Here is a 144,179-nt window from a genome sequence, read left to right as displayed (position 1 = left end):
TTGCTATCTGGTGTCGACCAGAGGAGGATGGGTTCCCCTTCTGAGTCTTGGTTCCTCTCAAGGTTTCTTCCTCTTTTAGGGAGTTTTTCCTTGCCACCGTCGCCGCTGGCTTGCTCATGGGGGCTCAGACCCGGATATTCTTTCTTCTTTTCTCTTCTCTCTGTAATACTGATTGTTCTGTAAAGCTGCTTTGTGACAACACCTGTTGTAAAAAGCGCTATATAAATAAATTTTGCTTGCTTGCTTGCTTGCTATTTTCTACTTCTTATTATCCAAATAAACCCAAACACATTCAGCTTCTTTGTTTGATGTGTCTGTCTCCTTTTCTAAGTGAGGCTTCTTTACAGCTACACGTCCTTTCACACCCGTAGCACTGAGTGGAAGGATGGACAGAAACACCTGTGGATGTTTTCAGATCTGAAGCAGTTTGATTTTTTCCTCTCTCTCAAAGATGAAAGCTTTAAGTGCTGTTTGTCTGATTGGACTGTTTTGACATCTACCAGGTCTTCCAGGTGGGTGTTAGGGGTGCCATTGTCTCTGTAGCTTTTGATTATTATTTTAGTTTTGGAAACTCCTTTTGTCTCATTTTTGTTTGACGCCCCCTTCACTAAGCAAGTGGATTATCTTACAGTATCTCACAAAAGTGAGTACACCCTTCACAGTCATGGGCTGGAGGTTAGGGAACCAGCCTCACGACCGGAACTGCTCCCCGGGCACTGTGGATTGGGTTGCCCACCGCTCCGGCCAAGTGTGCTCACTGCCCCCTAGTGTGTGTGTGCTCACTAGAGTGTATGTGGTGTTTCACTTCATGGGTTAAATGCGGAGGTGAAATTTCCCCATTGTGGGACTAATAAGGGTCAATTAATCTAATTAATCTAACATTTCTGCAAATATTTTATTATATGTTTTCATGGGACAACGCTATAGAAATGAAACTTGGATATAACTTAAAGTAGTCAGTGTACAGTGTAACTCAACATACAGCCACTAATGTCTAAATAGCTGGCAACACGAGTCCAACTCACAGTGAAATGTGAGGGGTGTACTTACTTTTGTGAGATACTGTATATCTAATCTTCTCAGAAATTTCTCATGAAAAATGAAAATCGTGCGCTTTGATTGGAAATTAAATAAGTAAATACTAGTCTCTGATGTTTGCACAGTGCTGTGAAACTAACAAAATGTTCCCAACATAACATTCAAACCTATATACACCTTCACACACCTGCATTTGCATATGCTAGCACGTCCTCTCTCTCATCCTGCACCTGCTTTAAAGTGTATTGCCGTGGAGTAGGAGAAATATCTTGCTTTTCCACTTTTGTCTCATTTTACATTCCCCTCCATTCTCTCCCATTCATCTTGCAGTCAAGTCACTGGTACATAAAGCTAATGTATTCAATTAATCACATAACTGCATCAAGGCGGCACACATTGCTTTCCCAAACATTCTGTGTGTGTGTGTGTGTGTGTGTGTGTGTGTGTGTGTGTGTGTGTGTGTGTGTGTGTGTGTGTTTGTTTGTTTAATGGTTCAGGCTCTTGACCTCCTTTGGCTGCTTCTGCTGTAACTTTGGGCTGAAGTGGTTCGCCTCAGTGGCTCTCACACCTTCGTCCTGCATGTCATCCACGTTCCATTTGAGTGTGCACTGTACGTGTGTGTGTGTGTGTGTGTGTGTGTGTGTGTGTGTGTGTGTGTGTGTGTGTGTGTGTGTGTGTGAGAGAGAGAGAGAGAGAGAGAGAGAGAGAGATAGAGAGAGAGAGAGAGAGCGCGAGAAAGCTAGAAAATGTGAGACTGGGTGTGTCTTTGTAAATGTTCAGGACAAAAAGTCCCGACTGTAGAAAAACCAGAGAAAAAACAAACCTTACCTACATTGTCTGGACAAGCAAAAAGATCTCGATTTTGTGCTTTTTTCAGTTTCATTATTTAAATTAGTTAGTCTCCCCCCAACTAACTCAGAAGGACACTAACTAATTTAAATAATTGTAACTGCTTCATACCTGATGTTTCGTATTACTATCACAATCACCGCCACCTTACTATATTCATAAGTACTTAAATCTTGTATACATACTGTAAATTTCTCTATATTGTCTTAAATTATTAGTAAAGTGTTTATTTTTACATAAATGGCTGCAACTGTAACAACTGCAATTTCCCCCTGGGATCAATAAAGGAATCTGAATCTGAAGTTTTAAAAACTAAAACATTAAAACCGTTTTTTGTGGTGTTGTTTTAATGAGGTTCATGAAAGGGTTCAGTATAGAGAAAGAATAATGACCTTAAAGTAGACGTGAAACTGAAATCTTAACGTGGTTTCTTTCATCACTGTGACATATTTCTAAATGAAACAGCATTATGGATTAATGATGTGCTGTATTATGCAAAAGACCACCTTTCATTTATGTCATTTCTTGTCCAAATAGCCACTAACTCTCAAGGGTCTAAGGTCATATTCTCCATTGTTGCATATGTTCTTAAAATTGCCATAAAGGCACTTGCATATAAATGATATTAATATGCATCATATCGAAATGCCTTGTTATCTTCGCTGCTGCTTTCCAAAAACACTGCAGTAACTTAAGCAGCTGTAAACATTTTGCACATCACTTCACATGTGTCTCTGGACTGAATGAAGAACGAAAAGGTTTCCAGTGTAACAGGTCAGTCCTTAACGATTTCCTGAATGTCCATTGGTCAGTTTTACAAAACATGTAGATGGACACACAAATCCACCAATTACACATGGCGAGAGGCATATGGCATGTATGTCAACCCCTCTCCACAGCCTCATAACTCTGGATGTGAGTCACGTATTATCTTGTGATAAGATGGAACCAAAAGGGCAACTCTACAGATTAAAGAAATGTTTGACCCATATTTCTGTGCTGTATTATCATAAAGATAGAAAATATATAGAAGCATTGAATTTGATGAGTGGGCGAGCTGGACCCAAGCAAGAAGGAAGTTAAAGGAAAAATAGTGATTAAACAGTTTTTCCAAAATGAAAAAAAAGACTCCTAATAGATCTGATAAGACACCAAAACTATCACCATTTGAAAAACATTACATAAAGCTTTCATCATTAAGAGACAGGTCTAAGATCTGAAAAATTTACAGGTGTTTCTGTCCATCTTTCCACTGTGAGAAGACAACTCAGCACCGTGGGTCTGAAAGGATGTGTAGCTGTCAAGAAGCTCTTGCCGAATAGAAAACAAGAGGATCATTTGCAAAACAAACAAAGAAGCTGCTGGTGTTCTCAGAACAATAGACTGACCACCCCAGAGTCCTCAACATCGCTGAATGTTGATTGATCACTTGGATCATGAGAAGCCAACTTCTGAGACTGAACTTTGGAGGTGTGGAAAAATATCCCTGCAGATTTCTTTGAAAAGCAGAGTCCCCTGAAAAGAACAGAAGCTGTAATAAAGGTAAAGAATGGAGATACTAAACACTTAAAGTGATATATTTGTTTTAATCTGTACTCTTTAAAATAAATCCAGTAGTGTATGAAACATGCATGACTCTGCTTCCTGACACTGTGTAAATACAAACCTTTCACAACTAACTTAACACCCTACAACATAACATTCACATAACTATACCATAAACAGGTAATGGCAGATGTCATGTGCTGTCATGAGTCGTTATGATAGATCATGTCCAATAATATTACTGTTTCATGTTACAATTACCAGGAGTAGTCTCATGACAGACGCCATCTGGACCAGATTGGCACTTGTTTACAGACCAGGAGTTACATTTTGCAGACCAGACCACCCCAAACTCAAACAGTGTTCATAATACCATGCACACACACACACACACACACACACACACACACACACCTGCCTTCATCCAGAATAATGTTTTCTAAAATATAAGCATTTTCATCTTCTTAATTTCTTGCGATTATTGTTTCTTCTTTATTACTAATATGCCACATTGAGATAACCACGGTGGCTAAAATAAAAAACTTGCACATGCTTTCATCTTAAATGTGACAATCATAACCATAAATAGGCTACAAACAAATGTGTGCTAAGTATTAACTTGTAATTAAGGCCCTGACAACATTTCTCAATGCCCACCTGCTCGGATATGTCCTCATCCTCCTTAAGCCAGGGTTTCACTACACAACTTTTACCCCAGTTTTAGCCCTGATTCTCAGTCTGATCAAGCTTTGAGGTTGTGCTCTAGTCAGCAGATGTTTGAGTCTAGTTGGAGTTGAGAGTCGGAGAGAGACACGCGATGGCGGTTCAGACCAGTCAGAGTATATCAAACGTTTGATTTTTCCGATCCGACTCTGAGCATGATCTCGTAGCGCATGCTGGTCAACAATACAAACTGATTGGGCTCTTCCAACAGTCAATGAAAACACGGAGCATAAAAGAAAAAAATGCAGCAAGTAAATAAAGAAAAATGGTGAAAAGTCACTTACCTGTGGAGTGAACCTTTTAATGAGCTTAGGGTGAGTTTAAGGCATGAGCACAATCGAGTTTAATTACATTTAAAACTTACAAATATCACAGTGATCACATTTTTAAATCCATGAGCCTGACATAAATAATAAATAAATCTCCTAGTAATGGGAGAACGCGCAAGTTTACGTGAGTTCGGTTTAGCAACAACAAAGCTGAGTATTGCTAAAACTGGGGTAAAAGTTGTGTAGTGAAACCCTGGCTTAAGGAGGATGAGGACATATCCGAGCAGGTGGGCAGTGAGAAATGTTGTCAGGGCCTTAATTACTAATGAATACTTAGCTCACATTTGTTTGTAGCCTATTTATGGTTATGATTATGTCACATTTAAGATGAAAGCATGTGCCAGTTTTCATTTTAGCCACCGTGGTTATCTCAATGTGGATATTAGTAATAAAGAAGAAAAAATAAGAGCAAGAAATTAAGAAGAAATTAAGAAAAAAGTTATTCTGGACGAATGTAGTTGTGTGTGTGTGTGTGTGTGTGTGTGTGTAACCATATACAACACACTTTCCATCCATCTGAAGAACAATTCGCCATGCCAAGAACAATTTAAGCATGCGATCAATTCTAAATAGGAACATTGCTTTTACTAAAGAGCCCTTAATAAACCATCTTTTTTCAAATCTAGCATGTCCTCCACTATGAAAAGTGCTAAAAAAGCTAAAATCCTATCCAAAACATGCCCAAAAACAATGTCCCAGGCCTCAAGAGGTATTTGTATCCATTTCCTGTAAGAACTTACTGGTTCCTATTACCACCACTGTGAATAATTCTGGTTTGGTTTCTGTAGAACAAAGCATTTCACATCAAACCACTCTGAATGATTTTATAGCGCAAAGATTTTTATACAGAAATTTGGAGAAATTGGTGGAGTTCTTCTTTAAGACTCTAAAAGTCATGTAGTGCACCAGGGCTTCAAGCAGCTTTTTCATTCTTGTCTACTCTGTGCCACTTTGATGTTTTCGAGCTCTTGCCGCTGTTGTCCACTTTCACAATTTAAGTACGAAAATGATGAAAAATGTGAAGAGCACTGCTTCAAATTCACACCAATGCACTGAATCGTCTTATTCAAATTTCTGTTTTACCTTAAATAGTGAGACAGTTAGACACTAATGCCCAGGACCAGGGCTGTACAGCTTAAAGGGGGCAGGACACTTATATAATGAGTGTTCTTTTGCTTATGTGCATGAGTTCTTGCGTAAGCTCAACTAACCAGCCTGAAACACAGCCTGGCCCACCAGGAATTCTCCAGAATCTCTTCATTACCCACTTTGGCAATGGATACCACAGTGTTTAAGGTCATGAGAGCTTATGTCACAGGCTAATTTTCATGAAGCAAACTGTACACTCTCAGAAAAAAGGTACAAAACAGTCACTAGGGCAGCACCTCTCTTGACACTGGAGTGGTACCCTCAAGGGTACATCTCGGTGCCTTCAGTCAGGGAACAGAACTGAACCATAAAGCATTGAAAGCATGTTTTCTAAGTCGTACTGACTCCACACCCCCCGTCTCGTCTCCAGGCTTTTTATTTTATTGCTCTGTTTTAAATCATTAGGTTATGAAAAGGTACAAATACATACTTTTCCACCAGGAATAACTTATTTAAGTTATGCAAAATTGGAACTTAGAACCACTGTTGTAGCTTTTAGGGCATGTTGACATTGTTTGTACCTTGATGAACGTTAAAGGGACCCACACGGCACCTTTATTTGTAACAGTGTAATTAGCCGTCAATACATGAAACATTATAACTTCTTTCATAACAATGATAGGAAATGGTAACATGATGCATTACTGACCAAAATCTGTCATATGACATCTTCTATGACAAGTTTATGTCAATGTCAGGAAGCAGGTTCAAGTAAAATGTGTGTGAGAGCGAAAGTGAGAGGGCACTAGAAGTTTTAGAGAGAGTGTGTATATGAATGCGAGTGTGTGTGTGTGTGTGTGTGTGTGTGTGTGTGTGTGTGTGTGTGTGTGTGTGTGTGTGTGCATGTGAGGTTAACACAGAGGGGTGCCGTTCTCTCAGATCTCCTTAAATCCAGCCCAGGTCTTCCCTCCTTTCAAGCCTGATCTCCCTGTCCTCCTCTCGCTTCCTCTCCTCCTCTCCCTCCCTCCTGGCCTGAGAGAGGGATAAGCAGAGAAGAGGCTCACTTTGATCTGGCTCCACCCCCTCCTGCTTTGGCCACGCAGAAAGAAACTGCCATGAGATCATCTGCTCTCTGAAGTTTGGCAGGTCGATGGGGACGCTGGGGCCGTCAGTTCTTCATTCCGTCTTTCCTCTCCCCTACACTCTTCCACCTTTCCCTTCATCGACTTCTGAAGGCAGCAGTTAAGCGTTACGCAGGGTCTTATCAGCAGAAGAATGGTAAACTGTCAGCCATAAAGATAACAATTATCTTATGGTGCTGCACCTGCTATTACGTTACTGCTTATGGCCATAATGCCTGGGCCCACCCCAGCATTCATTCAGGCGTCCTTAAAAGAGATACACAATAGCTGCAATAAAGTCTTGGGCACTCCTGGGTGTGATGTCATACAGTGTGAATACAGCAGCAACCCGATGGAGGTGGTTAATGATCTTGTTTTTAAGGGGCCTCATGCAGTACAGTGAGTAAGAACCTGTAAAACAGTGAGATAAGGGGCCCTCTGCTGGACAAAACTGGAATGACATTCAAATCTGCTTACTGTAACTTTATACACTGTTAAAAGTGAAAGGAGTGAATGTGCCTCATACAAATAGCAGCTCAAAAAATTACGTTGATTGATCATTATTTTCGTGCGTTCCTGTAAATCAGAGTTTAATAAAATGAATGCATTACTAAACACAGGAAGAGAGGGCGAGATAGAAGCTGAAGGAGACTGACAGAGCTGCAGGAGCAGATTTGAAGGTGGTTAGTGATGAAAAAGAAAGCGAGGGAGAGGTGTTTAATACTGAATTTATTTTGACCTAGATGAAGAAATACATTATTTGTCACCACGACCATGAAATTCTGTCAACTAGCTTTTTAAACAGGCCTACAGAGCAAACTCACACTCTTTCCGATTGTACCAGCTGAGGCCGAACTGATCTGTAATCTGTGTTTGAATAACAGAATTAAACAGAAAACTTGACATTTTCTTGCCAGAGATACTCTAAAAGTGCATTAGAAACATTTTGGGGACATACAAAAAAAAAAAAATTCTCTTTGGGGACCATGACATCGGAACCCCCCCCCACCACCCATTCAGGCTTAGCCCACTTATCCATGAACGTCTGACATGGCCCTGCCAAGAAGGTGCGATTCATTCCTTTTCCCTCTGTTTACTACACATAAACAAACCTGTAGTAGATTCAGTCTCTTTGTGTGTCACTGTCACAATCCTTATATGCTCATAATACTTATGTAACACCCTTCTATTCAGGCATCTCTGAGGATTTATCAAGTCTTTTACCATAATTGGATAATTGGACAAAATTTAAACCTGAGCTTTAGTTTCCCCCAAGAGTGTGGACTGATGGATTTTTGCCAGAACTTCCCCCAAGTTATTTTTATTTTGTGCTTGAAATAGCCTTTCACGGCTGAACTTCAGGCTGAAACGTGCAAGTCATCATCATTCACTAATCTGGCTGGCCACATTTGCAATCAGTGTTCGAGGTTTAGCTGGCCAAGTAATCAAGTCTGCAAATTTCTCTGCATTCAACCCACAGAAAACCTTTTTTTCAGTCTAGAAAAATCACACATGGTGGTACCTTTTTCTTTCTTGGCCTAGTACAAAAGCAGACTAGCAAACTACAGTAAAATCACCCGTGCGACATGAATTTGATTATGATGGTTTATGTGTTAATGTAGTTATGCAACAGACCCTGATTCCATATATATATATATATACAGTTGTATGCAAAAAATTCAACACTCCCAGTCAAATGATGTCCTGTTGATTTTCTGATTGAAAATAACAGAGTACAAACTCAAATGTGGTATTATTCTGTAAATTATAGTGCACAGTTACTGTTTATATTCTGTATATGCCATATTTTCTGTTGTATATTTTATGTTTATGTTGCAATTGTTTGTTAAATTCAGCAAATAAGGAGTATTTGTGCATAAAAATGTGCAGAAGTGTGTTATGTGTAGAGGAGCTGTTCACTTAGGGCGTTTTCATACTCGGGCCGTTTCAGTATCTGAAGTGGACTCAGATCATGGTTTTCTGTGCATATGTGAACACACCAAATGAACGTAGACCCCTATAAAAAGCCGCCAGAAACAAATCAAACCAAAGTTCAGTCCATTTGTAGTTCGTTTTGTGGTTCAATTGATTTTTGCTTTGTAAAAACAAACAAATTTTTTTAGAGAACACTGCCCACATTGCGAGCACTGTGCACACCATGGGTGGCATAAAAGGGGTCTGAGCTCTAATGGAGTTGGACAAAAAGTGGTCTGACCAAACCTTTGCATAAGCCTATACAGTGTCATCAGCATTAAGATATGTAATGCTTCTTCAGTGCATCTCAGCAAGTGAGGACATTAATCACAGAAAAACACAATATTATGATAGATGAGTTCGTTGAAATAAATCTCTTTATTAACACTGCTTACAAAGCGGGAGTCTGAGAAAATTACCCAAAATGTGGGAGTGAGCGATGAGTTCTCTGCCATTACAAATGAAAAGATGAACCATGCTTAATGGAACCTGCTGAGACGTTATCCGTCATGGAGACTGCACTCACAAGCGGTGAAAATGACCAGCGTTAAAGGGACAGTTTTGCCAAAAAACACTCTAACTACTGTATATGTAACGGTTGGGAGCAAGGAGGCGGACGCATGGTCATGGTCAATACAGTCCAGGGTCAGATGGCCAATACGGAGAGCAGGAGGGACAGACATGGCAAAATGAACACAGAACTCCAAACAGGCCAGAAATAAACAAAACGCTTCAAACAATACATACACTTCGAACAGTACATACAACAAAGATCAAACAAAGACCAACAAGAAACTCAGGAAAACACAGAGCTTAAATACAAACAGGGATAACGAGGGATAACCGGACGCAGGCGGAAAACAGGTGGGAACAATCAGGGGCGGAGTCACAAAACAAGGGGCCAGACTGAAAACCAAAACAAAGAAGCACATGGACAGGACTGGGAAGTAAACACAACATGAGCACATGGACAGGACAGGGAGGGGCCAATCGTGACAATATAGCCCAACAGAAAAATCCTGAAACCAGCAGACATACCTAATGCCAGCTTTCAGGCCATGCAAGTGTCCATTCCATGTCATCCGTGCACTTTTGCCCCCTTATAGTACAAGTAATATGAATATTCTACATTTTTCTTTCATTTTATTCCTTAAGTCCCATGACATTAATATGATTTTATGCACCAAAACCTTAAGACATTTCTTCAAGGCCACTGAACAAGCGTTTGATGCTGTTTCTTTAAGATTGATATATGTAACAATAGAAGAACCCTTTTTAATGCTATGTTGAACCATTCTCAAAAAGGTGCTATATAGAACCCTATAGAAACACATTCTGAATTAATTTGAAGACCCATTTACCAGGCAAAGAACCATTAAGCATGAAATGGTTCTACATAGAACCACTGTCTTTACTAAAGAACTCTCAAAGAACCATCTTTTTTAGATGTGTAGGTCAGATTATAAAGTCATGAAATCCTCACAACGAGGATTTCAAACTGTTTTTGCAGAATAGCATCCAAATATGGACTGTATGGACTGGAAAGTGAACAACACTGTAATAGTGATTACACAGATTATCAAGTTCTTGTTTCAACAAAGCAGGGAAACTTCATTTTACCATGATATGAGTCTTTAAATTAAACTGTTTCATGGAACTTGAGAGCAGTTCAAATGAATGTTTTCATTCAGGTCCATCTCCATAAAAAATCACATTTGTTCTAGTTTACAATAAAACCACTTCCTTATTGATTATAATACATTGTAAACTCCCTCTCAGAAAGCCTAGCATAATTTACATTACCGCCTATGCTATCTTAATACTATGTCTTATCAAACTGGGTGATAAAAGCCCTTCAACTGAAGTCTACTCATAATCTCAGGGGGAAAGTGAACTTGGACATGTTGCACTTTACCAGCTCACATTTCCTCATTACAGTCATGTCTAAAATGATGATATTCACTCATTGGTTCGTCAATCTGTCCAACTCTTTAAACTACAGGCTTATTTTATCAGGTATTAAAAACAATGGAACATCTATTATTCAGTATTAATGTACATAGTTTAGTATCTACTAAGAAACTAAGTGAGAATTGAAGTGCTGGGCTAAACAAGGGCCCTTAAAGGTTTAACTCCCTATTATATACTCCTCTGGAAAACACACTTTGTGTCAGAATATAACACGAATGAAAAGATCACTGGAAAACAGACCGTATGAAATGCTATTCTAGAGAAACTTACTGAGTAACACCGGTGGTGGTAAGAACCTGGCGTCCACAGCGTTTAATATCTCTAATATAAAATTTAAAAATCACAGAAATATGAAATGGTTACAACCACACTGCCTGATGCCTGAGACACTCTTCTGTGATAGCTTTGAGGATTTGGGCTAGGGGCCGTAACTAGGATCAAAATTTTAGTTCAAAATTTCAGGTCCATTTTGTCCAAATGTTACTAAACCAGGAGGTAGTTTTACATTCTTTTTATTTTATTTACCTCCCTCTCTTTCTTTCGTTCTCTCTCTCTCTGCTTGTCTCTTTTTCCCTCTTGCTTCTCGGCCCTCACTGATTACTACAAGAACATACTTTAAATATATACTATCAAAGTCTGTCTCTACCAAATCCAGCTAATGGGAAGGCAGGCTACTCATACAGTTAATGAGATCAAATACAACAATATGTATGACTTCCTAATTATGTTACATGATGCCTTCCCACCAATATGCTAGTTTACAGTGAGCTTTATCATGTTATGAGTAGGACACAAAAACTTTAATATCTCATCTACTCACTAATATTTAATTAAAATTTTCGTCAAATCACTATTAGATAGCCAACTACAGAGTCTGAAGCCTTAACTGAGCATCTGCTGAAGCTAGGCTAAGTCATGCTTATTTACCTAGCACCTATACAAATGGCCGTAATATTCTGTGAAGCAAATCAAATTTCATTATCTTAAAAAAACGTGACTAAAGAAAATATTCTGCACAGATCATCAAACTCTTGTTTAAAAAAGCAAGAAAGCTTCACTTTTCCATGATATAAGTCTTCAAAGTGAACTTTACAATGGGAAATGGGGAGCAGTTCAGATGTATGTTTTCATTCAGGTTGTTTGCTGGACACTGTCCATCTCCTTTGTTCTAGATCACGCTGGAACGTCCTTATTATAATACATTCCAAACTCCCTCTTACATAATTCACGTTATTACTATGCCATATCAAACTGGGTGATAAAAGCCCTTCAACTGAAGTCTACTCATAATCTCAGGGGGAAAGTGAACTTGGACATGTTGCACTTTACCAGCTCACATTTCCTCATTACAGTCACGTCTAAAATGATGATATTCACTCACTGGTTCGTCAATCTGTCCAACTCTTTAAACTACAGGCTTATTTTATCAGGTATTAAAAACAATGGAACATCTATTATTCAGTATTATTGTACATAGTTTAGTATCTACTAAGAAACTAAGTGAGAATTTAAGTGCTGGGCTAAACAAGGGCCCTTAAAGGGGTCTATAAAGGGGTTTATAATTATGGAAAACACAGTTTTATAGTTATGGAAAACACACTTTGTGTCGTAATATAGCATGAATGAAAAGATCAGAGTAACACCAGGGGTGGTAAGAACCTGGCGTCCACAGCGTTTAATATCTCTAATATTTCTTCTTCTTTCGGCTGCTCCCTTCAGGGGTCGCCACAGCGGATCATCTGCCTCCATCTTGCCCTATCTACTGCCTCCTCTACTTTTACACCAGCCATCTCCATGTCCACCTTCACTACATCCATAAACCTTCTCTGAGGTCTACCTCTTCTCCTTCTACCCGGCAGCTCCATCTCCAACATTCTTTGCCCAATATATCCACTATTCCTCCTCAACACATGTCCAAACCATCTCAACCTGGCCTCTCTGGCTTTATCTCCAAACTGCTCCACCTTCACTGTCCCTCTGATCTGCTCATTTCTAATCTTGTCCATCCTTGTCACTCCCAACGAAAATCTCAGCATCTTCATCTCCGCCACCTCCAGCTCAGACTCCTGTCTTTTAGACAGAGCCACAGTCTCCAAACCATACATCATAGCAGGACGCACTACTGTCTTGTAAACCTTCCCTTTCACTCTTGCTGCTATCCTTCTGTAACACATCAGCCCTGACACCCGTCTCCACCCACTCCATCCTGCCTGCACCCTCTTCTTCACCTCTTTTCTACACTGTCCATTGCTCTGGATGGTTGACCCAAGATATTTGAAGTCATCCACCTTTACGACCTCTACTCCTTGCATCTTCACCTTTCCACCTGCCTCCCTCTCATTCACACACATGTATTCCGTCTTGTCTCTACTGACCTTCATTCCTCTCCTCTCCAGTGCAAACCTCCACCTCTCCAGATTCTCTTCCACCTGCTCTCTACTCTCACCACAGGTTACAATGTCATCTGCAAACATTATGGTCCATGGAGCCTCCTGCCTGACCTCATCTGTCAACCTTTCCATCACCATTGCAAACAAGAAGGGGCTCAAACCTGATCCCTGATGTAACCCCACCTTCACCTTGAAACCATTTGTCACTCCAACTGCACACCTCACCACTGTCTCACTATCCTCATACATGTCCTGCACCACCCTAACATACTTTTCAGCTACACCTGACTTCCTCATACAGTACCACAGTTCCTCTCTTGGCACCCTATCATATGCCTTTTCTAGATCCACAAAGACACAATGTAGCTCCTTCTGACCTTCTCTGTACTTCTCTACCAACACTCTCAATGCAAAAATTGCATCTGTGGTACTCTTTCTGGGCATGAAACCAAACTACTGCTCACTGATCTGAACCTCTCGCCTTAGCCTTGCTTCAACAACTCTTTCCCATACCTTCATGGTGTGGTTCATCAACTTTATACCTCTGTAGTTACTGCAGCTCTGCACATCACCCTTGTTCTTAAAAATGGGGACCAGTACGCTGCTTCTCCACTCATCAGGCATCCTCTCACTCTCCAGGATTTTGTTAAACAACCTGGTTAAAAAGTCCACTGCCTTCTCTCCTAAACATCTCCATACCTCCACAGGTATGTCATCTGAACCAACTGCCTTTCCATTCTTCATCCTTTTTAAAGCTGCCCTCACTTCCACCTTACTAATTCTCTGCACTTCCTGATCCACTATCTCTCCCCCGTTGTCCTCCTCTCTCTCTCGTTTTCCTCATTCATTAGTTCTTCAAAGTACTCCTTCCATCTACTCAACACTCTCTGTTCACTCACTAGTACATTTCCCTCTCTATCCTTTATCAGCCTAACCTGCTGTACATCCTTTCCAGCTCTATCTCTCTGTTTAGCCAAGTGATACAAGTCCTTTACTCCTTCTTTACTGTCCAGCCTCTCATACAGCTCATCATAGGCCTGAGCCTTTGCCTTTGCCACCATTCCACCTAATATAAAATAAAAAAATCACAGAAATATGAAATGGTTACAAACACACTGCCTGATGCCTGAGACACTCTTCTGTGATAGCTTTGAGGATTTGGGCTAGGGGCCGTAACTAGGATCAAAATTTTAGTCCAAGATTTCAGGTCCATTTTGTAAAACCTGTATGACCCATTTGACCTTCATTTCATAGAGAATAACCTAACTGCTCGATATTTGTAGTATGTTTTTTAATAAATCATGGGCTCCTTTTTACACATCTATAACACTGATGCCTCTTTTCCCTTCATTTGTTTCTTTCCCATCCCTCCATTCTTCCATGAACTGCTGTTACTGTTCCCTCAAATGATTCGACACCCGTTACCATGTTTAAGTGTGATTAATTAACCATTTAGCTTTTTATTTACAAGTTTATTTCCAACTGAAAATGTTACTAAACCAGGAGGTAGTTTTACATTCATTTTATTTTATTTACCTCCCTCTCTTTCTCTCGTTTTGAATGCTTGTAGTAGTCTTTGTCTTCATCCCAGTATAGGCTAACACACTATCTGAATGGCGCTGCTTTCACATTAAATCTCATGAATGGAGATACACAAAAAGACCTCTTTCTGAAACTACCGAGATCCAGACCTACAATGCACATACGTTTACCTCTATTTATGGTGGAGAGGGTTAAACAGGGCTAAAACAGTCCAGAAAAAAAACCTTCATTAGAGTTACTACCATCACGTGTATGATCTTTGGTGGTTTTAAATAGTAAGTAAAATGGCCATATTTGTGTTGTAGACATTGTGACCCCTGGTTCCTATCAGCACCACTGTAAAGAACTCGGAGACTTTCTCTAGAGCGGAGCATTTCACATTAAACTGCTATACAAGGCCACTGGGTGCTGTTCCTTTAAGACTGATATATGTTACAGCAAAATATACAACATAATTACCATCAACCTGAAGAATGATTTACCATGCAAAGCACCATTTAAGCATGAAATCGTTCTATATAGAACTAATAGTTCTAAGTAGAACCACTGCCTTTACTAAAGAACCCTTGAATAACCATCTTTTTTAAGTGTGTCGGCTGAATTATCAGTCCGATGTGATCATAGTAGTGACATCACAGCAAAGATTTAAAAATATAGCATCCATATATGGACTGTATGGACTGGACATTGTGACAATGTTTACACAAGATCATCAAACTCTTGTTTCAAGTAAGCAAGGAAACTTAAGTTTAAAATATATGATACATATTTAAATATTTTCTTTATTTTTATATATGTAAACATATTCCAGAAATATTTTCATAGCTGCCTTCCGGCCAATGGTGAATGGGATAGGTTCCAGCTCCTAGCGCAACCCAGAAGGATAAGTGGCTTAGGAAATGTGTGTGTGTGTGTATGTGTGTATTTCCATAGCTTCACTTTTCCATGATCTGCGTCTTTAAATTAAACTATATGATGGGAACCGGAGAGCAGTTCAAATGTATTCACTCAGGAATTTCATTCAGGCTTATTTGATCAGCTATTAATCTTGACATATTATCCAGTATTATTATACATGATTTGGTATTTACTAAGAAACTAATTGATGAATTGAAGTGCTGGCCTAAAACATGGGTGTCACGACTCTCTTCAGCTCTGAACTCTCTTTGGACTCAATCTCCCAGAATCCCCTGGGAGATCACATGACTCCAGCCTCACTTTCACACTCCAATCAGTGCTCCAGTTCTCCAAAGTACTGATCAGTTACACCTGTTCTTCTCTGATTAGTTTAGTTTAAAGCCCAGGCTTGTAGATAGTCTCATTGTGAGGTATTGCTCCTTTTCAGAGCTCCTGACTGTTCGTTCCTGACTGTTCGTTCCTGACTGTTCGTTCCTGACTGTTCATTCCTGGTCTACCTTGATTTTTTAACTCCCTTTTGCCTGATCGCTTTTGGATTTTTCACCTGGTTATGTTTGTGTTTTTGTATATATTGTCTTTTCTGGATTTGACCATTGCCTGTGACCTGACTATGATTGTGGATTCACCTTTTATCTGCGAGCGTCTGCATCATTCTGTCTCATTACATTGCCCTTAAAGGGTTAACTCCCTATTATATACTTCTCGGGACAACACATCTTGTGTGGGAATGTAACATCACTGAACAAATGACTGATAAAACAGAGCGTACTTAACATCTTTAAGGGGGATTCCACCAATTTCTTTATAAAAAACTTCATTACTGTTTAGATGCATCAAAGTCATTTAGGGTGGCATAATATGAAATAAATCATAAATATGAAAAAAATCACAAAAATATGAAATAGTTACAAACATGCTGCCTGATGCCTGAGATGCCTGGTTCTGTAATTGTGTAGAGAAGGTTTTGGCCTAAAGGCTGTAACTAGAATCAAGAAGTTTTGTCCATTTTAGTCTAAAACTGTAGATCCATTTTGACTATTTGTGTGTTTTTTTAAATCAAATCATTGCTCCTTTTTACACATCTGTACAACTGTGATTCGCCGTATGTATTCCTTTCCCATCCCTCCATTCTTCCATGAACTGCTATTAGTAAAATGTCATTTTTCGGGATTCACTACCATCATCAACATTCAATATAAAGCTCAGAGGACATAGGTGGGTTCTCTGGTTGTTCTAGATAAATAAAATGTATCAGATAAATAAAATGGCTATATTTGTGCTGTAGTCATTGTGGCCTCTGGTTCCTTTCACCGCCACTGTATGGAAATAGAAGTCTTTCTCTAGAATGAAGCATTTCACATTAAACTACTCACTACCAAACTGGAAGATATTTACAGTACATGGCCAAAATTTTCTGATGTTTCTTACAAAATCAAGGGTGTTAATAGGGAGTTTTTCTCTACGCTTCTGGGAAGGCTTTACACTAGACATTGGAACATTGCTGTGAGGATTTCATTGCATTCAGCCACAAGATCATTAATGAGGTGAGGTCAGGTACTGATGTTAGATGTTCAGTTCTGGATGACTCCAACTCAAAGGGATTGGATGGAGTGCCATCACTCCAAAGAACAGAGTTCCCCTGCTCCACAGCCCATGCTTTATACTCCCTGGCCCACACTTTGTACTGCACACAGGGACCTTAGGCTCATGTGTGGCTGCTCCAGAGTGTCCCAGTATATTATCAGTGCTTTACTATGGAGAATATAAGCTGGGCATGCATATGGACTCCAGCGTCAGCAGTGAGGTCACCTTAATGCTGCTGAATACACTAAGAAAGGGGTACCTGCAAACCTTTGGACATGTATGTTCCTGTCACTATTCCTGATATATAATCTGTCTCTGTTTCTCTTTCTCTGTATTTCCATTCACAGGACAAAGTGCATTCAATTTTGCTGCCCTCACATGACTTTAAGAAAACAACCCCCCAGCTGACAATGAACGTCATGACTCACATTCTAGAGTTCTTTTTTCCATCAGGTTCTGCTCTTTGCACCATGATGCTTTAAAAAGTGCTTACTTAGATAGAAATTTTCAAAATTCGTCCAAAAGTAAATGTCTTAAGTCCAATTTATATTGCAAACTGGCAATATTAGGTGGAAAACAGTACAAAGCAATAATTACAGTAATGTATTTACTTAATGAAGCAATGCAACACATTACAGTTTTAATTCTTCTAAAGTCATTACAGTTACTGACTTAGGTTCATTACTTGCATTGCTTATACACCAATCAGGCATAACATGATGACCACCTCCTTGTTTCTACGCTCACTGTCCACTTGATCAGCTCCACTTACTGTATAGCTGCACTTTGTAGTTCTACAGTTACAGACTGTAGTCCATCTGTTTCTCTGATACTTTGTCAGCCCCCTTTTACCCTGTTCTTCAGTGGTCAGGACCCCCATGCACCCTCACAGATACTGTGAGGTACTATTTGAGTGGTGGATCATTCTCAGCACTGCAGTAACACTGATGTGGTGGTGGTGTGCTAGAGTGTGTTGTGCTGGTATGAGTGGATCAGACACAGTAATGCTGCTGGAGTTGTTAAACACCTCAGTGTCGCTGCTGGACTGAGAACAGTCCACCAACCAAAAATATCCAGCCAACAGTGTCAGGTAGGCAGCGTCCTGTGACCACTGATGAAGGACTTGAGGATACCCAACACAAACTGTGCAGCAGCAGATGAGCTATCATCTCTGACTTTACATCTACAAGGTGGATGGACAAGGTAGGAGCGACTAATAGAGCGACCCATTCTTTCACTAATGTTTGTAGAAGCAGTCTGCAGGACTAGGTGCTTGGCTTTATACACCTGTGGCCATGGAAGTGATTAGAACACCTGAATTCAATGATTTGGATGGGTGACTGATTACTTTTGGCAATATAGTGTACATTTGAAAATGTATGAAAAAGTCTAATGTACTTTGCTGTTTGGAGACCTTTTAAAATGAAATTTTATTTTAGTATCTTAATTTTAAATATTGGCAAATAACCCCTTTAACATGGAAAAGGAAGTGTTGTAGGCACTGAAAATACAGTTATGACCTGAAATCTTGTTTATTTAAAATTTTACATAGATATACAATATATATAATTTTTTTCCATATAGGGGTGTGCAAAGTAATAATTCTAAAAATAACAATCAACATATTGTTTACATTCTGGTCCTCTTATTGGCCATGTAATAGTGTTTGACAACCTCTTCTTAATCTGGGTCCAAATACACAGGATCCCTCGGTGAGATTAATCTCTATCTGCTTCTTAAAGCTGGCAAATGAGAAAAATATGAGTAAAATCCATTGCAGGACATTGACATTACAGCCTCAAACACCAGATTTTACTATTATTGGCAATATTTTGTTCATTCTGTTTGTATTTACTATAAATTCTATCATAAATCAAGGTGCTAATACTCTGACTGGATATGAGCCATCCACCCTGAAGGAGACAACCTTTATGTTTACAACCATTCTGATTTGGTCTACATAGATGATCTGCGACTGTCCTTGCATATAATTTCCATATGTGAGAAGTGCTGTGAACTCGACAAGCAATCTGCTGAAAAATCTAATCCCCCTAATATGAAACTGATGCATAAAGACATCCACGCTGCAGGAAACAACCGCACCGAAACAGACCAGACTCTTTTTTTATAGTTCCCTTAAAAGCAGCTCTTAAAATCTTTTACTCAGAAAATACTACAAAACATTTCTAGTGGCCACTTTCTATGTTTAATATATGTAACCCCTTTAATGGTCAGCACCCACTGGCCGGTCCAAAGTTTTACCAGACACGTCTGCAACCTAATAACTTAGCCAGTTTGCACTGTTGCCCATGTAGTTACTCAATATTAAGCAATAGTATGTAATAACCCTGGTATTTTGAGGGGTTAGTCATAGCTGGCTTAAGGATAGTGACAGGCCTGTTATATTATATTTATTGTGATTGGCTATTTTAATCTAAATAAAGCACTAAAATGTTTATTGGTATTTCTCTTGTACAGTTGGTCAAGATTTGTTTGAATTTTTAGAGAGTAACAAAGTACGGAGTAGTGAGATTACATTTCCAGGAGGTAATGATTAACTTAAACCCCATTACAGTTTGAAAGAAGTTATTAGTAATTTGTAGTGGATTACTTTTGTTGAGTAATGACCCCAACAGTGGTACCTGCAAAGATATGACTGGCTTTTGGCTTTGGAGCCGATAAAGTTCTTATATGATCATCCTGCCAAGGTTGAAGTTAATCCCATGAACAGGTTTATATGTCACTATTATATATTTAAGCCAGTATTATAATGTTTTATTATCTATTATAACTATAGACATGTTTTTCTATATGTTCTATCTGTCCAGTTTGTGTCAAGGCTACAGCACACATTATAAAATCAAATTCAATGCTTTTTAACACCTTTTTAAGACACACCTTCACCACTACCTGTGATATACTACTGAGCCAGACGTGGGCTGGAGGCTAGGGAACCAGCCCTGTGACCAGAAGTTCGCCAGTTCGATCCCCTCGGCTGATCGTCCATGACTGAAGTGCCCACGGGCACTTGCCCACCGCTCCGGGCAAGTGTGCTCACTGCCCCCTAGTGTATGTGTTCACTATACTATGCATGTATGTGGGTGTTTCACTGCACAGATAGGTTAAATGTGGAGGTCTAGTTCCACAGTTGGCAAATGGTTCTAAATTAAAGTATAAGACACTGTATCTGCACTACTACAGTGCAGATGGCTTTGGGCATCCCTAGTCAAATTAAATGTATCTGCTCTCTACAGAGAACATTGAATGCATAATTACTGTTTATTTGCTGAATTGAACATATTGGGGAAAAAACCTCAAATAATACCACTGACAGTTAACTGTGGAATATTTAGTGGTGAGGAAATTTCATCTCTGGACTTGTTGCACACGTGGCATCTTATCACAGTACCACGCTGGAATTCACTGAGCTCCTCTTGTGATTTCTTTTATTCATTAAAAAAAGAATAAAGACTCTTCCGGCAGTAATTTAAAGGAATCTGAATTCTTGGTATAAGAAGAGTGGCCTAGCTGTTTGGAGATGCTGTAAATGAGAAGATCTGACTTTGTAACAAAGTCAAAATGACATGAAATGAGGTTCTTGCAGAGCAAGTCTTTCCTTTCTAATCAGTGTACAAAGGTTAGGGTCCAATAATCATTTCAGAGTTGCAGTGGAGCATGCGGAAGTGTTTGACATGTCATGAAAGTCTCCATATTTCTGGAAAAACACTGTGATCATCAGCATGTATGTCTGTCTCAACCGGCTTTAAACTGCAGTTTATCATTAACTAAATTAACTCAGTGTTCTAACTCAGTGTTCTAAAAACGATATACTTTTATGGGCTGATTTGTCTGCCTCTTCTGGTGCCTTAAATGTTACGAAACCACACTTAGTATCCTGCTAGACATGGACTGTATGGTCAAAAGTATGTGGACACCTGACTGTTACACCTATATGAGCTTGCTGGACATGTCAATCCCATGGGTGTTTATAAAAACAAAATATTTACGTCAAACCTAGCACGATGATGTACTGCCGCTGATGGTATCAAAATAATTGTCCAGCACACAAATATAATTACAGTGAAGGAAGGAGCATGTGTGTAAATCCCCATGCTAGTCATTTTGCATTCAGCCTCTGCTTCTGCTCAGACATAGTTTTCACATCACTTGCGGTCTTTATCCATGATGTTCTTACAACAGCACTCAAGTAATGTACGGTTGAGGAAGAGTGAACAAAGTGGTTGTAACTCCACTGACATACTGACATAGAGTACTGTAAGAAAAACTGCTCTTCTTTGGGTTCTGCAGCAAATAAATGCTGCTAAATTAAATATCGCATCCCAAAAACTTTACTGGAAACATGACATTTGCTTGTAGAGGCAAAATGTTAACAAACGACAAACTTAGCTAACAGCTTGATAAAGTTTGCTACAAATTTTTCAGTGACACAATTCTGAGTCATCCTTTTTCAATGAAACACACACTCAACAGACTCTCAGTAATATACATTATATTGCCAAAAGTATTCACTCAACCATCCAAATCATTGAATTCAGGTACACAGGTGTATAAAACCAAGCCCCTAGTCCTGCAGACTGCTTCTACAGACATTAGTGAAAGAATGGGTCGCTCTCAGGAGCTCAGTGAATTCCAGTGTGGTACTGTGATCGGACGCCACCTGTGGAACAAGTCCAGTCGTGAAATTTCCTCGCTACTAAATATTCCACAGTTAACTGTCAGTAGGATTATAACAAAGTGGAAGAGATTGGGAACGACAGCAACTCAGCCACGAAGTGGTCGGCCACATAAAATGACAGAGTGGGGTCAGCAGATGCTGAGGTGCGTAGTGCACAGAGGTCACCAACTTTCTGCAGAGTCAATCACTACAGAACTCCAAACTTCCCGTGACCTTCAGATCAGCTCAAGAACAGCGTAGAGAGCTTCATGGAATGGATTTCCATGGCCGAGCAGCTGCATCCAAGCCTTACATCACCAAGCGCAATGCTAAATGTCGAATGCACTCTAGAGCAGTGGAGACGTGTTGTCTGGAGTGATGAATCACGCTTCTCCATCTGGGAATCTGATAGATGAGTCTGAGTTTGGCGCTTGCCAGGAGACGGTACTTGTCTGACTGCATTGTTTTCAAGTGTAAAGTTTGGTGGAGGGGGGATTATGGTGTGGGGTTGTTTTTCAGGAGTTGGGCTTGGGCCCTTATTCCAGTGAAAGGAACTCTTAATGCTTCAGCTCCAAGAGATTTTGGACAATTTCATGCTTCCAACTTTGTGGGAACAGTTTGGGGACGGCCCCTTCCTGTTCCAACATGACTGCACACCAGTGCACAAAGCAAGGTCTTTAAAGACATGAATGAGCGAGGTTGGCGCTGAAGAACTAGACTGGGCTGCACAGAGTCCTGACCTCAACCCGACAGAACACCTTTGGGATGAATTGAGAGACTGCAAGCCAGGCCTTCTCGTCCAAAATCAGCGTCTGACCTCATGAATGCGCTTCTGGAAGAACAGTCAAAAATTTCCATAAACACTCCTAAACCTTGTGGAAAGCCTTCCCAGAAGAGTTGAAGCTGTTATAGCTGCAAAGGGCGGGCCCACATCATATTAAACCCTATGGATTAAGAATCGGATCTCACTCAAGTTCATATGCGTATGAAGACAGACGAGCAAACACTTTTGGCAACATACTGTATCTAACTGACACAAATATGGCTTACTGACTGGCATTTCATGGCCAAATGAAAACTGTGTCAACACAGTGACAACAGTGATTAATGTTTTGCAGAATGTGCAATGAAACACAGGAAGAAGCATAATTAAACCTGAACCCTGAACTTTACATGTAACAATTATGCCACAGACTACAATGAGTGCACCTTCCTATATTAGATCAATATCATACTCCAACTTTCACATTCTGATACCTGATCAAGCTAGGCGATCAGACATTGCAGCAATAACACACCTACAGGTGAATACTGTGAAACTGTTCTGTTTACTTGCTCTCAGACTCCCTCTACCTCAAGGAAAATTGAACAAACTAACCAAAGGTTGCGTTCACGTTGGAGATATTTTCAGACAAATATTAAGACTATTACGATGGACTTATCCAGGCTCTGTCCGCAAATACATTCTTTCGTAGCAACTGCTGTCAGTTTGCATAGGTTTTACAGAAAATTGTCAAAAATCCAATTCAACCTAATAAGAAACTGGACCACAGAACTGCCACAATGTGTAAAATATTCACTACAACTTTGTTTGGAGTCGCTATAAAACGTTGAGTATCATCATAATTTCATTTTGAGTTTTTGGAGTATTTGGAGAAAAGTTTTCAGGTGTTCCACCCCAAATCTGTTTACAGACTGCTTTATGGAATAATGTCAAGTTTTGGATAAGGCTGTGGGTTGAGGTTAATGTTAGTGTCAGGATTAGGGCCAGGGTGAGGGTTAGGAGTGGGTTTTGGGTTGAGGTTGTGGTTAGGGTTAGAATTAGGGCCAGGTTTAGGTTTATAATGTCTAATTATTTGGAGTACTTGGAGAAAAGCCAAGAAGTTTATGGGTGTTTCCCAAATCTGTTTACAGACTCCTGGAATGGTTTCAAGTTTTAATTGGAGGTAAACCACTCTCTAATGCTTTTTGGTCCTCTCAAGGTATAAATACAATAGAGGACATGTGTGGTAATAGAAGTTTTGTGTCATTTGAGGAACTTCAGATGCTTTTCAGTCTTCCGGCTTTGTTAATTTACAACTTTGTTCTGTACTTCGGGCCTATGGAGTTCCCTGGGGCAGAACTCTCAACTCTCACCCCTTGCTAGACTGGATAAGGCCTTTGGATAACCTACAGGACAGAGTATTGTTTATATATAATAGCTTGGTAGAGTATCATATAAAGCAGTTGGCAGTTGGACAACTGTGGGAACGAGAGCTTTCCTGTACTGGTCCTTCCTTGGTTTGGACACTATATAGGCTCATTTAAGCCACATCTCTATAAATGTGTCCCATCACTTAATCCATTAGAAAATAATTCACAGAGCATATACAACACTTTACAGGAGATATCAAATGGAACATATTTCTGATTTTACCTGTAATATTTGTAACTCTGCACCTGGTACATTTATGCATATTTTCTGTGAATGTTCTAAAGTAGCAGACATATGGACCTCTACAGTAGGTATGTGTTCTAAAGTATTTGATCTCAGTATTTTACTGTCGCCACATTTATGGCTTATAAATGACAACTCAGCTCTTCAGTTTTCTTCGATTCAGCAAAGGATGCTGGTGCCAGGTTTTAGAGCTACCAGGAAAACTGTCTTGCAACTTTGGATCATCCCAAAGCTTTCGGCTATGAGATTCTAGAGCTTGTATATCTTACAGCAAAGCTTAACAAGGCCAAACAGTCAACAACAAGAAACTGGGAGAATTTATATAAGTCTATTCAAGAACTTTAGTTTCCAATTAATTATGTAATGTTAAGTTGTGTAGCTGTTTTCCGTATTTTCCATCACTTCATCATGGCTGTTTGCCGTTAATCTCCTAACATGTAAACAAGCACGCTGCCAAAGATGCATTATTAAAGGTGTGACTGACAAGGCCAAAGTAACACAGCAGTGTTAGCTGTCGTTTTAGCTCATTAGCTCACGTGAGGCAGCCCCCCCGTTACTTATCTGACACATAAAGCCCTCCGATTTCCTTTGGTTATTTTCCAATAATCTTCTCCGAGAGATGGGACAGCGTGAGCATGTCCATGTAATAAAATAGATCATGTGAAACTGAGCTTCCTATGTGCTGCTGTGTTTCCTATTCCTGTATAAAAGATGCATGAGGCTGCCTTTGTTATTGCATGCATTGGGAGTATTGTTCAGAGAAACGTGTGACCTGTTCCTGTTCATGTGTTTTCTTGTTCGAAAAGGTAGTTCATGATAAACACAATAAAAATCTACAGTTTTTTACATATCACATAACTACAACAATGGCACGGGGACATTTTCAATGTAGAAGACAAGATTGAACAGCAGAAACACGTTTTTGTGGTGGCCTTAACCCTGTCGAACCACACATCTCACCGTTTCTATATTCGGAGGATTTGGCGACGGCCCTTAAACTTTAATCTGTTAGCAGAAGTGTTACAGTGTGTGTTTGTCCACAATAGAGATGTATATACCTTTACATTAGCCACCCAGCACAAAGTTTTATTACAGACTTCTATAATCTAAGAATAGCTCAACCTGTTGGCGTTGAAGTCCCTGTAGTTACTGAATAATAAGCCGTAGTATGTAATAACCCTGGGATTTTAAGGGGTTAAACAGTTCAGTGTGTGGAACTGAAGCTTTCTGTGTGCTGCCATTTTTTCTATCACTACGTAAAAGATGCGCAAGGCTTCGTATTTTGCTGGACACTGTGTATTTGATACAGAGTGACAGTAAAGTCTATTCATTTTGGGTTTTGTTCTTTGAAAATCAAATAATTGCAACAATAGCACTGGGAAAGTACATTATTAATGAAGCAGATTAAAAAGGCTTTTTTTGTGTTGGTCTTAAGCCAACTGAGCATCTCACTGGTGAGTGATTCTAAGAATCTGGCAGGATTAGTTTTACATGGGAAAGTGGGGTCCCAGGAGCTATCCCACCTTTTATCAAGGTTTCTGAGTGATTTTAGTCCCACCTGAATGTTTTGACCAGCTGTGACACCTTTTACTTTTTACATGAACCACAGAGATGACCTCACATTATGTCAATGCTGTGTGAACTACGTGTCGGTAAAAACATTATCAGTTCTGTTGGAACAGTTTCTCAAGTATTGAGGCAAGTATGTTCTCTGTGGCTAAAATCAAGCTGATATGTAATGTTACTGTCCTACCTCACATATACAACTCAGAATATGCAAAAAGGACAGAAAAATGTTTGATTTTATGTAGTGAAACTGACTGCTGGCTGTGAATTCCCAAACTAATGGTGATGAAATACACAATGCATTCACTTAAGACAGATGTACAGCAGGTTAGGCTGATAAAGGATAGAGAGGGAAATGTACTAGTGAGTGAACAGAGAGTGTTGAGTAGATGGAAGGAGTACTTTGAAGAACTAATGAATGAGGAAAACGAGAGAGAGAGAGGAGGACAACAGGGGGAGAGATAGTGGATCAGGAAGTGCAGAGAATTAGTAAGGTGGAAGTGAGGGCAGCTTTAAAAAGGATGAAGAATGGAAAGGCAGTTGGTTCAGATGACATACCTGTGGAGGTATGGAGATGTTTAGGAGAGAAGGCAGTGGACTTTTTAACCCGGTTGTTTAACAAAATCCTGGAGAGTGAGAGGATGCCTGATGAGTGGAGAAGCAGTGTACTGGTCCCCATTTTTAAGAACAAGGGTGATGTGCAGAGCTGCACTAACTACAGAGGTATAAAGTTGATGAGCCACACCATGAAGGTATGGGAAAGAGTTGTTGAAGCAAGGCTAAGGCGAGAGGTTCAGATCAGTGAGCAGCAGTTTGGTTTCATGCCCAGAAAGAGTACCAATTTTTGCATTGAGAGTGTTGGTAGAGAAGTACAGAGAAGGTCAGAAGGAGCTACATATTGTCTTTGTGGATCTAGAGAAGGCACATGATAGGGTGCCAAGAGAGGAACTGTGGTACTGTATGAGGAAGTCAGGTGTAGCTGAAAAGTATGTTAGGGTGGTGCAGGACATGTATGAGGATAGTGAAACAGTGGTGAGGTGTGCAGTTGGAGTGACAAATGGTTTCAAGGTGAAGGTGGGGTTACATCAGGGATCAGCTTTGAGCCCCTTCTTGTTTGCAATGGTGATGGAAAGGTTGACAGATGAGGTCAGGCAGGAGGCTCCATGGACCATGATGTTTGCAGATGACATTGTAATCTGTGGTGAGAGTAGAGAGCAGGTGGAAGAGAATCTGGAGAGGTGGAGGTTTGCACTGGAGAGGAGAGGAATGAAGGTCAGTAGAGACAAGACGGAATACATGTGTGTGAATGAGAGGGAGGCAGGTGGAAAGGTGAAGATGCAAGGAGTAGAGGTCGTAAAGGTGGATGACTTCAAATATCCTGGGTCAACCATTCAGAGCAATGGACAGTGTAGAAAAGAGGTGAAGAAGAGGGTGCAGGCAGGATGGAGTGGGTTGAGACGGATGCCAGGGCTGATGTGTGACAGAAGGATAGCAGCAAGAGTGAAAGGGAAGGTTTACATGACAGTAGTGCGTCCTGCTATGATGTATGTTTTGGAGACTGTGGCTCTGTCTAAAAGACATGTGGACTCACATGTCCATGAAGCCACAAGACAATCTAGAAATCTTTATGAGCAGCATAATTAAAGTGAAAGTGAATCACTGTAAATCTGTCTTAGTGCTGAAATATGGGCAATAGCCTGATAAGGACTTCACTGTAGCTATGTAGGACATACCCAACCCTCTCACAAAGGCAGACGTGACGTTACTTCCAACACATTTGCGAAACAAACAGATAAGGCTTCAGTGGACAATAATCAATCTTTTTTACCGTAAGTGTGACCCAATCAGTGTCATCAGGAGTCTCCTGATGCCACTTCTAAGATCCTCCCACAGCTGTCAGGATAACAGTGACCTGCACCAGGCTTCAAAACACCCCATCCAACACGCAACCTCACAGTTTACTCCAGGAGAGGAGGAGGAAACGTCCAGAGCTGAATCTGAAGGTAGAAGCAACATCTAAAAAGGGACCTCATCTGCAATGTCAGGACACACACAGCTGTGGCTGCTCATAGCAGTGGCTTGGCTATGTGTTCTCAACAAAGAAGCTTGTGCAAGGTACGTTAGTTTTGGATGTAGAATGTAGATATTCACAGTGGTGCTTGAAAGTTTGTGAACCCTTTAGAATTGTCAATATTTTTGCATTAATTCAGATTTTAAGTCCTAAAAGTAGATAACAAGAACCAAATTAAACAAATGACCAAAAAAAATATTATTTTTTTATTTTTTTTATTGGGAAAAATGATCCAATATTACATCTGTGAGTGGCAGTAGTATGTGAACCTTTCAGTTGTTGGTGGGTTTTCTCTCATGAACTGCTTGCTTTAGTTCCTTCCACAGCATTTCTATAGGATTAAGGTCAGGACTTTAACTTGACCATTCTAAAATATTAACTTTACTCATCTTGACCTATTTTTTGGTAGAACAGCTTGTGTGCTTAGGGTCATTGTCTTGCTGCATGACCCACGTTCTCATGAGTTTCAGCTCATGCACAGATGTCCGGACATTTTCCTTTAGAATTCTTTGATATAATTCAAAATTCATTGCTCTGTCAGTGATGGCGAGCCATCCTGGCCCAGATGCAGCAAAACTAGCCTAAACCATGATACTACCACCACCATGTTTCACAGATGGGATAAGGTTTTTATGCTGGGATGCAGTGTTTTCCTTTCTCCAAACATAACGCTTCTCATTGAAACCCAGAAGATCTATTTTGATCTCAGCCATCCACAAAACATTGATCCAATAGCCTTCTGGCTTGTCATGGACTGCAATGCAACTGTAGACGGGCAGCAATGTTCTTTTTGGAGAGTAGCAGCTCCTGATGGTGGACTCATGAACATTAACATTAGCCACTGTGAGACAGGCCTTTAGTTACGGAGAGGTTACCATGGGTTCCTTTGTGATCTTGCAGACTATTACACATCTTGCTCTTGGTGTGTTCTTTGTTAGTTGGCCACTCCTGGAGAGCATGACAATGTTCATGAATGTTCCTCCATTTGTACACAGTCTGTCTGACTGTGGATTGGTGGAGTCCAAGCTAAACTCTAAAGATGGTTTTGTAACTTTTTTCATCCTAATTAGCATCAACAACTCCTCTTCTGAGGTCCTCAGAAATCTCCTTTGTTCAGGCCATGATACACTTCCATAAACATGTGTTGTGAAGGTCAGACTGTAATAGATCCCTGTTCTTTAAATAAAACAGGGTGGTCACTCACACCTGAATACCGTCCCATTGATTGGAAACACCTGACTCTAATTTCACCTTCAGATTATCTGCTAATCCTAAAGGTTTACATACTTTTGCCCCTCAATAAACTCCAACTGCATATACTGTATTCAGTGGTTGTTGCAATGGTAAAACCTTTTCCTATATTTACACAGTATTTTTCTTTCTGTATCCACAGTTCAATCGCTCTGCATGACTTGAGGTCAAACACAGGTCAGAATTGATTCTACACACTTTGCTGTCTGAAATATTCCTCTGAAGATGCAAACAAATACCCACCACTGTAATACATTCTCACAGCAGAGAGGGAAATGAAAATATTTAAAGTTATTTTGTATTGTTACTTTTAGAAAATAGTGTTTATGAGAAACCAGAGAGTGTGACGCTCCCAGTACTTATTTAACACTGAATTTAAATAAAACGAGTGTCTTACATTAAATGAACCTTTTGAAATTTGGCTTTCAATCTTGTGACCTCTTCCTATTATGTTGTAATTAACCAATGCAACCCCACTGTAGCTCTAACTGGTAATGGAACAGCAGCTCCTCTCAGCATAGATTCCAGGGCCAACAACCACCATCCAGGTACAAAGCCTAACAGCTAACATATTAAACTTAACACAGTATAAATATGTAACTCTTATAATGGAATAGTTCAGTTTTCAGTAATAAATTCCTAACATTGTTGTTGTTTATAGTCACAAAACGAATGTATAACTGTATTAAAATATTTGACAGTGTGCAGAATCAACTGTGACTTTGAGAACAACTTCTGCACCTGGAATCAGTTACTGACCGACGTTTTTGATTGGACGAGACACAGTGGCTCCACCCCCACATCAATGACTGGACCTTCCTTTGACCACACAACTGGAAGTCAGTATCCCAATTTACAAGCTAATTATAACTGAATTGTATATTGTATTAAATAAAGAGAAACTGCTCTGTTTTTAGAGAGGATACAGGCCAGTTTCACCAAATCATTATACTGTAGATTTTGTCTGCTCGGTTCAAATCAAAGCAGTGCAATACTCACCATTTCCATTTCTGTCCATTCATCTCTCCTCATCCTCCTTTCTCCAGGCGGTCACTACATTTACATTGAGGGGGACAGCGCCACTCATGGCGATACAGCACGTCTCCTCAGTGAGGAATGCGCTGACCAGCAGCCGCAGTGCCTGCAGTTCTGGTACCACATGTACGGTTCCAGCTGGACCATGGGCCTGGCCCTCTACCTGCTGCATGGCAATGATGCCCGGGAGGTCTGGAGACTGAGAGAAAGCAAAGGGAACACCTGGCACCGTGCTCTAGTGCCCCTCATACCCCGGGGCAACTTTCAGGTTAGTTTTTTAACAAAATAATTAAACACTGTTTTTTTTTAAGTTGAGATGTTCCTTCACTCAATCGACAAACGTTCTTTCAGGTTATCTTTGAAGGACGCAGAGGTGCTGATGCTAGATCTGATGTGGCTGTAGATGACATCTCTCTACACAGAGGATCTTGTGAAGGTACTTTTCCACTAAACAGATCTATATCAGAATTTTAGGTTAAGAGAGCCAATTATGTATATATACATATATGTATATATGTGTGTGTGTGTGTGTGTGTGTGTGTGTGTGTGTGTGTGTGTGTGTGTGTGTGTGTATATATATATATATACCTTCACCAACCTGTGTAAATCTGGCCCTTATAAACTCATACACAACAAGGCAAAAACATAACCATACATCTCCTTATTTGTAATACTAAAATGTTTTGATTTTTTAACATTTTTTGGGAATGCAGGCTCCCTTTATAATTTAATAAAATTTCATGATGAATGGAACAACAAAAATGGACCTTAAATTGTTGGAATATTGTTGTTATTTCTTATTTACATTATTTTACATTATAATTCATTTCAAATAATGAAAATTGACAAAAATGGAGATATAAGGTTCCATTCCAACAGCAGCGATATGTTTTATTTACTTGCAAACTGTTAAATTATTAGTATTATTAATACAATTAAACAGTAATTGTTCATTAACATGCGCAGAAGTATGTTCTCTGTACGGGACGTATTCATTTACTTTCACCCAGAAAATCAACAAAACATCATTTGAATAACGGTGCACAAATTTCTGTATACAGCTGTATCTGGGAAACAAACAGCTCCTTTTTCATGTTCCTTTTATGAAATATTGTATATAACCATTCAATCCCTGTTACAGATCTGCTTCCCCCACCTCTGCCAGACAGCAGCCATCCAGGTATGAAGCATAGTTAACCGCAGTATTATAGTAGTAACCACACATTATTCTGATAACAGAATATTCCAGTATTTAGTAATAAATTCATATTATTGTTTGGTCTAAACACTTTGTTTTTCACTGTAAAGCCCCAAAAAGTTTGAATAATTGCTGTGTTGATTGTTTTTATAGTTTATTGTTGAAATATTTGACAGTGTGCAGAATCAACTGTGATTTTGAGAAGGATCTCTGCACCTGGAACCAATACCTGGCTGATGTTTTTGATTGGACGAGACACAGTGGCTCCACCCCCACGCTGTTGACTGGTCCTTCCTCTGACCACACAACTGGAAGTCAGTATCCTAATTTACGACCAAATTATGAATATATTATACACTGCACTTAATAAATAGGATTTGCACTGTTTTATAGAGGATATACAGTGGGGAAAAAAGTATTTAGTCAGTCACTGATTGTGCAAGTTCTCCCACTTGATGAGATGAGAGAGGCCTGTAATTGACATCATAGGTAGACCTCAACTATGAGAGACAAAATGAGGAAAAAAAATTAGAAAATCAATTGTCTGATTTTTAAAGAATTTATTTGCAAATAATGGTGGAAAATAAGTATTTGGTCAATAACAAAAGTTCATCTCAATACTTTGTTATATATTCTTTGTTGGCAATGACAGAGGTCAAACGTTTTCTGTAAGTCTTTATAAGGTTGGCACACACCGCTGCTGGTATGTTGGCCCATTCCTCCATGCAGAGCAGTGATGTTTTGGGGCTGTTGGCGGGCAACACGGACTTTCAACTGCCTCCTAAGGTTTTTCTATGGGGTTGAGATCTGGAGACTGGCTAGGCCACTCCAGGACCTTGAAATGCTTCTTACGAAGCCACTCCTTTGTTGCCCTGGCAGTGTGCTTAGGATCATTGTCATGCTGAAAGACCCAGCCACGTTTCATCTTCAATGCCCTTGCCGATGGAAGGAGGTTTGCACTCAAGATCTCACAATTCATGGCCCCATTCATTCTTTCATGTACACGGCCCAGTCGTCCTGGTCCCTTTGCAGAGAAACAGCCCCAAAGCATGATGTTGCCACCTCCATGCTTCACAGTTGGTATGGTGTTCTTTGGATGCAACTCAGCATTCACTCTCCTCCAAACAAGACGGGTTGTATTTGTACCAAACAGTTCTACTTTGGTTTCATCTGACCGTATGACATTCTCCCAATACTCTTCTGGAACATACAAATGCTCTCTTGCAAACTGCAGACGTGCTCGTCTGAAGTTTGAAGTGCTCATCTGGCACTGCAAGATCTGAGTCCCTGGCGGCGTAGCATGTTACTGACAGTAGCCTTTGTAACGTTGGTCCCAGCTTTCTGCAGGTCATTCACTAGGTCTCCCTGTGTGGTTCTGGGATTTCTGCTCACCGTTCTTGTGATCATTTTGACCCCACGGGCTGAGATCTTGCGTGGAGCCCCTGATTGAGGGAGATTAGCAGTGGTCTTGTAGGACTTCCATTGTCTGATTATTGCTCCCACAGTAGATTTCTTCACACCAAGCAACTTGCCTATTGCAGATTCAGTCTTCCCAGCCTGGTGCAGGTCTACAATCTTGTTTCTGGTGTCCTTCAACAGCTCTTTGGTCTTCACCATAGTGGAGTTTGGAGTGTGACTGCTTGAGGTTGTGGGCAGGTGTCTTTTATACAGATAACAAGGTCAAACAGGTGCCATTAATACAGGTAATGTGTGGAGAACAAAGAAGCCTCTTAAAGAAGAAGTTACAGGTCTGTGACAGCCAGAAATCGTGCTTGTTTGTAGGTGACCAAATTCTTATTTTCCACCATTATTTGCAAATAAATTCTTTAAAATCAGACAATGTGATTTTCTGAATTTTTTTTCCTCATTTTGTCTCTCATAGTTGAGGTCTACCTATGATGTCAATTACAGGCCTCTCTAATCTTTTTAAGTGGGAGAACTTGCACAATTGGTGACTGACTAAATACTTTTTTCCCCACTGTAGGCCAGTTTTACTAAATCATTATACAGTAGATTTTCATCTCTGCTCAGTTCACATCAAATCAGTACAATACTCACCATTTCCATCTCTCTCCATTCATCTCTCCTCATCCTCCTCTTCTTCTCCAGGTGGTCACTACATGTACATTGAGGGGGACAGCGCCACTCATGGCGATACAGCACGTCTCCTCAGTGAGGAATGCACTGATGTGCAGCCGCAGTGTCTGCAGTTCTGGTACCACATGTACGGTTCCAGCTGGACCATGGGCCTGACCGTCTACCTGATGTACGGCAACCACCCCCAGGAGGTCTGGAGACTCAGAGAAGACAAAGGGAACACCTGGCATCGCGCTCTGGTTAACCTCAAACCCCAAGGCCACTTCAAGGTCAGTTAAACAAGTTCATAAAGTTCAGGCTCTTCAATTCGTCTGCGTTACTGTTTTGTGTGTCTTTTTTCAAGGAACACTGAAATGTTGCTTTACTGAATCAACAACTTTTGTTGTGCTGTCAGATAATCTTTGAAGGACGCAGAGGTGCTGATGCTAGATCTGATATAGCTGTAGATGACATCTCTCTACACAGAGGAACTTGTGAAGGTATTGTTCCATTAATAAAAATGGTCAGAATTTGAGTTTAAAGAAATGGTTCATTTATGTATGTTATGTCATATATATCTATATAACTATATCTATATCTATCTATATCTATTTGTGTGTGTGTGTTTGCAATTATGAGGTAACAATAGTATCACTAAAACAATTTCAATAATTTATTATTATCATTATTATTAGTAGTAATAGTGGTATTACTCTGTATCTTTTTCTATATAGATTTAATGAACAGCATTCCTACTCCATCCAAACCTGAGCATCCAATAGTAAGCACCCCAGGTAGCATCAGAACAACAACTCCACAGCCATCTAGAGAGACCACAACGGTCAAATCTCAAAAGACAAGTGCAAGTATCCCAGCAAACCCCAACACTCCAGCTCCTTCTGCTGCAAGTAAGTCATGCATCCCCCTCAAAAGACTCCCATTATTTTCACTATGATATTATAACTAAATGGCCTTGAAGGTTTTCTTCCACCAGCGATGATATGTCCTCTATATGTTAACTTACTTTCACTCAGAAAATCACCAAAATGTGTCATTTTACTTTTACATTTTACAGCATAGGAAGAGTCTGCTGTCTATGTTAAGCTGCCAAAACCATCAGGATTTTGTCAGTTCTGTTTTAAGTGGCTACTCGCATGTTAATGTAAATACACTATGATGCAGCAGGTTCTATCAGTCCCATAGAAGAATGATCTTCTGCAAGCAGTTACCTGCTGAGTCTTTTGAAGCTATATACTGATGCTGAGTCTGAGTTGAAGCTATATACCGATGCTGAGTCTGAGTTGAAGCTATATACTGATGCTGAGTCTGAGTTGAAGCTATATACTGATACTGAGTCTGAGTTGAAGCTATATACTGATGCTGGATTGTAAAATGTTTGCTAAATTCACATAATTTTTAAGCATTAAGTACTTTTCATGGGAAATAACCTTGAAAGTTGCCTGCCTCACACATCAGGCAAAAACAATGTTCTGTGGTTGGTTATTTTACATGCCAGTCAAAAGACACATTTCTGTCAAAGTAGCTCTTCGCCACGTTAAGGGACAGAATGAACGAGACACTTTGACAAAAAGACTGGCTTGTGATGATGCAGCTCCTCATATTTTTACATTTCTTAAAAATGGGGAAAAAATAAGAATAGACAATAACATTTAACGCTTGTGTGGTGTTGGGGTCAGTGGGACATGTTTTCAATGTTTACCATAAGAAAAAAATCTACTATTTATCATTATTTCAACCCCAGATTCCTTGGTCTTTGCTCATTGTCTGTGTATTTGTGAGGGTGCACAACATGGAGAGGCTGCTGACTGGCTACAGCTGCTAAACGAGACCCCTACACTGGCCACTTGTGATATTTTAAACATCTGATATTTTTATACAAATTGTTGTGGCTGTATGGATTTAAAAACAATAATGTGGTGGGACCACCAGACCACATCAACAGACACATCAACACCACACAAGGGTTAAAGTTTTGTACTGCTACGCTTAGAAAACAGTGTTTCCAAGAAGCCAGAGTGTGACAATCTCAGCACATATTTAATATTTAATCTAAATAAAACCAATGTGTTATACTTTTTTTTAAGTCAAAAAGTAAAAAAATTAATAACTATATTGAAACATTTCACAGTGTGTAGAATCAACTGTGACTTTGAGAACAACTTCTGCACCTGGAATCAGTTACTGACCGACGTTTTTGATTGGACGAGACACAGTGGCTCCACCCCCACATCAATGACTGGACCTTCCTTTGACCACACAACCGGAAGTCAGTATCCCAATTTACAAGCTAATTATAACTGAATTGTATATTGTATTAAATAAAGAGAAACTGCTCTGTTTTTAGAGAGGATACAGGCCAGTTTCACCAAATCATTATACTGTAGATTTTGTCTGCTCGGTTCAAATCAAAGCAGTGCAATACTCACCATTTCCATTTCTGTCCATTCATCTCTCCTTATCCTCCTTTCTCCAGGCGGTCACTACATTTACATTGAGGGGGACAGCGCCACTCATGGCGATACAGCACGTCTCCTCAGTGAGGAATGCGCTGACCAGCAGCCGCAGTGCCTGCAGTTCTGGTACCACATGTATGGTTCCAGCTGGACCATGGGCCTGGCCCTCTACCTGCTGCATGGCAATGATGCCCGGGAGGTCTGGAGACTGAGAGAAAGCAAAGGGAACACCTGGCACCGTGCTCTAGTGCCCCTCATACCCCGGGGCAACTTTCAGGTTAGTTTTTTAACAAAATAATTAAACATGTTTTATGTTTTTTTAAGTTGAGATGTTCCTTCACTCAATCGACAAACGTGCTTTCAGGTTATCTTTGAAGGACGCAGAGGTGCTGATGCTAGATCTGATGTGGCTGTAGATGACATCTCTCTACACAGAGGAACTTGTGAAGGTACTTTTCCACTAAACAGATCTATATCAGAATTTTAGGTTAAGAGAGCCAATTATGTATATATACATATATAGATGTGTGTGTGTGTGTGTGTGAGTGTGAGTGTGTGTGTGTGTGTGTGTGTGTGTGTGTGTGTGTATGTATGTATATATATATATATATATATATATATATATATATATATATATATATATATATATATATACCTTCACCAAGCTGTGTAAATCTGGCCCTTATAAACTCATACACAACAAGGCAAAAACATAACCATACATCTCCTTATTTGTAATACTAAAATGTTTTGATTTTTTAACATTTTTTGGGAATGCAGGCTCCCTTTATAATTTAATAAAATTTCATGATGAATGGAACAACAAAAATGGACCTTAAACTGTTGGAATAAACCTTCTTATTTCTTATTTACATTATTTTACATTATAATTCATTTCAAATAATGAAAATTGACAAAAATGGAGATATAAGGTTTCATTCCAACAGCAGCGATATGTTTTACTTACTTGCAAACTGTTAAATTATTAGTATTATTAATACAATTAAACAGTAATTGTTCATTAACATGCGCAGAAGTATGTTCTCTGTACGGGACGTATTCATTTACTTTCACCCAGAAAATCAACAAAACATCATTTGAATAACGGTGCACAAATTTCTGTATACAGCTGTATCTGGGAAACAAACAGCTCCTTTTCTTGTTCCTTTTATGAAATATTGTATATAACCATTCAATCCCTGTTACAGATCTGCTTCCCCCACCTCTGCCAGACAGCAACCATCCAGGTACGAAGCATAGTTAACCGCAGTATTATAGTAGTAACCACACATTATTCTGATAACAGAATATTCCAGTATTTAGTAATAATTTCATATTATTGTTTGGTCTAAACACTTTGTTTTTCACTGTAAAGCCCCAAAAAGTTTGAATAATTGCTGTGTTGATTGTTTTTATAGTTTATTGTTGAAATATTTGACAGTGTGCAGAATCAACTGTGATTTTGAGAAGGATCTCTGCACCTGGAACCAATACCTGGCTGATGTTTTTGATTGGACGAGACACAGTGGCTCCACCCCCACGCTGTTGACTGGTCCTTCCTCTGACCACACAACTGGAAGTCAGTATCCTAATTTACGACCTAATTATGAATATATTATACACTGCACTTAATAAATAGGATTTGCACTGTTTTATAGAGGATATAAGCCAGTTTTACTAAATCATTATACAGTAGATTTTCATCTCTGCTCAGTTCACATCAAATCAGTACAATACTCACCATTTCCATCTCTCTCCATTCATCTCTCCTCATCCTCCTCTTCTTCTCCAGGTGGTCACTACATGTACATTGAGGGGGACAGCGCCACTCATGGCGATACAGCACGTCTCCTCAGTGAGGAATGCACTGATGTGCAGCCGCAGTGTCTGCAGTTCTGGTACCACATGTACGGTTCCAGCTGGACCATGGGCCTGACCGTCTACCTGATGTACGGCAACCACCCCCAGGAGGTCTGGAGACTCAGAGAAGACAAAGGGAACACCTGGCATCGCGCTCTGGTTAACCTCAAACCCCAAGGCCACTTCAAGGTCAGTTAAACAAGTTCATAAAGTTCAGGCTCTTCAATTCGTCTGCGTTACTGTTTTGTGTGTCTTTTTTCAAGGAACACTGAAATGTTGCTTTACTGAATCAACAACTTTTGTTGTGCTGTCAGATAATCTTTGAAGGACGCAGAGGTGCTGATGCTAGATCTGATATAGCTGTAGATGACATCTCTCTACACAGAGGAACTTGTGAAGGTATTGTTCCATTAATAAAAATGGTCAGAATTTGAGTTTAAAGAAATGGTTCATTTATGTATGTTATGTCATATATATCTATATAACTATATCTATATCTATCTATATCTATTTGTGTGTGTGTGTTTGCAATTATGAGGTAACAATAGTATCACTAAAACAATTTCAATAATTTATTATTATCATTATTATTAGTAGTAATAGTGGTATTACTCTGTATCTTTTTCTATATAGATTTAATGAACAGCATTCCTACTCCATCCAAACCTGAGCATCCAATAGTAAGCACCCCAGGTAGCATCAGAACAACAACTCCACAGCCATCTAGAGAGACCACAACGGTCAAATCTCAAAAGACAAGTGCAAGTATCCCAGCAAACCCCAACACTCCAGCTCCTTCTGCTGCAAGTAAGTCATGCATCCCCCTCAAAAGACTCCCATTATTTTCACTATGATATTATAACTAAATGGCCTTGAAGGTTTTCTTCCACCAGCGATGATATGTCCTCTATATGTTAACTTACTTTCACTCAGAAAATCACCAAAATGTGTCATTTTACTTTTACATTTTACAGCATAGGAAGAGTCTGCTGTCTATGTTAAGCTGCCAAAACCATCAGGATTTTGTCAGTTCTGTTTTAATTGGCTACTCGCATGTTAATGTAAATACACTATGATGCAGCAGGTTCTATCAGTCCCATAGAAGAATGATCTTCTGCAAGCAGTTACCTGCTGAGTCTTTTGAAGCTATATACCGATGCTGAGTCTGAGTTGAAGCTATATACCGATGCTGAGTCTGAGTTGAAGCTATATACCGATGCTGAGTCTGAGTTGAAGCTATATACTGATGCTGAGTCTGAGTTGAAGCTATATACTGATGCTGAGTCTGAGTTGAAGCTATATACTGATGCTGAGTCTGAGTTGAAGCTATATACCGATGCTGAGTCTGAGTTGAAGCTATATACTGATGCTGAGTCTGAGTTGAAGCTATATACTGATGCTGAGTCTGAGTTGAAGCTATATACTGATGCTGGATTGTAAAATGTTTGCTAAATTCACATCATTTTTAAGCATTAAGTACTTTTCATGGGAAATAACCTTGAAAGTTGCCTGCCTCACACATCAGGCAAAAACAGTGTTCTGTGGTTGGTTATTTTACATGCCAGTCAAAAGACACATTTCTGTAAAGTAGCTCTTTGCCACGTTAAGGGACAGAATGAACGAGACACTTTGACAAAAAGACTGGCTTGTGATGATGCAGCTCCTCATATTTTTACATTTCTTAAAAATGGGGAAAAAATAAGAATAGACAATAACATTTAACGCTTGTGTGGTGTTGGGGTCAGTGGGACATGTTTTCAATGTTTACCATAAGAAAAAAATCTACTATTTATCATTATTTCAACCCCAGATTCCTTGGTCTTTGCTCATTGTCTGTGTATTTGTGAGGGTGCACAACATGGACAGGCTGCTGACTGGCTACAGCTGCTAAACGAGAACCCTACACTGGCCACTTGTGATATTTTAAACATCTGATATTTTTATACAAATTGTTGTGGCTGTATGGATTTAAAAACAATAATGTGGTGGGACCACCAGACCACTGAGTAACAGACACATCAACACCACACAAGGGTTAAAGTTTTGTACTGCTACGCTTAGAAAACAGTGTTTCCAAGAAGCCAGAGTGTGACAATCTCAGCACATATTTAATATTTAATCTAAATAAAACCAATGTGTTATACTTTTTTTTAAAGTCAAAAAGTAAAAAAATTAATAACTATATTGAAACATTTCACAGTGTGTAGAATCAACTGTGACTTTGAGAACAACTTCTGCACCTGGAATCAGTTACTGACCGACGTTTTTGATTGGACGAGACACAGTGGCTCCACCCCCACATCAATGACTGGACCTTCCTTTGACCACACAACTGGAAGTCAGTATCCCAATTTACAAGCTAATTATAACTGAATTGTATATTGTATTAAATAAAGAGAAACTGCTCTGTTTTTAGAGAGGATACAGGCCAGTTTCACCAAATCATTATACTGTAGATTTTGTCTGCTCGGTTCAAATCAAAGCAGTGCAATACTCACCATTTCCATTTCTGTCCATTCATCTCTCCTCATCCTCCTTTCTCCAGGCGGTCACTACATTTACATTGAGGGGGACAGCGCCACTCATGGCGATACAGCACGTCTCCTCAGTGAGGAATGCGCTGACCAGCAGCCGCAGTGCCTGCAGTTCTGGTACCACATGTATGGTTCCAGCTGGACCATGGGCCTGGCCCTCTACCTGCTGCATGGCAATGATGCCCGGGAGGTCTGGAGACTGAGAGAAAGCAAAGGGAACACCTGGCACCGTGCTCTAGTGCCCCTCATACCCCGGGGCAACTTTCAGGTTAGTTTTTTAACAAAATAATTAAACATGTTTTAGGTTTTTTTAAGTTGAGATGTTCCTTCACTCAATCGACAAACGTGCTTTCAGGTTATCTTTGAAGGACGCAGAGGTGATAATGCTAGATCTGATGTGGCTGTAGATGACATCTCTCTACACAGAGGATCTTGTGAAGGTACTTTTCCACTAAACAGATCTATATGAGCATATTGTCGCTGTCAGAACCAAATCGTACATCTACTTATTTCCAATATTTAAATTTTTAAATATTTTTGGGGAATGCCGGCTCTCTATGTAATATAGCAAAATTTCATGACGAATGGACCCACAAAAATGGTCCTTAAACTGTTAGAATAAACCTTCTTACATTATTTTACATTATAATCCATGTTGTTTTTTTTTACTTCTCCTACAAAGTTACCAGTTTTGGAGATACAAAGTTTTGCTCTGACAACAATTGTATATTCACTGAAGTTGTGCTGACAGTGTGAAGTACGGTGAAATTAAAAATGCAAAAGTTTGACCACCCAGGTCAAATTATTATTTTTTCAGTAAAAATAAGTGAACACATTCTGTAATTAGAACTTAAATGTGGTGTATTTCCTCAAATTTGAGTGTTTCTTTCTTGAGTTCAACCTTTTGGAAAAAGAGAAACATGAAATATAAAATGTGTCATAACTTTGAACAGGCAACACATCACTGCTCTCGGAACAAAACCTTGTATCTCCAAAATGATAACTTCACAACAGAAGGGAAAAAAATACATTACTTTCAATGGAAGTCAATGGAAACAGAGTTTTTTCATTCAAGTCATTTTTGGCCATTTATGTTGGTCCATCCTTCATGAAATTTACACACAATATAAAGGCCAACATGCATTTTCAAATAATGGAAATTGACAAAAATGGAGATATAAGGTTTCATTCCAACAGCAGCGATATGTTTTATTTACTTGCAAACTGTTAAATTATTAGTATTATTAATACAATTAAACAGTAATTGTTCATTAACATGCGCAGAAGTATGTTCTCTGTACGGGACGTATTCATTTACTTTCACCCAGAAAATCAACAAAACATCATTTGAATAACGGTGCACAAATTTCTGTATACAGCTGTATCTGGGAAACAAACAGCTCCTTTTTCATGTTCCTTTTATGAAATATCGTATATAACCATTCAATCCCTGTTACAGATCTGCTTCCCCCACCTCTGCCAGACAGCAGCCATCCAGGTATGAAGCATAGTTAACCGCAGTATTATAGTAGTAACCACACATTATTCTGATAACAGAATATTCCAGTATTTAGTAATAAATTCATATTAGTGTTTGGTCTAAACACTTTGTTTTTCACTGTAAAGCCCCAAAATGTTTGAATAATTGCTGTGTTGATTGTTTTTATAGTTTATTGTTGAAATATTTGACAGTGTGCAGAATCAACTGTGATTTTGAGAAGGATCTCTGCACCTGGAACCAGTACCTGGCTGATGTTTTTGATTGGACGAGACACAGTGGCTCCACCCCCACGCCGTTGACTGGTCCTTCCTCTGACCACACAACTGGAGGTCAGTATCCTAATTTACGACCTAATTATGAATATATTATACACTGCACTTAATAAATAGGATTTGCACTGTTTTATAGAGGATATAAGCCAGTTTTACTACATCATTATACAGTAGATTTTCATCTCTGCTCAGTTCACATCAAATCAGTACAATACTCACCATTTCCATCTCTCTCCATTCATCTCTCCTCATCCTCCTCTTCTTCTCCAGGTGGTCACTACATGTACATTGAGGGGGACAGCGCCACTCATGGCGATACAGCACGTCTCCTCAGTGAGGAATGCGCTGATGTGCAGCCGCAGTGTCTGCAGTTCTGGTACCACATGTATGGTTCCAGCAGGACCATGGGCCTGACCGTCTACCTGATGTACGGCAACCACCCCCGGGAGGTCTGGAGACTCAGAGAAGACAAAGGGAACATCTGGCATCGCGCTCTGGTCAACCTCACACCCCAAGGCCACTTCAAGGTCAGTAAGATGGTTATAGCGGTAGCATTAATTACAACTCTTAGACTGGCTTCTATGACTGTTTTGTGTCCCTTTCAAACTGACCTGTAAAACCCCAAAAAACATATTAACATTGAAAATGTGTCAGACATCAGGTCATAAGAAAACACAGAACAGCCCTGCGTACTAGCTTCAGTAACCTTTGTCTGAGAGAGAAGAAGACTTTGTTTTTTATTTCATCTATTAAATCTGCAAATGTTGCTGTACTGTTAGATTATCTTTGAAGGACGCAGAGGTGATAATGTTTGGTCTGACGTGGCTGTGGACGACATCTCTCTACACAGAGGAACTTGTGAAGGTATTTTACGATAAAGAACTATACCCAAATTTACATTTAAGAAAATTAATTCAATTACACATTTTAGAACAGTTTATAGTTTAAATACTACATATTACTTTATTTGTGTGGACACACTTTGCAAAAATGGGAGCACACATTTTTGCTGCTGCTGTTTTATTACTTTATTTTTTGTTCATTTTAAAAAAGATCTTGTTGAGTCTATGAGTAATAATGCAATAATAGTAATAATATATTTAATGATAATTATTTATTTATTCATTTATTTTTCTTTTTAGATTTAATAAACAATGTGACTGTGTTGCCTACACCGGAGTGGGTGACAGTAGATATCCCAGACAGCACCACAACTACAACTACAGCTCCAGAAACCACCACTCCAGAGACCATTACAATGGTCACAATAGATGATTGTGTATCTAAATTGTGGCCTGAGCATAACCAAACCACAACTGAGCACGTCCATGTCCAAACCGCACCTGACCATGTCCATGACGAAACCACAACTGAGCACGTCCATGTCCAAACCACACCTGACCATGTCCATGACGAAACCACAACTGAGCAGGTCCATGTCCAAACCACACCTGACCATGTCCATGATGAAACCACAACTGAGCAGGTCCATATCCAAACCACACCTGACCATGTCCATGATGAAACCACAACTGAGCACGTCCATGTCCAAACCACACCTGACCATGTCCATGATGAAACCACAACTGAGCAGGTCCATATCCAAACCACACCTGACCATGTCCATGATGAAACCACAACTGAGCAGGTCCATATCCAAACCACACCTGACCATGTCCATGACGAAACCACAACTGAGCACGTCCATGTCCAAACCACACCTGACCATGTCCATGATGAAACCACAACTGAGCACGTCCATGTCCAAACCACACCTGACCATGTCCATGATGAAACCACAACTGAGCAGGTCCATATCCAAACCACACCTGACCATGTCCATGATGAAACCACACCTGAGCACGTCCATATCCAAACCACACCTGACCATGTCCATGATGAAACCACAACTGAGCCATCTACTTCAACAACAGCCGGTCCAGTTCAAACAACAACAGCACCAAAAACCACAAGTCCTGAACCAGAAAAACCAGCACCAACTACAACCACAACAACAACAACAACAACAACAACATCAGCAGCAACTCCTAAACCAAGTATGTTTCATGTAAAACCACACAGACTTCATAAATACATCATTTTAGTCCTTTAGGATATGTCCCTCAAAAAGGAATTTGGTCTCTGACAACTGCTATACTATCACAGGGAAACCACTGATTTAAAAGAGGACAATACATTGTACCACACTACATTGTGATGCAATACTCTGATAATCTGGTGGTGATCTCAGTTGTACTGTATTAATTACACCATCTAACACAGTTGCACTGTTTAATCACTGGTGCAGTTGAATTTAGCCCACATCAGTACATTCAGTGTCACATCATACTCCATGCACTAGTCTCATAAGCCTAGAATTAGGCCTGGGCCAGATGATGGTTATTCGTTTTATTGCACTAACAACCCCCAGTGGCAGTAAAAGCTAATTTGCTGTTCATCTATTTATCCACACATAACCCTAACTGACATTTGAAATGCTGGGTAATATCTTGCATTAATACTACATCAAACATGGATGCTGCAGTCTGATATCATGCCTGTACCAAAAAACTGATCCTATGGTACGATGTCCTCAGAATATCCATATCACAAGGTTTGTTACTGAAAAGCAACTTTGGTCTCAGGGAAAACTCCATGTCTCAGTTCTCGTTTATCAGGCCAAACGAGTTGTTTCGGACGTCCTCAGGCGAAATGGTTTCAGAGAAGAAGGCAAATGGTTAAGCTAATCTGCCACAAACTCTCATACAGAAAAGTCTGTGTGACATTCACAATTCCATTCTTTCTTACTAGATTAAATACAAATCCATCGCTAAATTAAAAAATAACAAAATACTAATCCTAACGCACTTTGTTATTTTTTATTTTTTGGACAAATACTGAGACTCAACTCACTTGGTATCACATGTCAGACAATTCAAAATATTTTTCAAAACCATTATTAAATCTTTATCATCAACTTCAGTTTACAGTAAGACACTTTTACCTTAAAAAGCATTTTGGTGCAGTTTTCAGCACAAAATATCTAAAAGCACAATGCAACTCTAGGCATATTTTAGGATGTTTTCCATCTACTAATGCAGTAAGAAATAAGGGTTAAGAGGATGGATGTGCATGAGTACCCAGTTAAGTTTAAGGTTTGGATACTGAAATCATTATTTGGGTGGGTATTATGTTTCATTACATAAAGACGTGAGAAAATATACAAGCCAACAATTCAACAGGTTTAACAGGGCTGAGCAATTTAACAGTTTTGTGAGGACATACACTCACTGGCCACTTTATTAGGTACACCTAATGCTAGTAAAAGTTTGGACCCCCTTTTGCCTTCAGAACTGCCTTAATTCTTCGTGGCAGACTTTCAACAAGGTGTTGGAAACGTTCCTCAGAGATTTTGGTTGGTTATTTGAGTTCCTGTTGCCTTTCTATCATCTGGAACCAGTCTGCCCATTCTCCTCTGACCTCTCACATCAACAAGGCATTGTCGTCCACACAACTGACCGCTCACTGGATATTTCCTCTTTTCCGGACCGTTCTCTGTAAACCCTAGAGATGGTTGTGCGTGAAAATCCCAGTAAATCAGCAGTTTCTGAAATACTCAGACCAGCCCGTCTGGCACCAACAACCACGCCACGTTCAAAGTCACTTAAATCCCCTTTCTTCCCCGTTCTGATGCTCGGTCTGCACTTCAGTAAGTTGTCTTGACCACCTCTACATGCCTAAATGCATTAGTTGTGGCCATGTGATTGGCTGATTAGCTATTTGTGTTAACAAGCAATTGAACAGGTGAGCATATATTACACTTCTTATGGTACACTTTACTACTACGCAACATGACTGCTTGAACATGAGAGTGATGCCAAGGGCACCTTGTAAACATGTGACTGACCGCTTTTTAGCCAACTAGGTTAACTACTCTAGCTGACGTTAGATCCAGAAACGACCATTGAAAATATTTATCTGATAAGCATAATCATTTTGGCACATCATGTACTGAGGATAAAACACCTGGAGTAGAAGACGACCGCAGCGAACTTTGTACTAATTAGTCCAGTTTATGTTAAAGCCCAGATTATGTTTATGAGCTCATCTGAAGAGCAGCTTTCGTTGTTCATCCAACAAAAAACGTATCGATTTCCCTCAGCTATTTCTGAATAATATAACATTATCAAAGTTTAACTTCTAGAGATATCATATGAAAAGTAAGCCTACAATCTCAGAAATAAAGGTCATAAACTGTCACTGGGGCAGTTCCCCTCTTGTCAAATAGGTTGGGGCCCTCAGGGGTACATCTCAGTACCTTTAGTCAGGGAACATGACTGTACATCAATCCATTGAAATTATATTTTCTAAGTTTCTAATATTTTCTGAATGCTCATCCCTGGTTGAAAGCACTGCAACTCCATGTTCTCTGTGTGTCTCAGGTTTCAGTAAGTGCTCCATTGATGATGATCCTGAGTACAGAACCTTTGACAACTTCAAGCACAAATTCAAAGGCAAGTACTCGTATGTGCTGGTCCAGACCTCCAACCTGCCAAACAACGTTCCAGAGGTCTACATAGAGGGCATTAACCAGAAAGGACATAACCATGATAGCAGCGAAGAGGATGATGACAGCAGTGAAGAGGATGATGGTGACGGTCGTCTTCGTGCTCTCAGGATCCGAGTATACAACTTTACGGTGGAGTTTAGAGAGGGCAGAAAAGTGATGGTGAGAACTTCAATACTAATACTTTAATACGTTTAATACTAAGCTAAAAGTCTAAATCTGAACTTTGACTTTTGGTCATAGAACCCTGTGATCATCGCCGTCATATTCAAACTTTCAAAATGAAATTTTTATTTACACCACTTGAAAAATGCCAGCTGCCATTTAGATTGCATGAACATCTCACAAGTAATGGTCTAATAAAATTGCCCTGAGTTTATGTTGCGTGGCTATGCCACTGTTTCTAAAACGTCCACACAGTCCTGCTGTGGAAAGCCTCGTCTAGCTTTCCACACCATTTGAATGATGAAAGTAGAAGTTACTTTAAAGCTGGCTTTCTTTAGAGCACAGTAGATCCAGGCACTTCTGCACTGTGCTTTTTTAAGTGAAGTTAATTAGAAGCATGTTGTCAACTCTCTAATAGCCCTCAGACTGCAGAGCACACAGAGACAACCCAGCTGTCAATCAGTTCTGCAAGATAAATGAAAGCAGCTTCAGGCATGTACACACACTGAAGACAGAAACACTGGAAATGTTTTCAGAAATCAGGGAACAAAAACACCTCTTGTGGACAGGATGCCAAACTGTAGAGAAAAAATGTTTGCAAAAATATCTGGATACAAGATACAAGACACATGGTGGGATTTCTTCAGGCTCAAGATGATCAATACATTTATTTATTCTTATTAAAGGTGAACAGGGTGCTGGCCAGAGCCCCTGTCTTCCCCACCCCAGGATTAAAGATTTTGGAGCGTTCTTCTCGTCTTTACCTCCAGACGGACTTCGGCCTCTCAGTAGAGTTCAAAGGCAAAGGCAAAGCAGGTAAATCAAAATATTCTTTATGATGATTGAATCCACACATTTTCTATATTATTGGATTTGTGTAAAGTCAAGCCTCTTCGTCCTTTAATTTATTTCTACAGAAATCTCGCTGCCTGACACGTATAAGACAAAGGTCGGCGGACTCTGTGGGAACTACGATGGCAGGAAAAACAATGACATGATGAAGCCGAATGGTCAGCAGGCGCATAACGTGAAAGAGTTTGGAGAAAGCTGGAGAGTCGTGGCGGAGAAAGCTGCAGTCAGACAGAGGTAGAGATCAACTACTAGACCTGAATGACTGTATTCATAAATGTATTAGGGCTGTCATGATTCCATGAATCAGCTTAGCGATTAGTTCGGAATCTGAGTGACAAACATGGATGAAAAACATTACGAAATCGTGCTCAGCAGTCTCAACACTCTCCACAAGGGGGAGCTATTAGCTCTCAAGTTGTTTTTGACAGATATGCGTTTCATCTTATAGGGAATAGGAGTTTTCCACACTTCTGTTGAAAACTGTAGAGCCTTTTTAATTGGATGGTCATCATCTAAAAGAGTTCCATGGCAAGATTTTTAGAAATTACTTAGATATTCATACAATCAAGCTGGGCAGGCAATAAACCTGAGATTGCTGAACAAGACAAAGTTCATAAGATACAAAATTCTTTTTGCAGTCAAATTTTACAGACCACAAGATGTGATACTGCATGATCTTCAAATACTGCAACTGAATCATATCGTTGTTCAAGCATCACATCATTCCGTGGGATGTGTCTGCAGCGATTCCCACCCTTGTTTCATGGTTCATGATGAGTCTTACACCTTGATGTTCAGCACGTGTCTCTAGAGGCTTAGAAGCTAAAAAAATATTTTGTACTTTATTGCTTATAGCGCTGTAACTTTTATTCTTCAGGGTTCGGATCGACAAATGACCTCACTCTATGCACACAGATACTATGTAAGACTCTCAGCCCCCTGAAGTCTGTTCTGTTCTTTTTTTCTTGCAGGCGGTCTTCACTGCTCTACGCTCTCTCAGGCCCACGCCAGTGAAAAGGAAATGAACAATTCCATTTTGTATTAAACACTTTTTTTAAATGTTCACTCCAGCTGAAATGGTCTTTTTTGTCTTGAGTCCTATAAACCTTGTCTCGTTCAAGCTGTACAACTGTTTAAGAGGGAAAAGTTTGTGACTGTTCTATTTATATGTGTATCGATTTCGTGTTTCAGGGTGGGGCACGTCTTTAAATTAGACAGGTTTCATTTTTACACAGTTTTAGTTCTGTGCGTTTAAATCTACACTCTTCAGATTGTATGTTTTCTTTTTCATTTCTTGCATAAAACCTTAGAAAAACATTATTATATACACATTCAACCCTCTTGATCTCTTGAATATGAGTGAGGGGGTCATATGTAAATGTAGTCATGGTTGTGACCTCATAGCACTGAAGAATTTACTATTACTTTAGGGGAATTTCCACATATCATTGCCATCCTCACTCACCACATATCATTGTCTCATGTGAGCTCAGCAGCTGCCCTTTGCATCATGTGAAAATTTCATGACGCCCCATTGGTGTTTCAGGGCAGTCGTGGGCTATAGGTTAGAAAACCTGTTAGAGAACCTGTTCGATCTCCAGAGCCAACAGTTTGTGACTGAGGTGCAACCACTCCGGGCAAGTGTGCTTACTGCCCCCTAGTGTGAGCCTTCACTAGTGTGTATGTGGTGTTTCTCTGGACCGATGGGTGAAAGTGTGGAGGTGAAATTTCCCTGTTGTGGGACTTAATCTAATCATGAATGGATCAGCAGAAATGCTCAAGAATTGTTTGGGGAAAAATCTCTTCACACAAGTTTACATTAAAGGTTCTCTCCTGTAAAGTTTCCACTCTGGAGATACCTGTTTTTCTCAGGACAGTGAAGTAATGGACTGAATGATACACTTGAATAGCACATCAGACTCTTAAAAAAAGGATCCATTAAAGAAGAAGTACCTTTTTCGTTGTTATGATAGGCCTCAGGTGGTTTAACACACTCTACAGCATCCACTAATGTGACATTCTCATTTTTACTCTAAACATAATGGTTTGACCCGCCACTGCCATTTGTTTAAGTAAGTTGTTAGATAACTTTGTCAAATTAGCATCTACATGTTTTATGAAGTTATTTCAGTGTAAAGTCTACTTCCAGTTTGGGCACCCCGCATCCAATTCCGTTTTATAGATTTAAAAATAAGTGATAAGTAGTAAAAATAAGTGAACATGTCTATAGACAACACACTTCTGCACTTTTTGATACACAGCTACTGTTTATTTGCTGAATTTAACATATTGGGGTACAATAAACATAAAACGTGGCCTGTGCAAATGTTATGTCACGTGATATTTTGTGTTTTGTTAATCTCTTCAAATTAAAAGAAATTGTGCACTAAAAGAATACAATGTCATATTTGTGTTATATGTGTGTCCTTTGTTGAGAATGTGTTTACTTTCACACAGAAAATCAGTTGGGGAGTGATCAAACTTTTGACTGTGCGTTCATACATATCGCTGCTGTCGGAAACAAAACCTTGTATCTCCATTTTTGTCTTTTTTCAGTTTTCATCAGAATTTTGCTCTTTATGTTATATGTAAATTTCATCATCCATCCATCCATTTTCTAAGCTGCTTCTCCGCCAGGGTCACAGGGAGTGTGCTGGAGCCTATTCCAGCAGCCTTCAGACGAAAGGCAGGATACACCCTGGACAGGTCGCCAGTCAATCACAGGGCAGACAGACAGACACAGACAGTCACTCACACCTAGGGGTAATTTAGCATGTCCAATTGGCCTGACTGCATGTCTTTAGACTGTAGGAGGAAACCAGAGAACCCGGAGGAAACCCACGCAGACACAGGGAGAACATGCAAACTCCACACAGAGAGGACCCTGGTTGCCCAGCCAGGGAATCAAACCCAGGCCCTCCTCGCTGTGAGGCGACAGCGCTACCCACCACGCCACCATGCCGACCTAAATTTCATGATGAACAGACCAAATAAAATGACCCAGAATTACTTGGTAAAACATCTGGCTCCATTAACTTACATTTAGAGTAGAGAACGTTTTTTCCTTCTCCTGTAAAGTTACTATTTTGGAGATAACAACAGCAATATACTGTATGAACATACATGTTTAAGGAGTTTATTACAGAATACTGTTAATCATAAAATGTTGGTTTGTTCATCACATAATTGTACCACCAATGTGATGACATTTGCAAAAGTTTCATTTTGTACTTTTCAAAACTAAAGACGACTGAAAACAACTTTTTTTTAATAAATTTAATTTTTAATTTTCATTTCATTTTAATGCACTCTGAGGCCATTTTTAGAGCTTCACACACTCAGCTCACATAACACCTCCCTGAGAATGAACCTCTGAACTTTTCTTCTTCCTCCAGAGACAAAATCAGAGTAACTGGCTCTCAAATACAAAGAGCTGTCAGAGTTAGTCGTGTAAAAGAGCTGGAATGATGTGGATTGTCCAATTCTGCAGAAACACCTACAAACACCTTCAAACATTAAACATGAATAAATATTAGTTCTCAGTAAAGGACTCAGACATTCAGACACTAACGTATCAACATTTAAGATTTAATCACTGATGTAATGGATAAGTTTAAGGAGGTAAAGCCGGAAGTGTTAACATGTTAAGCACATGAGCAACAATGTCAAGCAGCAACACCCGGACAATCAGATAGCCAACACTTGCTATCTAATGTAGAAGGAAGGCTCCAGTGTCAGATTCTTCTGATGATGCAGAAAGAAATCTGGGTAATCTGGGCTGTGGATCAGCTCCCATCTCCACAGCTTATGTACTGCGTTGTGATCTGAGCAGCAGATATCGACATATGCACAGCGATGTACGAAACCAAAAGGGTTCAGTAGGGGGGGGTGGGGGGTGGGGGGGTTCTATGAGTTTCTTTTTAATGGCCCCAAAATGTTAGCCATGCTCTTTTAGAACAGCAACAGCCAGAAAATATCAAGTACATATATATATATGAATGGATATTTGGTCAAACTGGCACACAGTAAATATGTCTCTTCGTAGTCTGTATTAAGCACAGAGCTAGTATAACAAACACTATATCCATCCACTTACACCAGGCACAGATGAAGCAAAGGCACTGAAATCCAGCTGCAGGGGTCTAAATATATTATTCAAACACAGATTATAGATCAGTCTCAACTGGCGCAGAAGAAAGATCAGAAAGAGTGTGATTTTGCTCTGTTAGCTAATAAGCTAGGTGACAGAATTTCATGGGCATGGAGACAAATGTTAGATTTTCTGAGCTAAGTTCAATTTAATTTATTATTTATTTTAACCAAAAGCTTATACGACTCTCCCTGACTTTCCCCTTGTTCACTAACCTCCTTCAGACCTGCTCCTTCAGCTCGGTCAGTCTTCTCCTGAATATCTGTTTAATCCTCAAATAGAAGCGAATTTGACTCATCATATTCATGTAACCCTGCGATGGACTGGCGACCCGTCCAGGGTGTATCCTGCCTTCCGCTTAAAGACTGCTGGGATAGGCTCCAGCTCCCCCCCGCACCCCTGACGGAGAGGCGGCTTGGAAAATGGATGGATGGATGGATATTCATGTAACTTCACACACACATTGGTTTTCTATATAAATACTGCAAATCGACGCCTTTATTGACCGCTAAGTACCAAAAGACACAGTTCTGTCCCTCTGTGTTCATGGGTTTAAATTTCCCGCAAAGAACTTCCCAGAGCTATCTGAAGTCTGTGAATCACGTGACCATCAAGCATTTTGGACTTCCGTTGCCGCGACTCACACTACATGGCTCTGTGCAGAGGCAGCGCTGCATTAGAGCAGCAGCGCCTCTGCCAGGCCGCACCTGGTCATTACAGTATATTGTGAGTGAGAATAAAACATAGATGACTTGGATCACCACTCAGACAGGGACGGACAAAGTCCATAAAGCATGTATTTGAGTTAAAGTAGAGACACCCAAGGTAAACGTTCCTCCCTTTTCCTCCACTTGAGTAAAAGTACAAAAGGATTTGCCTTCAAATGTACTTAATAGAGGTGGGTAATCCAGGTCCAACCAAAATAAAAACCCTCAGGATTTTCTTCCAAAGGATTTGTGTTTCTTTCATTTTGACCTGTTATGTTTTTATGCACACATAAGCCAAACAAGAGATTTCGCAGAATGTAGTGGAGTCAAAAGTAAGATATTTCACTTTGAAATGTAGTGGAGTGAAAGTATAAAGTCGCCCAAAATGGAAATATTTCAGTACAGATGCACAAAAAACTACTTAAGTATAGTAACGAATTACATTTATGTCATTACTGTCCACTACTGTACTCAGATGATTGGCTTTAGTCAAGGATTTAGTCAAATAACATTTATAGGGGCTCAAGCCCCCCCTAAAACTGGCCTAGCAATGCCCATGCCAATTGCTATAAAAGAGCTGCCTGAACAAACCTTATTATTGATTTTTCAAAAGCTTCATTAAAATGCCAATATCAGTACCCTGACTTGTAGACCACTGGCTACAAATTGCATAGGACATACATACCGTGGTGGATAAGGTTCTTATTCCGCTTGTTTTGTTTTCTGGCCCCAAAACAAAAGTTTTACTTTTTTTAGTCTCCTCTGTAGATTCACCTACAATAAGCACGCTGTAGGTTTCGAGTACTAAGACCAAAACTAAAGCATTAACCAAATGGTGTCTTTCTAGATCTGCTGATTTTATTTATTTTGATATGAGTGGAATATAGTTTTTATTTGTTTGTGAGATGGTATGAGGTGTGTGTGTGTGTGTGTGTGTGTGTGTGTGTGTGTGTGTGTGTGTGTGTGTGTGTGTGTGTTGGGGAGGTGGTTAACCTTAATGATTTTCTGACTACTCTCTTCACAGGGAGATGTTTAGTCACCTCCTGTTACTGTTTGGAGGCTGAATAAAGCAAACAAATAGATTATTTTAACCTAAAGACGTGTAATATAAGTGCACGCTGTTTACAGGTTATGCGACATACATTTTTATAAAAGAAAAAAGAAAGAGACATTTATAAGTAATTGAGATATTAGACCTTGTAAATTACTCAGCAGATCCTAAACTTGTATGTAAACCCTAACCTAACCAACAAGTGCGAGTTCGGAACACAACCACTGTATTTAGCCAAATATCCCACACTGTCTTTCTGAAGATCAACCTTTTCTTTCGAGTATCCGTTCCTGCTTTTTCGCAGCAACATGGTCACCGTTCTCAGCATCATCTGGGGGAGTTAATCATGCTGCTCTTATAATTAAAATGTACAAAGAATGTGACCAGCAAGGCAAACATAATCATTATGGAACATATTGTCAGTAAGTAACTATAGAGAAATATGTGGAACACAGCTTCCCCTCCAGGCCCTGTGATTAAAGCACACGCAGGGCTAAGAACGGAAAGACTGCAAACTTATAGAACATATAGGACATTCAGGATTTGGTAGAGCAAATCCTGAATGTTACTTATGTTAATCAGCTTTTGCTGCCAGTATAAGTTGCTAGGGTGCTTCCAGGAATTATTCGGACCCCTTTTTCTTCACTGCATGTTGCAGCCTTTAGCCTCTAAAATAGATTATGCTTTTTTTCCTCGTCTGCAAAAATGCAAAAAATAATAATAAAAAAAGCAGATTTAGGTTTTCAAAAATGTTTTCTAACTTTATACAAAACAATCAACTGAAATATCCCATTCAGTCAGATTCAAGTAGACCCTGTACTCAGTACTTTGCTGTGTCCTGACAATCCTGTCAACCATGTTTCCTCACACAGGCACTGTTAGATGTATGGTTTTATATAGGATGTGTATCTTTAAGCATCAGTTTTTGGCCAATAGATGAGAAAAAATGACATTTTAGTGTAAGACTAATGTAACAAAATGAGGAAAATGTGAAGGGGTCTGAATTAGAGGCTGGGCGATAAAACGATATTAACGATAATAATTTATAACGATATAAATTTCCCTTGATAGAGCGATAAGATGGGTTCGATGCATTTTTGATATAATGCACCTTTCTCATACATCTGCCGAAAGCAGAACTGAGTCGAACTTTAGTAACAGATGAAACGTGGAGTTATACAATCCCTGTTTGAGTGGAGCGACCGGCAGCCTGTTCTCCTGTGACCAAGTGACGAGATCAGAGGCGTAACTGTACTGTCCTGCAGTGAACTCACCTCTTTCCATACATCCTATCAAGCTTTAGCAGCATTAAATCAGGTCTGCTCATCAAAACTACGGCATGTTACAGCGCTCAAAAAGTCATATTTTAGTTTTAGTGCATTCCCAAGCAACGAAAGTGAAAGAAAGAAGTGGGTTCATGTGAGTTACAGCCCTGATTTAAATGAAAGGAAACTGAGGAAGCTGTGAAGCATTAGAAAGCGGGAGAGCACGGTCTTTCCAGGCTAGGTGTTTTTAGCAGCTGGCTAACTTGAAGCAGCACTCCGTCATTCGCACAGCACGGCGAATTGATGATACTGTAAATCGAACGACACAAAAGCACCGCTTTCAGTTTCAACATACCTAAATGGAGGACTCTGATGGTCTGGTGTTGATATATTACGTTTCACCCCTCAAACCACTACGAGAGAAATCCAGTCGTCTGCTAGCTGGTGTTTGAATTCTGTGATATGCTCTGACATGGCTGTGTTAAGACTGATCCATCACTAACGTACTAAGCCAGCTAATGTTTGCTGTTCATACTAAGTTGATGTTGTTGAGAAACTAAACAGTTTAGCACTGTTGTTGGCCAGTTGTTTAGCATGTGTAACTGGATAGCCGAGCACTACTATGAGCCACAAGAGCAACACTGATACTGTAGGTATTCCATTGCAATGAGAGTGAAATACTGTAATGCTGTAATACTGTAAAAAGCCCTGAAATACTGTAATGGCCCAAGTGTGAAAACTATGTGATTGTCAAATGAACTCACACTCCTCCAATGGGTCCCAAAAACCAACCCGAAATCTGGTGGTGCTTTTAGCGGTGTTTTATTGTCTGTTCCACCCGATCAAACCTCAGAAAAGCACTATGATATAACTTTTGCCATGTCACCCACCCCTGTTTTTACATGGAGTTCTTTTCAAACAAACTCAACTCTCCTATTAAGTAAACCTGAAAGGGAACAAGTCTACTCTAGCATTCAGTAGATCTGAGACTGCTTCTTGTTAACAAGACAACTCCCTTAGAACCCAGACCTCACCTGGGTAACAATAGGTTATGGTGGAGTGGTTTAGGCACCACATTCAAAACCATGGTAAATATTCCAACAGCCAAGTTATTAAAATTATTAAACAGTTAACATTGTTCATATAATCATTTTTGATCTTTTTTTAATCAGAAATTGTAGCAAAAAGCTATTGAAGTACACATTACAGTGATTCCAATACGAGTAGGGGGCTTAACACTGCTCTGCGCCTAACATTATCCTTTAACCGTAGTTCGATCCCCTGAACCGACAGTACATGACTGAAGTGCCCTTGAGCGAGGCACCTAACCCCCAACTGCTCCCCGGGCACTGCGGATAGGGCTGCCCACCGCGCTGGGCAAGTGTGCTCACTGCCCCCTAGTGTGTGTGTCTTCACTAGTGTGTATGTGGTGCTTCACTGCATGGATGGGTTAAATGCTGAGGTAGAATTACCCCATTGTGGGACTAATAAAGGTCACTTAATCCAATCTAATCTAAAAAAATGACAGGGCTTTCATGGGTTATTACTTTAATATGCCAATGATGCCATCTCTTGGCAAGATCATACAAAGCCACAGCATCTGTTGTCCTGAGAGTTTTTACCCACTACAGTGTTTTGTTTTTTTTAAATTGGCACTCAGGGCCCCCAGGCAGTCAAATTTGTGCTCCAGTCTTGTCTGTTGAATATTAGGCTGGAGTAAACATGTTGGGGGTGTCAAGGACAGGTTTAACAATCTCTGCACTAAAGCAGGAAAAGACTATGGCTGTGTATGTAAGCCTTGAGGTTCTTTAACTACAAATGGCCAAGTGGGCTTGTTTTGTTTTCACAATGTCCAAATCAATTGGCCTACAGAGAAAACCACAAATAATTCGTACAGGGAGCCCCTCAAGAGGTGGTCTGAGTTCGGTTGGTTTTTTGAGACCATTTATAGGGGTCTGAGTTTGTTTTGTGTGTGTACATAATTACAGAAAAACATTGCTCAGCAGTCTGAATCCTCTTGAAACACTGTAATGGTCCAAGTGTGAGAACTAAATGAGCTCACACCCCTCCAACGGGTCCCAAAAACCAGCCGAACTCTAGTTCTAGAGGTGCTCTCACATGCAGGTTGGTTTGTTGTACCTTTTGTGGTCTCATTAATTCTTGCATTGTGAAAAACAAACAACCCCAGATCACGTTGTGTTTTGCCTCATGATAAAGACCTCGAGGCTTGATGTACATGAAGAGCCACAGTTGCACAGCACTTTAGGGGTGAAAACAGACCAGCGAAGATCATATATAAGGTACTACTCAATAAAAAGCCTCCATGTGATCCTGTGACAAGACAGCAAAGCTGATGTATTATAGCAATAAGACGCGAGCATAATTTTATTGTGTTAAAGGCTGATCCTAGGCAATACAGTTAAACCCCCTGCCCAAACTGAAATCACTGTAACGCAGACTTGAGAGGCTTATTGCTATAATGAATCAGAATCACTTTATTTCATGGACTTTCTGGCACCCATGCGCCAGGCTTCCTACCAGGCCTTGACGTAAATATGACCACTCTTATTCCAAGGGCCTGCATTTTCTCAAGCTAAAAACATATATTAAACCATAATATATTATTTGTACAAGTACAAATGCAATGACAGTAACATAATAAGAGCAAAGCTTCATCGTTTATGTAAGTTGCTGTGTGTCTTTGTGTCTTATCCCATTCTTTGCATTTTAAATCCAAATTTTTTACCTTAGTTGATGTGGCTGTTTGGCTTTACGTGACCTGCACACTTTGCAGGCTATATTCATGAAAGTTCTTCCACGCACTTTTTAAAAGTAGTTCCTCGTCCTGCCATTTCTAAAGAAATCAGTGCAGCGTGACAGAGCAGGAGAGGGAAAATTAATATCTATTAAAAGGCATTTTTAAGAGTACCTAACATGGACTACAGAATGACACACCACTACAGTGGCCTATAACCTTTTAATTGACATGCTGCTATTACTGCCATTGGTATACTAACAAAATAAACAGACACTCCCTTTATATCACACAAAAAAGGCACAAAACATCTATATGTGGTCACTTTTACATACATGTTAAACTTTCTTTATGTGACATGCAATGCTGATAATTATAATGATTCAGGGAGCACAACAGACTCTGTCTAAAAACCTACTACCCAATAACAATAACACTAAATTGACTAAGGCTAAAGGTAGCATTTAGTGAATAAGCCAGCTAAACTACATTAGCTACATTACATTACTAGCAAGAAAGCATGAAGCAGCTGCCAGCAACAGCTACACCTTAACCTTGTGACTGGTGAAAGTAATTGATCTATTTATACATTATGTGCAGGAGCAGGAGGAAAAATAACATACAGTAATCTTTATTAGACAGAAAACTGTGCAAACGCTTTGGCTTTCAAAGCTGGCTAGCTAGGTTAACCAAGCTAACATCCGCTAACCATTATTCAAGCCCAGTCACAATAGTGCTTGTCAGTTTGTCAGATTTTGCGAAAGAAAGTGCACTAACATTAACAGATATCCTACGTGTTTCAAACAAACGTTGCTTATATGGTTTAATCTAGAAATGTATGAAATTCCGCTTCAGACCAGCTGCCCATGCCCCAGCTACTGCCACTTGCCTTGGACTAGCTGCCCACCCTACATTGAAACATACAAGTTTTCATAGACTCCTAACTATTACTACGACTAATACTACTAATACTACAGCTATTAATATTAGTAGTATAATCCCTTTATAGGTAGTTTGACCAGAAGACGATGGGTCCCCCATTGTGAGCCTTGGTTCCTCCCAAGGTTTCTTCCTCAGCTCTGAGGGAGGTTCTCCCGGCCACTGTCACCCCTGGCTTGCTCAGTTGGGACTTTTACATTTCATGTTAAAACTTTGTCTTTTCTGGAATTCTGTGAAGTTGCTTTGTGACAACATCAGTTGTAAAAAGTGCTATTCAAATCAATTTCATTTGATTTGATGAAATCAGTCAAAGATAGACACTTCTGACTTAAGCGAGAAGCATTATGAAAACAGCAGCATCACAACTGAGCATCTCATTGGCAGTTGATTCAGAGAGTCTGCTGGGATTAGTTTTACATGGGAAAGTGGGATCCCAGGAGTTACCCCAACTTTTATCAGGGTTTCTCAGTGATTTTAGGCCCGTCTCATTGTGCCATGTCTGTCATATTTACCAGCTGTGACATCTCGTATCAGTAGATTTTTTTTCTTAACACTTATTTGAACCGAACCACAGCGATAACCTCACATCACGTTAATACTGTGTGAACTGACATGTCTGTAAAAAGGTTATTGGTTCTGTGGGAACAGTGTGTCCTAAGTACTGAGGCACTTGAGGAAGAGCTTGCTTTTGCTCTCTGTGGCTAAAATCAAGCTGATATATAATGTTACTATCCTACCTCACATGTACAACTCAGAACATGTAAAAATTACAGAAAAAATGATTGATTTTATGTGGTGAAGCTGACTGCTGGCTGTGAATTCCCAAACTAATGGCGATGCTAATGAGTTCATTCATTTAAGACAGCAAGACAAATGATTAGTGTTAACAGATCTCTATCTCTGTCATTTACACCAAATTGGTCATAAATATTAAGATGTCCTGTGGCAAACTGGCATTGCCTGCCTCCCATGGAAAACTACTCCCCTCCAAAAGGGCTTTAGACACTGAATCGCTCCCTTTTTGGCACCCACACTGTAAAATCACTGCAGTGCATTTTAGATCAGGATTACACTCAACGGAAACCAAACAAGTTACACTTTAAACATAACTTCCTGCTGACTTGATTTAAATGTCTCAACAGCAAAAACAAAGTTTAGTAAATGAGGCATGAATATTAGGCATGACTCCAAGTGTGTTACGTATGTACCTTGCTTGGAAGTTTTGAGGACTTTGGAAAGGTATTTTTAGCAAGTGCTAGATTAAAATAAACTCTGCCCATGAGAACTCACACGTCCAAGACAATCTACAAAGCATAATTAAAGTGAATGTTAATCACTGTAAATCACTGTGCTTGAATATGGCCAATAGCCTGATAAGGACCTCACAACACCACTATAATTATGTAGGAAACACCCCACCCTCCGCAATGCAGACATGACAACACATATGCGAAACAAACAGATATGGCTTCAGCGGACACTAATCAATCTCTTTTACCGCAAGTGTGACCCAATCAGTGTCATCAGGACAGTCTCCTGACGTCACATCTAAGACCCTCCTGACTTCTCTCCCCTCCCACAGCTGTCAGGATAACAGTGACCTGCACCAGGCTTCAAAGCGCCCTACCCAACACGCAACCTCACAGTTTACTCCAGGAGAGGAGGAGGAAACGTCCAGAGCTGAATCTGAAGGTAGAAGCAACATCTAAAAAGGGACCTCATCTACAATGTCAGGACACACACAGCTGTGGCTGCTCGTAGTAGTGGCTTGGCTATGTGTTTTCAACACAGCGGCGTATGCAAGGTATGTTTTTTTATGTGGTAATATACAGTGTTTTTTATTTTTTGTCACATTACCAGCTGTCCTTCACACTCTGAACATTTCATGATGATTGCACCAACAGACACGGTGCAAAATTATTTACAATAAAATAACTTTACATTCACTAACTACATTATACGGAAATGCCGAACCTGTTCTAGATATCAACTGGGTAAGTATGTGTAGTACAAACGCTGTAGTACTGTGTAATTATTTGGTTTTAAAAGTTGAGTCGAGTAGTTAGACGATGTGAAAAGAGTGTGCATAAATAAAATACATACAGTATACTATATTTCTGTTTAATACCTATAAATACAACTGAATCTGAACTGGTACAGAAAGATTTTTACTGTGGTTTTACAGTTTTTTTTATATATATTTATATTTGTTTGCATTTTATGCTTTTTATTAAGTTTATATAACTTAACATGGTACTTGGAGGTTTCTGATTCAATTTTCTGCTTAAATGTTTTGATACTACAGTGATACTACAGTGTGAGTTTATACTTACTACCTGAAAATTCCACATATTTATAAGATATTTTACTGTCTCCTTTATCAGCTTAATGGCTAAAACCTGTTAACGAGTAACTATTAGCCATTGAGTGGAATCTTGTAAGACTGTCTTTGCACTTTTACACAAAATAATAACACACCTTGGAGAATGCACCTCATACTTACTAAGTTAAAATCTAGAACCTCTAATTTAGTGACACCACATTAGAATTTACCATCATATTACCCAAAATAAGTACGTAGTACTTTTAAAATTGTTTACTCAGATATTTTTCAGAACATATTTGGAAATTCTGTGTAATCTAATAATCTAATGTCTTAGTCTTTATCACCTTTTTATTCAAAATATTAAATGGCACATTGGAGATTGTACCCCCTGCTTACACAGTTAATACCTACAACCTGTTTGTAAATTCAGTGTCATTTAGTAAGACTGCTTTAGAATTTAAAATCATGTTACTCAACTATCTAATAACTCATCAAATCATGTTACTCAACTATCTAGTAACTATCTAATACTTTGAAACTTGTAACTTATACCTATTCACTTATTACCTAGAACCTGTTTGGAAATTTAGTGTAATTCAGTAAGACTGTAAAAATACTTAGCAATTTTATCCACATCAAATTACACAGAACTTTACAGGTTGCACCTCAAACTCAGTTTATATGTAGAACTTGTTTGGCAGTCCAGAGTAATGTAGCTTGACAGCGTTGGAACTTCCAATCATTTAAAATAATTATCTAGTACTTTGGAGTTTGTACCTCACACTTACCTGGCTAATATCAAGAGCTTAGATCACTCTAAATGAAAGCATTACTGAAATTTGGTTGTTTGCAAAAGTTTGGGCACCCCTGATCGACTGACATGTTTTGTTGGTTTTCAAAGTGAAAAAAGTTACACATCCTCTACATAGAATGTCTTATATAAGTGCGTTCCCTGCATAGAACGTGTTAACTTATTTTCACCTTAAAAAGTGGTATTCAAACTTTTGCACATGACTGTATTCACCAGGGGTCAGCAACATGTGACTCTTTTACTGCCCTTTTGCAGCTCCACAGCAGAATTAGATTTGTAGGTAAAAATAAAATAACAATCCTTTACAGTAAAATAAAGCTGTGCTGGTCGTTCAAACTCAGTTTTAACACTAAATGTTAAACAGGGTTAATGTATAATGTATGGTCACCATATCAGTAACCTTGCCTAGCTAGCAGCATAAGAACAGACAAAGAGGAGATTTAAGATGAACATTGATGATTTAGAGACAAATGGATTTGCATTTATAGTCACTCCAGCTGGTTTCCTGATATGTTTAATCTACAACGTGAAACTGCCAAACACTCAAAACTCGCGAGGCTGAAGTCAGATTCTCATTCTCCAGCTTCTTGTTTGAAATGTCCCATTCCACCTTAAATGGTGCAGCTGATACAGTCTGATACCTCACCATTTAAGGTGCAGTGTGATAATTCAAACAAGAAGCTGGCAAATGTGAAGCTGACTTCAGTCTTGGAAATAGTCGAATGTTGAGAGACATTTTACCAGACACCATTTCTATTTTGGAAAAGTTTCCTGCTGGAGATGTGAGAAAACCAGCTATAGCTGAGCTAAAGCTTGAAGCAGAGCAAAGTGAGTCTGCGTTCCCGTTTAAATTTTTAGCCTAGGACTTACTAGGACATTAGTACATACCGAGACCTATTTGCAGCCAAAATGGTAAAATGAGCATAAAATGTTGAGGTGGTTAAAATTTTAATTTTAATTTTTAGTTTAAATTTTTAGCCTAGGACTTACTAGGACATTAGCACATACCGAGACCTATTTGCAGCCAATATGGTAAAATGAGCATAAAATGTTGAGGTGGTTAAAATTGAAATTGAAATTTTTTGTTTAAATTTTTAGCCTAGGACTTACTAGGACATTAGTACATACCGAGACCTATTTGCAGCCAAAATGGTAAAATGAGCATAAAATGTTGAGGTGGTTAAAATTTTAATTTTAATTTTTAGTTTAAATTTTTAGCCTAGGACTTACTAGGACATTAGCACATACCGAGACCTATTTGCAGCCAATATGGTAAAATGAGCATAAAATGTTGAGGTGGTTTGATTTTTGTTAAAAGGACAAAATGGCTCTTCTTAACATTTAGGTTGCCGACCTCTGGTAAATACTGTTTTTAGTGGATATTGCAATGGTTGAACCTTTTCCTACATTCATATGTTATTATGCTTTCCGCATCCACAGCTACCCTTCAATCTCTCTTCCTGACTGGAGGTCAAATGCAGGTCAGAATTCATCCTACTTGCTTTGCTGTCTGAAATATTCCTCTGAAGATGCACACAAGTATCAGCCACTGTAATTCGTTCTGACAGCGGAGAGGGAAATAAGCAAATGTGCCAGAAGTGTGTAATCGGCATACATATTAAGTGTGTACATGAAGACATGTGGCCTAGTGAAGATAAGAGAGAAACTGACTGCAGGCCTGGTATCAGACTCTTGAGGCCACTCTATTTGAAGTGCCCAGAGTGAAGCTAACAGTTACTCGCAACATTGACCTGAGACAAAAAGAGGGTTCCACTACAGTCTTAACAGAATTGTGTTTTAGATCAACAGTACACTTTCAGTTGATGCAAGCCTGTTGTTTTCTTGCACTTCTTGCTCTCACCATCTCTTCCCTTGCTTTTATTTTTCCTTTTTCATTCCAGGTTATCTTACAAGGTGTGATTTTGATGATGATACCGCTCCCTTCTGTGACTGGACTGCAGAGGGTCTAACCAGAAGCCAAACAAGACCAGGTATAACCATCTTAGAAAATATTTTTTTACTCGCTGTACAGCAGGGACAGCTGTAAAAGTCGAGATGTATTGGCTTGATTTTGCTAAATTCTGTTATAATTACATAGTAATTATTTCATTAATACATCAATTCATTCATACAAAATGTAATACCTGCTTACACAGTCAATATCTAGAACCTCTTTCTAAATCTAGTGTAATTTACTAAGACTGCCTTAGAATTTTCCATCGTGTTACCAAAAATAATTATGTAGTACTTCTAAACAGCTTCATGTTTTACTTAGTCATTACCTAGAACCCATTTGGAAATTCAGTGTAATCCTGTAAAACTGTCTTAGTATTTATTTTACCAATCCTACCCAAAATAAATCACACAACTTTGGAGATTGCACCTCATACCTACTCAGTTAATATCTAGAACCTGTTTGGCAATTCTGTGTATGTTAATGAAACCACGTTAGAACTTAACATAGTAGTACTTTTAAAATTGTACCTCATATTTACTCCATTATTATCAAGAATCTATTTGTAAGTTCAAGATAATTTTAGTCCATTTTAGTCCAAATATTAAGTAGCACAGGAAATTGTACCCCATGCTTATACAGATAATATATAGAACATGATTAGTAAATTCAGTGTAATTTAGTGAGACTGCCTTAAAATTTACCCTCATGTTACTGGAGATTGCCTCTCATATTTACTCTGGTAATATCTAGAACCTGTTCGGCAAACATTGTAAAAATGCAATGTATATGAGAAGCAATGGCAAAACATGGCACAGATGTACACGATTTGTCCCCCCCCCCAAGACTATACACAATAGTGACTTAACAAAAACAATAATGTTAAATTCAAACTACATTCAAATATCTTCTCTTCCACATACAAACACAAGTGTGATATTAAAAAAAAGTTTGTCCAAAAATTCTCAAAAAAAGTAAATAGTAATTATATCATGACTTTGATATCACCAGAAATAGCCCACAACTTCTAAGGAGTATGGAGCTCATAAACTATGGTTTGAAATAGGTTATACATTTATGTAAAGAATAGGATGAGGGCAGGATCACCTACTGCTTTATGACCTTTCCCCATATTGCATTTTATTTGAAACGCCTATATTTCTCAGACATTAAGATTGTGACACTTATTAGTCCCACAACAGGGAAATTTCACCTCCACATTTGACCCATCCGTGTCTTGAAACATCAACATACACACTAGTGAAGACATACTAGGGGGCAGTGAGCACACTTGGCCAGAGCAGTCAGCCCTATCAGCAGCGCCCAGGGAACAGTTAGGGGTTAGGTGCCTTGCCCAAGGGCACCTCAGTCACATGCTGTCGGCTCAGGGGATCAATTCCCTAGGGAACTGATTCCCTAACCTCCAGCCCTCGACTGCCTCATGAAGTTGCATGCTGCCATGCTCAAGTTGATAAGTTGGTACTTTTACAAGGAGTAAGCATTTTTACAGTTTACAGCAGGGTGGACATACATCTCTGGCCTGAGATCTACTTTTTCAGTGGACAGGTCATACAGAAAATAATAAAATATGTAAAATAAAAAAGGCTGGCCATCATTTAAAAGCCTCGAAACTTTTTAATCCACTTCAGTGGCCTATGTTGATGTTCAGCATTACAGGGCAAGGGACTGAATAATGACACTTTTTTGTGTAGTCTGGAGTTCATTTAAGGTGGGAATTTGTCGTAGTTTCTTTGTGTATTGTTTGAAAATGCTTCCCAAGGTGCGATGGCTACTTGGCACATCAAGCAGATGCATTTGGAGTTTGACACTGCAAAAATATAGTCCTCTTCCCGCTCTGTATGTTTTTGGTTTCTTTATGCTCGGTCTCACACTCATCCTCAAAAAGAGTTAGTGTAGGTCACACAAGGAAAACTGGCAATAAAACACAAATTGGCCACAGATAACTTTCTACATCGCTAGAAAGGCAAACTCACAGCAGTGCTTTTAGGTTGGCTGTGGCTTAACTATGGTAACAAGCAGTAAATGAAAGAGACAGTGGCCACATTTCAAGTCAATCACATTGACTTGCTCCCCACCTGAAGCAGAAGAAAGTGTTGAAAGCCTGTTTGAAAGAGGCGTGATCTACCAGTGTGCGCTGTAAGAACGAGTGGACGATCCCAATCAACATATTGGGCACCCCTAGTATCCAAAGTGCATGACTGGGGCAGTTAGTAGGCAAACGTCTTTTATTGTTAGTTACCTCAGACCACAAATCTGATTATAGTCCACAATATCAAAGTGATTAACCATGTAAATCATTCCACCCAATGTAATAAAATGATCTTTTATTGTGCTATATTCTTCTGAAGGCCAACTCTTTAAACAAACAGCACTCCTAGGTTTGCAGCTTACAAGCACTTACCACTAATCCTGCAAATAATGTTACCTTGTGGTCAGCAGCAATAAAACATCAAAGCATTACAGACACCTTACTAGTCCAAAAACAATGTTCTGGTCAAAATTCCGAGTGGAAACATGAGAAAAATGAATTTAGCCCAACATCATATTGTCTACTGCCAGTTTCACTCCAGACAGGGGGCAGAATCCAAAGGAAACAGTTCAAATCATCTTCAGGACTGTTCACATAATAAGAAATCCTAATTGCATAACATGCAGAACACAAGTAATTCTCTACCATTTCTATTGGTCTATTCATCATGACATTTCCACACAATGGCAATGACGGCAACAAAATATTGTTAATGCTACCTTTTCTGTTTCTTCTGCTTTGTCCTACCCACTCTAGGGAAATTCTACCTCGCAAGGGATCCTGGGAGCCTGTCAGGCATGGCTCGACTACAGAGCAGGTTTCTGAACTCTTCTGAAGACTTGTGTCTGCAGTTCTGGTACTATAAACCTCACCAGGACAGTTCTGAACTGCGCGTCTCGCTCAGTGATGAGGTTCGGCAGACAGAAATCTGGAGCTCTCTGGCTTCTGAAAGCCATGCCTGGAGACAAGTGCTCATTCCATTGAGCTACTCACATCTGAATGGAGCGCAGGTGCAGCAACTGACATTTATCCCTTCGCTGATTAAATATTTGCCTACAAAAATGAGGAGTTATCAGGATGAACTTTATTGTTGTAACCTCTGTTCTTGCCAACAGATTGTTTTTAGGCTTATGCAGGGGCATGGAAATAAAGAAGAAATCATCTTTGATAAGATTGGCATATTGAGGGGACAGTGTGGTGAGTCTGGCCTACAAAGAATGAGTTTGTTGAGCCTCTATTCATGAAGTTTCTCAGAGCAAACGTGTTGATCTATGATCTGATTCTGTTCCTACTCTGAGAAGCTTCATGAATACAGGCCTTGGTCTGCATCTGATGAGTTCATGCTGGCTGAAACGTCATAGTTTATACTAAATAAAGTGCTTAATTTTGTTATGCGATAGAACAAAATGAACCTACCAGACTTATTTCAATTTTTAGTTTTACCTCACTGTCACAGTCTGATGAAGCACCTTAATCTTTTTGGCATTCAATGAGTTCTTAGAGCTGAATTTTAATTCATCGCAAGTAAAAACTTATAGAAAAAAATCCCAATATTTTCAGCAAAGTGTAGTGCAAGCTATTTAAATACCCTCGCACTGTCAGTAGTGATCATTTTTGCTGATTATTAGAAGATCGACTTCAGTAACTGTCAATATCCCTTCAAGAGAAGCTCAAAGCTGGTGCTGAGTTTACACTTATTGCAAGTAATTTCCTTAGAAATCGCATTGAATAGAGTTGCATTTACATTAGTACATACTGTGGTTGAGATGCCTTACAATATATTAAACCACTTTGGTGAACCCTTTATGTGGTTAATTGATGTGATGTACATTGATGTGCCTTGAAACCCACCTGGCTCATCTGCCATTGATCATAATGATTGGTCATCATGATTGATCATGATGCTCACAGACATACTGTGAAGTCTGTATCATTGAAATAATAATCTAATTTCTCTTTCTGCACAATGACAACAAAAACACTGATGTCACCACCTTATGCACAGGCATGCAATGCCAGTCCGGCACCCAGCTTTGGACAGATGAGTCCACTCAGTGTACCTGTACTGAAGGTCAACTCACCTGCACCCAAATCATCTGCGGGGATGGTCAAACCTGCAGACAGGCCGTTACGTCCACTGTCTCATCTGGCACCTGCAGAGTTGCCAGTGACCTCCGATACAGAACCTTTGATGGGGTCAACTTCCGTTTCATGGGTCCATGCGCTTACATCCTCACAAAAGTCTGTGATGGGGTCAGCGTGGTACCAGGCTTTGCAGTGGAGGTGCAGAAAGAGCAGAGAAGAAATTCATCTGTTTCCATGATCCAGCAGGTGAAGGTGAACCTGCAGGGTTTGAGAGTGACTCTGCTGAGGAGAGACAGAAGGAGGATCATGGTGAGTGAAATTATCACCTCAAAAGAGACTTTAATAGACTAATACTGCTTCAGTGGTCATGCAGTCATTTTCGAGTGCTGCAGTGATGGCTGTTTGCTCCAGCCCTGATTTAACTAATACAACCTGATTTTACTACTGAAGTCTCCAACTTTTGGCATGCGACATTTCAGCATATCCTGGAACAACTGTCTGTTGAGACTAGAGCCTTTCATAAAGCCTGAATACCAATGCTTTCTTGTCTTAAAGGAAAATTCCTCTGATTTTACAAATTTCAGCATAATTCATTGTCTGAGATACAAACGAAGTCAGACAGAGTGATTCCATGTGAAATGGTCATTGTGGAGAAACATACAGCCTCACATTTCTTTACAGTGGTGGTGATAGGAACCAGGGGTCAGGGCCAGATCATTCAGTGGGTTTTATGGGCATGTGACAAGGGGCCCAAGTGACTAGGCCCTCTAAACAGCTGGTTTGACTTTGAACTCTACTAGAAGCACAGCGGTGTAAATAAACTAAAACCATGTCCTAACAGCAGGCAACGTGAGTGACAACGACAAAACCATAACACCTCCTTTATAAACAATGAGGATGTCTACAGCAGCTGAGAACAGAGAGGATGCAATGTGACGCGCAGTTTTTGACAGGCGTTCAGTTTCTGTTTTTGACACATCTCCAGAGAACATGTAGAGAGGAGAATTACCACTCTGTCATGTCTTTCGGGTTTCTCAAACGCTAGAGGGCACTCCTGAGCGAGTCCAAAATTAATAAAGCAAAATCATGGTTTATAAATGCTTAAAGATCCTTAATTTAAAATAATACATTCTTTTTAAAACACAGAACAGGATAAAACATTTAAACTCTGTTGTTATATTTTCGAGCATTACAGGAGTTTAAAATAGCATCTCATGTACGTTTATAATGTCAGTGAGCACGAACAGCCAATGAGGTGCTCTACTTGCCAACCAACCAGCACTCAGGAGCAGTAATGTTGCCCAAAACCTGTTTGCTGTAGAAAAAAAAATCAATGGGTTGTTTTTTTTTTGCATTTTAGCAAATCACACCCTTCTACTTTCAAAAATTAAGGGAAAGTTCTGCGCAAGTGATTAGAAATTATTGAAACTTTTTGCTTTTCATTCAAATCAAAGTCAAGTTAAGAGGCTTTCGTTGTCATTCAATCTATGTACAAGTATTGAAATTACATAGTGCAACGTGGACCAAAATAAAGACAGTACAAAGCGCAAATGTGCAAACTAGGTGTTCAAAAAAATGTAACTAGAAACAGTACAATAAATGTGATAATTGAAACAGACATTAGATACAGTAAACAGTCAGGACAGAGCAGCACCAACACAACACTCATTCTAACCATGAAGTAGTAAGAATAAGGTGCAAAGACATTTAACCCACTGCGATTCCAGTTTTTGATATAATGGAGGAAGTAGGAAGTGGCCAGGCTCCTTATAAACCGGCTCTCACGTCTCTCTGCAATCTGAACTTAAAATGGATGATAAGAAAATCTCACATGAAGTGGAGAAGAGAAGGGATCTCTACAACCCTTCCAGTAACCAATTTGGAGAGAAACAGCCAGAGTGCTGGAAGTTAGAGGTGAAAACCATTTATTTTGTGTTAAATAATTAGCTACATTAGTCAAGTTAACTAGTAGCTAAGTAGATAATAATTAGCATAACTGAACTGCCCGTTTAATGTTATATAGGTGAATGATGTTAAATGTGGGGAAAAATCATCCCCCGTTGCAAACTCTATAACAGATATGCCCCAAACCACAGCAGTCTTTTGATAGGGCTGTGGTTTATTTAGGTTTGTCAAACATTTGGTGCATCCAATTCAGTTCCCCCTCAAATTCACGTTCCCCTTCACAAATCAAGTCCTCGTTCACACGCATTCACTGAACCCATCACCACCACTGTGAACAATTCTGACCCTGTGCGTTTCTCTAGACTGGAGCATTTCACACTAAAGCACTCCAAATGACTTTGTTTACATAGTAATCATAGTTATGCAAAAATTTTAAGAACTAGTGAAATTTTCCGTCAACTGAGAGCATGGAAGATCCAAAAGGGGACCAAAACGGCTTAGTAGAGCAGATGTGCTGAAACAAAAGTGCAAGTGGAGACCTAATCAGTCAGCATTAGAGTTTTAATTGTGTCTAAGCCAATGAAATGAAACTATTTCAGAATAATATCGTTTCTCTCCTCTTTCCAAAGTCTGGTGCCCTCGTTATTCATAACAATGCATAATGAACACTTTTTCAGGTTAATGGGATTTGGAAGAATCTCCCACTGAGTTTGTATGGAGACACAGTAAAGGTCAGCGCCCAGGGACCAGTTGTGGAACTTCAGACGCACTTCAACCTGTCTGTCTCCTACGCCAAATCCGGTGCCCTTCATGTAACCGTACCCAACCAGTTCAGTGACAAACTCTGCGGCATGTGTGGCAACTTCAACCACGTGATGGATGATGACCACAAGATGGTAAATGGGTCTCTGGCTGAGAATGGCCAGGTTTTGGGGCAAAGCTGGAAGAGTGCAGATCCCCCGTGTGAGGAGCCCACCACGCCTAGCATGTGTTCTGAGGCCGAGCAGCTGGAATATGCCAGCGAGGCTTACTGTGGCGTCCTGCTGTCACCCCATGGCCCCTTCTCTGAGTGCCCTTCTGCTCTTGGTGCAGTGAGCTTCTTCAGGAGCTGTGTGTTTGAGATGTGCTCCACACAAGGAGATCCTGAGACCTTCTGTGATGTCCTGCAGGCTTTTGCTAAGACCTGCAATGATGCTGGGATTCCTGTGACGGGCTGGAGGAATGCAACTTACTGTCGTACGTCTTTCAAAACTTTTTACACAATTATATTTCACAATCAGTTTCCCACAGGTGAGTGTAGCTGCCAAGAGGGGTTGTCGCAATGAAACTTGACATTGGAATATTCATTGAATTCCAAGACACTGTGCACATTCCAATATAATGTCCATTTGCATTTTTAAAGGCTCCTTTATGTTCCAGGCCAGTTAATTATTGACACTTTCACAAATAATGATTACCAAACACAGGAAAAGACTTTTAATTGCTAACCATAAACAAACATAAACAGCTATTTATTTTTGCTTTTGTTATAATTTTAAGGTGTTTTACATAAGAGTCATTCTCAGAACACCACCTCAAAGCATATATATATATATATATATATATATATATATATATATATATATATATATACATATATATATATATATATATATATATATATATATATATATATATATATATATCTGCTGTCAGGACAAAACCTTGTAACTCTACTTTGTCGTTTTTCAGTTTTTGACATAATTTGAAAATATCTGTTGGTCGTTACATTTTGTGTAAATTTCATGGTTAATGGACCAAAAGAAGTGGGCAAAAATGACTTGGAAAAAATTCTGGTTCCATTGACATACACTAAATGTAAAGTAGGTTTTTTCCTTCTCCTGTAAAGTTACACTTTTGGAGACACAAGGTTTTGTTCCGACAACAGAAAAAAAAAAAAATATATATATATATATATATATTTTTTTTTTTTTTTGCTGTTTTTTCTGTTGTCTTAAAATATATATATATATATATATATATATATATATATATGGGGAAACAATAACGGAACACAGTGAACTTATAATCACCTAATGTTTAGCTTAGGTTGTTTATCTGCTGTGTGGATAAGCTACTACATAGCTACTGCTAAACAAATGACTTTTACTTTTGCTACAGTTGCACTTTCTATACAGCCATTCTCTTTAGATTATAATCCATCCATCCATTTTCCATTTTCTAAGCCGCTTCTCCGTCAGGGTCGCGGGGGGTGCTGGAGCCCATCCCAGCAGTCCTCGGGCAGGACACACCCTGGACAGGTCGCCAGTCCATCGCAGGGCTCTTTAGCTTATAATGATAGCAAAATATTAATTTTACGTCCTCAAATATACATCAGAATAGATTTATATTCCTATCGACCGCCATCTGAGAATCCCTGGATTAAAAACTTTAGGCATTTGCAGTTGGTTGATTTATGCTGAGTGTCCCCTGCTGGATTTACTAGGCTTAATGCTTGACTTAGAAATATGCTGTTTGCTGCAACTAATTATCTTAGTTATTTTCTATGCAATAATGTATGTATATATATATATATATATATATATATATATATATATGCACATTCAGATATATTCAAATAAACATTTGAATTTGAGCAAAGTGAATGCCAAAATCATCACTTAACTCATATTGAGCGACTCAGTCATCTTAAGCAGCCTTGCTGATGTGGTTTCTGTCACTGCATGACATACTGCCACCCAGAAAAGAGCACAAAGGTATATCACATAGCTAAAAACAGTAACAGATCATCTTGAAACCTGAAGTTGGCAACAGTACATCTTACAGTGTCAGAATTCACATCAGCTAGGCTGTTTTAATATTACTGAACACACCGGCACTGTGATGATTCAGACACACAGTTTCCACAGTGTCAACTTGGCAGCTGTCAGCTACTTGTTAGCTACATTGGCCTCGTAGCTCCTGTGGAAAACTAAAGAAGCTAACTGTGGACAGCAAAAATGACTCAGCTGATGAGATTTAAGGTGAGGGGACGTGTGTACATTTGCTTTTTGGCCTAACAATAGCTTCAAAGCACAACCGTGGCCAGTACAGTTTCTAGAATGCTTACACATTTCCTTTGAAATGAAAAAGTTATGCTTTCAGGCAGATGTGTTCCTCTGTGTTCCTGGAGATCTACTGCCCTACAGAATTTTGTTCCCCCCATAATCAAACACACCTTATTCAAATAACCAGTGTCTTTAAGAGCACGAAACGTGGAGCAAGGTACACTGGATTGTTTGATTTCCAGGGTCATTCTTCTGCTTTCTTTTGTTATCTCAGCTTTTAACAGTTATCTTTATTACAGTCACACTATGTGACACGACCTGTAAATGAAACATGCCATATAGTAAGATAACAATTATTATTAATTGTATTATTGTTAGTAGCAGTAGTAATGGTATAAACTTATTGAATGTACTAAGATGTTACATTTTTATATTTTAATCTGGATGGACCATGGTCCTGAGGGCTGGCAGGAGTGTGTCACTTTGGATTACACCACACAGACGTCCCTAATTATCCCAGTGTACCAAATAATCTATCCTGAATTACATAACAGTCACTTATTAAACATATCAGATTGCCACAACAAACTGTAACTGACGAGGAACGCAGGTCCAATTATGAGCTGATGACTCAAATCATGCGTTCTAGACGTGCAGGGCAGTAGGTCTACAGGAAGTATGCTAGGAACTACTGATACACTGTATGGCCAAAAGTATGCGGACAATTCTAGTTATTAAGTTTGGGTGTTTCAGCCTCATCCACTGTTAACAGGTGTATAAATCAAGCACTATGAAACCCTGGCAGTAGAATGGGTCATTCTGATGAGCTCGATGACCTTAAACATGGTATTCTCATAGAATGCAAGTTTATTTGTGAAACTTTCACCCTGCTAGATCTGCCCTGGTCAACTGTAAATGCTATTATTGTAAATGGAAGCATCTAGGAGCAACAACAGCTCAGCCATGAGGTGATAGACTACACCAACTCACAGAGCAGAGTCAGCAAGTGCTGAAGCACATAGCACCTATTGCATCACTCACTATATAGATCCAGACTGCCTCTGCAACATCAGTGCAGGAACTGTGTGTCAAGACCTTTAAAAAATTAGTTTCCATGGTCAAGCTGCTGCACACAAGTTTAGGCACAATGCAGTTGGATGAAGTAATATAAAGCACACTGCCAGTGGACTGTCAGTGGAAATGTATTCTCTGGAGTGACTAATCACATGTTACTATCTGGCAGTCTGATAAAAGACCCTGGGTTTGGTGGATGCCAGGAGATTGTTGCAATGCCAACTGTTTGGTGGAGGAGGGATAATGGGCTGGGGCTGTTTCTCAGGGCTTAGGTCCCTTAATTCCAGTGAAAGTTAATGTTAATGCCACAGCACAGAAAGGCATTTTAGAAAATTATATGGTTCTAACTTTGTAAAAGAGTTTAGGGAAGGCCCTTTCCTGTTCCAGCATGACTGTACCCCTGTGCATAAGGTAAGCTTCATGTTTCATGTCGAGGGGCTCCAATGGACTACAGAGACTCTGGACCTAAACTCTACTGAACACCCTTGGGGTTAACTGGAACATCATTTGTGAACAAGGCATCCTCTTCCTCACAAAAGATCTTTTGACTGAATAAACAAAAATTTCCCCAAACACATCCTTCTCAGAAGAATGGAGTCTGTTATTGTCGCAGAGGGGGAGCAACTCCTTAATAATGCCTAGAACTTTGGAATGAGATGTCCAACAATCTCATACAGATCCATGTCTTGGCCATAGAGTGTATAAAAACATGCCCTCAACTCTGAAACTCACTTTTTCTTCAATTGTTCTTTTCTAGCTCTGGCTTGCGGGGCTCACAGTCACTTTAACGCCTGCTCCAGCGAGTGCGCTGGCACTTGCTCCATGCTGGATGCCCCAGAGAACTGTGGGACCTGCGAAGAGAGGTGTGAGTGTGATGATGGCTTCTTGCGGAGTGGAGAAAAGTGTGTACCTAGAGATGACTGTGGGTGCTGGGTGGATGGACAGCACTATGGGGTAAGTATGGAATGTAGGGAACAGATTAGCACACAAGGAAATAAAGAATGTGCACAATAACATAAAAGCCAATGCTAATGCATTTGTTTCTTTAGTTCTTGACTGGAGCTATGAAGCTAATGCATCTTACAAGTAATGGAAGATTACAGGCAAAACAACACTTGGGTTGTTAAGTAATCTCAAATAGACGTTTATAGTGGTTTCTGGTGCTGTATGACATACTGTCATCTATAGAAATGGACAAAAATACAGACACAGTGCAGGTTGGACTGATGCTACTGTTGACTGTTGAAGCTATACAACATACTTTTGTCCATTTGTGGAGATAACAGTCATACAGTGTCAACAACCAGGTCTAATTGAGATTACTTAACAACTGAACATGATTTGAGGCAAGTTGTATGATGATTTAGACTGGCAGTTTACATTAGCTCCAATCAAGCAATCAGCCAAGTTTTTATTTCATTTTGGATGATCTGTGTGGGCAGCATGCTGGCGCAGTGAATAGTGCTGTCACCTCACAGCAAGAAGGGCCTAAGTTTGAATCGACCAAGGTCCTTTCTGTGTGGAGTTTGCATGTTCTTCCCTTGTTTACGTTTCCTCTGGGTTCTCCGGTTTCCTCCCACAGTCTAAAGACATGCAGTCAGGCTAATTGGACAAGCTAAATTTCCCCTATATGTGAATATGGGTGTAAATGTATATGTCTGTCTGTCTGCCCTGTGATGGACTGGTGACCTGTCCAGGGTGTATCCTGCCTTCCATCCAATGACTACTGGGATAGGCTCCAGCTCCACCAATGACTCATCTGCAGTCATGGGCTGGAGGTTAGGGAACGAGCCTTGTTCGATCTGAGTCGACTGTCTGTGACTGAGGTGCCCTTGAGCAAGGCATCTAACCCCCAACTGCTCCCCGGGTGCCGCGGCTAGGGCTGCACACTGCTCTGGGCAAGTGTGCTTATTGCCCCCTAGTGTGTGTCTTCACTAGTGTGTATGTGACGTTTCACTGCACGGATGGGTTTGTTTTGCGGAGGTGAAATAATGGGGTCAGTTAATCTTAATTTGGCTGTAAGGAAATCAGAATCAGCCATAAAAATTCAAGATCCGTGCACCTCTAAATTACACAATGTTAAACTGATAGATATAGTTGATTACAACTTGATTTTATATGTAAACACTGTTCAAAATATAATATTCACTCCCCAACCCATACAGCCCATACATGGAAACTAATAGCCTGTTCTGAATACATTTTTGAGATGTTATTATAAACCAAATCATTTACACATATCCACGTGTTCAGGCTACACCAGCTTAGCTCCATCTATCATCCCTGAAGATCTAAGGAGCATATCAGGAGTGTTTCTCAATACAGCACAATACAAGGCAAACAGAAGGGAAGTTATTTACATAGATCAGTCTTAAAAGTGCAGTAACAAAACAGCCAATTAAATTCTTAGGGATGCAGAGAGGTTAGAAAATGTTAGTGGAAAAAAAGGATCAAGACTATTTTGTACCTAAAACCACATAAAAATCAGAAGTGGACCTCAAGAAAAAAATATAATGTAAGAAAGATGCAGGATATGGGTGCTTTTATATGGGTTAAAATACAATAACAACCTTTTTATCTGCTTTGCTTTCAGAAAGGAGAGACATTCATGCAGGGTGACTGCAAGAAGCAGTGCCTGTGTGCAGGCCAGGGCACTGTCCAGTGCTCGGATGCTTCCTGTGTGGCCCACGAAGTATGCAAAGTGAAGGATGAGGTCTTGGGTTGCTTCCCCTCCAGCCCGGTCACCTGCAGCATCTACGGTGACCCCCACTATATCACCTTTGATGGCAAGGCCTACTCGTTCCGGGGTACCTGCAATTACACCATCGCTAAAACCTGCACGGCCACTGCAGCCTCGTTCACCCTAACGGCTCGGAATGAAGGGCGGAGCAACTCTTCGTCCTTGAACTCAGTGGCTCTTGAAGTGGAGGAACTACACCTTGTCATCAGGAAGAACAGACTGGTTTATGTAAGTACTGCTGTTTTGCTTGTGCTGTCAGTGTCATGGTACAACCAGTCATGAGCAATGTGTATTGTCCAAGGGGAATTCCACCAATTTTCCTAAATATCTGCATATTTCTATCACTAACTTACTCTATGTAAGTCATTTAGAGTGGGTTGATGTGAAATGGTACCTTATAGAAAAAATCAACAATTGATTTATTTACATCGTGGTGATAAGAAACAGGGGTCATAATGTCTGCATCACCATAATGGGGCCAATTTATTTCCTATCCAAATTGCCCAGTAAACCTAATGAAATGTGTTTTTATATGTAATGCTGATAATACGACATAGTAGTGAATATGAAAAAATACATTTTTAAAAAGACATGTCAGGCCAAAAATTCCTAATAATTTCATGCATTAACTTTCTATGAAGCAGCATTTAAATACATTAAACTGTTCAGACGTCTATCACCGCCACTGTGAAAAATTCGGACTTGGCAAGTTTCTCTAGAACGGAGCATCTCACATCAAACCACTTTGAATGACTTTGTTTACATCTTAAAGATTGAAAGATGCAGGCATTTAAAAAAAAATCCCCTTTAACATTAAACATTAGCTATAGTATGTCTGGATAATCTAATACTGGCCTTTTAAAAAATACTGTTATCTCTTGGAAAACAAGAGTTATTACTTTTGCTTTGCTTTGCAATGCAAATGTGCATCAACTGGTCACTTCATCAAGTACACCTCCTTGTTTCTACGCTCATTGTCCATTTTATCAGCTCCACTTACTGTATAGCTGCACTTTGTAGTTCTACAGTTACAGACTGTAGTCCATCTGTTTCTCTGATACTTTGTTAGCCCCCTTTTGTCCAGACCACTGAAGAACAGGGTGAAATATGAGCTAACAATGTATGCATAGTCTGTAACTGTATAACTTCCGAGTGCTCCTATAGGGTAAGTGAAGCTGATGGATAAGAAGTGTAGACACAGGGAGGTGAACTTAAGGAAGTGACCAATTAGAGGAAATATACTTTCTCAATCACTTACATTGCACTCATATGCAAAAGATTGGGCACATCTGGTCAAATTCCGTGTTTTGTTGTTTTTCTAAGTGAAAATAAGTTACACAGTTCACTCTACAGTGAACACACTTCTGCACATTTAATACACAATTACTGTTCATTTACTGATAAAAAATAAAACATTAAAAGTTGCTTATGCAAAATTTATGGCACATTTTATGTTTTATATCGCTGCTGTCGGAACAAAACCTCATATTTCCAAAACGGTAACTTTACAGGAGAAGGAAAAAGCTCCTTTACTTTTAATGTAAGTCAATGGAATCAGACGTCTTTGCAAGTCATTCTGGGCCATTTCTTGTGGCCTGTTCTTCATGAGATTTGCATACAATGTATGTACAATGTAAAAGGCGACGTAACTTAAAAAGGACTGTATATATATATATATATAGTTATATATATATATATATATATGCGACCCTGACGGAGAAGCGGCTTAGAAAATGGATGGATGGATGGATGGATGGATGGATGGATATATATATATATATATATATATATATATATATATATATATATATATATATATATATTCCAGAAGTGCATTTGTGAGGTCAGACACTGACGTTGGATGAGAAGGCCTGGCTCACAGTCTCCGCTCTAATTCATCCCAAAGGTGTTCTGTCAGGTTGAGGTCAGGACTCTGTGATGGCTAGTCAAGTTCTTCCACACCAAACTCGCTCATGTCTTTATGGACCTTGCTTTGTTCACTTGTGTGCAGTCATGTTGGAACAGGAAGGGGCTGTTCCCAAACTGTTCCCACAAAGTTGGGAGCATGAAATTGTCCAAAATCTCTTGGTGCTGAAGCATTAAGAGTTCCTTTCACAGGAACTAAGGGGCCGAGCCCAATTCCTGAAAAACAAAATGTTTGTAGAAGCAGTCTGCAGGCCTGGGTGCTTGATTTTATACACCTGTAGCCATGTAAGTGATCGGAACACCTGAGTTCAATGATTTGGATGGGTGAGTGAATACCTTTAGAAATATAGTGTGTATATATATATATATAATTTGTATGTGTGTTAAACTCAGCAAATATGTAGAATTTGTAAACATGTAATTTAATAATTTAATGATAATAAGGCATCTCTGCTTCTACTCTATAAACACAAATGTGCTGTTGATTAAAAAGTCATACTACTGAATTTCTTTGCTTGGTTCAATGAACTATGAGTGAGAAACAGCTGATACTGAATTACAACATGCTACTGTTATCACCATTGAGAACTGTGACAGCTGAGGGTTAAATGATCAGGAATCTCTTGCGAATGTCAACAGAATCTAAGCAGCAAGCATTCCTGTGCCAGCTTTGTGTGCTTCTGCTGATAGCTGGAAGCAAACAGAAACTCAGAGAATGATGTACACCTGAGGGAGGGCCGTCTTGGTTCAAAGGTTCAGAGTGTCCATAATGGCGGTGTTTTCCAGATAAGATCTGCTAACATTGTTAATATATAAGATCTGAAACTTCTTAGGGTTTGTCTTTGTGTTGATAGGAGGTACATATCAGTGAGTGCTGTCAGCTGACTGATAAAATACAGCCCTGTATGTTTAAGAGAAATGTCATTGTATACTAGTGTTAAGGTCTTCCAGTATTCTGAACCACTGATTAACCTGCTTGGGTAAGGTACAATCTAAGCTATCTGTATTTGCAATAAACATCTATATTACTATATAGTGTCACAAACAACAGCTTCAGGATTATTAACCACAATGATGATTTAAAAGGATTGTTTATGTATAAATAGCAAATATTGAATAAGATACACAAATAGTAAAAAGTGCTTTCCTCTTTAAAAAGCTTTCACAAGACTGGAGCCGCACTGCATTTGTCACACAAGGGTCTATAAGACAGAATACAGTATAGGATATACACCGATCAGGCATAACATTATGACCACCTCCTTGTTTCTACACTCATTGTCCATTTGATCAGCTCCACTTACTGTATAGCTGCACTTTGTAGTTCTACAGTTACAGACTGTAGTCCATCTGTTTCTCTGATACTTTGGTAGCCCCGTTTTACCCTGTTCTTCAGTGGTCAGGACCCCCGTGGACCCTCACAGAACAGATGCTATTTGGGGTGGACCATTCTCCGCACTGCAGTAACACAGACATGGTGGTGGTGTGTTAGTGTGTGTTGCGCTGGTCTGAGTGGATCAGGCACAGCAGTGCTGCTGGAGTTTTTACACATCTCAGCGTCACTGCTGGACTGAGAATAGCCAACCAAAAAATTGTGGGCAGCGTCCTGTGACCGCTGATGAAGGACTAGAGGATGACCAGCACAAACTGTGCAGCAGTAGCTGAGCTGTCGTCTTTGACTTTACATCAACAAGGTGGACTGACAAAGTAGGTGTGTCTAATAGAGTGGACAGTGAGTGGACACAGTGTTTAAAAACTCCAGCAGCACTGCTGTGTCTGATCCACTCATACCAGCGCAACACACACTAACACACCACCACCACATCAGTGTTACTGCAGTGCTGAGAATGATCCACCATCCAAATAGTACCTGCTCTGTGAGGGTCTATGGGGGTCCTGACCACTGAAGAACAGGGTAAAAGGGGTCTAACAAAGTATCAGAGAAACAGATGGACTACAGTCTGTAACTGTAGAACTACAAAGTGCAGCTATACAGTAAGTGGAGCTGATCAAATGGACAATGAGCGTAATGAAGCTTAAAATGTGAAAGAAAGCCTGCTGCTTGCCGTGTGGTTGTTTCCATTGCCATGGCTACACAAGTGTCTCTATAACAACCAAAAGTCCTGATCAGCCAGAGAAGTTGAGCTTTTCTAGCTTTTCCATCCATTTGAATGATGGAGTTGATGCCTTTGGTTAATAATTGTCAAATCACATATATTTAGAATCAATGGGGTTCTCATGGCTCTGCTTTCCGGTTTAAAGAAAAATCCAAGCTAAAATCAATTATAAACACGTTATCACTGCTAGATAAGCAGGCACCCAGTGGTCAGTATTTCAGACTCTTAACACATAAAAAACAACAGGCATGTGCAAGTCAATGGTATTTTAATAGGTCAGCCTGTGCTGCCGGTCGCCGTCAGGGGGTTGAGGGAGTGCAGGAGAGCTGGTGGATCTAGGTAGAAAAAAACTATCTATCTATCTATCTATCTATCTATCTATCTATCTATCTATCTATCTATCTATCTATCTATCTATCTATCTATCTATCTAAACAAATTCAGAGTGGATTGATGTGAAAACAGAAACTTGACAACTATCCAAAACCACTAGTGAACCTACGCGTCTTCATATGCAATGTTGATCATGGTAAACATTGGTAAACACGAAATAAGTAGATTTCCATGGGAAATACAGTCTGCCTGCACCTCTCTGCCATGAAATTGTATTAAAAACAAATATTTTAGGCCCAAATCTTAATTCAGAACTGTTGTCAAAGATTATCTCGGGCATCACGCAATGTATTCATAACATTTCATGTTACTACTTTCTTTGGGGTAGCATTCAGAAGCATTTCACATTAAGCCACTCCAAATTACTTTATTTACATGTAAATGACATTTTGGAAAATCGATGGCATTCCATCCATCCATCCATCCATCATCTTCCGCTTCTCTGGGGTTTGGGGCGCGGGGGCAGCATCCTAAGCAATGAGGCCCAGACCTCCCTTTCCCCAGCCACTTCCACTAGCTCCCTGGGAGGGATTCCGAGGCGCTCCCAGGCCAGCGATATAGTCACGCCAGCGTGTCTTGGGTCTTCCCCGGGGGCCCCCCGCGATCTCATTCTTTCGGTCATTACCCAAAGCTCATGACCATAGGTGAGGGTGGGAACGTAGATCGACCAGTAAATCGAGAGCCTTGCCTTATGGCTCAGCTCTTTCTTTACCACAACAGACCGGTAAAGAGCCCGCATCACTGCTGACCCAGCACCAATCCGCCTGTCAATCTCCCGCTCCCTTGTACCATCACTCGTGAACAAGACCCTGAGATACTTAAACTCCTCCACTTGAGGCAAGAGCTCATCCCCAACCCAGAGAGGGCTCTCCACCCTTTCCCGCCTGAGAACCATTCCCTATTCCCTATTAACATATACAGTACTTATACTTCCTTTATGTGTCAATTTAAGAGGATCCAAAACAGTCTATGTCAAGACTGTGAGACATTCTTTTAGCTTAGAGTACCTGCACTTTGGGTTCACTTTATTGATGCAAAGTTAAATATCATCTGTTACTGTGACAGCTTGATATACCGTAAATGGAAAATATGATGATATTGAATATTATCGATATAACTAGCTTAACGTTCTAACTTGGTCTTTTTCCTTGCAGGTAAATGGAAGTCAAGTCACTCTTCCTTATTCACACAGCACCTCAGTCAAAGTATTGCAGAAGGGTCCGTATGTGCAGGTGGACACAAACTTTGGTCTGCGGTTCCTGTTCAACGGAAATGACCGACTGTTCGTGCAACTAGACGAGAGACACATGGGCACAACATGTGGACTCTGCGGAACCTACTCCGGTAGTCAGTTTGATGACTTCTTGACCCCTGATGGCAATGTTGTCCCATACCCACATGATTTCGCTAGCAGCTGGAATACTCACGACAAGGACTGGACGTAAGCAGCTATTTATCCAAATTTCAATGAGGTGCCCATTTACTCACTGACCATTTACTCAAGAACACCTACCAGGTGCACCGTTGCTAATGCAGCAGCATTACTGAGATTTTTAAACATGTCATTGTTGCTGCTGGGTTGAAAACAGTCCAGTCACCCTTAAAATCCAGAAACCGACTGTTACCTTTAAATGCTTCCCCATTAATGATTAGTCCAGGCAACTAATAAAATGACCACTGAACACATCAAATGCTAAACCTTTTTATTTGAACATACTTTTATAATCTACCAAGTATTTCTTTAACTCTCTGAGGCAGTTGTAGCAATGGCTCTGCAGAAGATCCAGAATGTCCACCTGAGCTGGACAGCGAAGGGTTCAGGGAGTGCAGCAAACTGTTAGGAGAAGCCTTCAAGGCCTGCCACTGGTTCGTGCCCCCTCAGATCTTCGTGAACAGTTGTGTGAGTGACCACTGCACCTCAGGAGGAGACCTGTCCCAGCTGTGCACTTCTCTGCAGAATTACGTGGCGGCATGCGAGGTGGCCGAGGTGTTTCTGGCAGACTGGTGGAAGGACACTGTCTGTGGTGAGTGGAGACTATTAATAATATTCCATCATTTTAAGGTAGCGGTGGGCAGTATGGACAAAACGTTTTAAAGTGTAGTTCAAAGTATATCGCTGTTGTCGGAACAAAACCTTGTATCTCCAAAATGGTAACTTTACAGGAGAAAGAAAAAACATACTGTAGTTTTAATGTTAGTCAGTGGAACCCGACGTCTTTACAAGTCATTTTGGGCAGTTTTTTTTGGTCCATTCATCATGAAATTTACACACAGTGTAAAGGGTAATAGGACTTTTATGTCAATTATGTCAAAAAACTGAAATATTACAAACAAGGAGATACAAGGTTTTCTTCCCACAGCGATATACAGTATTATGGTGTATATATTTTTCCAACAAAACCATTTTAGATGCTTGAATAAACCCTTGTTGAGGTTAACAGTGGTTTATTACTGTGGGATGTCCCTTTACATTTTAATAAAAAAAACATTTTACCAAAAAAAGCAACTCTGAAATATTGTTATTGTCCAATGCAGTAAGAATAAAGCTGAACAATGCCTAGATTAACCCATGTCAATAATGCTTTCTAATGCTTTCTAAGGCTTGCCTGGAAAAAATGATGGCAAATGTTTTATGTCTTAATTCATCCAAGACTGACGTTGGCTTCTTATTCTCCAGCTTTTTGGTTAGAGTGGGTCTAATGGTGATTTTAGAAAGTATTATAGAAAGTATATAAAAATAATTGCTGGTGTTTCTTTTTAAGATGATATGATTTTTTTTAATGTAGTGGGTAACTGTTCTCCAAAAATGTAACAACTATTCTCTAACAATTGTAACAATTGTAAAAAAAGAGAAATGTAACAATTTCTCTAAAATACAGCATTTCACAGCAAACCAATCTGGCTTTGTTAATTTGAATGTCTAAGATAAGGGATATGTATTAATTTTTAAAATTAGAATCTAAATTTTCAGAAACGCCATGTTACTCACACTTATCTTTTACTGGTACTCCACTGCAGCCGTAATCCCAACTAGACCACCAACAGACCCCGCCACCCCAAAAACAACACAGCCCACCACTTCAACTCCACCTGCTGCAAGTAAGCCATGCGTCTCTCTCAGAGTTAACTCCCAATATTTCCAATTTAATGTGATATTAAAACTAAATAGCCTTGAACTGGTTAACACAGGTTGTCCATGGAGCTGTAACTTTGACCAAAATGAATGTGGATGGGAGCAGCTAATCCAGGACAGCTTTAACTGGACAAGGTGGTCTGGGCCAACGCCCACTGACTACACTGGCCCAACCAGTGACCACACTACAGGAAGTAAGAGGAAGGAATAATATAATCTAATCTTTATAATCTAATTTTATTGTGAATCCATACACTTTAATATATATAATACATATTATAGGGGAGTAAAACCTAATATCATTACTGACATTGACAATATAAATACATTCTAGTATTAATAATAAATATAAAAATGAATAAAACATTGTCTACTTGTGCACTACTCTTCAGGTGGCTACTATATGTATATAGAGGCCGATGGAGTCCACTATGGTGACTCAGCCCGTATGATGAGTCCAGTGTGCAATACTCTGGGCACCCAGTGCCTGACATTCTGGTATCACATATATGGTTGGGCGACTGCAATGGCACTAAACGTTTATAAGCTAGATGGCAATCAAGCCACCAAAATCTGGTCCAGGCTCAATAACCAGGGCAACAGCTGGCAACTAGCCCAGATAGAGGTCAACTCACAGGGACCATTCCAGGTCAGTAATGACAATACAACAATAAAGAGTGCTTTATAATCAGCTTTATAGCTTCCCAGCTTAATATACGTTTGCCTTTTTGTTGCATTTGAATACGTTTTTTCCTTGAAATTAGGGTGCTTATAAAATCTGCTTGAAGGCATGCATCCTAGCCAAGCAATAATTCCATTTATACATTTCTGTAAATTGTTTCAGATTATTGTGGAAGGCATTAGGGGTTCGGATGTTGGGTCAGACGTGGCATGGGATGATATTGCAATGACATATGGAAAGTGTGGAAAACTAAGTGTGAGCCTAAACCCTGAAACATCTTCACCAACCCATGGAAACCAGGCCTTTATAACCCCAGGTAAGCAAGATACACGCAAAGCATATCGTCACTGTCGGAACAAAATCTTATATCTCCTTTTTTGTCGTTTTCCGCTTTTGACACGTCAGCTCCCATTTTAATGTACGAGAATTTCATAATGAATGGATCAACAGAAATGGTCCTTAAACTGCTTGGAATGAACCCCTTTAGTTTATTTGACATTAAAGGTTATGTACGTTTTTGTCCTTCTTTTGGGTGGTACAGGTTTTGGTCTCACAGCAATGATATGTTCATTGAAGTTGTGCTGACGTTACGAAGTAGAGCGAAGTAAAAACTTGCAACAGTTTGGACACCCTGGTCAGATGACAAGTTTTGTTCATTTTTAAAGCAAAAAGGAGTGAACACATCATCTACTGGGAACTGATTTTCTTCAGATTTTAGTGCATGTTTTCTATTCATTCTCTGAGTTCAACATATTGGAAAATAGTGAACATAAAATATAAAATGTGCCTTAACGTTTACGCAGGCCACATTTTCGGTTGTATTTTTTCCAGAATTTTGGGCGACTCGGTTAAATGATTATTTATTTTTGCTTAGAAAAATAAACACATCTAATGAGAACTTCAATGTGAACTTAAATGAGAATTTCAAAATGTTTCCAATGTGTTAAATTCACTAAATAAACAGTAATTATGCATAAAAATGTGCAGACGTATGTTCTCTATAGAGGACCTGTTCACTTATTTTCACTTAAAAAATCAACAAAATATGTAGTTTGACTAGGGACATACAAACTTCTGCCTAGGACCAGATGTATAAAAAAGAAGCTCATTTTATAAAACATTGCATTGAATCTAAAATATTCAATCCTTGCTACAGCTCTGTTTCCCTCAGCTCCATCTCTGCCAGGAAGTTCCAGCAGCCATCCAGGTACAAAGCATGGTTAACTATAGTATTAATATTATTCTTATAATAGAATATTCCAGTGTCTAGTAATAAATTCATATTAGCATTGGGTCTAAACATTCTATGTTTTATCATAGAGTCACAAGCAGCTTTAATAATTGCTGTGTTGATTGCTTTTATAGTCTATTATTGAAATATTTGACAGTGTGCAGAATCGACTGTGACTTTGAGAACAACCTCTGCACCTGGAATCAGTTACTGACTGATGTTTTTGATTGGACGAGACACAGTGGCTACACCCCCACGCCACTGACTGGTCCTTCCTTTGACCACACAACTGGAAGTCAGTATCTTAATTTATACGCTAATTACAAATATAATATTTATTGTGTTAAATAAGTAGAATTTGCACTGTTTTTATAGAGGATATAAGCAGTTTAACTAAATAATTATATGGTAGATTTTGATCTCTGCTCAGTTCACATCAAAGCAGTGCAATACTCACCATCTCGATCGCTCTCCATTCATCTCTCCTCATCCTCCTCTTCTTCTCCAGGTGGTCATTACATCTACATTGAGGGGGACAGCGCCACTCATGGCGATACAGCACGTCTCCTCAGTGAGGAATGCACTGACCAGCAGCCACAGTGCCTGCAGTTCTGGTACCACATGTATGGTTCCAGCTGGACCATGGGCCTGACTGTCTACCTGCTGCATGGAAACCAGGCCTGGGAGGTCTGGAGAAAGACAGAAGACCAAGGGAACACCTGGCATCGCGCTCTAGTCAACCTCATACCAGAGGGCAACTTCAAGGTCAGTAACATGGTTGTAGCAGTAGCATTAATTACAACTCTTAAACTGGGTCCCATTACTGTTTTGTATCCCTTTCAAACTGACCTGTAAAACCCCAAAACACATGACAGTTTAACTGTGTTAAATATCAGTTCATTCTAAAGTAAATTTATGGTTGGCTATAAGAAAATACTGAACAGTTATGCATACTAGTTTTAGTTACCTGCTCCTATGACTGAGAGATTTTTTTATCTCTATTCTAAATAATCTGCAAATGTTGCTGTACTGTTAGATTATCTTTGAAGGACGCAGAGGTGATAATGCTTGGTCTGACGTGGCTGTGGACGACATCTCTCTACACAGAGGAACTTGTGAAGGTATTTTTCTACTATTATAAACTATGCCCGAATTTCAATTTAAGAACTTAATTTGATGACAAATTGGAAAACAGCTTATAGTTCCATAAGATACACTGTTTGTGTGGACAAATATTCAATTTTCCAAAAATGGAGGCACTACTTATTATTACTTTATTTCTTGTTCATTTTAACAATATTTTGTACATTTTTGAAGCAATAATGTCAATAATATATTTTGTGAAATATATTCTCATTATTATTTATTTATTCTTTTATATTGCTTTCTAGATGTAGTCCAAACCACAGCTGAGCCTGTCCACACCACAGCAAAGCTGTTCCGCACTACAGCTGTGCCTGTCCACAATACAGCCGAGCCTTTCCAAACCACAGCCGAGCCTTTTCAAACCGCAGTTGAGCCTGTCCACACCACAGCCGAGCCGGTCCACATCACAGCCGAGCCTGTCCAAACCACAGCCGAACTTGTCCACATCACAGCCAAGCCTTTCCAAACCACAGCCGAGCCTGTCCAAACCACAGCCGAGCCTGTCCACATCACAGCCAAGCCTTTCCAAACCACAGCCGAGCCTTTCCAAACCACAGCCGAGCCTGTCCACATCACAGCCGAGCCTGTCCAAACCACAGCCGAGCCTGTCCAAACCACAGCCGAGCCTGTCCACATCACAGCCAAGCCTTTCCAAACCACAGCCGAGCCGGTCCACATCACAGCCGTGCCTGTCCAAACCACAGCCAGGCCTGTCCACATCACAGCCGTGCCTGTCCAAACCACAGTCGAGCCGGTCCACATCACAGCCAAGCCTTTCCAAACCACAGCCGAGCCGGTCCACATCACAGCCGAGCCTGTCCAAACCACAGCCGAGCCTGTCCACATCACAGCCAAGCCTTTCCAAACCACAGCCGAGCCGGTCCACAATACAGCCGAGCCTTTCCAAACCACAGCCGAGCCTTTTCAAACCGCAGTTGAGCCTGTCCAAACCACAGCCGAGCCTGTCCACATCACAGCCAAGCCTTTCCAAACCACAGCCGAGCCGGTCCACATCACAGCCGAGCCTGTCCAAACCACAGCCGAGCCGGTCCACATCACAGCCAAGCCTTTCCAAACCACAGCCGAGCCGGTCCACATCACAGCCGAGCCTTTCCAAACCACAGCCGAGCCGGTCCACACCACAGCCGAGCCTGTCCAAACCACAGCCGAGCCTGTCCAAACCACAGCCGAGCCGGTCCACACCACAGCCGAGCCTGTCCAAACCACAGCCGAGCCTGTCCAAACCACAGCCGAGGTGGGCCACACCACAGCTGAGCCTTTCCAAACCAAAGCCAAGCCCGTCCAAACCACAGCCGAGCCTTTCCAAACCACAACCGAGCCTTTCCAAACCAAAGCCGAACCTGTCCAAACCACAATTGAGCCTGTCCACTCCACAGCTGAGCCTGTCCACTCCACAGCTGAGCTTTTCCACACCACAACTGACCCATACCACAGCTGTGTAACTAAGCCTGTCCAAATCTCAACTGAGCCTGTCCACACCACAGCCGAGCCTGTCCAAATCTCAACTGAGCCTGTCCACACCACAGCCCAGCCTCTCCAAACCACAGCCGAGCCTCTCCAAACCACAGCCCAGCCTCTCCAAACCACAGCCCAGCCTCTCCAAACCACAGCCGAGCCTCTCCAAACCACAGCCGAGCCTCTCCAGACCACAGCCGAGCCTCTCCAGACCACAGCCAAGCCTCTCCAAACCACAGCCCAGCCTCTCCAAACCACAGCCCAGCCTCTCCAAACCACAGCCGAGCCTCTCCAAACCACAGCCGAGCCTCTCCAGACCACAGCCGAGCCTCTCCAGACCACAGCCAAGCCTCTCCAGACCACAGCCAAGCCTCTCCAAACCACAGCCGAGCCTCTCCAAACCACAGCCAAGCCTCTCCAGACCACAGCCAAGCCTCTCCAGACCACAGCCGAGCCTCTCCAAACCACAGCCGAGCCTCTCCAAACCACAGCCAAGCCTCTCCAGACCACAGCCGAGCCTCTCCAAACCACAGCCGAGCCTCTCCACACCACAGCTAAGCCTGTCCATGCCACAACTGAGCCTGTCCACACCACAACTGAGCCTGTCCACAGCACAACTGAATCTTTCCAAACCACAACTGAGCCTGTCCACACTACAACTGAATGGGACCACAACTGTGTGACTAAGCCTGTCCACGCCACAAGTGAGACTGTCCAAACTACAGTTGAGCCCATCCAGACTACAGGCTCACTAGATACTGTACCGTCATCTACTTCAACAACAGCCAGACCAGTTGAAACAACAGCACCAAACACTACAACTACAACCACAACAACAACTCCTCAACCAAGTAAGGAATATAGTCTCTAACAACTGCTATACTATTATAGGAAAACCCCTGATTTAAAGTGGTATAATAATACATTGCAGCACAATACATTGGTGGTGATATCAGTTGCGCTGTATTAATTACACTATTTAATACAGTTGCATTGTTTAATCACTAATGTGCTTGCATTCAGCCCAAAACAGTATGTTCAATAAACCTAGAATACGCTCACAACAGTGCATTCAGTAAACCCAGAATTAGCGCTGTGTCTGGTGATGGTTAATTGAGTTACCATGGTAACAGCCCCCAGTGACAGTAAAAGCTCATTTTCTGCCAGTTTAAAGAAAATGTTAATTTATTGATTTATTTTGTGCAAGGCATTATTACTTCCATATGCAATCCTAACTGAAGTTTTACATTTTGGGTGATATCTTACATTAACAGGAAATTTATTGTTCATAATATAGATTACATTGCTCAAAAAACACCACGTTGCTGGTCAAACATGCTCTTAGTTGCAGACAAAACAGCTGCTTCTATGATACAGTGTGTTTTAGAATATCCTCAGACTGAAGTGTCTTTGGTTTCGGGAACTACATTATGTCTCAGTTCTCGTTTATCAGGTGAAATAATTAGTTTCAAATGTCCTCAGGCAAAGTAGCTCCAGAGAAGCCAAATTTCTAGCTAAATTGTTAAATTTTCTTTGGGATCAATAAAGTATCTATCTATCTATCTATCTATCTATCTATCTATCTATCTATCTATCTATCTATCTATCAATCAAACGGCTAAGCTAAACTGCCACAATATCATACACAGTAAAGTTGGTGTCACATTCACAATTCCAAGTTGGCTCCTCCAAGTTCGTTTAACTGTCCAGTGACATTGCGTAAGTGCAAAAAGAAGCAGTGGCACTTCACAGGTCTTGGAGGAAGCCTGTGTTAGTCTTCATCCTCCTAGCACTGGTAGTATCGTGTGACTGGGGGAGTCTTAACTAGCAGGTGGAATTGGAGGCGACTAAATTGGGGAGAAAATTGGATAAAAATCCAAAATAAATAAATGCTTTTCATTTAATTCATTTATTTAAGGACTTTTTGTGTATCTAATGACTGCGTCTGCAGTAGACTGTTCCAGGTATTTGGTTCATCTTGAAACCTTGTGTACTGAGGGTGTTTTCACCCTAGACCCAGGACACTTGCTCTGAGAGTTCGGTACCTTTGTTTGAGTGTGAAAGCTGTTTTGGAGCCCAGGTCTGGAGAACTGGTCTCTGGACCTACTGAAATTAATGGTCTGAAGGTAGCTTCCAGCAAACTCTGGTGCAGAGTTTATGCATGTCAAAGCTATCCATTCCCAGCACTGTGTGTAGGGTTGCATGATTGGGTCATTTTGTAACATGACTGCTTCAACTTAGTGTGTCACTACCTTTTCAAGTTTTGGAAAGATCTGCTGTGGACAGGAGATGGAATGCAATTCAGTGTTTGTATCCATAGAAAATAATAAAAAAGCAGCAAGAAGCTAGTGCCTACCAAACGTGTGCAGGAAGGCGACGTATGGAACGGCGCAGGATTTCTTGTGTGTGTGAACAAACCTGTGACAAGTGGGAAAACTTGAAATAAGTCATCCCAACTAGACCACCACTGTCTGGCAGACAGAAGCCCTGGACACTGGCCCAGATCGGTCAATATTCCACCCCTGCCCCCAGTCCTGTATAATCATTTGCTGTGGTTACTGTCTATACTGTTACCCAAAAATTAGGGTTCTGCTCCTGGCACAGGCCTACCTAGCATGCATGTTGTTGCACCCCTAACAACGTTCAGTGCCTCATTCAAGAATAAAAAAAACTGCCACAGGGTCAGTACAGAATTTACTAGACAGAAGCCTGGTAAAATGCCTGGTATAAGCCTGGATTTGGGGGAACACTGTTGTTTAAAAGCTTTTATTGCAGCATAGCTACAACACAATTCTTCATTTCTGCTTTCAGTGCATATATATGTTACTGTTAGCACGTAAACTCAGAGCGAAATCTCTTCTCTTTCTCTCTAGCGCCCTCTTGCCCAATTAATAGCCACTATGCGAACTGCATGCCCACCTGCCAGCCAACTTGTGAACAACTGCACGGAGCTCCAAACTGCAACACAGCCGACTCATGTTCGCAGGGATGTGTTTGTAACGATGGCTTTGTTCTCAGACAGAGAGTATGTGTGCCCATCTGGGAGTGCGGTTGCCAAGATGACAATGGCGACAACCATTATGTAAGTACAGTAAGTAGGTACTTATTAATGGAGTCAGACTATACCATATATATTCATTTACACAGAGGAAGAAAAAAAATTAATTAAACTGAAAAAAACGGAGGATAGACATGGCACAGAGCATATCATTGCTGTTGGAAGAAAACATTGTATCTCCAAAATGGTACCTTTACAGGAGAAGGAAAAAACTAATTTACTTTCAATGTAAGTCAATGGAACCAGGCGTTTTTCCAAGTAATTTTGTGCTGTTTCTTTTGGTCCATTCTTCTTGAAATTTACACACAGTGTAAAGGAAAACATGCATTTTCAAATTTGGTCAAAAACTGAAAAAGGACAAAAATAGAGATATGATGTTTGTATGACAGCAGTGATATATATGAAAGCTATAAGACCGCATGTGCCAGAATTTGTCTTTTCGTTTTGCTGTGTTTGATTATGTTTAAAAATGGATTTCATATTTTGCTTTTTCAAACAAAAGCTGCTTCTTCTCAAACATCCCGAGCCCGACTAACATCAGGTCTCTTCTTTATCCACCCCCAGTTTGGTGAGACATGGTACAGTCCTCACTGCACTCAGAAATGTGAATGTAAAAGAAAGGGCAGTCAAGGGGAGCTGAAATGTAAGGATAAGGAGTGCGACAGTAATGAGGTGTGCCTGATGAGCGAGCAGGGAGAATACAGCTGCAAGTCTGCAGGTAAAAAAAACTGACCAGAAGCATTTCATTGAGGTGATATGCAATATATTTTACTGTATTACAGTCTGACTTTGATTTCAATCTTTTTTCCAAAAGACGCCTGAAATATATTGTATTTGCATCTCCGAAATGGTGTCTGCATAAAGAAAGGAAACGCTGTTCGTAGCCTCTTTCTGCAGACCCCTAAGTGGCCATTCCACTCGGGGAATTGAAATCAATTTTAGATAATAAAATAAAAGATTTAACTACCCTCCTGAAAAAACCCATAGAAGCCATTAAGTGCTTCTGTTGGTGGTTTTGTAATGTGTTTTGGGTTTTCTGATTAGTTGATATCACAGTGTAAAGGATCCTAATGATTAAAAAAAGTGACCAATGGCTAATTCTAAATGTACAAAGGTGGTTAAACAGGAAACTTCTGGTCTAAACTTTTAAGTCAATTCCAATTAGAAAGCAAAACCAATAGCTTTTAATCCTAATAGATTCTAATAGTATTTTTATCAGCAGACTCAATTATCAGATTAACTATAACACTGTTGGCTCTCTCTGTGTGAAATGTTATGACTCTGTATTGAGCTGGTGACAGGTGATATCTTCAGGTGACATTTTCAACCAGTGCAATATAGAGGTTTTAAATAACGGTGACAATATGTATATTTTTCAGAATAAAAGAGCTGGATGTGTGGATGTTAGTTATAAGGAGTTATAAAAAATAGGCCTCAGAGATAAAAAAGGACCAAAACAACATAAAGTTCTATTTATATATGATTTATGATCAAATTCAGCTTAAAGTAAGACGTCTACCTTAAAAATAAAGAATATTTGGTATCATTTTCAACAAAAATATCTACAAGCATGTGTCAGTCTAGGCATATTTTAAGATGTTTCCCATCTACTAAAGGGTTAAAAGTATGGCTGTAGTATTCAATAGTATGTAGTATGGCAGGAGTATTCAAGCACTCAGTTAACAGTTCAGAGTTTGGGTACTGAAATTATTGTTTGGGTTGTTACATTTCATCGTGTAAAGACATGAGAAAATATACAGGCCAACAATTCAGCGAAAGTCCAATTTGAAGTTTCATATTACTCTTTGAGGATATGTGAGAGTGCTTGAATGTGAGCGTGAAGCCAAGGGAAAGAACATGACAGGGAATGCAGGAAGGGCATGGCCAGCTCTGGCCCTGCTTTTTCACTAACTATGCTAATTATTCCGGATCCAGAAACAGTGAAAATATTTATCTGACAAATGAACATGTCAGCACATCGTCCACTGAGGAGAAAACGATAATCCGACTAACAGCTCAATCAGAATAGAATAGAATACGTCCATGTAAACACTTCAATCGGAATAGTCTAGTCCGATTGAGGCCATTCGGAATACAATTTCTATCTGATAGAACGAGGTGGGTAATCCTGTAAATAATCCGTTAAATAGAAGAATAAGAGCCACGTAAACGTCTGAATCCAATAACATTCCCTATCAGAACGTGTAAGTAGGTTCTGCACATGTGCGTCGCGTCATAGCGAAAGTTTCTAATGTTCAACACGGTGGAGTAGAAACTGGTCTTATGCTCTGATCTTTAAAAGACAGCAGTGGGACGGACATCCAGCTTAAGTGTCTCAGAACACGACGTCTTCCTCTCGGCCTTCTTTAATAAGTACATGTGAAGTATGTTTTCTGAGTCTGACATATTTAAAGCAATTCAAAACACAAGAGAGCCAACTGGAAACTCATCTCACACTGACTGGACCTCACATGATGTTCATTGTCATGGTAACGTTTACTTTAAGTGGACCTCCATGCATGCGTGTCATTTTTTCATCAGATTGTTGAATACAGTGATCATATAAACATCTTAGCCTTGATCTGTAATCAGAATGTGTTCAATCGGATTGGCAAAAAGCTTTGCATGTAAACACAGCCATTGTACTAGATAGTGTGGTTAGTGTTAGCTTATTAGCTCATCTGAAGAGGCAGCTACTTCCCTCATTTCCAGCTATTTCTGAGTAATAAAACATTTTCAAAGCTGACCCTATTTCACATCACCTAGAAAGTAAGCCTACAGCTTTATGATAATTTTGGCTGAAGTCTGTTTTTTTCTTTTTTGTTGCTGCTTTTTCCTCCCTTGCAGTCAATCAGACATCCATTCGTCAACCCTTACAGTTACTCAGATATCAAAATTAGCCTAAATGCTCAGTTGAAAGCACTGCAACTCCGTGTTCTCTTCTGTGTCTCAGATTTCAGTACGTGCTCCATTGATGATGATCCTGAGTACATACCCTTTGACAACTTCAAGCACAAATTCAAAGGCAAGTACTCGTACGTGCTGGTCCAGACCTCCAACCTGCCAAACAACGTTCCAGAGGTCTACATAGAGGGCATTAACCAGAAAAGCAGAGAGCAAGAAAACAGGGATGAAGACTATGATGATGAAGACCTAGATGGCAGGGAAAGGGGTGACGATGGTGACAGAAGTGAAGTGGATGGTGACAGCAGTGAAGAGGATGATGATGATGATGACGGTCGTCTTCGTGCTCTCAGAATGCGAGTGTACAACCACACGGTGGAGTTTAGAGAGGGCAGAAGAGTGATGGTGAGAACTTCAGTACTAATACTTTAATACATTTAATACTACCAGTTAAAAGGTTTACATTTTACAAAAAAAAGGGAAGTCTTAATCTGATCTGTGACTTTTGGTCATGGAAGCTTATGGTTGCTGTCGTATTCAAACTTTAGCTTTTTATTTATACCACTTGAAAAACAGTGTCAGCTGTTACTTACATTGCATGAACATTTCATGAGAAATGGTCCGATAAAATGGTTGAGAATTGTCAGAATTCAGATGCTCACTTGGGTAAAAAGGGTTTATTAACAAAGGGAGTACCTGTAATCAAAGTCAGCCAGTCCAAGCTCAAAAAATAATACACCAAAACAGTAATCATGAGTCCAAAAAGCAATGTCCAAAAAACAGACACAGGGTCAAACCAGAAATCACAGCAATACTGAGAGGGTGTTGACTTCTGCTGGCAAGCGTTGGTTTCTTGAAGAAACAGGAGTGGAGACTTCGTGGAGGAAAAGAGGTTTAATAAATGAGCGGCTTCCCAACCAAGCAAGTCTAACTCAGCTTACACAACGTTAAACTTATAGTGATGAATGTAGCCACACCCTCTCGTTGTTTCTTTGTCTAAGCGACCCAGAACGCCCACCACCACCCCCCAACTTCATGGGTGACTGCATCTACCTTAGTATTTAATATAGAGGTGTTCAGGCCCACCCAGGAATTAACAGTCTCCCCCGTCTCCGAGATATTCCAGAAGAAGGTTTAAGAGAAGTTACTAAGTTAATAAAAGCAAATAAAGTAAAATAATTTTTAACAAGGGCAAAGCAAAAAGGCAGAAGAAAACAAAGCTAGGTTCATATACAGCAGACAAAATGGAAGGCTGTGAGTGATGAGTAGTCAGGTGAGGCAGAACGTTAGGAGGTTGGTTGTCATGTGATCAGGAGTGGGGTTCTGGGTAACGGAGTCCTGAGGCTGGGAGGCAGAGATAGTGGGAACGGAGAGAAGTGTGACAAAAATAACTAAAAGTCATTTTTAAAAGTAATTTATTCTTATTGCAGGTGAACGGGGTGCTGGCCAGAGCCCCTGTCTTCCCCACCCCAGGATTAAAGATTTTGGAGCGTTCTTCTCATCTTTACCTCCAGACAGACTTCGGCCTCTCTGTAGAGTTTAAAGGCAAAGGCAAAGCAGGTAAATTAAAATATTAGTTATGTTAGTTGAGTCCATTTATTGTCTATATAAAAGGCTTTTCATATTACGCCTCTTCTTCCTTGGTTTATTTCTACAGAAATCTCGTTGCCTGACACGTATAAGACAAAGGTCGGCGGACTCTGTGGGAACTACGATGGCAGGAAAAACAATGACATGATGAAGCCGAATGGTCAGCAGGCGCATAACGTGAATGAGTTTGGAGAAAGCTGGAGAGTCGTGGCGGAGAAAGCTGCAGTCAGACGGAGGTAGAGACCAACTACTAGACCTGAATCAGTTACTGAATGTATTAGGGCTATAATGATTACTCTATTAACATCAATTCAATTTAAACAAATGATTAAAATGCATGTTATCGATGAATTAGCTTAGTGATTAGTTCATAATTTGAGTGATGAACGTGGTATTATGATGTCATGCTTAGCAGTCTCAGTATTCTCCACAAGGGGGAGCTTTTAGCTCTCAGGTTGCTTTTCAGTTCATCCTTTAAACAAAGTATAGAAGCTGAATGGCAAAGCTACTTAGAAAATATCTGGAGATTTAGAACAAATGTTAAGCTCTTAGAAAACGTCTGCGCAGGTAATAAATCTGTGCTTTAATAAAATGACTGAACAACATTTTTTTGGATTAAAAAATTGCAGTCAGGTGATACAGAGCACAAGATGTCATATTTCATAATCTTTAAATACGTCAATAGAATCATATCACGGTTCAAGCAACATATCATACCGGCGGATGGGCCTGCAGCGATTCCCACCCCTGTTTCAGGATCAAAACTGACCTCACAGTTCTATGCATATGCTTTCATTTACATGCAATTTAGTGCTGAAAATGTACTTTGTGTGTATTTATATATTTTCTGTATGTAAACAGATACAAAAATGATATAAAATCATTTTTTAATATCATTCCACTTAATTCTGTTCTTTTTGTTTCTCCATTGTTTTTGCAGACGGTCTTCACCGCTCTACGCTCTCCTAGGCCTACGCCAGTGAGAAGGAAATGAACAATAATATTCTGTATTAAACCGTTTATTAAAATATTAAATTGTTCATTCAAACTGATTGTAATTTTTTTCTTCATTCCTATCCGTCTTGTCTTATGAAGGCTTTCTGTATAGTGTATAACTGGAGAGAAAAGTTGACTGGTTTATTTATACGTGTATCTATTTTGTGTTTCGGGGTGGGGCACTTTTTAAACTAGACAGGTTTCATTTACACATAATTCAGCTCTGTGCATTAAAATGAACTCTGTATGTTTTGTTTTTAATTTCTCGCATAAAGTCTTGGAAAACTGCTATTGTGTACACATACAACACTCTTTATCTCTTGAATGTGAGTGGGTGGTCATATGTAAATGTTTCATGGTTGTGACTTTAGGTCACTGAAGTATTAACTATTTTCAGAAGAATGTCCATGTCATTGCTTTCCAAAAAATAAAGAAGAACCTCAGTTTTTTCCCGATTTCCATGTTTCTGCATTATTATAAATCAGCAGCTGCTCTTCACACATTTCAGGGAACACTCTATTTTCAGTGGTACTTTGTAGATGATTAAGAAACTCTTTACAGGATCAACAGCATATTAGTGAAGTAGCAGTAGTGAAGCGTCTGAATACAATGAATAAATATCTTAAAGATGTACTGTTGATACATTGTTTACATTAAGGAGCTGTATTGTAAACTTAATACGTTCCTTCCAATGAGCAAGAACTAATCTTCCCCAAATTCATCCAAAACCTAATCCTAAGCCTTACTCTGGCGATAATCCTAACCCTGACTTTAACCTCAACCCAAAACTTAATCCTAACCCTCATCCTGGCCCTAATCCTAACTCTGACCTAACCTTAACTAAAACTTAATCCTAACCCTCATCCTGGCCCTAATCCTAACTCTGACCTAACCTCAACTAAAACTTAATCCTAACCCTCATCCTGGCCCTAATCCTAACTCTGACCTAACCTCAACCCAAAACATAATCCTAACCCTCATCCTGGCCCTAATCCTAACTCTGACCTAACCTCAACTAAAACTTAATCCTAACCCTCATCCTGGCCCTAATCCTAACTCTGACCTAACCTCAACCCAAAACATAATCCTAACCCTCATCCTGGCCTTAATCCTAACTCTGACCTAACCTCAACCCAAAACATAATCCTAACCCTCATCCTGGCCCTAATCCTAACTCTAACCTAACCTCAACCCAAAACTTAATCCTAACCCTCACCCTGGCCTCAGTCCTATCCCTGACCTGAGCCTCAATCCAAAAACCTAATCTTAATTTTATTAATAAAATGCTTCCATTATTTAAACATACTTGTGTGCAAAAGTTTGGGAGACCCTCATCAAATTTTGGTAAAGGAAAATAAATCAGCACGTCTTCTACAGACGACACACTTCTGCACATTTTAACGTGCAGTTACTGTTTATTTCCTGAATTTAGCATATTGGTTGACATAAAACACAAAATGTAACCTGGTGCAAAAGTTATGGCACATTTTTTTGTGTTATATGTGAAACTCTTCAAAACGATAGAAAAGTAATAGAGTTCACTTTGCAGTACAATGTCATGTCTGTGTTGTAGTGTGTTTCCTTTTCAGGAGGTTTACTTACTTTCACATAGAAAATCAACTGAGGGGGTGCTTAAACTTTTGCACAAGACTGTACATTCGTACGCACATGCACATACATGTTTGAGTTTATTACAGAAAACTGCGTCTGATAAATGTTTGTCTGATCGTCTACACATTGTGCCAATAACATTGATATTTGCAAAATTATTAGTTTATACTTCATTCAAAAGGAATGACAATTGAATACAACTGTAATGTATTTCATTTTACAGGTCATTTCATTTTAATGCACTCTGAGGCAATTCGCACTGGACATTTGGCTCTGCATGTCAAATTGTAGCATGTGAAAAAGATCAGCGCTGGCAATAATCAGGCTAAACGAAATATAATAAAACATAAAGCTCTTCTAACTACCTGTTTTTAGAGCTTCACACACTCAGCTCACATGAGAATGAACCTCTGAACTTTTCTTCTTCCTCCAGAGACAAAATCAGAGTAACTGGCTCTCAAATACAAAGAGCTGTCAGAGTTAGTCGTGTAAAAGAGCTGGAATTATGTGGATTGTCCAATTCTGCAGAAACACCTACAAACACCTTCAAACATTAAACATGAATAAATATTAGTTCTCAGTAAAGGACTCAGACATTCAGACACTAACGTATCAACATTTAAGATTTAATCACTGATGTAATGGATAAGTTTAAGGAGGTAAAGCCGGAAGTGTTAACATGTTAAGCACATGAGCAACAATGTCAAGCAGCAACACCCGGACAATCAGATAGCCAACACTTGCTATCTAATGTAGAAGGAAGGCTGCAGTGTCAGATTCTTCTGGTGATGCAGAAAAAAATCTGGGTAATCTGGGCTGTGGATCAGCTCCCATCACCACAGCCTATGTACTGTGCTGTGAGACACGATCTGAGCAGCAGATATCGACATATGCACAGCGATGTACGAAACCAAAAGGGTTCAGTATCCAGTGAGCATTCTATCCTGCTTGCTCCAAGTGAGTTTACTGAGCATTGTGGACATGTGAGAAACGCTTTCCAGGATCTTTGGGGCGTTATATGGTGGTGCTTTGCATCAATGACACTTTGTGTCCTTTTTATTAAAAAATGGCAAAAATCTGAAACAATATGCAAGCACAATGTACAATAACAGAAGCTTTCTAGTTTTTTGGCTTGTGTATGGGCCTTCTAGTTTTCTAATTTGTATCTCGGCTTACATATCGCTGCTATAGGAACAAAACTTTGCATATCCATTTTTGTTGTTTTTCAATTTTTGAATCATTTCATAATTTGAAAAATGTCATGAGGGAATGGACAAAAACAAATGACCCAAATTGACTTGGAAAAAAGTCTGGTTACACTGACTTACATTAAAAGTAAAGAATGTTTTTTCCTTCTCCTGTAAAGTTACCCGTTTGGAGATAGAAGGTTTTGTTCTGACAGCAGTGATATGGTCTATATTTGCACCCATATACAGGCTTTCTAGCTTTTTTATATAGGCTTACTTGTGGCAGTCTAGCATATATATGGGCTTTCTAGCTATCAAGCTGGTAAATGGTCTTATATATACAACAAGTCAAACACATTGACCAAGTACAAGGTCGGCTGCTGAATTATTCGTTTGCTTTAACACGGGGCACTTTTTGTCCCACATCGAAATATTGTATACTGTAGCATTTTCTTATGTTCTTGCAAGTATAAAGCCTAAAATATGTCTTCAAATATTAGAGCTGTCCATTGTCTAGTGAGTCTGTAGAGCGTTGTGGACGCAGGAAAAGCTCTTGCTTTTAGGGCATTACATGCTGGTGCTTCACATTCAATGACACTGTGTGTCCTAGTAAAACAGCAAAAATCAGAAACAATATACAAACACAATATACAATACCCATTTACAAGCTTTCTAACTTTTTTGCTTATATATGAGCTTTCCAGTTTTGTACTTTACATATGAGCCTACATTTGGACCCATCTCCAAGCATTCTAGCTATCTAGCTTTTATGTGGGCTTTCTAGCTTGAATATTGGTTTACATATAGCCTTATATATGGGCATATGTGTGCCTTTCATTTGTGCCCATATACAAGCTTTCTAGCTTGGATATGGCCTCTGTAGCTTTATAGCTTGTATTTGGGCTTTCTAACTTGTATATTGGCTTTCATATGGCCTATATTTGTACCATTCTACAAGCTTTCTAGCTGTCTAGATGATATATGGGCTCTATATAAATATGGGCGGGTGGCACGGTGGCATGGTGGGTAGCGCTGTCGCCTCACAGCAAGGAGGGCCTGGGTTCGATTCCCCGGCTGGGCGACCAGGGTCCTCTCTGTGTGGAGTTTGCATGTTCTCCCCGTGTCTCCCCGTGGGTTTCCTCCGGGTTCTCCGGTTTCCTCCCACGGTCCAAAGACATGCAGTCAGGCCAATTGGACATGCTAAATTGCCCTTAGGTGTGAGTGACTGTCTGTGTCTGTCTGTCTGCCCTGCGATGCACTGGCGACCTGTCCAGGGTGTATCCTGCCTTTCGCCCGAAGACTGCTGGGATAGGCTCCAGCACCCCCCCGCGACCCTGACGGTGAAGCGGCTTAGAAAATGGATGGATGGATAAATATGGGCACTATATAAATAAACTTTATATTGCATTTGACCTTCATTTGTACCCATATCCAAGCTTTCTGGCTTATATATGGACTTGTTCATTCTAATTCTGATTCTAGCATAACATTTTGTTCTTTTTTAATTTTTTTTTTTTTTGGTCATTCTTGTGTTATTGCAAGTGTAAAGCCTAAAATATGCATCCAAATGTCAGAGCTTTTGGGTCAGATATGGAAATCGATGGAAAAGAGCACAGACCCACACACACACACCCACACACACACACAATTGTTATACGGTTCACACCTGCATAGGTAACACAACCTTACATTTGTCTGACACTTAAGGTTGCAGTTTTACACCTGTAGTTAGGTGTCTAGCTTGAATATGGCTACAACAGGTCAAACAAATCAGCGAGCTGCAAATTCCACCGCTCCATGGCTGACTGGCTTCAGTAAAGGTAATGCAACTCAATGAACATATGCTTTGAACTGTATATGCAAAGACTATTTCAAATGCATAAAAATGCAGATACACATCTTGAAGACATTTTATTTTACCTTATAGTTTGCACCACACATTTGTTTTTTTTTTTCATATTTACACCTTTTCAACTTCCAGTGGCTGGACCATATCACCACAATGTTATGAGAGAAGAAAATCTGATGTAGAGTAGCGTTCGTGCTAAAATACTCAATACAGTATTGTACTGTGAGAAATTAGTGCTAAATATTGTGAAATCATGGAAATCATTAACAGTGCACTTAATTAAGTAACAAGTTGCATGCACATTGTTACTGTCATCAATGGATATCCCGGCACTAGTGGCTAGATTTTACCCACTTTTTGTTTTGTGATTTTATGTCAAATATCTGCAACAACTGTTACGTTATGACAACAGCTGTATTTCAATTGTAACTGTGCTATGATTATATACACATGAAATGCATTTAGTTGTGCTTCGGAGTGCTTTTTTCAAGCACTTAAGGTGGCTTCCAATCATGGTACCACGCTGGAATCCCCTGAACTCCTGAGAGCGACCCATTCTTTCACTAATGTCTGTAGAAGCAGTCTGCAGGCCTGGGGCCTTGGGTTTATACACCTGTAGCCATGGAAGAGATTGGAACACCTGAATTCAATGATTTGGATGGGTGAGTGAATACTTCTGGAAATATAGTGTATATTCGATTGTTACTATTAAAGAAAACAATGCACAATTACTGTTTGTTTAATTTAATTTAATATATGAATTTAATATAGTCAGGAAAACTAAAAACATAAAACATGCCATGTGCAACAGTTATGGGACATTTTATATTTTATTTCTGTGCTTTGCATATGACTGTATATAATATAGCTGGAGTGCCCAATCCTTGTCCTGCAGACCTTAACTCCAGCCCAAATCCAGGTAAAGAAGCCCCTCAGGGGCATTTAAATATTAGAGTCAGGTGGTAGATCTCCAGGACCAGGTTTGGGCACCCCTGCATTACTGTATTCATGTAATATCCATATACAGAAGACGACATAATGATTTCTAGTGAAGGTGCTGTTGGGTATCGTATCTTAGCTTCGTACTACAAACAATACATTTCTTTGTTAGCAAACCAGATTGGCAGCCTGAGAGCGAACATGGCTCTGATTCCAAATATAGACATTTTGGTGCAGGAAGTAAAAAAAAAAACATGGGGAGGGGAAAAAAACAACGGCAGATGTGTACTTGAGATGTATGCTGCCAGCTACACCTGCACTTCATCTAACCTTCAGGCTACTGATCAGAAGGATGAGGGTCTCACATTTTGTGGTTCTTCTGCTGCTTCTGGTCAGAGAAGCAGCAAACCAGATAGGTAAAAAACTTCTGGATTTCATTTTATCTAAATGAATGTATGAGTATTCAGATGATTTGTTGCCTATTAATTAATCTTGTGTAATTAGGTTTCTCATCTGCAAGCAACATCCTAGCACGTTTGAAAGGCACAATGCTGAAAGGCCTTTTACCAAGTTGTACTCTTGTGCACAGACAAATGCATTTAAGTGTACTTTTCAAAAGTGATTTTAATTTGAAAAGTACATATTTTGAATGTTTACATTTTAAACAGACCTTAATACATACCGAATATGTTATCTTGGGACAACTTATGACAACAACTGCATTTAAATTGTAACGATGCTATGATTAAATATACATGAAATGCATTTAGTTGTGCTTCGAAGTGCTTTTTTCAAGCACTTAAGTAGATTTAGGTAACTAAATCTACTTAATATACTAAAAATATACTACTGGTTGTACTGACATACATCAGTACTACTTGTTGAGTTATACTGCAACAAAAATGCACTTAAATGCATTTTAACTTAGATTTCAAAACTGCTAAACACATGTGAATATGTTATATACATAAATATATAATTAGGAACAACTAAACACAAACATATATATGTATATATACTTAAATTATATTTAAGTAATGTTGAAATACATCTTCAGTGCCAAAAAGAAGTTTTTCTGTACCAAATTGGTTCAGATTTACTTAATGTTACAATTAAATTAACTTAAGTAAATGTTAAGATACAAATTCTAACAGATAAGAAGGATATTTTAAGTTTGATAATTTTAAGTTTAAGAAATTTTAAGACTGATAGTTACTTTGAGATATAATGCAACTAAAATGTATTAAACCATACTTAAAAGTCATTGCTTTACATATATTTATAACAATTATATAAAGTATAATTATAATAAGAATATTAGTAAAATGTGCTATGTTAAAATGATACTTTGATATAAAATTCTACATAAAATTATGTAGAAAAGTATATATTTTAGATGTATTTCCATGTAATACATGAAATTTATGTGTGCTTTCCACCTACATTATTGATGCACTTAAGTATAACTCATTCAAAAGGGTAAACAGATCTGAACAGATATAAAAAAAAATCAATAAAAATCACAAGAATGAAGACTGTAACTGTAACTATTGTGTGACAAAGCAGAGATGATTACAAACTCAGTAAAATCAGTACATACACATGAAGATAAGCAGTAACCAAACCTGTAAATACAGAACTGATGAAATCATACAAATCAGCATAGTCAAGTACGTGCACTTCGGTTTCAGGGAAACTCATTCTGAAGTAAAGTCCAAGCCTCAGAGGCAACTTTTCAAGATTTTCAGTGTGAATATTTTAGAGAAAGCTGACCACAGAGAAAAATAACCATATATCATATCATAAAATACCACAAAACCTGCAAAGATGCAACATTGTCTTTAATCTTATTAGACTTTCTTAACAACTAAAGCTTTGTTTTTTTTTCAATAAAAGCTTAAGCAGTGGTAAGAACAGTAGTGGTAAGCTGTGACAGAAGATACTATCTGTTTCTGACCGAGCGATGCATCATCCTGTCTGAGAACGTTATAACTGAAAAGTTACTACTGAGATGGTGTGTCATTTTCTGTAAGGTTTATTATTAGGCCTCATTTTCAATAATACTAAGATATTAGTATACTGCTAAAAGGGCACTGCCAGGGTTTGAATGATGCCTGCAACTGAGCGAAGGGATTGTGGAGTAATTAGGACCTCAGCTACAACAATCTCTGCTCACAGAATAAGACTCATACTAAATCTAAACCCATTTAAACAGTTGGAAGATAAACATCAGTAAACTCATGTCGTGGCTTGTTCAAATATCTAAATAAACTTTAACATTAATAGCATTTTTCTTCTTACTGATATATGCATGTGTGTATGTATGTATGTATATATATATATATATATATATATATATATATATAATTTTTATTACTACTATATAATTCTGAATTCTCTTTTTCATTATTATATTATACTTTTGAAAATGTCACAGAAAACAGCACAACTACTCCAGAGCCAGGTAACTAAACACATATCAACACATATTATTATTGTTGTTATTATTATTATTATTATTATTATTATTATTATTATTATTATTAATGTTGTTGTTGTTATAATAATTTTTGGCCTACACTTTTTTGCTATGATAGCGACTACTGTAAGCATCACAGACAGCAGCATTGCAACTACACAGACTTCAGATAATGGTAAGAGAATGCCTATTAAAACATATTTATTATTATTATTATTATTGTTATTTATTGTTTTATATAATTATTACTATTATTATAATTGTTTATTTTCCTAACTACATAGCTTGTTAACATATTTGTGTTTTTAATAAAAAATAAAAGCTTAAGCAGATGTTACTGATGTTACATGGGTTTGTATGTGCATGTTCTTTTATTGAGTGTATTTCCGCGACTGCAGACCATCAGCAGAGGGAACGAAAGAAACAGCAGGGCTAACAGTTACAGCTGCAATGTGATACAATAGATGAGTGTCATCTGAATGCAGCTTGTTTAGAAAATGAAGCATTTTGATCCACGTTTTTGAAATAGACTGTGGATAAAACGGGGGCCAAGTACTAAACCTTGGGGCACACCTGTTGACACATGAAACAATATTAAGAGAGTGCATGCCTGCTCTACTACAACTGAAAGCACTAGAGTGAAACCTGACTGGAGACAAGATAAAACACTTCTTTAATTCCAGGAACACCTTTAAGAGTTCACTGACCAGTCTTTCCAGACCTTCTGCCAGAGCAGATCATCTAGGCCTGTTATCAAGATTTCCAATCAAGCGACACTACACAACTACATTTTAACATGCATGCGTGTCATACATACTTTTCAGTCAAATTCCCTTCATTTTTGTATGGGTGGATGACAAGTAGTTTGAGGAAATGTGATTTGATGTGATTTTTCCAAGAGACATTCACAGATTTGCAGTCAAATGCATTTGTTTCATATGTGAATGTAGTGCGTAAATGGCTTGTTCTGGCAGACATTAAGTCATGTGGTGAAGAAAAGCCAATGTCATGGGTGAAACAGGTACAGTATCAAGGTTGGTAGAAGGCTGGGGATGCTGGGGAAGAAAACAGATAAGCATGGCTAATGCATATGAAATTGCATTGTTAAATAGAACACCATAATAGAAAGATGTCCAAATTCAAAAGTAAAAAAGAAGTCGGCATCGCTTCTCTTTGCTATTACACATCCTCACTCTGTGGCAAAATGCCCTTAAAAATGCATTTCACACGATTGCATTTTCATTTTCATGAACTTGAGCCTGTCATTTATCCCATCAGCGTGGGGCCATCAGCATTTAAACATATACTAAATATATCGCTGCTGTAATTTTCATTCATTTTGATTCGTAATTTTCATCATAGGTTCACTTCAACTATGAGAGACAAAATGAGAAAAAACATCCAGGAAATCTCATTGTAGGATTTTTAAATAATTTATTTATAAATTATGGTGGAAAATAATTATTTGGTCACCCACAAACGAGCAAGATCTCTGGCTCTCACAGACCTGTAACTTCTTCTTTAAGAAGCTCTTCTGTCCTCCAACCATTACCTGTATTAATGGCACCTCTTTGACCTCGTTATCTGTATAAAAGACACCTGTCCACAGCCTCAAACAGTCAGACTCCAAACTCAACCATGTCCAAGACCAAAGAGCTGTCGAAGGACACCAGGAAGAAAATTGTAGACCTGCACCAGGCTGGGAAGAGTGAATCTACAATAGGCAAGCAGGTTGGTGTGAATAAATCAACTGTGGGAGCAATTGTAAGAAAATGGAAGACATACAAGACCATTGATAATCTCTCTCGACCTGGGGCCCCACGGAAGATCTCATCCCATGGGGTGAAAATGATCATGAAAACGGTGAGCAAATATCCCAGAACTACACAGAAAGACCTGATGAATGACCTGCAGAGAGCTGGGACCAAAGTAACAAAGGCTACCATCAGTAACACACGACGCCGAGAGGGACTCAAATCCTGCAGTGCCAGGCGTGTCCCCCTGCTTAAGCCAGTACATGTCCAGGCCCATCTGAAGTTTGCCAGAGAGCATATGGACGATCCAGAAGAGGACTGGGAGAATATCATGTGGTCAGATGAAACCAAAATAGAACTTTTTGGTAAAAACTCAACTCGTTGTATTTGGAGGAAGAAGAATGCTGATTTGCAACCATACCTACTGTGAAGAATGGGGTTGGAAACATCAGGCTTTGGAGCTGTTTTTCTGCAAAGGGGACAGGATGACTGATCCATGTTAAGGGAAGAATGAACAGGGCCATGTATCGTGAGATTTTAAGCCAAAACCTCCTTCCATCAGTGAAAGCATTGAAGATGGAACGTGGCTGGGTCTTCCAGCATGACAATGATCCCAAACACACCCCTCGGGCAACGAAGGAGTGGCTCCGTAACAAGCATTTCCGTCTCCAGACCTCAACCGCATAGAAAATTTGTGGAGGGAGTGGGAAGTCCGTGTTGCCCAGCGACAGCCCCAAAACATCACTGCTCTAGAGGAGATCTGCAGGAGGAATGGGCCAAAATACCAGCTACAGTGTGCAAACCTGGTGAAGACTTGCAGGAAACGTTTGACCTCTGTCATTGTTGAACTTTTGTTATTGACTAAATACTTATTTTCATATTGACTCTCATAGTTGAAGTGTCCCTATGATGATAATTACAGACCTCTCTCATCTTTCTAAGTAGGAGAACTTGCACAATCAGTGGCTGACTAAATACTTTTTTGCCCCACTGTAACATACTAAAACAACCTAAGAGCACCAAACCTCTCTCACTTACTACTGGTCATAAATCCTCTCTACTGCTGAAAGCATCAACCTGTGATCCAAGTAATCATTTTTATGTTAAGCCTTTAAAGGATTTAAAAGGGAAGAACGAGGCTTAATGTAAAAATTATGACTTTCATTTTAGAGCGCAGGTACAGGCTTTCAACAATAGAGAGTATTTGTGACTTGTATGCGTAGTATGTGAGAGAAGTTTGGTGTTCTTAGGTTGTTTTTAGTATGTTAAGCTTTTATTGAATTAAGTGTTTTAGAATGTCTCTATAAAATGGAAGGTTTTTTTTTTTTGTCCAGGACTCGGTAGTATCAGCAGGAGCCTGGCCTCTTCTTATTTCCCTCGCCTAAGACCAAGTTCTCTGGTCTTAGTACTCTGACTTATCTCGGTCTCGGACATTGGTCTCGCCAAATTTTTAGTTTGTGGTCTCGACCAAGTCTAATGCTGTAGATCATAGTAGCATCTATAAACATCACAGACAGCAGCACAGCAGCTCCACAGACGGTTTTAGATTATGGTAACTGAACGCATATCAACACATTTAATATGTATTATTATAATTATGAACATGATGATGATAATGATGATTCAGATTCAGATTCCTTTATTGATCCCAGGGGGAAATTGCAGTTGTTACAGTTGCAGCCATTTATGTAAAAAATAAACACTTTACTAATAATTTAAGACAATATAGAGAAATTTACAGTATGTACACCAGATTTAAGTACTTAAGAATATAGTATGTTGGCGCTGATTGTGATAGTAATGTGAAACATCAGGTATAAAGCAGTCACAATAATTTAAATTATTTAAATGAAGTTAGTGTCCCTCTGAGTTATTGCACACACAATTGTTATTATTGCACATATGAACAGTTTGGTATTGAGTTTTGTGAATCACACAGAGGGAGGAGTTATGGAGTTTGATGGCCACGGGTAAGAATGACCTCCTGTGGCTCTCTGTGGTGTATTTTGGTAGAATGAGTCTTGAGCTGAATGAGCTCCTATGTCTCATCACCGTGTCGTAGAGCGGGTGGGAGCCATTGTCCATAATGGCCCGCAGCTTAGACAGCGGCCTCCTCTCCCACACGGCCGTCAGCGAGTCCAGCTCCACACCCACAACATCGCCGGCCTTGCGGATCAATTTGTTGAGTCTGTTGGCATCTGCCACCCTCAGCCTGCTTCCCCAGCATGCAACAGCATAGAGGATAGAACTCGCCACCACAGACTCATAGAAGATCCTGAGCATAGTCCGGCAGATGAGGACCTCAGGCGCCTCAGAAAATCGAGACGGCTTTGGCCCTTCCTGTAGAGGGCGTCAGTGTTCTTAGCCCAGTCCAGTTTATTGTCAATATACACACCCAGATATTTGTAATTTGATAGTGATCAAATGATCATGATTGTTGTTGTGTTTGCTGTTATAATACTTTGACTTACACTTTTTTGGCTATTATAGTGGTAAACATCACAGACAGCAGCACCACAACTACACAGACAACTTCAGGTAATGGTAAAGGAATACGTATGAACAGGTTTCATATTTTTATTATTATTGTTGTTATTGTTGCCATTATGATTAGGCCACACTTTTAGGCCATATGTTAACACACATTTATTATTATTATTATTATTATTATTAGTAGTAGTAGTAGTAGTAGTAGTAGCAGTTGTTGTAGTAATATAATAATGATGATGATGATGATGATGATGATGATGATGATCACTATTCTTATTCTCATTATGATTATTTCAATAATAATTTAGCCTATCCTTTTTTATATTATAGTGACTTCTGTAAGCATCACAGAGAGCAGGAACGCAACTATACATACAACTACAGAGACTGGTAAGAGCATATGGACATATGGACAACATAAAATGCATATGGACAGGTTTCATATTTTATAATAATGATTAATTATTATTATATTATAATGTATTATATTATTATAATATAATATATAATGAATTATATTAATATAATTTATTATTATTATTGTTATTGTTGTTATTATTATTATTATTATTATTATTATTATTATTATTATTATTATTATTATTTCAATAGTAAATTAGCCTGTCCTTCTTTTTGCTATTCTAGTGACTTCTGTAAACACCACAGAGAGCAGCAGCGCAACTCCACAGACAACTGCAGGAACTGGTAACTGAACTCATGACACATGATTAATATTATGATTATAATGATGATTATTATTAGAATTAATAATAATCATAATAATTGGGCTTTAATTTCTTTGCTATTATAGTGACTTCTGTAAACACCACAGAGAGCAGCAACGCAACTACACCGACAACTGCAGGAACTGGTAACTGAACACATGACACATGTTTAATATTATATATTTAATTTAATGTTTAATAATAATCATAATAATGGGGCTTTAATTTCTTTGCTATTATAGTGACTTCTGTAAACACCACAGAGACCAGCAATGCAACTACACCGACAACTGCAGGAACTGGTAACTGAACACATGACACATGTTTAATATTATATATTTAATTTAATGTTTAATAATAATCATAATAATGGGGCTTTAATTTCTTTGCTATTATAGTGACTTCTGTAAACACCACAGAGACCAGCAACGCAACTATACAGACAACTGCAGGAACTGGTAACTGAACACATGACACATGTTTAATATTATATATTTAATTTAATGTTTAATAATAATCATAATAATGGGGCTTTAATTTCTTTGCTATTATAGTGATTTCTGTAAACACCACAGAGACCAGCAATGCAACTATACAGACAACTGCAGGAACTGGTAACTGAACACATGACACATGTTTAATATTATATATTTAATTTAATGTTTAATAATAATCATATTAATGGGGCTTTAATTTCTTTGCTATTATAGTGACTTCTGTAAACACCACAGAGACCAGCAACGCAACTATACAGACAACTGCAGGAACTGGTAACTGAACTCATGACACAGGATTAATATTATGATTATAATGATGATTATTATTATGATTAATAATAATCATAATAATTGGGCTTTAATTTCTTTGCTATTATAGTGATTTCTGTAAACACCACAGAGAGCAGCAACGCAACTACACCGACAACTGCAGGAAATGGTAACTGAACACATGACACATGATAATGACAATATTATGATTATAATGATGATTATTATTAGAATTAATAATAGAAAACTAATGAATGTTGTAGATGTGCAGGTTTAAGCCTACAGTTTTTATAATATAATATCTTATATTATATTTAAGTATAATACATTTATAATATAATATATTGTGATCATGTATATCTTAATTTTTGAGGAGGGGGCTGACATTGTGCAGGTCTGTGAAAATGCTGTAAATACTGCAAGTTCGTGGTTGGGCTGGTAGTTGCTGGTGGTGTGCTGAAGGTGATGTCTGGTGTAGTCAGACGCATTGATGTATTTGGCAAATTAAGTTTTTAGGTTAAATCTTGAGCATGTCAAGCTGTGAAACTTGTATACTGGTACACCAGCCTCTTAGTTCAGTTAAGTAGCTTTTAAATAGGTTGTTTTGAAATAGGTTATTCCGTGCCTACGCATGAAGTATGAAACCACTATGTAGAGACTTAGCACTCATGTATGAGATGTGAAGTCACTAATGAGCATTCAAATAACATGTTTCCAAAAACTGTATTCTATGCATCTGCTAAAAGTCCTGTAAGTAGCATTTTGTTGTACTACCCGTAGGTGATGGGGAAGATATTGGTGGAGTGCTGGTGATTTCTGGTGTAGTTTGTAATGTACTTGGAAAATTAACTTGGGGGAAAAAAAATGCAACATAAAAACACAGAACAGTCTAGAACTTATATTTACATATTAATGGAGAAAAGGGTGTAAAATATTTCATAGGAAAATAATGAGTGTAGTCGTTTTTTTGATGAGATTTTTGGAGAAGGGGTTGACATTGTGCAGATCTTTTGAAATTGAATGAATACTGAAAGTTCACGGTTCACGGGAGTGCTGAAGGTGATGTTCGGTGTAGTCAGCCGCATTGATGTATCTGACAAATTAATTGGGATTTTCAGTGTAAAACCTGAGCACGTCAAGCTTAGATACATTTTACTGATGAGTGACATCACAGCATAGGTTTTGGATTTTAATCATGTCAGGTGATGATTCAGCTGGACAAATGGTTAAAATTGCAGTCATGCATAACATTCTCGGTCATCTGCCAGATGTATCTACAGTTTTGCATTTTTAATCTAAAATCTGTCTTCAGCACGGCTAAAGGCAGTTTTAAACCAGAGAGCCACAGCTAGAACTGCAAACCTGAGGGAACTTCAGTTCACATTTCTGTGCTTTTTCAAAGCTGTTAATGTCGGATGGTCAACAGAGTCACTAGTCTCCGCTCGTAAATGATCAATAAAATTTAAACAGACAGCATCTTTGATTTCTGTTTGAACAAGTGCGTGCAGGCTAACGTTAGCTGTAGGCGACTGTCTTCAGTGATGGCAGAGAAGAGAGAAGTTCAGCCTCGCTGCTGGGCTTTAGTTACATTTAGGGCATCATATGCTTTCAAACATAAAACATTGAAACGTTAAGCATTAAACTAAGCTAAAACAATGGTTATCGTAATTTTTAACAGAGAATCTTTTCACATTAACACATCACATTTCATATAACATTAAAAAGCTGGGAACAAAACTTGTGTTACATAGTGTAATCATAATAATTGGGCTTTAATTTCTTTGCTATTATAGTGACTTCCGTAAACACCACAGAGAGCAGCAACGCAACTATACAGACAACTGCAGAAACTGGTACCCGAACACATGACACATGTTTAATATTATGATTGTAATGATGATTATTATTATGATTAATAATAATCATAATAATTGGGCTTTAATTTCTTTGCTATTATAGTGACTTCTGTAAACACCACAGAGACCAGCAACGCAACTATACAGACAACTGCAGAAACTGGTACCCGAACACATGACACATGTTTAATATTATGATTGTAATGATGATTATTATTATGATTAATAATAATCATAATAATTGGGCTTTAATTTCTTTGCTATTATAGTGACTTCTGTAAACACCACAGCGAGGAGCAACGCAACTACACCAACAACTGCAGGAACTGGTAACTGAACTCATGACACATGTTTAATATTATGATTGTAATGATGATTATTATTATGATTAATAATAATCATAATAATTGGGCTTTAATTTCTTTGCTATTATAGTGATTTCTGTAAACACCACAGAGAGCAGCAACGCAACTACACCAACTGCAGGAACTGGTACCTGAACACATGACACATGTTTAATATTATGATTGTAATGATGATTATTATTATGATTAATAATAATCATAATAATTGGGCTTTAATTTCTTTGCTATTATAGTGATTTCTGTAAACACCACAGAGAGCAGCAACGCAACTACACCAACAACTGCAGGAACTGGTAACTGAACTCATGACACATGTTTAATATTATGATTGTAATGATGATTATTATTATGATTAATAATAATCATAATAATTGGGCTTTAATTTCTTTGCTATTATAGTGATTTCTGTAAACACCACAGAGAGCAGCAACGCAACTACACCAACTGCAGGAACTGGTACCTGAACACATGACACATGTTTAATATTATGATTGTAATGATGATTATTATTATGATTAATAATAATCATAATAATTGGGCTTTAATTTCTTTGCTATTATAGTGATTTCTGTAAACACCACAGAGAGCAGCAACGCAACTACACCGACAACTGCAGGAACTGGTAACTGAACTCATGACACATGTTTAATATTATGATTGTAATGATGATTATTATTATAATGAATAATAATCATAATAATGGGGCTTTAATTTCTTTGCTATTATAGTGATTTCTGTAAACACCACAGAGAGCAGCAACGCAACTACACCAACAACTGCAGGAACTGGTAACTGAACTCATGACACATGTTTAATATTATGAATGTAATGATGATTATTATTATAATTAATAATAATCATAATAATGGGGCTTTAATTTCTTTGCTATTATAGTGATTTCTGTAAACACCACAGAGAGCAGCAACGCAACTACACCAACAACTGCAGGAACTGGTAACTGAACTCATGACACATGTTTAATATTATGATTGTAATGATGATTATTATTATAATTAATAATAATCATAATAATGGGGCTTTAATTTCTTTGCTATTATAGTGACTTCTGTAAACACCACAGAGACCAGCAACGCAACTACACCAACAACTGCAGGAACTGGTAACTGAACTCATGACACATGTTTAATATTATGAATGTAATGATGATTATTATTATAATTAATAATAATCATAATAATGGGGCTTTAATTTCTTTGCTATTATAGTGACTTCTGTAAACACCACAGAGACCAGCAACGCAACTACACCGACAACTGCAGGAACTGGTAACTGAACTCATGACACATGTTTAATATTATGATTGTAATGATGATTATTATTATAATTAATAATAATCATAATAATGGGGCTTTAATTACTTTTCTATTATAGTGACTTCTGTAAACACCACAGAGACCAGCAACGCAACTACACCAACAACTGCAGGAACTGGTAACTGAACACATGACACATGTTTAATATTATATAATTATAATAATAATCATAATAAACCAGCCATTAGGGGTGTACTTTGTGTACTTCTGGTGCCGGTCCCAAGCCCGGATAAATGGTAAGGGTTGCGTCAGGAAGGGCATCCGGCGTAAAACTTGTGCCAAAACTATCATGTGGATCACAAATATGATTGCCATACCGGATCGGTCGAGGCCCGGGTTAACAACGACCACCTCTGGTGCTGTTGACCAGCAGGGTGCCGGTGGAAATTGGACTACTGTAGGTCGAAGACCATCAAAGAGGAGAGGAGGAAGGCGGGGTAGAAGGCAGTGAGAGAGAAGGAAAGGCAGGAGTGTGGAGGTTAGAGTAGGGACTCTGAACATAGAGGCAATGACTGGTAAAGGCAGAGAGCTTTCAGACATTATGGAGAGAAGGAAGGTAGATATTCTGTGTGTCCAGGAGACCAGATGGAAAGGAAGCAAGGCCAGGAACATTGGAGGTGGATTCAAACTGTTCTATCATGGTGTAGAGAGGAAGAGAAATGGAGTAGGGATAATCCTAAAGGAACAGCTTGGGAAAAGTGTTCTGGATGTAAAGAGAGTGTCAGACAGGATCATGAGCCTGAAGTTGGAGGTTGATGGTGTGATTTTGAATGTGGTCAGTTCATATGCACCACAGGTTGGTTGTCAGTTAGAGGAGAAAGAGGAATTTTGGAGTAAGATGGATGAAGTGGTAGATGGTGTCCCTAGAGAGGAGAGATTAGTGATTGGTGCGACTTCAATGGACATGCTGGTGAAGGGAACAGAGGGGATGAAGAGGTGCTGGGTATGTATGGTGTGAAAGACAGAAATGCGGAAGGTCAGATGGTTGTAGATTTTGCAAAGAGAATGGAAATGGCTGTGGTGAACACGTATTTTCAGAAGAGGGAAGAACACAGGGTGACATACAAGAGTGGAGGGAGGTGCACACAGGTGGATTATATCCTTAGCAGCAGATGCCACCTAAAGGACATTGGAGATTGTAAAGTGGTGCCAGAGGAAAGTGTAGCAAGGCAGCATAGGGTGGTTGCCTGTAGAATGAGATTAGAAACAAAGAAGAGGAAGAGAGTGAAGACAAAGCCAAAGATTAGATGGTGGAAGCTGAAGGAGGAGGATGGTTGCAGGCAGTTCAGGGAAAAATTGTAACAGGCCCTTGGGGGCAGTGAGGAGCTACCTGAGGACTGGGAAACTACAACTAAGGTGGTGAGAGAAACTGGCAAGAATGTGGTGGGTGTTTCGTCTGGTCAGAGGAAAGAAGACAAGGAAAGTTGGTGGAGGAATGAGGAAGTCCAGGAGAGTATTCAGAAGAAGAAGGCAGCTAAGAAAAAGTGGGATAACCAGAGAGATGAAGGAAGTAGGCAGGAGTACTGTGAGGCTAGTCACATAGCAAAAAGAATGGTGGCAAAGGCTCAGGCCTATGATGAGCTGTATGAGAGGCTGGACAGTAAAGAAGGAGTAAAGGACTTGTATCGTTTGGCTAAACAGAGAGATAGAGCTGGAAAGGATGTACAGCAGGTTAGGCTGATAAAGGATAGAGAGGGAAATGTACTAGTGAGTGAACAGAGAGTGTTGAGTAGATGGAAGGAGTACTTTGAAGAACTAATGAATGAGGAAAACTCATTCCAATGCAGTTGGTCCAGATGACATACCTGTGGAGGTATGGAGATGTTTAGGAGAGAAGGCAGTGGGCATTTTAACCAGGTTGTTTAACAAAATCCTGGAGAGTGAGAGGATGCCTGATGAGTTGAGAAGCAGTGTACTGGTCCCCATTTTTAAGAACAAGGGTGATGTGCAGAGCTGCAGTAACTACAGAGGTATAAAGTTGATGAGCCACACCATGAAGGTATGGGAAAGAGTTGTTGAAGCAAGGTGGGTCCATGATGTTTGCAGATGACATTGGAGTCTGTGGTGATGGTAGAGAGCAGGTGGAAGAGAATCTGGAGAGGTGGAGGTTTGCACTGGAGAGGAGAGGAATGAAGGTCAGTAGAGACAAGGCGGAATACATGTGTGTGAATGAGAGGGAGGCAGGTGGAAAGGTGAAGATGCAAGGAGTAGAGGTCGTAAAGGTGGATGACTTCAAATATCTTGGGTCAACCATCCAGAGCAATGGATAGTGTAGAAAAGAGGTGAAGAAGAGGGTGCAGGCAGGATGTAGTGGGTGGAGACGGATGTCAGGGCTGATGTGTGACAGAAGGATAGCAGCAAGAGTGAAAGGGAAGGTTTACATGACAGTAGTGCGTCCTGCTATGATGTATGGTTTGGTAGATAAAGCCAGAGAGGCCAGGTTGAGATGGTTTGGACATGTGTTGAGGAGGAATATTGGATATATTGGTCAAAGAATGTTGGAGATGGAGCTGCTGGGTAGAAGAAGAGGTAGACCATAGAGAAGGTTTATGGATGTAGTGAAGGTGGACATGGAGATGGTTGGTGTAAAAGTAGAGGAGGCAGTAGATAGGGCAAGATGGAGGCAGATGATCCGCTGTGGCGACCCCTAAAGGAAGCAGCCGAAAGAAGAACAAGAAGAAGAAGATAATAAGAATAATCATAATAATTGGGCTTTAATTTCTTTGCTATTATAGTGACGTCTGTAAACATCACAGAGAGCAGCAACGCTACTACACCGACAACTGCAGGAACTGGTAACTGAACACATGACACATGATTAATATTATGATTATAATGATGATTATTATTATAATTAATAATAATCATAAAAATTGGGCTTTAATTACTTTGCTATTATAGTGACTTCTGTAAACACCACAGAGAGCAGCAACGCAACTACACCAACAACTGCAGGAACTGGTAAGAAAATATGTACAACCCCATTTCCAATGAAGTTGGGACATTGTGTAAAACATAAATAAAAACAGAATACGATGATTTGTAAATCCTTTTCAACCTATATTCAATTGAATACACTACAAAGATAAGATATTTAATGTTCAAACTGATAAACTTTATTGTTTTTTGCAAATATTCACTTATTTTGAATTTGATGCCTGCAACACGTTCCAAAGAAGTTGGGACAGGGGCGTGTTTACCACTGTGTTACATCACCTTTCCTTTTAACAACACTCAATAAGCGTTTGGGAACTGAGGACACTAATTGTTGAAGCTTTGTAGGTGGCTTTCCCATTTTGCTTGATGTACAACTTCAGTTGCTCAACAGTCCGTTGTCGTATTTTGCACTTCATAATGCGCCACACATTTTCAATGGGAGACAGGTCTGGACTGCAGGCAGGCCAGTCTAGTACCTGCACTCTTTTACTACGAAGCCACGCTGATGTAACACATGCAGAATGTGGCTTGGCGTTGTCTTGCTGAAATAAGCATGGATTTCCTGAAAAAGACGTGTCTTAGATGGCAGCATATGTTGCTCCAAAACCTGTATGTACCTTCAAGCATTAATGGTGCCTTCACAGATGTGCAGGTTACCCATGCCATGGGCACTAACACCCCCCCACACCATCTGGCTTTTGAACTTTGTGCTGATCGGGAACAATCGGGACAGTCCTTTTCCTCTTTGGCCCGGTGGACACGATGTCCATGATTTCCAAAAACAATTTGAAATGTGGACTCGTCAGACCACAGGACACTTTTCCACTTTGCGTCAGTCCATCTCAGATGAGCTCAGGCCCAGAGAAGCCGGCGGCGTTTCTGGGTGTTGTTGACATATGGCTTTCGCTTTGCATGGCAGAGTTTTAACTTGCACTTGTAGATGGAGCGACAAACTGTGTTCACTGACAGTGGTTTTCTGAAGTGTTCCTGAACCCATGTGGGAATATCCGTTACAGAATGATGTCGGTTTTTAATGCAGTGCCGTCTGAGGGATGGAAGGTCACAGGCATTCAGTGTTGGTTTTCTGCCTTGCCGCTTACTTGCAGAGATTTCTCCAGATTCTCTGAGTCTTTTGATGATGTTATGGACTGTAGATGATGAAATCCCTAAATTCCTTGCAATTGCATGTTGAGAAACATTGTTCTTTAAACTGTTGGATTATTTGCTCACGCAGTCGTTCACAAAGTGGTGAACCTCACTCTGTCCTTGCTTGTGAACGACTGAGCCTTTCAGGGATGCTCCCTTTATACCCAATCATTTACATTTACATTTACATTTATGGCATTTGGCTGACGCCCTTATCCAGAGCGACTTACAATTTGATCGTTTTACACAAGTAGGCGAAGGCAGTGTTAGGAATCTTGCCCAAGGACTCTTATTGGTATAGTGTAGGGTTCTTAGGATTGAACCCTAGCCTACAGCGTAGAAGGCAGAGGTGTTAACCACTACACTACACCAACCACCAATCATGACACTCACCTGTTTCCAATTAAGCTGTTCACCTGTGGAATGTTCCAAACAGGTGTTTTTTGAGCATTCCTCAACTTTCCCAGTCTTTTGTTGCCCCTGTCCCAACTTGTTTGGAATGTGTTGCAGGCATCAAATTCAAAATGAGTGAATATTTCCAAAAAATAATAAAGTTTATCCACTGGACACTTAAGTGTGTTCCACAATCACTTAATGATTTGAATTGTTGGTTAATAATTTGCTAATGAAACGTGTGTACAAAGTCCAATGACATTTATATTAATTCATCTACTAGCAATTACATCCAGAAATGTTCCATCAGAACTCCGATGTCTGAATCTACATATATTTGTATTGACCTTCTTTTCTTTTTCTAATTAATCAAATACACCAGTGATTACACCAAACATCACCTTCAGCACTGTACCAGCATCTACAGAATCAACCATGCCTCCTTCAACAGGTAACCAGAATCCAGCTTTTCTTATTACAACACAGATTGTTGCTAAGTTCTCAAATATGGTTGAAAATGAGAATGTTATAGGGCTTTAGTAGATATTAGGTTTGCACTAGCCGTTAAATGCCAGCATTCGACCAGCAAATTAAAATCCCACAATAAAAAAAATAAATAAATAAATAAATGTAACCCTGTGGTGAAGCCTCCCACTCTGCTGTTCTGGAGAAAACGTGGCTTGAGCATTCATGTAAAGATATGGGAACATATATTATGTCTTATTATTTAAGTTTCGTGCAGGTACAAAGTACTTTATACTTTGCAACTATCAAACATAAACATGACCCAGATATCAAATAAGTGATGTAGTAAATAAGTGATGGTCCACACTTAATACTTTTCCTCCAGCCCACATAGCACTGTGGAAGGATGGCGAAGACTTTGTCTGAATCTGGGCGCCAGAATGTTGGCTTACTTTTCAATGTTCAGTGGACACAACATTGTCTGCTACATGTCATATTAAACCAAATTTGAGTTAAATAGCAAGCTTTGATATTGTGTAGTGCTCTTTGAACTGAGGCTTTGTTGGACTAGTAATAGTTTTTCAGTAAACAAACAAAAAAAAGTTACATATTACCACCATATCTCTGCCTGAAGTTGTCCAGATCTGTTTAAAGACATGTGGGCCAAATAAGCTCACATGCAGTTTGCCATTATCAGAGCATAGGCAGCAATGCAACACTTCTCCTAGACGTAGCCCACATCTGTTTTTGGACATGTGGGCCAGACAAGTATGCTTTAATGTGGGCCGTTTCTGGCTCACATGCCTTTGCCCAGTGCCAACAGTGGGCCAGCAATGACATGTTTTCCAGAAGTGGCCCACATCTGCATGCTACTTGAAGAGTACGCTGTCAAGGAGGTGTAGTTAAGGATGTGACTCCAAAGACAGAAATAGTGTGGCTAGTGTGGCTCCAGCACGCTTTGCCGCTAACGAGGCTTATTTCATGTGAACTTGAGCTAGATTCAGAAATAGTTGAACTATATTTTTTCTGACAAAGTAAGATGTTGGGAGTCGACTGAGTCTTAGCTCATCAGTTGATCTGAGGTGGCAGCTTTTATCACTCATCAGACACAGAATTTAACAGTTTCATTATTCCTTTATGAATTATTTATACCCTGTTCTACAGTGATATACGCATATTAGTGCTGGACTCTTCTGTGTTTTAATGTATTGTGTTTATTTTTTACACCCCCCTCCCCCAAGTTGAATTTTCAAGTACATTACCAACTCCTCCAGTAAACACCAGCACTCCATCAACATCTTCCCCATCAACCATGGGTAGTACAACAGGCTCACCTACGACATCAGGTAACTTGCAAAGCAGGACTGTAAGGCAAAGGACTTTTAGTAGATTCACAGAATGCAATTTTTAGCAACCCTTCATTTGAATACTCATTAATGACATCACATCTCATACATACGCACTAAATAAGCTGTTTAAAAATACTTTAGTGTCCATAAACATCTAATGTGAGTATTTTCAGGTGGACATATGATGTTTTCTGAAGTAAGTGTTGTATTCACAGTAGTGTCCATTGAGGCTAAAAGGCCAGAGATGCCAGAGGAATCACATGTAGCACTTAAAATGATCAGACAATAAGAAAAATGTTCAGCGCAAAACTGTGATAAGATGTTAGCATATGATGGGAACATTTACACTGCTTTGGTGCTCCAATGCATCACATCGCCGCTCATTCGTGCCGTCCAACACTGTCTTGTGCATGATGTGTTTGGTGCATCAGATTTTGATATATAGCCCCTATCCCATTTCACCCCTCGCCCCTACCCCTTAGCCCTTACCCCTTCACGTCTTAGCTGTTCAGGTCTAGGGTTGGGTGTCCCAACCCTTTTTGTTGAGATAGAGTGTTAGGGAGAAGTGTTAGGGCTACACAGGCCTCCAGACGTTTTCCAGAGACTTACTCCAAACGGAGTAAACCAAAGAAACCCACAGATGTGAAAAGATTCTCTGTTAAAAATTACGATAACCATTGTTTTAGCTTAGTTTAATGCTTAACGTTTCAATGTTTTATGGTCATTTTCTTCATAACAAGCACAAAAACCCGTTAATAGAATGCTAATGTCTCGGTAGCTAGCTAGCTAACTTTCCCGTTCCACCTTAAGTAGTCCAGCAGTTCTGACGCCAGAAGTGCCAAAATGTAACTGATGCACGATTTAGGGTGGAACGGGAGAACAAGAAGCTGGCGAATATCTGACTTCAGCATCATACCACTGAAGAATTAACAGTGGATCATAATAAATAACTGTCTTATCCCCCTCTTTGAAAGCATATGATGCCCTAAATGTAACTAAAGCCCAGCAGCGAGGCTGAACTTCTCTCTTCTCTGCCATCACTGAAGACAGTCGCCTACAGCTAACGTTAGCCTGCACGCACTTGTTCAAACAGAAATCAAAGATGCTGTCTGTTTAAATTTTATTGATCATTTACGAGCGGAGACTAGTGACTCTGTTGACCATCCGACATTAACAGCTTTGAAAAAGCACAGAAATGTGAACTGAAGTTCCCTCAGGTTTGCAGTTCTAGCTGTGGCTCTCTGGTTTAAAACTGCCTTTAGCCGTGCTGAAGACAGATTTTAGATTAAAAATGCAAAACTGTAGATACATCTGGCAGATGACCGAGAATGTTATGCATGACTGCAATTTTAACCATTTGTCCAGCTGAATCATCACCAGACATGATTAAAATCCAAAACCTATGCTGTGATGTCACTCATCAGTAAAATGTATCTAAGCTTGACGTGCTCAGGTTTTACACTGAAAATCCCAATTAATTTGTCAGATACATCAATGCGGCTGACTACACCGAACATCACCTTCAGCACTCCCGTGAACCGTGAACTTTCAGTATTCATTCAATTTCAAAAGATCTGCACAATGTCAACCCCTTCTCCAAAAATCTCATCAAAAAAACGACTACACTCATTATTTTCCTATGAAATATTTTACACCCTTTTCTCCATTAATATGTAAATATAAGTTCTAGACTGTTCTGTGTTTTTATGTTGCATTTTTTTTCCCCCAAGTTAATTTTCCAAGTACATTACAAACTACACCAGAAATCACCAGCACTCCACCAATATCTTCCCCATCACCTACGGGTAGTACAACAAAATGCTACTTACAGGACTTTTAGCAGATGCATAGAATACAGTTTTTGGAAACATGTTATTTGAATGCTCATTAGTGACTTCACATCTCATACATGAGTGCTAAGTCTCTACATAGTGGTTTCATACTTCATGCGTAGGCACGGAATAACCTATTTCAAAACAACCTATTTAAAACCTACTTAACTGAACTAAGAGGCTGGTGTACCAGTATACAAGTTTCACAGCTTGACATGCTCAAGATTTAACCTAAAAACTTAATTTGCCAAATACATCAATGCGTCTGACTACACCAGACATCACCTTCAGCACACCACCAGCAACTACCAGCCCAACCACGAACTTGCAGTATTTACAGCATTTTCACAGACCTGCACAATGTCAGCCCCCTCCTCAAAAATTAAGATATACATGATCACAATATATTATATTATAAATGTATTATACTTAAATATAATATAAAATATTATATTATAAAAACTGTAGGCTTAAACCTGCACATCTACAACATTCATTAGTTTTCTATTGATTTTCTCCAGTTCTCCAGTTTTCTCTCACTTATTTGTTCTGTGTTTTCATGTATTTTATTTTATCGCCACCCCCAACACCCCCCCCCCCCAGTTAATTTTCCAAGCACATTACAAACCACCAGCACTCCACCAACATCTTCCCCATCAATCATGAGCAGTACAACAAGCCCCCCTACGACATTAGATAAGTTGTAAAACAGGTTTGTATGGCTAAATAAGGACAATAGATTTTAATAGATTCATAGAATTAAAGTCTGCACAATGTTAAAAATGGTTCCAAAGATGGAAAACAAAAGCCTTGATACTGTAAAGGAACTGTGTGTTCAGTATTCTTCTATAAATGATTCCATACCAGTAATATTTATTTCTCCTGTAATATATCTCCTGTAATACCCCCCCCCCCCCCCCTTCCCTCAGGTTTTCCAAGTACAACAAGAATTACAACTGCACCAACCAGCACTCCACCAATACCTTTCCCATGGAACATGAACAGTACAACAAGCCCACCTACGACATTAGGTAAGGTTCAAAACAGGATTGTAAGGCTAAATGCTACTTAAATGACTTTTAGTAGATTCATAGATTTCAGTCTGCGCGATGTAAACTCTCTTCCCTTGAAAACCAAATGAAAAAGTGCCAAGAAATGTGGATAATCTGTTCAGATGGAAAAAGAGTAACCTTGATACTGTAGAGAAACTGTGCGTTCAGTATCCTTCTATGAATTGTTCCATACAAGTAATATTTCTTTTAAACAGCACCTACAACTACACCTGTCACCACTCCACTCACCAGCACTCCACCAACTCCTTCCCCAACAACTATGAGTACTAAAACAACTCCAACTAGTGGTAAGTTGTTAAACATGATCTTAAGACATAAGGTCTCTTATAGGACTTTCGGTAGATCTATAGAATTTCCTCTGTGCTACTTTTGGCAACACTTTTAGAATGTTCATAGAGTGCAATCGGCACAATCTCTCTCCCTTTGAAAACAAAAAACTACAAGAAAAAAGTAAGATAAAAAAGTGTGGGTAGTCTGTTGAGATGGAAAACTGGAGAGATGGAAAATGCTGTAGAGCAGAGGTCACTAATAGGTGGGCCGTGGTCCAAGTCCAGACCCAGATGCTGTCCTATGCGAACTTGGACCTATAACTGGTAAACTATGGGGTGGTCCTTTAATCCTGTTTTAATTGGCATAAGTTTTCTAGCCTTTATGGTAACTTTAGCGGCCCAGGAGACTCACAGACCAATCGCATACGTTGTAAATCTCACGTGACACCACTCAGCCAATCACTTCTGTGCATTACGATGAGCGCTGAGACTCGAGTGCGTGACGCACACAGTGGAGGGATGAGGGGAGAAACAGAAGTCAGACAAGAAAGTGACAATATATGTTGTTGAAATATCACCAAATCGTACTTTATTTGATTTGATATTCAGTTGTCGACTACATAAGATGTTGATATACCTATTAGGCTACTTCAGTTTACAGTATATGGCACTGAATCATGAAGCAAGTAAGACATTATGATGTTCCCTAACTGAACCTTAGTGAATTTTAATTAGAGGAGCTATATGTAAACGATTCTTCTATGATTTTTTCAGTTCCCTTTCCTCCAGTATTATAAAAATATAAGTGCCAGACAACTCTGGGTTTTATGTATTTTAATATTTTATTTTATACCCCCGCCCCCCTCCGTTCTTCCAAGTGCAGCAATAAGTACAACTACACCAAACACCACTCCACCCACCAGCACTCCACCAACGTCAACTATGAGTACTACAAAATCTCCAGTAACAATAAACAAAAGTAAAGTTCTAGACTCTTCTGGGTTTTTGTAATGTATTTAATTTTATGCCCCCTAACCCCAGACGTTTTTCCATCTACATCAACAACTACGACTACACCAATAATCACCAGCACCCCATCAACCCCATCAACCATGAGAACCACAGTAACTCCTGTAATTTCTGGAAAGTTATAAAACATAATCATAATGCAAAATGTTTCTTGTAGGACTGAGTAGATTCGTAGAATTTTCTCTATTTAACCTTTTAAAATTTAAGTACAGAAGTACAGTTTCTGTGAAGGAGATTTGTGTTGCTGCAGACTGACTCATTTTTCAGTGCTCATGCATGTGTTAGAGAGACCCCATGTAGGTAGCTTTCTAACAGTGTTACACAATTTTCTATATTAACTTTTCTTTACTTCTAGGTGTGATACAAACGGCTTTTATAGAACAATTTTATAGACCCAACAATTATCATTGCAGTCTAGACCAATCTACAACTGACAAGCAAAAGAAAACATGTTCAAAACATGATTCATGCTGATGCAAATATAACATCATGCACATGTGTCACTTTTCAATTACAGGGAATAATGTGACTTACTTAATACGAGTGCGTATCGTCTCTGGAGCTGGAAAAGATCTGGCACTTCAGGCCCTTCAGAATGTAAGTGTCTTTCACTGCTCTTGTTATGGCACTGAGACAAGATTATAAAGCATTTGTGTAGGAGTGCTGTTGTTGGGTCATTTCTGAAGCATCACTGGCTATGTTCACATTGCCAGGTTAAAATGGCAAAAAGTCCAATTTTTCAAAATTTTTCCAAAAGCCCAAAAGAGCCACTTTCAAATGTGGTCCCAGATTGGCTACATGTTGGATTTGTGGCCATGCCACCTTAATGTGATGCTCAGATCGGAATTCAAGTGCTTTTTTTTTACACTGTGTGAGTGCACCATCCTTCAGTGTTACCGTGGCAGCAGCGCCACACTGACGCTAAAGCCTGTAAGCAGTGGAAAAGCAACACATCTCACCTTTTTCTCCTTCGTCTCGCTCTAATAACGAAGCTGAGAGCTGATCAGAGTTCTGCTCGTTAGTTTTCTGATGATGCACATGATTCATATACATGACATTACTGAGTAGGATATGATGCTCATGCGGGTCATTTCAAGACGCCGGTTCGTTCACATTAATGACAGATTTGAATCACTTACCTGAATGAGTGTGAAGCAAAAATCGGATTTAAGCTGAGAGGCTTGTAATGTGAATGTAGCCATATTCAATGACTGGATTTATAGTCCCAATTTTGTCTGTTAAGCCTCATCTTACCTTTTAAAGAAAGGGTGAAAACCAAATGTAAATAATGGACGTAAATGGGTCCTGGAGAAGTGGAGTAAACCATCCACATCCAAAAATCAATGTCTGAATTTGGAGTGTATATATATATATATTCTTTAAATAAATTCATTTTTTGTGTTTGTTTTTTTTTTTCAGTTTGTTGCATCACAGAATTTGAATTCATTGTGTGGAAGCTGTGCATTGAGCATACAAATCCAGTGAAAAACATCACCATCTGAGCACGCCATCGTCAAACCTCACAAACGGTCAACATGCTCATTTTCTCCTGGTGTTGGCTTCATATTAGCATGGGTAATAATTTTAGAGTGCAATTGTGGGTACATTGTGTAGGTTACAGTGTTCTTTGATTATGGAACAAGAATGAGTGTTTAAGGTGTTAATAATTGTTTAAGATTACGAAGTTAACTGTTTAAGTTCATTGTTCTTCAAAATGTTCTGAGGTTTACCTTAAGATTTACAGCTACTGTATGTATAGTGGACTGTTTCCATCACTAGTAAAAAGCAATATAGTACATCGCAATAATAAGAAAGTTTCTCAGAATTATAATAATAAGACAATTTTCTCATCATTATGAGATCCAATGCCTTTATTCTGATATACTAAATCCTAATTATGAGATGCTGAGTTACTGTTATACAATAAGTCATAATTTAGACATATTAAGTAGTAATTATGCAACATAATTTATTGGGATAGCAAGTCATGAGGTGCTAAGTCATAAACATGAGATACTAATTCATAATTATTGAAAACCTTCTTATTATTTATGATTTATCATTTAGTACATGGCTATTTTCTTCTTTTCCAGCGGTGTAAATGGGCCTCCATTTGAATTTAAATAACTTTGCAATACTTCTATCAAGCTAAGTGAATTTTGCTGTTTATTTTTTCCTGTACATAAAAAGTTTGATGTTCTAAAGAGAAAAGAACGCTTTGAATTGAGGGGCATATTTACTAATAAAAGGATTTTTTTAAATAATAAAAAAAGGATTTTTTTTTAACAGTGCAAAATCTCAAACATTTGTTACAAGACCGCGTGTTTCATCAAGCATCCCTGACAAAGCAGCCTCTTTTATATAAAGGGAATACAGATACAATACATTCTATAACATACCAACTCACAGTATGCAAGCTTATACATTTACATTTAGGGCATTTGGCTGACGCTCTTATCCAGAGCAACTTATAGTTTGATCATTTTACACAGGTAGGCGAAGGTGGAGTTAGGAGTCTTGCCCAAGGACTCTTATTTGTGTAGTGTAGGGTGCTGCCTAGGTGGGGATTGAACCCCAGTCTACAGTGTAGAAAGCAGAGGTGTTACCCACTATACTATCCCAACCACACTTATAGTAAAATATGTTCTTACATGGGCCTTTACAGTGCATACATTACATATTGTAAATACAGAATCTTACACGTCTTCTGAAACATCCAGACATCGTCTGCAGTTAGAAAGAGGTAGTTAGTTAAAGAGGTCAGCAGAGCTCATATTACTTGTACATACAACCCCAAATCATAAAAGGTTGGGACAGTATGAAAACAATATTTCATTGTTAGTTACGTACAAATATACATCCTTCCAAAACAATTGAGGGTAATTTAGGTCTAGTATAATTAAACGTGATGTGATTTGAAACAGGTGATGCCAACAGGTGACTGTAATCACGATTTCCTACAAAACCAACATCCAGGAAAGGCCTTGTCCTTGAGGAGCACAGAGGAGCCAAAATCACTAGTTTGTCAACATATGTGTTAGAAATGTATTTAAATGTTTAAAATCAATGGTCCTCATAGAAGGATTTGAAGGGGATTTGGATATTTCACCCTCTATACTGCGTAACATAATTAAAAGATTTAAGGAATCTGAAGGAATTTCAATGTGTAAAGGGCAAGGGGGCAAGCAATGGATATTTCACCCTAAAACGGTTTATCACTTGGGGTCTTCGGTCCACAAACATGTGTTGTAAAAAGGAATGACAACAATGCAAAGAGGTAAAGGCTTTACAGTCCCTACTTTTTTAAATGTGTTGCAAGAAACATAAAGTAAGACATCGAATAATGTTCTGTTGTATTGTTGTCACTGTAATACAGGACAAAAATAATTTGCAAATCACTGTTTTCAGTTTACATTTTAATATATTGTTGCAACTTTTTCTGATTTGAAGTTGTATCAACCATTTTAGATGCATTTACTAAATGGTAAAGAATAGTAAAGTGACTACTGGAAGTGAATATGTTGTGTTTGACTCTGTTCATTTGACTCTGTTCATTGTATGCATTGCTAAATACAATGGGCCTCATGTCTGTAAAAACAAAGAAAGGATAAAGTTAGTTCAAATAGTTAAAGAAAGGATGACATTAATATAGTCTGACGTACGGTATTTATGGTGAAATTTAAAGTAAGCACCGCAAAACTTTTAATCAGTGTGACTATGTAATCACATTTATCACTGTATCGATATCAAACTCCATATTAAAATGAAAAACATACCTGTGCTCCATCTGTTTGCTGTTTGTAACCTTCATCTTCTATAAAAACATGTATTATAGAAATGTACAACCTGAAGTATACATGTAAATGAAAACTGCCTAGTTGTAGCATTTCTCTCATCAGAAATGCGGAAGAAACCATATCAAGCTCAATTGAAGCCACTATATGTCCAAAATTTTGTAGACACCTGCTCAGCTGATGTTTCTTCTGAAATCAAATATAAGAGGTGTCTGGATACCTCTTATACACAGTGTACCCCTAAAAATATGATACTCAGTGGGGTGTTCCTCAGGGATCTATACGTGGGCCTCTTATTTTCTTTACACGTTTTAGCATTTGGTCACGTTTTTCATGAGCAAGGAGCAAACATCCACAGATATGCTGATGATGCACAACTCTACAGCTCTGCTGCATCTAAAAATGGGTTCTCCTGTTTAACTGCTTATCTACCATGACAATTTGGATGAACTGCAATTTTCTGAAATAAAATGAGGAATAAACACTGAATTTATTCTCATTGGGCCTGGCATTAACAGGGAGACACTTAAAAGGAAACGTGGAAATCTGCCAATTCACATGAAGCTATGCAAGCCTAGTTTTGCTTGCTTGTTATAGTCTGCATGCTATTTGTGCTGGGATATAATATATATATATAAGGTAAAATAAATAAATAAATAAATAAATAAATAAGTATATAGACCAATTCAGATATTAACAAGGGCTATGTTATGATCTATTATATATATAGATAGATAGATAGATAGATAGATAGATAGATAGATAGATAGATAGATAGATAGATAGATACTTAATTGATCCCAAAGGATATTTAGCAGCCAGTAGCAGACGTACAACACCGTACCGTAATAGTGATAAGGGTGTAGACATATAACAAGAATAAATATACCAGATCCTATCTCCAGGCATATATACAAATAGAAAAAATACAACAGTCTGTAATACTATCTATAACCTGAGATGAGAGATTACTCAGCATCTGGAATCGGTCCCAGAACACCTGTAAAACCATTAGAGTCCTTTGCACTAAAATAAACCCATCAGGGAAACAAATACCATTACATTCCAAATGAATTCAGACACAGCTCAAGCTCAAATGCATGTTTTCATCACTGTTAATTCACCTATTAGGTCATTGTTTTCAAGACCCATGATGTGTTTAATCATCGCTGCTTTTTTGGATTTCTTGCAACTCCATTATTTCTTTGTAGTTGGCAGTGTTGGTTGAGTAGATGTGACATTTAATGGCATACAGTGCCACCTGCTGTTTGTCTCAGGCAATTACAGTTACGCGGTAAGTGGCTAGGCTGGGCAATAAGGGTTTCTATTGCTTTTAGGTTTGTTTAAGTAGTTATTATATTTAATTTACATTTGGTTGGTTGTCTGTCAGTGTTTTCCCATAATATCTCAAAACCACCACCTCAGGGAAGAAGCCCTTGGCCATCACCAGTGGAGTTCGGAGAAATTTTACTATCCCAGTTTTCATAAATCCAAACTGAAGATACTGATCAGTACACATCCATGTCTAATGAGCAGAGAGACGGGGTCAGTGATGAGGTCAGTGATGGTGTTCAACTTTCTTGTTTGCCAAAACTACAGACCTGTAAAAAGCCCAGTTTTATCAACCCTGCACTGGTTACCATTTACATTTTGCATTGATTATAAAATTCTATTATTGACTTATAAAGCTCTAAACAGACTCAGTACCTGAGTGAACTTCTCTACTACTATGAACCATCACGCCTACTTAGATCACAAGGTGCTGGCTTACTGCTGGTACCTAGAATCAACAAAGTTATATTAGGGGGAGAGCTTTCTCATACAAAGCCCCCCAGCTCTGGAATAATCTTCCTGTTAATGTTCAGGACTCAGACACAGCCTCAGTTTTTAAGTTTAGGCTAAAAACTTACTTGCATAGTCAAGCCTTTGGTGATTAGTCTTCCCTGTCAGGTCTAGACCTGCCGGAGTCTCTGCTGCTCTTTACAGAACTGACTGTCCCATCTGCCCAAGTTGTGTGTCTGATGCTGTTGCCTCACCAGCCCTCTGGACCGGCTTGACCACCACTGAGCTTCTTGCTTTACAACGCTGTGCGATCCTCACCCTCGGATGCGGCTGCTGCTACATAATCATAAATTAATCAGTTAACCACTGCTTTTCTTTTTCTTTTACTTTGTACTGTAATACTTTATACTAAGAATGTTTGCTATCCGGTGTCGACCGTAGGAGGATGGGTTCCCCTTCTGAGTCTTGGTTCCTCTCAAGGTTTCTTCCTCTTTAGCGAGTTTTTCCTTGCCACCGTCGCCACTCGATTGCTCATGGAGGCTTGGAAATGGATTTTCTTTTCTTTTCTTTCTGTAAAGAAATATTTGCCAATAGAGATATTATAAAATTTCACTAATAAGATGTACAGACCCCAAATTGTGACATGGCCACAAATTAATATACTGAGGCCACAAATGACTACACTAAGGCCATAAATTAAGTTCCTCACAATGTGTGGCCTCAATATAGTACATTTTAGCCCCAATACAGTAAATTGTGGCCTCAGTAAAGTAATCTGTAGGCTCAATATAGTAACTTGTGGTCTCTATATAGTAGTTTGCAGCCATAATATATTAATTTGTGCCCTCAGTATATTAATATGTGTCCATACTATAGTAACTCGCGGCCTCAATATAGTAAATATTAGCCCTAATACAGTAAATTGTGGCCTCAGTAAAGTAATTTGTTGCCTCAATATAGTAACTTTTGGTCTCTGTATAGTAGTTTGTGGCCTTAAAATATTAATTTGTGCCCTCAGTATATTAATTTGTGTCCTTAATATAGTAACTTGTGGCCTCAATATAGTAAATTTTAGCCCCAATACAGTCAATTGTGGCCTCAGTAAAGTAATTTTAGCCTCAATATAGTAACTTGTGGTCTCTGTACAGTACTTTGTGTCCTTAATATAGTAAATTGTTGCCTCAATACAATAATTTCTGGCCTCAATATAGTAACTTGTGGCAACAATATATTAATTTGTGGCCGTGCCTTTTTAAACAGTAATCAGTATGTCTCCCTAAAAACTTCTTAAAGATCAATGAATTAGTGCTCGAGGTTTGAAAAATTTTTTAAACTAATTTTTGCTCTGATGACTGAGAGCTTGGCCAGCATTGTCCTCTCACCCACCCTCTCCACTGGGCCCAGTCTGGACTGAGCCAGCCTTCTGCATCTTGTTGAGTCTGTTACTGTATTTTGTGTTCATACTGCTGTCCCAGCGCACAACAACATAGCACTAAGTTAGACACAGATGACATAAATTCAGTAAACTTTGGTCTTTGATTTGCAAATTGTGTGAATTCCTGCATATAGTACATGTTCTATCATCAAAACTGGGTGCAAACCTGTAATATAGCGCTGTGCCAACCAACCAATCATGATGCTGGATGAATCGGCTACAGACGCCGTCGCGGCCAATCAACGCCCACCTTACAGCTACGCGGTTGCCTTACAGCAGAAACAAACAGGCGGGATGGCGCTCAGGGGGAGGAAAACCTGTTGATAAGCGGTAAAAAAATAAACTTCATTTACTGACCAGAATTTAACACAATCCTAATCCTAATCCAGCGTGTTTGCTGGCTTTTCTGGGACATTAGAAACCCGCCAGCGTGTCAGAAGGTTAGTTTAACATCATGCTCTCTTCTCTTCTGTCGATATTTTCCCTTAAACTTTTCACTTTAGACGCTGAGCAGTTCAACAGTCAGCCAGACCTGAATCTGATGTAACGTTAATCTGAGCTGGTACTTCTACCATCGAGTTACAGCAAAAAAAAAACCAACCTAACATTGCATGTGTGACTTCTGTTGGACCGTTGAGCAGATGAGCAGTGTGTTGCTATGGTGACACGGCTGTAAACATTGGTAGGTTACAGTAACGGCGCTGCTTACCGGCCTTTAAACCTGATATTTAGCAGTAACATCTCTAAGCTCGTCATTTTTAGGTTCACAGTTGTCCAAATGTCTTATTACAGCGTTTATTCTGCGGTCAGATCCTCACAGCAATGTTCCAACTGTGTAAAGCCTCCTCACTAGAGGCTGTTGCCGCAGAAAAGTGGGACAAACCCCCTATAAATACCACAGACCAGGGGTCTTTAACTGGACCTTGGTGCCATATACTGTAAGTAGGTATATCAACATCTTATACAGTCAACAACTGAATGTCAAATCAAATACAGGACAGTTCAGTCATATTTCAACAACATTTATTGTTCTTTTTAGAGCACAGCATGTGAAATAACTTCTCTCTGACCCACTTTCTTCTCTGACTGCTGTTTCTCGCCTCGTCTCTCACCTGTGTGTGTAACTCACTGGAGTCTCAGCGCTCATTGTAATGCACAGATCTGATTGGCTGAGTTGTGTCACCTGATATTTACAACGCATGCAATTGGTCTGTGAGTTTTCCAAAACACTTAAGCCATACTGTAAGGGCTAGAACATGTATGCCAATTAAAATAGGACCACCCTGTCGAAAAATAAAAGAACTCTCCATAGTTCATCGGTTATAGGTCCAGGTCCGCATAGGACAGTGTTTGGGTCCGGACTCGGAGCGAGGTCCACCTATTAATGACCTCTGCTATAGAGTGTCTATGATTAATATCCTTGAATTCAGAAGAAAGGCTGTATTTGCTACTTATCTGCTTCCATATAACCAGATGCCTGCAAATGTTTGGGTATACGGTGTAGCTGATTATACTTTAAAGTAAGGATGGGCAATGTAACAATATTTTTTTGATATGTGATCATTTTCCTCAGTATGTGTTTCTGAGGATGTAGGCTATGCATATCATGGATATCGTAGGTTGGCCTGCCTAAAATCCCAGGCTTGTTACATACTAAGGCTTATTATTCAGTAACTGCAGGGACTTTAATGCAAACTGGTTGGGCTATTCTTAGGTTATAGAAGTGTATAGTAAAACTTTATGGGCCAAGACCATTTAAGGAGAGCACCAACCAATTTCATTTTGATTTCAAAGAAAGCATACTGAGTCTTGTTTAATTGAATTTAGTGCAGCATATTAGGTGAAATGTTAGATAATAATAATTACTTTGATATTCTATTTTTCCCACCCTAACTTTAAAGCTAGTTTTGCATTTCACATAGCCAGGGATACCTGTCTTTGTGTTTTTTTACTTTGACATGTTCCAGCTTCTTTATACCAAATGAAACCTATGCGAAGGAACTGTATGCATGTCAGTGCTTTGAGCATGGAGTTGCAAGTGAAACATCATAATTCATTCTTTAAAGTTTTTTTTATAAAGCATTTATATCCATGATGTTCTTTTTTGTGTTTTTTAAAGTGTGCCATTGCTGTCCTTGACCAATGTTTGGAACCCCATCCACACTCCCACTTAAGGCTCAGGATGCTTCAAGCTGAGACTGTCCAGCTCCTGTGCCTTACTGCAGCCAGCGGGGTCCCCCTCTTTTCCCGTGGCTCCTCTAAGCAGCTCCCCTTCTCTGTCATCGGCTCCCTGAATGGCGTCCACATGTTCGGGGCCGGACAGGGTGCCCTGCTGTCCAGCTGTGAGACGGAACGAGGTAGCAGAGTGGTCTGGAGGGTCTTTCAGGATAGCCTTATGCTCATAGCTGTGAGTGGCAGCGGCAATAATGCAGTTAGCAAGCTGCATCTGCACCGCCTGCTGGAGAATACGTGGAACTGCATGGTGCTAGTGCTGGGCCAGGACGAGCTGGCTAACATGCGCAACGTGGAGCGGCTAAAAAGGGAGCTGCGTTCTTGTTACCGCTTAATTGACAGGCTTCTGGAGCGTAGGGGTGAGGACCAGGGCTTTATGGGTGATTTGACACATTGCGCCGACTGCCTGCTGCCTTCTCATCCTGCGATACTGCAGCAGGCGCTGGACTCCTTCACCCAGGCAGCCAACAGCGAATTTGGCTGTTTGCTTATCCAAGGCCGAGTTGCACTGGCTACTGAAAAGTGGTGGCGCCTTGCTCCTCAAGAGGTCGTTCTCCTGTCCATTCTTGTAAATTTGCTCTCAGGGGTCACGTCCTGTGACTACCCAGTCTTTCTGCCCCAGGGCAGCCCCACGGTCGCTCACAGGCTGCTCTGTTTCCAGCTGCTCCCCAGTGCATTTGTATGCGTGCTGTGCGGCCCCAGTCCCTCCCTGCACCATGTGGAGAGTGAGCTGGTGGGCTGTTTCTGGTCCCCTGTGGTGGAGACCCTCCGTGGCTGCCTGGAGCAGGGTGAGCGCTCCCCCCTGCCTCCCTCCGTCAGTCTCCGCTGGGACGTCCAAGCCCTGCTGCTCATCAATCGTGAAACGCGGCGCTCTGTGGGGGCCTGCCCACGTGCACGCAGCCACCCCTCCTCAGAGGCCCAGCCCCTCTCTTCTCCAGGTCGCCGCTGGGAGCTGTTGCGCCACTTCTACACGTTCGCAGTGACTCGCTATTTTACCTCAGAAGAGGCGTCTACCTCGCCCGACTCGTCCACATCTGCAACCGCCCACGAGTCCCTCCATGAGGAATTTTCTGGAGGTTTCACCCACCAGCCTGTGCAGTGTTACCTTGTGACGGACGAGTGCAAGTGTTACGGTCTGCAGACGCCTCAGCATCAGCTCTACCTCCTCACAGATCTCTCTGTGCCCACCTTTGCCTTACGCTCCGTCGCAACTCATACTCTCAATGCTGTCACTGCCACAACTGGATTCTAGGGCACTGACGGCTTGTGAGTGGTCAGTGTAATGATTCAGTTAGAGGCTTATTTTGGATAGTTTTTAATCAAGAAACGTACACAGTTTGCACCTTTGTGCACTAGGGCTGCACAGTATTTGTTAATTGTCATAATACATTCACCGGCCACTTTATTAGGTACAATTCAATTTCAATTGTTCAATTGCTTGTTAACACAAATTGCTAATCAGCCAATCACATGGAAACAACTCAGTGCATTTCGGCATGTAGAGGTGGTCAAGACAACTTGCTGAAGTGCAGACCGAGCATCAGAATGGAGAAGAAAGGTGATTTAAGTCACTTTGAATGTGGCGTGGTTGTTGGTGCCAGATGGGCTGGTATTTCAGAAACTGCTGATCTACTGGGATTTTCACGCACAACCATCTCTAGGGTTTACAGAGAACGGTCAGAAAAAGAGAAAATATCCAGTTGTGTGGACGAAAATGCCTTGTTGATGTGAGAGGTCAGAGGAGAATGGGTCGACTGGTCCCAGATGAAAGGCAACAGGAACTCAAATAACCAACCAGAATCTCTGAGGAACGTTTCCAACACCTTGTTGAAAGTCTGCCACAAAGAATTAAGGCAGTTCTGAAGGCAAAAGGGGCTCCAACCTTTTACTTTACCTTTTGTACCTAATAAAGTGGCCAGTGAGTGTACTTGCCTTTGCCAAACTGAAGGCTGCAATATGCAAATGAGCTTCCTGACCAGTCATAGCTCCAGATGAGTTACTGTGGGGGTTTTGATGAATCAAGGTATTTGTGAAATTCAACAAAAATAAATGATTTTTGCTTCTCTTTATTCATGTCACATTATTGAATCACCTTTGCGTTTTTAATAGAATGCTAGTCATATTGCCATTGCAGTATGAAGACACAGTTAACAACATCATTGCAATACAAGTACTTGTGCAGCCCTAATATGTGCTAGAGGTTGTTTGTTAAAGTCCATGAAATGTGAACGAAATATCAAAATCCTACTGACTGTGATGCAAAAGTTACTGTATGGTGTGTTAAAGGATGTTGTGTAAAACATAGACTCTGACCTAATGTTCTTCATGAATTGCATAACGTGCAAGAGGTGTAAAAGGGAATTCTATTGTTTTTTTTCTGCATAATTCAGTGGTTGAGATGTGAGCAGAGCCATTCAGATTAATTTTGTGTGAAATTGTTACTTGTAGGAAACTAATTGAGAATTGTTCACAGTAGGGGAGATAGGACCCAGACATCTGAATAGCCTATATCTGAATAATGCCTCTAAAAGCTCCCTCAAAGAAAGCTATTACATGAAATTGTTTTGAACAGTGTTATAACTTAGATTTCTATCTTCTACAAAACATACACCGATCAGGCATAACATTATAGTGGATCATTCTCAGCACTGCAGTAACACTGATGTAGTGGTGGTGTGTTAGTAGGTGTTGTGCTGGTACGAGTGGATCAGACAGAGCAGTGCTGCTGGAGTTTTTAAACAATGACCACTCTATTAGACACTCCTACCTTGTCCGTCCACCTTGCTCATCTGCTCCTGCGCAGTTTGTGTTGGTCATCCTCTAGTCCTTCATCAGTGGTCACAGGACACTGCTGGCTGGATATTTTTGGTTGGTGGACTGTTCTCAGTCCAGCAGCGATACTGAGGTGTTTAAAAACTCCAGCAGCACTGCTGTGTCTGATCCACTCAGACCAGCGCAACATACAATAACACACCACCGGTGTGTGCAGTGCTGAGAATGATCCACCACTCAAATAGTGCCTGCTCTGTGAGGGTCCATGGGGGTCCTGACCACTGATGAACAGGGTAAAAGGGGACTAACTGAGTATCAGAGAAACAGATGGACTACAGTCTGTAACTATAGAACTACAAAGTGCAGCTATACAGTAAGTGGAGCTGATCAAATGGACAGTGAGCGTAGAAACAAGGAGGTGGTCATAATGATATGCCCAATCGTGTGTATAGTCGTTTTATTTACTATCAGATGACCAGTGAATCTAAGTTTGTGTAGTTTGCAGTGTACCCTTCTGCCATGAATGGATTTTCAAAATATGCATTTCTTGCATGTTTACTTTGGTAACAGCGTCTCAGGCATCAGGGAGTCTTTAGAGGCATTATACCCTTCAGACATCTGGTTCCTATCCCCACCACTGTGAACAGTTCTGACTCAGTTTCTCTAAAATAAAGAATTTCAAACGGCTTTGAATTACTTTGTTCACATCTTAACCATTTAATCACACAGAATTTTTTGAAAACGTTGGTGCAGTTTTCTCTAAATACCTGAGTAGAGGTTGATCACTGGAAATGCTTAACAGCTGCTCCTTGCACTTAAATGAAGCAGCGCTTTCTGTCTTAAATCTACTGAATAGAAGTGCAGATAGTGTATTGTAGGACTCACTGTATGGCCTTCTGCACCTACCATGCAAAAGTGTCTTTGCAGTTTGTCCCAGAGAAGATTTGGAATCATGTGCCCCATTGAGTCAAAGCATTATGACCACCTGCTTAAACAGCCCCAACCTGCTGAGGCTTGGACTCTGTGAAGGTGCCCTGTGGTATCTGGCACCAAGACATCAGCAGCAATGTCTTTAACTCCTGTAAGCTGGGAAGCGGACCCGCCACGGATCGTACTTGTAGATCCAGCTCATCCAACAGATGCTCGATCAGATTGCATACTGAGGAATGTGGAGGCCAGGGCAGCACCTTGAACCCTTCATCGTGTTCCTCAAACCAATCCTGAACTACTTCTTCTTCTTTTGGCTGCTCCCTTTAGGGGTCGCCACAGCGGATCATCTGCCTCCATCTTGCCCTATCCACTGCCTCCTCTACTTTTACACCAACCATCTCCGTGTCCGCCTTCACTACATCCATAAACCTTCTCTGAGGTCTACCTCTTCTCCTTCTACCCAGCAGCTCCATCTCCAACATTCTTTGCCCAATATATCCACTATTCCTCCTCAACACATGTCCAAACCATCTCAACCTGGCCTCTCTGGCTTTATCTCCAAACTGCTCCACCTTCACTGTCCCTCTGATCTGCTCATTTCTAATCTTGTCCATCTTTGTCACTCCCAACGAAAATCTCAGCATCTTCATCTCCACCACCTCCAGCTCAGCCTCCTGTCTTTTAGACAGAGCCACAGTCTCCAAAACATACATCATAGCAGGACGCACTACTGTCTTGTAAACCTTCCCTTTCACTCTTGCTGCTATCCTTCTGTCACACATCAGCCCTGACATCCGTCTCCACCCACTCCATCCTGCCTGCACCCTCTTCTTAACCCTTAATTCTCCAGTAATTTCCTACATTTGTTCTTAAATGTGTTCTTGAGGACGGTCCTCAGAAAAAAGTCTACATCAGATTCATGACGTGTTCTTAAACAGTAGACCTGTTCTCACCTTTGTGCTCTTCAGTGTGTGTGGAGATTCTGGTCTTACCTAAGAACTAATCCCAAATAAGAAAACACTGGTGCCAGGATCTGTATAAATGGGTTTTAAGAAGAAATTTGTTCATAAGAACAGTTGGTGAGTGAGGCCCAGTAAGTGCAGTGTGGCCCATTGTCCTGCTGAAAGGGGACGCTACCATCAGGGAATGTGTGAGGGGTGACAGTGTTTTGGCTCATGGGTGTATACATGTGATGTATGTGCTACTATTAATTGTGATTGATTATATTTTCATACCTAGATCACCACTGTAGTGAGAAAGCATTGTCATCACTGTTGAGTCAGTCAGTCAAGATATGTGGGTAATCCAACGAAGGTGAATAATTTTTGGTAAAAGTAACACGGATTGTGTTGTCACATTATTGATGCATATCGCAATCGCAGTGCGAAGCAACATGAGCGCAGTAATAGTGTCCAGACCATGCAGCCGTAATGTACGCCATAGATTATTGTCTACAGTTTTATTGGTTAGCATGAATTGTTTATTGAAAAAGTCTGTGAAATGTGTCCATCCTACATATCTTTATGTAAAGGTTACTGTGATTGCATTGTATTGCTAAATCATCATATTTATGAAAATCAGGTCATCCTTGAATGATGATTGAGTGGAGAAAGTTATATGGATCATTATTGCTGGTTGTTTTTTGTCTCTTTCAATTTGATCAGCTTTCTTCTTAGGGTCCTTTAGAGCATTCATGGAAAAAGTGTCCAGTTTATCAATAATAAGTCATTAATAAATAAATCACCAGCAATAAAACTCGCTGGCCAATGACAGTGTGATCTAACTTCATATAATATTGTGTTGATTTCCAGTGTTGATCCAAAAAAAAACAACATAAGGGTAGAATAGAATCCCTATACACTACACACTTTAAAAAGATGGTTCTTCAAGGGTTCTTCAGTAAAGAACGTGGTTCTAAATAGAGCCATGAACACTCAAAGAACCCTTTGCATCGTGAAAGGGTTATTCATATTGATGGAGAATACATTTTATATGGTTCTATATAGAACCTTTTTGAAAAAGGTTCTATTGTTATAGGCTGACATAACTATAGAAGAACTTGTTTTGGTGCTATATAGAGCCCTTTTCAAAAAAAAGACCGATGTAGAACCATCTACAGCAGATTTTACATCAATACCAAGAATCATTTAACGATGCAAAAGAACCCTTTAATCATCTACAGGGTTCTTGGAGTGCTCATGGTTGTATATAAAACCTTTTTATTTACTAAACCCTTGTAGAACCATCCTTGTTAAGAGTGTATGCAGTAGAATACACTTTGGTAAACACGTGCACGGTTGCCTCGGTTCTATGAAGAAGGTTGGTTAGTTAATCATTTGACTGACCTTTTCAGTATAACTTATTCATTATACTCTGCACTACAGCTGTAATGACACTGATTTGTTATCCATTGACCAAACCCCATTCATACTGGATCAAGAGTCCAGTGTGTGGGTCTCACAAGCTCATTTTGATTAGTTATTACAGTGAATTACACATTACAATAAATGCAACTGTCAAAAATGTGATTTTATGTCTGTCAGTGTTTTAATTCACCCACCACTCTTTAATAATAATTGAACACATCCTCACATTTTAATGCAAAGTTACTATTTATGTGAATTATTTTAATGTAATGGGAAAAATAAAACATGAAATGTGCACTGTGCAAAAGTTATGGCACATTTATATTCTGTTTTATTCTTTTTCACTATATAATAATATTAAGAAACTTTTTATATAGCACTTCTCATGCATCTGATTTGCAACTCAAACTGCTGCCTAGTGTGATTCGATTAATATCCCCAAACAAGAAGATGCAACCAATAAAAGCAGTGACAAAAAAGGAACAATAAAAATGAAAAGCATGAAGACAAAAGTATGATCACTCGATTAAACTTCATTTCTTGAATGAAAAAAACTCTAACTGGCCCTTTCGATGTGCCACCTATTAGTGGTTTAAACACTTTGAAAAGTTTTTATTAGGAGCATCTTATCGATTTCACATTGTGATTCACTTTTTTAAACGTTGGAAAAAATGTCAACGTGATACTTGAGCACTTAAGACAATAAGAGAACGTAAAAGACAGGAAAAGTGGACGGACCAAAGTGAAAACACCTTCCAACCTAGAACTCCGACCCCGCCAACCCCACCCCCCAAGCTCTATCACTAACTAAACGTTTGAGTGGACAGTTGAGCTTAACCGCAACCTTTGAAGATAAGACATCAAAGGGTTCCCGATCTTTGCAAATCAACTGTTCATCTTTTACCATGAATCCCGATCCTCTCTAGATGTAAAGTATTTGTTAGCTCTGCAAACCACTGGCTCGCTGAAGGCACCTCTGCGCCCCCTCTAAAACAAAGGGATACGATTTCGGATTTAAATACTTTTTTTAATTTCTTTTTTTAAGGTTTTGCCGTTAATATTTTATTATTCCAATAAGGCGTTTTGGAATCTGTGTGGTTTCTTTCGTTCAGTTCATTCTTTGGCCTGATGACTTGACTAACTGATTCATTTCTAAAATAATCAGCACATTATTTGATTACTAATATGAAGTATAGTCATTTTTTTTAACTCCCAGACTTGAGACTAACCGGACCTTCAAAATATTATGCAGTCTATAAATGATGCAATAAAGAAAAGATCCTGTTTGGGGAAATATTATATTGAGCAATGCGTCTAAGCTTTGAAGCAGTCGTTTGCGGAGTACATGTGCACAAATATCAGGAATAAGAAACTGACATAACTTCTCGATTCTGGTTTTCACTCTGACTTCAGAGTGAAATAAACTTTGAATAGATGATGTCTGATAACATCTGGACTTTATTCACTTATTTACATTAACTTACATTTTGGTGGACCTAAAGAGGAATTTCTTCAACTTTTCAAACATTTTGCATAATTAAATCATTAAGATGTAAACAAAGCCACTCAGGGTGGTTTGCTATGAAATGCTTTATTGTTGGGAACCTTACAGACTCTCAGATTGTCTTTACAGTGGTGGTGATAGAAACCAGGAGTCACAATGTTCTCTAGAATTCAGAACCATTACATAAAACAGGGCCTGCCGGTGAGTCCTGGCCTGTTAAGGGAAAATTCCACCTAATTTGCCAACTTTCTATTAACATTTTATGTTCACAGTTTTCTATGTAATTCTCATGATGTGAATATAGTACTTTTCTACGTTTTAGACTAAAGCTTTCTGAAAACGTGTAAAAGAATGTTATATTTCATGCAGTAACTGCTGCATTGAACTCCCTCAGTGAGGAAGCTTTTAGAGACATTAAACTCTGCAGACGTCCGAGTCCTTTCACCACAACTGTGAACAACTCTGAGTCAGCAAGTTTCTCTAGAAACTTCTCTAGAACAGCATTTCCCATCAAACCCCTCTGAATGACTTTGTTTACACCTTAGGCAAGTGGTTATGTAGACATTTTGGAATGTTGGTGGAATTCCCCTGTAAGTAAAGTTAATGGATGAATCACCTTTTGATGAATTAATGTGGGAATTTTCTTATTAGCATAGATAGATAGATAGATACTTTATTGATCCCGAAGGAAATTTAGCAGCCAGTAGCAGACACACAACACTATACAGTAACCGTAGACGGGTGTAGACAATATAACAAGAATAAATAAACCAGATCCTATCTACAAGCATATATATGAATATAAAAATACAACAGTCTGTGATATCTATAACCTGAGATGAGCATTTTATTCATTATTATCATTATTATAATTAGTAGTAGTAGTAATATTAAAAGGCAAAACATAATAAATAGATCAAAGATAGTACAGTAGGAACAGCAGAGGAGCCTCAGCTTAGGAAGGACATTTGTTTCAGCAGGCAAACTATAAAATCCCAAAGCCATTGCTGGTTTTAAACATGACATTACCCCTAAACTAAACAACTTCTGGTCATTTTGTACATCACGAGGCTCTTTGTTTATAAACATCTGGATTTTTTCTCTAGCCTAGTGTTTGTATTGCCTAGTGCAGGGGTTCTCATCCTTTTCCACCTCAAGGCCCACCTATTTATTAAAGCATGGAGTTCCAGAGGACAACAATGTTTTAACACCGTAATATATGAGTGTCTATGCCCAAAAACATGTAATATGTGTGAGTGAACAAGAAATATTAATAAAAAGTTGGCAAATTCAGTGGAATTTTACTAATTCTACAACACAATTTTTACTCTATTATGAAGATTTTTGTGCAGCATTTTTACATGACTTGTATTAACAGACCAGGACTCGCCGGCAGGCCGAGTTTTATTGCACACTTCTATAATCTAAGAATAGCTCAACCAGTTCGCACTGAAGTCCCTGTAGTTGCTGAATAATGAGCTTTAGTATATAATAAGGCTAAGATTTGAAGGGGTTAATAATGTTTACCAATTGAAAATGTCTTTTTTATCCTGAAGTCCGTCATTTTTTCACAAATTTTATGACAAAGTGCCATCACTGCCCCACTGAGGACCGCTGATCCTCTTTCTGCCCTTTGTGGCCGACCCAGAGCCCAGTCATAATGGACTACAATTACCATAAACTTCTTCTTCTTTCGGCTGCTCCCTTTAGGGGTCGCCACAGCGGATCATCTGCCTCCATCTTGCCCTATCCATTGCCTCCTCTACTTTCACACCAACCATCTCCATGTCCACCTTCACTACATCCATAAACCTTCTCTGAGGTCTACCTCTTCTCCTTCTACCCGGCAGCTCCATCTCTAACATTCTTTGCCTAATATATCCACTATTCCTCCTCAACACATGTCCAAACCATCTCAACCTGGCCTCTCTGGCTTTATCTCCAAACTGCTCCACCTTCACTGTCCCTCTGATCTGCTCATTTCTAAACAATTACCATAAACACTACAACTTAACCTGCCACACAGCTTGTATTATGCTGAGCAAATGACTTCTTGAAAATGTTTGATACTGCGCACAGAACAGTTCACAAACACTTTCACAGTCACAGGATTAATGTCTCCTAGCACATGGGATAATATTGGTTGCGTTCCACTTCATCCTCCCCTCTCCAGCAATGGCTTAATGTGATATATGCTGGTTCTAAATTTTGTCCAACTTTCACCTGCGCTGCAGAACGTCACCTCACCTTGTCACATCACAGAAGCAAAGCAGCTGCAGTGTTTGAAGTTGCTCACCATCTGCTGTACAAGGCCACACCACGCCATCATGGCATCAGAACATCACCCTGGATGGCTAGAATTTCCGCTGACAGACATGTTTTTATTCTAAGAACTTC

General features: G+C 39.5%; 4 protein-coding genes across 15 annotated transcripts; all 4 read left to right on the top strand.

Moving 5' to 3' along the window:
- The first annotated feature begins 27,670 nt into the window (after nucleotides 1–27,670).
- wu:fb63a08 (MAM and LDL-receptor class A domain-containing protein 1) lies at nucleotides 27,671–50,094 on the top strand. 4 transcript variants are annotated; one of them, XM_037530983.1, is made up of 31 exons: nucleotides 27,671–27,866; nucleotides 29,216–29,250; nucleotides 29,556–29,621; nucleotides 29,775–29,912; nucleotides 30,120–30,376; nucleotides 30,460–30,544; nucleotides 31,250–31,288; nucleotides 31,483–31,620; nucleotides 33,416–33,672; nucleotides 33,798–33,882; nucleotides 34,117–34,290; nucleotides 35,532–35,669; nucleotides 35,877–36,133; nucleotides 36,221–36,305; nucleotides 37,065–37,103; nucleotides 37,298–37,435; nucleotides 37,649–37,905; nucleotides 38,031–38,115; nucleotides 38,350–38,523; nucleotides 39,917–40,054; nucleotides 40,262–40,518; nucleotides 40,606–40,690; nucleotides 41,710–41,748; nucleotides 41,943–42,080; nucleotides 42,294–42,550; nucleotides 42,803–42,887; nucleotides 43,166–44,080; nucleotides 46,466–46,752; nucleotides 47,442–47,571; nucleotides 47,673–47,841; nucleotides 48,579–50,091. In XM_037530983.1, exons 1-31 carry the CDS (start codon nucleotides 27,790–27,792, stop codon nucleotides 48,619–48,621), a joined length of 5,067 nt encoding a protein of 1,688 aa, XP_037386880.1. In that variant the 5' UTR covers nucleotides 27,671–27,789; the 3' UTR covers nucleotides 48,622–50,091. The 4 variants fall into 4 exon arrangements, with proteins under 4 accessions (XP_037386880.1, XP_037386883.1, XP_037386882.1 ...); XM_037530986.1 differs by lacking the exons at nucleotides 37,649–37,905; nucleotides 38,031–38,115; nucleotides 38,350–38,523; nucleotides 39,917–40,054 and having other exon boundaries at nucleotides 48,579–50,094; XM_037530985.1 differs by lacking the exons at nucleotides 33,416–33,672; nucleotides 33,798–33,882; nucleotides 34,117–34,290; nucleotides 35,532–35,669 and having other exon boundaries at nucleotides 48,579–50,093.
- A 9,987-nt stretch (nucleotides 50,095–60,081) lies between these two features.
- On the top strand, nucleotides 60,082–97,573 carry LOC108430181 (zonadhesin). 7 transcript variants are annotated; one of them, XM_037530981.1, is made up of 27 exons: nucleotides 60,082–60,278; nucleotides 63,052–63,092; nucleotides 63,513–63,602; nucleotides 66,372–66,625; nucleotides 66,731–66,812; nucleotides 67,621–68,009; nucleotides 70,283–70,841; nucleotides 74,484–74,680; nucleotides 76,320–76,694; nucleotides 82,057–82,343; nucleotides 82,661–82,926; nucleotides 83,921–84,001; nucleotides 84,092–84,229; nucleotides 84,428–84,684; nucleotides 84,880–85,033; nucleotides 85,874–85,924; nucleotides 86,106–86,243; nucleotides 86,457–86,713; nucleotides 86,985–87,069; nucleotides 87,340–87,497; nucleotides 87,897–89,421; nucleotides 91,444–91,652; nucleotides 92,193–92,346; nucleotides 94,582–94,937; nucleotides 95,963–96,092; nucleotides 96,190–96,358; nucleotides 97,063–97,573. In XM_037530981.1, exons 1-27 carry the CDS (start codon nucleotides 60,202–60,204, stop codon nucleotides 97,103–97,105), a joined length of 6,522 nt encoding a protein of 2,173 aa, XP_037386878.1. In that variant the 5' UTR covers nucleotides 60,082–60,201; the 3' UTR covers nucleotides 97,106–97,573. The 7 variants fall into 7 exon arrangements, with proteins under 7 accessions (XP_037386878.1, XP_037386879.1, XP_037386877.1 ...); XM_037530982.1 differs by having other exon boundaries at nucleotides 87,340–87,539; nucleotides 88,065–89,421; XM_037530980.1 differs by having other exon boundaries at nucleotides 87,340–87,854; nucleotides 88,065–89,421.
- Nucleotides 97,574–109,023: 11,450 nt separating this feature from the next.
- On the top strand, nucleotides 109,024–120,742 carry LOC108430162 (zinc finger protein 39-like). Its single transcript, XM_037531226.1, has 24 exons — nucleotides 109,024–109,073; nucleotides 109,428–109,475; nucleotides 109,758–109,817; nucleotides 110,073–110,132; nucleotides 110,239–110,298; nucleotides 110,395–110,454; nucleotides 110,707–110,766; nucleotides 110,863–110,922; nucleotides 111,029–111,088; nucleotides 112,713–112,772; nucleotides 113,045–113,104; nucleotides 113,211–113,267; nucleotides 113,374–113,433; nucleotides 113,540–113,596; nucleotides 113,703–113,762; nucleotides 113,869–113,928; nucleotides 114,035–114,094; nucleotides 114,201–114,260; nucleotides 114,367–114,426; nucleotides 114,533–114,592; nucleotides 117,210–117,269; nucleotides 117,376–117,435; nucleotides 119,333–119,401; nucleotides 120,657–120,742. Exons 1-24 carry the CDS (start codon nucleotides 109,024–109,026, stop codon nucleotides 120,658–120,660), a joined length of 1,365 nt encoding a protein of 454 aa, XP_037387123.1. The 3' UTR covers nucleotides 120,661–120,742.
- Nucleotides 120,743–132,213: 11,471 nt separating this feature from the next.
- On the top strand, nucleotides 132,214–135,698 carry fuz (fuzzy planar cell polarity protein). Of its 3 annotated transcripts, none has more exons than XM_017702464.2 (2): nucleotides 132,214–132,308; nucleotides 134,098–135,698. In XM_017702464.2, the coding sequence occupies exon 2, from the start codon at nucleotides 134,161–134,163 to the stop codon at nucleotides 135,460–135,462; it is 1,302 nt and encodes a 433-aa protein (XP_017557953.1). In that variant the 5' UTR covers nucleotides 132,214–132,308; nucleotides 134,098–134,160; the 3' UTR covers nucleotides 135,463–135,698. The 3 variants fall into 3 exon arrangements, with proteins under 3 accessions (XP_017557953.1, XP_017557955.1, XP_017557954.1); XM_017702466.2 differs by having other exon boundaries at nucleotides 132,219–132,418; XM_017702465.2 differs by lacking the exon at nucleotides 132,214–132,308 and adding an exon at nucleotides 132,551–132,660.
- The last annotated feature ends 8,481 nt before the right edge of the window (nucleotides 135,699–144,179 follow it).

This window comes from Pygocentrus nattereri, chromosome 19 (genome assembly GCF_015220715.1).
Source record: "Pygocentrus nattereri isolate fPygNat1 chromosome 19, fPygNat1.pri, whole genome shotgun sequence".
Classification (NCBI taxonomy): Eukaryota; Metazoa; Chordata; class Actinopteri; order Characiformes; family Serrasalmidae; genus Pygocentrus; species Pygocentrus nattereri.
This window is presented reverse-complemented; position numbering and strand designations above follow the sequence as displayed.

Bases quoted from the DNA above. Each gene is read 5' to 3' on its own strand.
- fuz (XM_017702464.2), top strand. From the start codon at position 134,161: ATGCTTCAAGCTGAGACTGTCCAGCTCCTGTGCCTTACTGCAGCCAGC.
- LOC108430162 (XM_037531226.1), top strand. From the start codon at position 109,024: ATGGCCCGCAGCTTAGACAGCGGCCTCCTCTCCCACACGGCCGTCAGC. The intron at 113,268-113,373 runs GTACCTGAACAC...TTGCTATTATAG, and splicing joins TACACCAACTGCAGGAACTG to TGATTTCTGTAAACACCACA. The intron at 114,095-114,200 runs GTAACTGAACTC...TTGCTATTATAG, and splicing joins ACCAACAACTGCAGGAACTG to TGACTTCTGTAAACACCACA.
- LOC108430181 (XM_037530976.1), top strand. From the start codon at position 60,202: ATGTCAGGACACACACAGCTGTGGCTGCTCGTAGTAGTGGCTTGGCTA. The intron at 63,093-63,512 runs GTCAGAATTCAT...TTTTCATTCCAG, and splicing joins TGACTGGAGGTCAAATGCAG to GTTATCTTACAAGGTGTGAT. The intron at 84,685-84,879 runs GTCAGTAATGAC...AAATTGTTTCAG, and splicing joins ACTCACAGGGACCATTCCAG to ATTATTGTGGAAGGCATTAG.
- wu:fb63a08 (XM_037530983.1), top strand. From the start codon at position 27,790: ATGTCAGGACACACACAGCTGTGGCTGCTCATAGCAGTGGCTTGGCTA. The intron at 42,551-42,802 runs GTCAGTAAGATG...CTGTACTGTTAG, and splicing joins CACCCCAAGGCCACTTCAAG to ATTATCTTTGAAGGACGCAG. The intron at 44,081-46,465 runs GTATGTTTCATG...TGTGTGTCTCAG, and splicing joins AGCAGCAACTCCTAAACCAA to GTTTCAGTAAGTGCTCCATT.